At 50.1% G+C, this 126,465-nt stretch overlaps 1 protein-coding gene across 1 annotated transcript; it reads left to right on the top strand.

The window, feature by feature from the left end:
• Window positions 1-14,136: 14,136 nt before the first annotated feature.
• On the top strand, window positions 14,137-66,573 carry LOC147116809 (zona pellucida sperm-binding protein 4-like). Its single transcript, XM_085987169.1, has 8 exons — window positions 14,137-14,171; window positions 14,210-14,357; window positions 14,509-14,581; window positions 15,202-15,315; window positions 65,635-65,813; window positions 65,971-66,068; window positions 66,144-66,277; window positions 66,362-66,573. Exons 1-8 carry the CDS (start codon window positions 14,137-14,139, stop codon window positions 66,553-66,555), a joined length of 975 nt encoding a protein of 324 aa, XP_085843295.1. The 3' UTR covers window positions 66,556-66,573.
• The last annotated feature ends 59,892 nt before the right edge of the window (window positions 66,574-126,465 follow it).

The following is a 126,465-nucleotide window of genomic DNA, read 5'->3' as shown; positions in this document are numbered from 1 at the left end:
AGCGCCTCAAGATCGCTGAGGGGTTGCAGCTGAGGCGGCCTTCCACCCGTCTGTTGCTGCTGTGGCCTGTTAGGACATAGCTTGGCCTGCAAGAAAAATGACGGTGTCTGAGTAAATGTGCAGCCATGGTCTTGCCTGTTGTGCCTCCCATAGTTGAATAGCCCTCAATGTGTGCAAGGTGTGGAAAGTGCGTGTGTGTTTTATGAAATGGCCATAGGTCTTGGTTGAGTGTTGGACATTGGGGTTTTAAGACCCTCTGGCCATAGAGTGAGGTTGAGATGGAGGGATGGAGAGGTATTGAACAACAGCCACTCACCCTGAACACCCGAGTGAGGTCGTTGAACTTTTTGCGACATTGGATGTGGGTCCTGGTCACCATGCTCCTGGAGGAGACGTGATGAGCCACCTCCCTCCAGACTCTTCTGTAGTCACGCGGCAATAGCCTCCTCCCACTCTCAGGCTGCAGTATAGCTCTTCTGCACTCCACCGCACCAATCAGAGCCTCCAATCACTGAAGCGCTGAGCTCGTTCTCTTACCCTCTCCATAGTCCTTGGCTGAAAAATTTAGGCACAGGTCTGTCCAGGCCGAGATTCAAGCCTGCAATGAGCAGGGTGTGGCTGGAGAGTGTGGTGTATGTGCCTTTAAGAGCAATTATGGTGTATGTGCCTTTAAGAGCGCCAGGTGTGGGTAATGCCGGTAATTGCCACTTGGGCTATATAAGCCTGTGTATTGTGTATATCCTTTAGAAACCCCCCCCCACACTTGCTTAGTAAATACCTATGAACCAACTCCTGTCTTCAGTGTCTTTATCTACACACGGACACTACAGTGGCGACGAAGTGGAAACGGACTTACCTGCAATTCGGCAGCACCTCAAGGACATCGATTCCTCCAGCGTCCAGAAGACTCAAGGAAGTAAAAGAAACTGTGGTTTCACCAGCTGGCCAAGCTGGTGACAGGTACTGCGCTAATCCTTCCTGGGCGTCAGGCTGGAGCTCCAGCGGCGGGCTCTACAGCTGAGACAGGCAGCGAAATCAGAGGCAAGCAATAAGGGACTGGGAGGGTGCACTCGAGAGACGGCCGGCGCGGCAAGCAGGTCAGCGTTTAGACCTCCGTCGGGAACGAGTCTCCAACAGTGAATAAACGGAAACCACAGTAAAACAGCGTTGTTATCGGTAGCAGCGGCGGGAAAGCGCGGGAAGCGCCATATCGTTGCTACAGAGAGAAGAAAAAAAAAGCGCGGGAAGCACCATATCTTTTCTGAAATGCCTAAATCTGGTAATATTGAGGCTTTTGATGGCGAAATAGAAGATTGGACCACATACGTGGAAAGAGTAGAGGTTTATTGCACTGCAAATGGAATAACAGATGAAAAAAAAGCTTCAGTACTTCTGAACTTAATGGGCGCGAAGACATACGGACTGTTACGAAATTTAATCACTCCAGCCAAACCAAAGGACAAGACTTTTAAAGAAATTGTTGATACCCTGCAGGAGCATGTAAACCCAACACCGCTGCTGATAGCGGAACGATTCAAGTTCTTCAAGAGAAATCAACACAAGAATGAAAGTAACGCTGATTACCTAAACGAATTAAGAAAGCTATCAAAGTACTGCCAATTCGGAGCAGGACTATCGGATTAACTTCGAGACAAATTTGTTTACGGTCTCTTAAGTGAAGGAACACAAAAAAGACTGCTTTCTGAAAAAGATTTAACATTGGACAAAGCTTTCAGTATGGCTGTATCATACGAAGCGGCAGCAAAAGGAGCTGCAGAGATACAACAAGAGACACAGGACTTCGGCACCCATAAAATGACACAGGAGTTCGGAAGATGTTATCGCTGTGGCAGATCCACCCATAACCAGAGGGACTGCTGGTTCAAGGGCAAAGCATGCAGGCGATGTGGTAAGATTGGACACATTGCACGGGTATGCCAATCTGGACAAAATAAATCCACTGACAGAAAACAAAAAATCAATAAAGAAAAGTACAGGAAGGTACAAATGATGACGGACAATAGCTCCGAAGACCAGAATAGCGATAGCGACTCCGGAAACAAGAGACTAAGCTGTCTCAAATTACATAATGTACTTGCCAAAGAGGATTACCAAACCATTTGGGTTACCCTCACAATAGCAGGGTCCCCAGTTAAAATGGAGCTAGATACAGGATCGGCTCTAACCGTAATAAATCGACGAGATTACGAGAGGCTATTTTCGCATATACCTCTAAAAGACACATCCATTATCTTAAAAACATATACGGGGCAGAAAGTCTACCCCAAAGGAAAAATAAGGGTGCCTGTGGTATACAACGGCAAAGAAATACAAAAGTTGTATTTATACATTCTACAAGACGGTGGTCCACCGTTGTTGGGACGTGAATGGATAAGGAAGATACGTTTAGACTGGCACTCCATTCAGGCACTGACGGTGACCAGTAAGGAAAAAAACAATGATGACATCATACCTGAACGATTAAAAGACATCTTGGCCAACGCCAAAGAAGTGTTTCAAGAGAAACTAGGAACCTTGAAAGGCATCACCGCCTCAATAAAAGTGGAAGATACAGCAATTCCAAAATTTTTTAAGGCAACACCGGTGCCATACGCAATACGTCTGGCAGTCGAGGCAGAGCTGAAGAATTTGGAAAAGGCAGGCATATTATCCAAAATAGATTGGAGTGAATGGGCAACACCCATTGTTCCAGTCATGAAAAAAACATTGAAAAATAACTCTGAGGAACAGAAAAAAATTCGCATCTGTGGGGACTTTAAGGTGACTGTAAACCCGGTCCTTCACACGGTACAGTATCCTCTTCCGAGGATAGAAGATATTTTCGCCTCACTATCCGGAGGGAAACGTTTCACAAAAATTGACTTGGCACAGGCATATCTACAGATGGAGGTTGAGGAGACCTCTAAAAAGTATCTCACAATAAACACACACAAAGGCCTGTACCAGTACAATCGACTGGTTTTTGGAATAGCATCAGCTCCAGCTATCTGGCAAAGAGCTATGGAGCAAGTCCTGCAAGGGATTCCGGGGACTCAATGCTACCTAGACGACATCCTTATAACAGGAGAAAATGACAACGAGCACCTTGCCAATTTGGAGCAGGTGCTCACTAGGCTGAAAGAACGGGGCCTACGAGCAAATCGCCCCAAGTGTGAATTTTTCCAAAATCAGATATCATATTGTGGCCACATAATTAATAAGGAAGGGTTGCATAAGTCACCTGAAAAAATTGAAGCAGTTATAAAAGCCCCAGCACCTGAAAATGTTTCACAATTAAGGTCATTCCTGGGATTAATAAATTACTATCATAAATTTTTACCGAACTTATCAACTATTCTACACCCTCTTAATGATCTTCTACAGACAGGAGTGATTTGGAAATGGAACGAAGACTGTAAACGTGCCTTCCATAAATGTAAAGACTTAATCACATCCGAGAAAAGTTTGGCTCATTACAACCCATCACTACCAATCAGACTGGCGTGCGATGCATCCCCTTACGGCATAGGAGCGGTATTGTCCCATAGATTCCCTGATGGCTCGGAACGGCCGATAGCTTTTGCGTCACGCTCATTGAACTCAGCTGAGCGTAACTATGCCCAGATAGACAGGGAAGCACTCAGCCTGGTATGGGGAGTGAAGAAATTCAACCATTACCTACACAGACAAAAATTTACCTTGCTGACTGACCATCAACCCCTCATCTCCATATTCAACCCTAAAAAAGGTGTCCCCATTATGACGGCACAAAGACTACAGAGGTGGTCCCTTTTTCTAGGGGCACACCAATACAACATTGAATACAAAGGCTCAAAACAGCATGGGAATGCTGACGGTTTATCACGCCTACCGTTGCCAACGATAGAAGAGGCACCTACAGTAGACCCAGTAGAGATATTCCACTCTACCATAGTGGAATGTCTACCGGTGACAAATTCTGCCATTGAAAGGGAGACAAGAAATGACCCTACTCTCTCATGGGTCTACGATTTAACAGTGAAGGGATGGCCAGCACATGGCGAACCACTGTTGCCAGCATTCTCACAAAGAAGAGAACAGCTGTCAGTGTGCCGAGGAACCTTGATGTGTGGATCCAGAGTGGTGATTCCACCCAAACTCCAGGATAAAGTGCTAAAGGAGCTTCACGAGGGGCATCTGGGTGGAGTGAAAATGAAGAACCTAGCTAGGGCGTTTGTATGGTGGCCAGGTATCGATGGAGACATCGAAGACATGACCAAGAGCTGCCTAGGATGCCAGAAGGTCCAAAATGCTCCGCCACAGGCCCCTCTACATCCATGGGAGTGGCCCTCATCCCCCTGGCAAAGGGTGCACATCGACTTTGCTGGTCCATTTATGGACTCAATGTTCTTAATCGCAGTTGATGCACACTCCAAGTGGCCGGAGGTAATAAAGATGTCCTCCACCACCACGGAAAAAACCATCACAGTATTAAGGACCATATTTGCCAGGAATGGGCTGCCGGAGCAGATATGTTCGGATAATGGACCGCAATTTGTGTCCGAAGAATTCAGAAAGTTCTTAAAGAACAATGGGGTAAAGCACTACACGTCCGCCCCATACCATCCCGCCACCAATGGATTGGCTGAAAGGTTTGTCCAGACCTTCAAGAAGGCCATCAAGGCCATGGGTAATGAAGATATAAAACTTCAGCACAAGGTGGATAACTTCTTATTTGCATATAGGAATGCAACACATATGGTTACTAACCAAACTCCCGCCATGATGTTCTACAATAGAAACCTAAGATGCCGGCTGGATTTGGTCAAGCCCAACATCCGAAGGGACGTGGAGAACCGGCAGTTTCAGGGCATGAATGAAAGGCCAACTAGGGCCTTCCAGATAGGCCAACCGGTTTTGGCCCGGGACTACCGTACCGAGAAATGGCAGCCTGGAACTATCTGCACACGACTAGGACCACTGATGTATACCGTGGACATCGGAGACAGCATAATAAGGCGCCATGCTGACCAAATCATCAAGTCATCCGAAAAGGGACAACCTACACCACCACTCTATACATCTAACGATGAAGTAGAGATACCCATATCTACCTCCGATCCGGTGATACTGGAGCCCGATGAACCCGACACTGGCCTTCAAGCCGAATCAGCCTTGCCAGAAGAACCTACTACACCACCAGAAACTACTACACCCCCGAGGCGTTATCCGGACCGAGTCAGGAAGCCTCCTGAGAGACAAACTTATAATTAATTAATAAAGCAATGTATATTATTTTGCATATAACATGTAATTAATAATTGCTTAAAATATGATGTACTAGTTAGCTAGAAGGGGAGGAATTGTGGTGTATGTGCCTTTAAGAGCAATTATGGTGTATGTGCCTTTAAGAGCCCCAGGTGTGCGTAATGCCGGTAATTGCCACTTGGGCTATATAAGCCTGTGTATTGTGTATATCCTTTAGAACCACCCCCCCCAGACTTGCTTAGTAAATACCTATGAAACAACTCCTGTCTTCATCTACACACGGACACTACAGAGAGCAAGATCCACCCTCCCCTTTAAGAACTGGCCGGTGCCAGTGTGTCTGTGTTCCATTGCTACCTGACATCACCTGCGCTTCACCCGCGCCCTGAGTTAGCGCCTCGCTCCTCGGCCTTTGCGCCTTAAGACAGGTGTGTAGCACCTGATTTAGCGCTCCAATCACCTCCAGGGGTGATAAACACCAAGTTTCCAGTCGGAGGCGATAATTAGCGCCAGGCGCTAAACTTTGGGCCCGGCCGATAATTGAGCCACTAACGGGGCGACACCGAATTTCTCCCCCTAAATCTATCAGGTGACAATGAGCACCCTTATCTCACCCCAACTGTTGATCCAAACCATTCCGCTAGTTCCCTGTCCACTCCAGCGCACACAAGGACTTCTGGGAGATATTCTCTCGCAGTCTGACAAGTTTCTCAGGAACACCGAACATCCACAAGGCATGCCAGAGACCTTCTCGCCACACACGGTCAAAGGCCTGCTGTGTGATAACTTTGGGAAGGGCCTTGGGACGTGTTGCTGCGTTAAGGCGCTATATAAATGCAAGTTGTTGTTGTAAAGTGGATATTGTGTTCTGTAAATTTCTCCGAACCATGTCTCTTGTACAGTGGACATCACTCACAATCTACGGACACAAATGACTGTAAACCATATAATAGGTTATTGGGAGGTGGCAGTAAACCCAGGGGCCCCGCCGTGCTCTGTTACATTTTCCGGGGTCTACAAGTTTCAGTCCTACATTTCAGAATGAACATTGCATCAACCAGATTCTGGCCACGGCTGGAATTCCATTCAGCCACGGGCCAGGGCTTGTACCATGGCAGGTGTTGCTGACATTGTCATTTCCATTTGGACTAGTGATGCACCCTCTGATTCTCAGAGCCTTTAACAGGAGGAGTTTGAACAGGGATCTGTCCACTACAGGGATCACACCGAGACCATTCCAGGAGATGGGATCTCTGGGGGAGTTTGAAAAGATATCCTTCCACTACACTGGGGTTATAAGGAGACAGCAGGATTAAAGGGGCAGTGACAGCTTGGAAACTAAATTGGCTATGAGACAGAAAGCAGAGAGTAGTGGTGAAGGGATATTTATCAGACTGGAGGGAGGTTTACAGTGGTGTCCCCCAGGGGGCGGTATTGGGACCACTGCTCTTCTTGAGATCTATTACTGACCTGGACTTGGGTAAAGGAGGCATCATTTCAGAGTTTGCAGATGACACCAAACTCAGAAATGTAGTAAACAGTGAGGAGGATAGTAACAGATTTCAGGAGGACAGAGAGAGATTGGTGAAATGGGCAGACACATGGCAGATGACATTTAATGCAGAGAAGTGTGAAGTGTTTCATTTTAGGAGGAAAAATGAGCAGAGGCAATATGGACTAAATGGTATCGTTTTAAAGGAATGCAGGAACAGAGCGATCTGGGGGTGTACGTACACGAATCTTTGAAGTTCATATGGCTCTTAAAAATCCTTTGCTTTATAAATAAAGGGACAAAGTAAAGGAAGTAATGGTAAAGCTTCAAAAATCACTGGTTAGGCCTTAGCTGTAGTATTGCATCCAGTAATGGGCACCGCACTTTAGGAAGGATGTCCAGGCCTTCGAGAGGGTGCAGAGGAGATTTACTGGAATGGTTCCAGGGATGAAAGTCTTCCGTTATGTGGAGAGACTGCAGAAACTGAGGGTTTTTCTCCTTAGAGCAGAGAAGGTTAATGGAACATTTAATATAGATGTTCAAAATTATGAGGGGTTTTCATAGAGATTATATGAAGAGACTGTTCCCACTGGCAGTAGGGTCAGCAACAAGAGGACGCTGATTTCAAACAATTGCCAAAGACCAGGGGGGAGATGAGGAGAATTTGTTTACGCAGCGAGTTGTTGTGATCTGGAATGCGCTGCCTGAAAGGATGACGGAAGCAGATTCAGAAATACCACTCCCAAGGTAATTGGATATGTGCTTGAACAGGAGCAATTAGCAGGGCCATGGGGACAGAGCAGGGACTGGGATTTATTGGATAGCTCTTTCAAAGGCCGACACAAACACGATGGGCCGAACAGCCTCCTTCGGTGCTGTATCACTCTGATTCCAGGAGATGGGGTCTCTGAGAGGGGTTAGGTGTGGTGCTGAATCAATGTTCCCCAATGTCCACGGGATGGAAGCTGCCTCTCTGCACCGCAAGGTACCGAGTGTCTCATTGACACAAACAACACGATTATCATTTAGAATTATACGTTTCTCGAGTTAATGAGACTCGGTGTCTAAATTCTATTATTGCTGCCTCCTTAAGAGGGACACTTGTGGAGCTGACTCTTTTTATTACCGGCAATTGCCAATTTCAAGTCAACTACAATTTCCACACTTTTGTACTCTATACCGCTATTTATGAAGCCCAGAATCCCGTAAGCCTTTTTAACTGCTTTCTCAACCTGTCCTTCCACCTTCAACGATTTGTGCACACATACCCCCAGGTATCTCTGTTCCTGCACCCCCTTCAGGATTGGACCATTTAGTTTATATGTCCTCTCCTCATTCTTTCTACCAAAATCTATCACTTCACAATTTTCCGTTCTAAATTTCATCTGTCACGTGTCCGCCCATTTCACCTGCCTGTCTGTCTTCCTGACTTCTGTCACTCTCCTCCTCACTGTTCACTATACTTCCAAGTTTAGTCTCATCTGCAAATTTTGAAATTGTGCCCTGTACACCCATGTCCAAGTCATTAATATGTATCAAGAAAAGCAGTGGTCCTAGAACCGACCCCTTAGGAACACCACTGTATACCTTGTTCCAGTCCAAAAAACAACCGTTCACCACTACTCCAATTCCAATTCCAATTCCAATTCAAATGCTTTATTGGCATGAAAGTTTACAGAGAACCATATTGCCAAAGCTTACATAGCAAAAAGGTACAGTTTTCCAACATTCTGTAGGTGTCAATCGATTTGACATTTGTTGGGTACATACAATATTACTTTTAAACAATATTAATTTTAAACAGTCTTTCTACTTCATTTGGTACGTTCAATATTAATTTTAAACAATCTTAATTTTAAACAGTCCTCAGGTTGTGACATGTTGTTACATATTTGGCCCCAAGGTATGGTCTGTCTCCTTCTCCCAGGACTAATCTCAATTTTGACAGGTCATCCAATTCCTTGAAATCTGGGGTTGTTTGGCTTAGCTTGTTGAATAATATGTTTCTTGATGTGTTGAATTTTTCGCATTTTAGGAGGAAATGCATTTCTGTTTCAACCTCGCCGGCCAGACATTGATCGCATATTCTATTCTCTCTAGGCTGCCAGGATTTCTTGTATCTGCCTTTTTCAATTTCCAGTTGGTGGTCGCTTAGTCTGTACCTGGTGAGGGTCTGTCTCTGTTTTGTGTCTCTGATGGTCGTGAGGTAGTCTGCCAGTTTACATTCTCTTTTTAGGGCCCGGTAACATTCTAATCTGCTTTGGCTTTCGGTTATTTTGTTCCAATGTTCCAGGTAGGTTTCTTTGCATTGTTTAATGATTTGGTTCACTCGGATTGGTGTTTGGACGGCTGTGTTGGTCTGGGGCTGGTCAGGGTCCGGCTGAGTACTTAGTTTCAGTAGCAGCTGACTCAGGGGACTCTTTTCTGGGTTTAGCTCTTGGGTCTGAAAGGCTTTGTGATGAAGGGTGTCTGGGGAGCTAGATTTGAGGTGATTTAGGAAGTTTAGTGCTCGTTTTTGGATGTTTATTATCAGTGGGTATCTGCCTAGTTCGGCTCTGCATGCATTTGTTGGCGTTTTTCTTTGGGTGCGAAGGATGCTTCGGCAGAATTCTGCATGTAGGGCTTCTATTGTGTGTTTTTCCCATTTAGTGTAGCTTTGGTGATTTAGCGGGCCCCATACTTCACTACCGTACAGTGCAATGGGCAGGATTATGCTGTCAAATATTTTGAGCCAGATTTTGATTGGGATTTGGATGTTGTAGAATTTTCTTTTTATTGCATATAGGGCTCTTCGGGCTTTTTCTTTTAGTGCATTCACTGCTATGCTGAAGCTCCCTGATGCTGTAATAGTTAGACCAAGGTAGGTGTAGCTCATAGTGTGTCCTATAGTGGTATCACTGAGGGTAAACTGGTGTTTGTTTTCCTGACATCTGGGCCTTTTTTGAAAAATCATGATGTTGGTTTTCTTTAGATTTACTGTTAGAGCCCAATTTTGGCAGTATTTGTCGAGTAGGTCTAGTTGTTGCTGTAATCCCTGTAATCTCTGTTTCCTGTCACTCAGCCAATTCCATATCCATGTCCACTGTCCCTTTTATTCCATGGGCTTCAACTTTGCTGGCAAGCATATTATGTGGCACTTTTTCGAACGACTTTTTGAAATCCATGTTCACTACGTCAACTGCATTATCCTCATCAATCCTCCCTGTTACCTCATCAAAAAACTCAAACAAGTTAGTTAAACATGATTTGCCTTTAACAAATCCATGCTGGCTTTCCTTAATTAAACCACACTTTCCAAGCGACTGTTAATTTTGTCCCTGATTACTGTTTCTAAAAGCTTCCCCACTACCGAGGTCAAACTGAATGGGCTGTAGTTGCTGGGTTTATCTTTACACACTTTTTTGAACAAGGGAATAATATTTGCAGTTCTCCAGTCCTCTGGCACCGCCCCCGTATCTAAGGAGGATTGGAAGATTATGGCCAGTATCGCCGCGATTTCTTCCCTAAATTCCCGCAGCATCCTAGGAGGCATCCCATCCGCTCCTGGTGATTTATCTACTTAAAATACAGCCAGCCTTTCTAATGCCACTTTTTATCAATTTATATCCTATCAAGTATCTCCACTGCCTCCTCCTTTACAATGTCTATGGCAGCATCCTCTTCCTTGGTGAAGACTGATGCATAGTACTCATTTAGTACCTCAACCATACCCTCTGCCTCCATGAATAGGTCTCCTTTTCGGTCCCTAATCATCCCCATCCCTCCTCTTACTACCCTTTTACTATTTATATGCCTATAGAAGACTTTTGGATTACCTTTTATGTTGGTTGCAATTCTATTCTCATACCCTCTCTTTGCCCGTCTTATTTGATTTTTCACTTCTCCTCTGAACTTTCTATATAGAGCCTGATTCTCAGATGCATTTGCAACTTGACATCTGTCATATTCGCTCTTTTTCTGCTTCATCATATTCTCTATCTCTTTCATCATCCAGCGAGCCCTGACTTTAGTTGTCCTGCCTTTCCCCCTCGTTGGAAAGTACCTCAACTGCACCTGAACTATTTCCTCTTTAAAGGCAGCCTATTGTTCATTACAGTTTTGCCTGCCAATCTTTGATTCCAGTTTACCCGGGCCAGATCCGTTCTCATCCCACTGAAATTGCATTTCCCCCTGTTAAACATTTTTACTCTAGATTGCTCCCTGTCCTTTTTCATAGCTAACCAAAACCTTCTGATACTATGATTACTGTTCCCTAAATGTTCACCTATTGAAACTTGCTCCACCTGACCAAACTCATTCCCCAGTCTGGAGTACAGTTATGTTGAAAGACTGAAGAAGCTGGCGTTGTTCTCCTTGGAGCAGAGAAAATTGAGAGGAGATTTGATAGAGGTGTTCAAATCCATGAGGGGTGTGGACAGAGTAGATAGAGAGAAACTGTTCCCATTGGCAGAAGGGTGGAGAACCGGAGGACAGAGATTTAAGGTGATTGGCAAAAGAACCAAAGGCCACGTAAGAAAGACTTTTTTACGCAGCGAGTGGTTAAGATTTGGAATGTTCTCCCTGAAAGGGTGGTGGAGGCAGATTCAATCACAGCTTTGAAAAGGGAGTTGGATAAGTATCTGAAGGGAAGAAATGTGCAGGGCTACGGGGAAAGGGCGGGGGAGTGGGACTGGCTGAAGTGCTCTTGCAGAGAGCCGGCACGGGCTCGACGGGCCGAATGGCCTCCTTTCCTGCTGTAACCATTCTATGATTCGATGATTCTATGACCATGTGCTGTAACTTTAAAAAAGGTTAAAAGGAAATTGAACAAATTAAATTAAAGTACTGTTCCTTATGGTGATGCAGCACTCCAGTGCCTGCGGTGCCCACCGGTCTCGGAAGGCCTCGAGCGTGCCGGCAGACACCGCGTGCTCCATCTCCAGGGCCACCCAGGGGTGAACGTGGCCGTGGAAGACAGGTGGGCCGAATGACCCCCTGGACCGCCTGCTGCCTGGACCAGTTAATGGCCACTTTGGCCAGGCCCAGGAGCAGTCCCACGAGGAGGTCCCTGACCCGCCCGCTCCCCTCCGCACTGGGTGGCCGTAGATCAGGAGAGTGGGACTGAAGTGCAGACAAAAATCGAGGATCAGCCCCTTCAAATAATGGAAGAGGGACTGCAACCTCTCACACTCCGTATAAACATGGACAATCTGGGTCTATGGGAACGAGACAAGTTCAGCCTTTCTTTATTGATGAACTGAAACAGAATATAAGGAAAGAAACATGTACCGCCTCTTAAAGAACAGACATTGTATTCAACCGATGTAAATTTAATCATACTTTACAACTTCAAATAAATACACATCTATATTTTGTTAAAAAACACAGTTCCCTCAACTCAAGGAGCAGAAAACACAAGGCCCTAATATCTCCGTGTGCCCCGTGGGAATGCGGGTTCACATGGGGAGCCCGTGGGCCAATGAGACCATTCATTTACTGCCGGTTAAACAGGGGATAAAAAGGGGGAGTCGGCTCTGCAGCCTCACTTATCTGGGAGCCTTGCTTGTTAGAATGGAGGGGCTGCGGGTTCTGGGCTTGTTCTTTCTTACAATCTGTTCATCTCAGCCGCCCTCTCTCCTTCTCCCCGCCGATCAATGTTGGCTGTCTCCCAAATTCCGCCAAGACTGCGGGTTTGGGGGAATTGAAGGCAGTGAGTGTGTGCGGAGAGGCTGCTGCTTTGATGCCGGGAGCCGGGATGTGCCGCCGTGTTTCTATTCACTCCACTATCTGCCAGGTGGGTGTATTCTCGGCTCGCCTATATTCTGGGCCAGGGCTTCCCAGGACCAGCCGCAATCCAACTGCATTGGGGATTCCCTGGACAGTATCCTCTCTCCTCCTGTCCTGAAACATCAGCTGGAGTCTCCAACCTCTCCAGTCCGGGAGCTGGCGGGTTTAGGAACCGTGTTCAGTTCTACAGTTTGAAAGTCTGATCATTGAGATCCTGACCCAGGATCTCTCCTTCCTTCTCTATGCGACTTGGGACTTCTGATGGTTGAATTGCGCCCCAGGATAGGAGGGCAGAGTGAAGATCAGTCCCTGGCTGGCACTGACCGGACAGGCTGTGGATTTGATGCCGGTCTTGTGTAACCAGTCCAGTAGGGATGGAGTTGGTGACCCGTCTCCATTAGATGGAGAATTGGGGTGTGGACGGGGAGAGAAGGAAACTAGAAGCCGGTGCTGCGCTGGGTGGAGTTTCTCCCCCTCCCGGTAACGGTTCCCTTGCCATTCCCCGTGCAGCAACTAACCGCCTTTCATTGACTCTCTCCTGCAGTGTGCACCAAGGATGGGCGGGTCCTGATCGCCATCTCCAAGGATTTGACGCTGCCTCCTGTAAACCTGACAACGGTCCATCTGAAGGATGGACACGGAGCGGAGTGCAGTCCGACCGTGGCCTCTGCAGACACTGTGCTCTTTCAGTTCGCAGTCACTGAGTGTGGCACTACTCAGCGGGTAGGTATTGTGGGCTGGGAGCCCCATCAATGGCTGTCAGTCGGGTGGGAAAGAGGGGGTCTAAAGGGCAATGGGGGCCCTTAAAGACACTACATGTGATAAGGCAATGGCAGACTTGCTCAATTTCTCTGTAATGATGGTCTTCTGTCTCTTGTAGCTGGACGGGGTGAACGCCGTCTATGAAACGGATGTGTTGGGTCAGTTTGAGATCTTGGATGGAGCTTTGGGATCGGTGACCCGGGACAGCCCCTTCAGGTGAGACTGGGAGCACATGGAGCGGGTAGAGAAGGTGAGGAGCTGAATTCTCCAGCCGTGTCCGTTCTCTTGCAGGCTCCATGTCCAGTGCAGTTACAAGGGGAGCCAGGAGTCTGAATTGCAGGTGAAGCCCAGAGTTTACAGCCTTTCTCCGCCACTGCCTGCCACTGAGGCCGGGATCCTGGTTCTGGAGCTGAGAATAGCGAGAGGTAGCGAGTGCTGCTGATGGTTAGTGTCCAACTTCAGGCTCTCTCTCCAAATAGTGGCCGTCCTTCATCGTCTTCTCTTTCCAGATGGTGGCTACCGGAGCTGGTACGTGGCCAGTGACTACCCGATCCTGAGTGTGCTCCGGGACCCCGTGTTTGTGGAGGTTCGAGTCCTGAACCGGAACGATCCGTCCCTTGTGCTGGTGCTCAATGACTGCTGGGCGACCCCCACCCCCGAGCCGCATTCGGGGCTCCGATGGGACCTCCTGGTGGGCAGGTAAGGCAGCGAGTGAGGGACCTTGGGGCAGGCTGGTGATCGGGGAGGGGGGCGACATGGACTGGGTGAAGGAACGGCCAATAATCAAACCAATCTGAGCTCCAGGTTGACGATTGATGACTTGAATGGACTGGTTTCTTTATCTCGTCTAATCTCGGGACTTTGCTTTGATGTGCCGCTGTAACTCTGTAGTTGGGAGTTCCAGGTGCCCTCTCCATATAACCCGCTCTTTCTCTGTTCCAGGTGCCCCTTTACTGGAGACAATTACAAAACCCGCCTCCTCCCGGTAGACGCCGCTTCCCATTCGCCGTTCCCAACTCACCAGAATCGGTTTGTAGTCAGCACTTTCGCTTTCTGGGACCGAGTTTCGGGCCGGGCTCTGAGCGGGGAGGTGAGTTTCCTTCAGTCTTGCTCTCTTGGTTGAACTTGTTCCCTGGGTCTTGCTCACAGTGAGGAGGCCCCTGTTGACCCTTTGACTGTAGAAGCATGAATCTCCTGACTGGGAGCTGTGGCACTGACCACACCGCACTGTCTCTTTCCAGGTTCACTTCCACTGCAGTGCTGAGGTTTGCTTCCCTTCCACCCGAGAGAACTGCACGGCTCCCTGCAGCCCCAGTAAGTAGCTGGGATCTGACTAGAAACTGAACCCTGATGGGGAAGGGTGGGTGTGGGGCATCTGGACACTGGGCCCAACAGTGGGCACAGGAGCAGTGTCCTCAATCTGCCCGCTCAACTCTATCCCAGTTAGTCTACAGCAGGATGGCAATCTGGCTCAGCGGCTCTGAGCACATCTTGCACTGGTTCTGAATGGAATCCACCTCTGGCCTTAAACATTGATCTAGCATCCTGCTGTCACCGGGAGTTCCAGGGTGGAACCGAACCGATATCTGGGGGAGACTTGGGCAATGTGTGTATGTCCAGTGTAACCGCTGGTCAAACTAGTGCTTAAAACGGGTCACTTTCCCTCCCCCGCCCCCAGGAGACCAGACTGGCCATTGGACCCGTCAACGACTGCAAACTTTGCTGGGTTGAAGCGGGTCTTTCTGAGAATAGGGAGTGAATCTTAGTCTGACAGTGAGGGAACCGTATTTAACTAGTACAATCTCACTCCGGTACTCACTGCCCGAGGGTTTTTGCATTGGGCCATCGGATTGACCATCTGATTTGGGGCTTCAGACAGCTGCACATTGAATCGCCCACCTTGAAGTCTTGTCTCTGCCTCTTGTCTCCCCCAGAGAGGCGAAGAAGCGCCGATGACCGGGCTGGGTCCTTGGTGACTGCTGATGGAGCCATCATTTTCCTGGAAGATGAGGAGAGATTGGCTGCTGGGATCCACCAGGAAGAGAAAGGTAAAGGAGGCCCCTGCTACACTCTAGTGATGGAGTAACTAGTGCCCATCTAACCCTCCCTTCTCCCCACAGATGCTGCTGCTGATTCCCCCTCCCGTGTTCTTCCTGGAGTCGCGGTTGGGGTAGCTCTGCTCTCCGTGGCCCTGTTGGTCGGGACTGTTGCCATGTGGAAAATGGACCATCGCCGCAGGGTGGGCTCCGAGTGCAGCTCCGTGGAACTGTAGATGTGTCTGTTGGATAATAAACCCCTGTTATACATGAAACCTGATCTCGTTATATTCAAAGTTCTGGCTGGATTTTACTGTCCTTGTGTTAATTGGTAGCCTGTTTTGGGAATCTATTGGGCCGCTTCTCTCAGCTGCCTTAACAATTGTGCCTCCCAAAAAGAAATCAGCCAAATTTGAGTTCCAGAGCAGTTTTCTATTCGTTCCTGGGATGTGGGTGTCACTGCAAGGGCAGCGTTTATTGCCCTTGTGGTGGTGGTGAGGTGCCTTCTTGAACTGCTACAGTCTGTGGTGAAGATACACTCCCAGTGCTGTTAGGGAGGGAGTTTCAGGATTTTGACCCAGTGATGAAGGAATAGCGATACTGTATTACCAAGTCAGGATGTTGTGATTTGTAGGTGGTGGTGTTCCCATGCACTTGCTGCCCTTGTCATTCTAGGTGGAAGAGGTCACCGGTTTGGGAGGTGCTGCTGGAGCAGCCTTGGCGAGTTGCTGCAGTGCATCTTGTAGATGGTCCACAGTGCACCGGTGGGGCAGTGATTGTGTAAGATGGTGGATGGGGTGCCAATCAAGTGGGCTGCTTTGTCCTGGATGGAGTAGCGCTTCAAGTGGTGTTGGATCTGTACTCATCCAGGCAAGTGGAGAGTATTCCATCACACTTAGTCTTGAAGTCCAGATGCTTGGAGATTACTGGATCTGTGACTGGAGCCTGGCAGAGATACAGGTCTCCAGGCTCCCGTTGTTTCAGGGGTGATGTGGGTTCATGTGACTGGCATTCTCTACAGATAAACTACAATAAATGGTTGGGTTGGGCCTCACTAAAGCGGCAGTGGAAACATTGGGCTAGAAATTCAGTTGTTAGCGCCGGAGAAGTGGGGCGCAAAGCAGCTAGCACCCAGGCATGGCGCGATCTGCGCCTCTCGTGAACTTCAGTCAAGATTTAGCGGCAGCGCAAAACTGCAGCGCCCACTCAGAAGCGCGCACAGATCCTGAAGTCATTTCATGGTGCAATGCCCTTGGTGTTCCCTGATCTGGAACTTCAGTGGCACCCCCTCTGTGCGCCTGGCGCCCCAGCGACTGGTAGGGGGAACGGTTCCCAGTTGCTGCGGGGGGTGCTATTTAAAGGGGACTCCTCCTGCATTATAAGTGGCAGCCATTTTGTGCCAATCCTTCTGGGAGAGACAAGGGGAGAGCTTTCTGCTTTGACTCAGTGCTCGCACAGGTACTTCTGGCTTTAGGCCAGAGCTTTGTACTTGGATTTAACTTTCAGTGCCACAGCCTAGAGTCACCACATCTAATAGGGGCTGCAATGGGTGGAAACGTTGGCTTTCTGCATTGCATTCAAACGACTTGGATGCCGTGAGTGCCAATCGTGGCCAGACAGCAGGGCCAACAGGTGTTGGCACAGGAGGCCTTACCCACCCAGGCTATACCGCCAGCAGTTCTCATATCTGAACATGTCTGAGGAGTAGTGTTTGGAGGCTGTGATGCAGAAGGGAGGTGGTCACTGAGATCTGCCACCTGCTTCGCAGAGATCTGCAGCCACAGATGAGGAGCAGGATGTCTGTCGGTGGCAGTGAAGGTGATGGTGGCTCAACTTCTATGCCACTGGCTCCTTCCAATCTGCTATTGGGGACATTGCCAATATCTCCCAGTTCGCGGTACATTGCTGCATCTAGCAGGTGACCAATGCCCTTGTCAGAAGACCGAGGTTCTGCTGAGTGAGTTTGAGCAGCTAGGGGTCAAATTAAAAAGCAGAACCACAAGGGTAATAATCTCTGGATTACTACCTGAGCCACGTGCAAATTTGGCTAGGGTAAATAAAATTAGTTAAATATGTGGCTCAAAGCCTGGTGTGGGAGAAATGGGTTTTGCTTCCTTGGACACTGGCATCAGTACTGGGACAAGGGAGAGCTGTTCTGTTGGGATGCACTTCACTTGGCCAGTGCTGGGACGAGTGCTGGCGAATCGAATAACTAGGGCTGTAGAGAGGGCTTTAAACTAATTAGTGGGGGGGGGGGAGGTTTTAAGAGCTAAAAATGACAGCAGAGAAGGCAATAGAGTAAGGTAGCAGTGGGGGAATTAAAAACCAGAGCGTGTCAGGAAGGGACAGAATGTATAATAAAGGTAAAGTAGTAAAAGCAGGAATAAATTGCCAAAAAATATTTGAAAGTTCTTTATCTGAATGCACGCAGCATTCGTAACAAAATTGACGAGTTGACGGTACAAATAACTACACATGGGTATGATCTGGTGGCCATTACGGAAACATGGCTGCAAGATAATCATGACTGGGAACTAAACATACAAGGGTATTTAACTATTAGGAAGGACAGACAGGAAGGAAAGGGAGGTGGGGTTGCTATGTTAATCAAGGATGGAATCACTGCAATAGTCAGAAATGATATTGGGTCAAAGGATCAGGGTAGTGAAATAATTTGGGTGGAGATGAGGAATAAGAAGGGGGGGGGGGGAAAGTCACTAGTGGGCGTAGTCTATAGGCCTCCTAACAGTTGTAACTCTCTGGGTCGGATTATAAATCCGGAAATAGTTGGGGCTTGTAATAAGGGAACAGCTATAATCATGGGGGATTTTAACTTTCATATTGACTGGACTAATCAAATTGGGCATGGCAGCCTTGAGGAAGAGTTCATAGAGTGTATTAGGGATGGGTTCCTTGAGCAGTATGTAACTGAACCAACCAGGGGGCAGGCAATCTTCGATCTGGTCCTGTGTAATGAGACCGGATTAATAAAAAATGTCCTAGTAAAGGATCCCCTTGGAATGCGTGACCATAATATGGTTGAATTCCAAATTCTGTTTGAGGGTGAGTTGGATCTCAAACCAGCATACTGAGCTTAAATAAAGGAGACTATGAAGGTATGAGTAGAATTGACTAAAGTGGACTGGGAAAACAGGGAAAACAGATTAAAGTGTAAGACGGTACAAGAGCAGTGGTCTGCATTCAAGGAGATATTTCACATCTTTCAAGATAAATATATTCCACTGAGGAAAAAGGGAGTAAAAGAAAAGACAGCCATCTGTGGCTTGGTAAAGTAATAAAGGATAGTATCCAACTGAAAACAAGGGCATATAAAGTAGCCAAATCTAGTGGGAGGATAGAAGATTGGGAAGCATTTAAAAGCCAGCAAACAATAACTAAAAGATTAATTAAGAAAGGGAAGATAGATTATGAAAGTAAACTAGCAAAAAATATAAAAACATAGCAAGAGATTCTACGGCTATATTTAGGAAAAGAAAAAGGGTGGCTAAAGTGAACGTTGGTCCCTTAGAGGATGGGACCGCGACACTACTGGTGGGGAACATGGAGATGGCAAAGATGCTGAACAAATATTTTGTATCAGTCTTTATGGTAGAGGGCACTAAATATCCCAACACTGGACAAACAGGGGGCAATGAGGGGGGAGAGAGGAGCTAAAGACGATTAAAATCACTAAGGAGATGCTCTCAGTAAAATAATGGGACTTAAGGCGGATAAATCCCCCGGACCTGATGGCCTACATCCTAGGGTTTTGAGAGAAGTGGCGGTAGGGATTGTGGATGCATTGGTGATTATTTTCCAGAACTCCCTGGACTCGGGAAAGGTCCTGGCAGATTGGAAAACTGCTAATGTAACACCCTTATTTAAGAAGGGAAGTAGACCAAAAAGCTAGAAACTATAGACCAGTTAGCCTAACATCTGTGGTTGGCAAAATGTTGCAGTCCATTATTAAGGAAACAGTAACAGAGCATTTGGATAAACATAATTTAATAGGACAGAGTCAGCATGGTTTTATGAAGGGGAAGTTGATGTGCCTTCATAAACCACAAAACTAGAAGTTTTAGACTTTCACAAGTTGGCTATTAATCACTAAGATCAGAACTAACATCTCAACACACTGACTGGCTCGCAGGAATGAGTCATACAGATCCTGGGATCTTTATGTAAGAGAAGTCAGGGGCGGAGCCAAGACCTGGAACATTCCAGGTTAGTCAGGAAAGAGGAAGTGAAACTATACACTGTGTGGGGTAGGGTAATATACATGAGTGCAAAAACGAATACAGGCAAGCCAAACACATTTCATTACATTCACCCCTTCTTTAGATTTAGTCCATTGGGGTGATGTTTCTTCAAAGTTGGTATAAGTGAGTCTGTCAGGAGGTTTTGCGGTTCTCGGTGATTGGCGCAAAGCCGGTTGGGGTGCCTCTAGGGGAGTGGATTCTGGTTCCTCCGCTGTCCGGGCCTCCGCAGTGTCTTCCAGGTTATCTGCAGTGTCCTCCAGGTTAAAGTTGGGTATTGATACCTCTGGGCGTCCTGTCTCTCTTTGGTGTAGGTCTTCCTCGGGTAGTCTCTCATCGTTCTCTCCGCTCCCTGAGGGAGCGAGGTCTTTTATGGAAACAGTGTCCTCTCACCCGTCGGAGTATTCGATATAGGCGTACTGAGGGTTTGTATGGAGGAGCTGTACCTTTTCCACAAGGGGGTCCGTTTTATGGCCTCTCGCGTGCTTCCGCAATAGTACTGTCCCCGGAGAAATCAGCCACGCGGGTAGAGATATGCCCGAGGTAGATTTCCGGGGCAAAACTAACATCTTTTCGTGAGGGGTAGCGTTAGTGGCTGTACATAACAGAGACCTTATGGAGTGGAGCACGTCTGGGAGGACTTCCTGCCAGCGGGAGGTCGGAAGGCCTTTTGACTTTAAGGCGAACGTGACAGCCTTCCAAACAGTAGCATTCTCCCTTTCCACTTGCCCATTACCCCGGGGGTTGTAGCTAGTGGTTCTGCTAGTGGCTATCCCCTTTGAGAGCAAGAACTGGCGCAGTTCGTCACTCATAAATGACGTCCCCCTATCGCTGTGTATGTAGTTCGGCATGCCAAACATGCAGAATAGATTACAGAGACACTTGATGACCGTGGCACTGGTCATGTCTGGGCAGGGAATGGCGAAGGGGAAGCGGGAATATTCATCGATGATATTGAGGAAGTATACGTTACGGTCGGCAGAGGGAAGGGGTCCCTTGAAGTCCAGACTTAGGCGCTCGAATGGCCGTGTGGCTTTGATAAGGTGTGCACGGTCAGGCCTGTAGAAACGAGGCTTGCATTCCGCACAGATGCGGCAGGCTCTGGTCATTGCCCTGACCACCTCGATGGAGTGGGGTAGATTGCGGGACTTTATAAAATGGTATAGTCGGGTGACCCCCTGGGTGACAGAGGTCGTTGTGGAGACCCTGTAATTTCTCCGTATGAATGCTGGCACACATTCCCCGTGATAGGGCGTCTGGGGATTCATTAAGGGCTCCCGGCCTGTACATAATATCATAGTCGAACGTGGATAGTTCGATCCTCCACCTGAGTATTTTGTCATTCTTGATTTTGCCCCTTTTGTTTGTTATTAAACATGAAAGCCACTGACCGCTGGTCGGTGAGCAGGGTGAAACGTTTGCCGGCTAGGTAGTGTCTCCAGTGCCGCACTGCCTCCACTATAGCCTGTGCCTCCTTCTCGACAGAAGAGTGCCTGATTTCAGGTCCCTGAAGGGTTCGGGAGAAGAAGGCCACAGGTCTCCCAGCCTGATTGAGGGTCGCAGCTAAAGCAAAGCCTGACGCATCGCTTTCGACTTGAAAGGGAATGCTTTCGTCCACTGCACACAGTGCAGCCCTTTCAATGTCCTGTTTGATACTGGTGAAAGCCTCCCGAGCTTCAGCTGATAGTGGGAAGGACGTCGATTTAATGAGGGGTCGGGCCTTATCAGAGTAATTGGGCACCCATTGGGCATAATACGAAAAAAATCCCAGGCACCTTTTTAAAGCTTTGGGATTGTGTGGCAGGGGCAGTTCTTTTTAGGGGGCGTAATCGGTCAGGGTCCGGTCCAATTACACCATCTTCCACCACACAGCCGAGGATACAGAGACGGGTTGTGTTGAAGACACATTTGTCTTCGTTGTAGGTTAGATTCAGCTTTAGGGCAGTTTTTAAAAATCTCGCAAGATTTAGATCGTGGTCTTGCTGGTTGTGCCCGCAGATAGAGACATTCTCCAGATAGGGGTAGGTAGCTTGTAGTTTATTCTCGTCAACCATGCGGTCCATCTCACGTTGGAAGACCGAGACCCCATTTGTTACCCCGAAGGGCACTCTGAGAAAATGGTAGAGGCATCCGTTCGCCTCGAAGGCGGTGTATGGGCGGTCCTCCGTTCTAATGGGGAGCTGGTGATACGCGGATTTGAGGTCGATAGTCGAGAAGACTCGGTATTGCGCGATCTGGTTGACCATTTCTGATATGCGGGGTAAAGGGTAGGCATCCAGCTGGGTATAAATATTAACAGTCTGGCTGTAGTCAATTACCATCCGTTTCTTTTCGCTATTTTTAACTATGACTACTTGGGCACGCCACGGACTGGTACTGCATTCAATAATGCCTTCCCGCAGGAGTCTGTCCACTTCCGCCTTGATAAAGTGTCTGTCTTCCAGACTGTACCGTCTACTTTTGGTCGCTATGGGCCTACAGTTCGGAGCGAGATTAGCGAATAAAGAGGGCGGGCTGATTTTTAAGGTTGATAGGCCACAGACTGTGAGCGGCGGCTGGCACCCGCCATATGCTAGCGTGACACTTTCGTGGTGGCACTGGAAGTCCAGGCCCAAGATTACATTAACACAGAGTTCTGGCATCACGAGGAGTTTAAAATCCTTGTAGTCCGTGCCTTTTACAGTCAGTGTTACCACACAGTAGCCCAAAATGTCCGAAATGTGGGGCTTAGCAGCCACAGCAATTCTGCTCCGTGTAGGGGTTACCGTTAATGAGTGCTGCCATACCAGGCTAGGGTGGATAAAACTCTCGGTACTCCCACAGTCAATTAAACATTTCGTTATATCCCGTTTACCTGTATGTCCATCATGGATTTTGTCAACGGGTGTGGAATCGCGGACCAATTCGTCAGAGTACGCGTTGGCCATCACGGCCTTGCAGTTACAGTCCCGGACCAAGTCCTTTAGGCCCTGTAAGAAATCGTCCACTGATTCCTCAGGTTGCTGCTTGCGTGTAGCCAGCAGATGTCTGGCGTACACTTCGTTTACTGGCCTCTGGTATTGGGCCTTCAGGATAGTGATGGCCTCCATGTAAGAGGTGGCGTCCCGGATGGACGAATAAATCCGATGATTAACGCGAGTAGTCAGTAGACTCAGTTTATCTACCTTGCTAGTGGATGAGGCCCTCGCGAAGAGTTCGAAGCATTTGAGCCAGTGTCCAAATTGATTTGATGCTTCAGCAGAATATGGATCCAAGTCCAGACGCTCTGGTTTTAGGAGTCGATCCATCCTAGTATTCTTCAGTGATTAAAATTGATGTGCCTTCAATAACCACAAAACTAGAAGTTTTAGACTTTAACAAGTTGGCTTTTAATCACTAAGATCAGAGCTAACATCTCAACACACTGACTGGCTCGCAGGAATGAGTCATACAGATCCTGGGATCTTTATGTAAGAGAAGTCAGGGGCGGAGCCAAGAGCCAAGACCTGGAACATTCCAGGTTAGTCAGGAAAGAGGAAGTGAAACTATACACCGTGTGGGGGAGGGTAATATACATGAGTGCAAAACGAATACAGGCAAGCCAAACACATTTCATTACAGAAGTCATGTTTGACAAATTTGCTCGTATTCTTTGAGGATGTAACATACAGGTTGGATAAAGGGGAACCAGTGGATGTAGTCCATTTGGACTTCCAAAAGGCATTTGACAAGGTTCCACACTAGATTACTGATCAAGATAAGAAATCATGGGATTGGGGGTAATATACTGGCATAGGTGGAAGATTGGCTATCTAACAGAAAACAAAGAGTTGGGATAAATGGTTCATTCTCGGGCTGGCAATCGGTAACTAGTGGTGTTCCGCAGGGGTCAGTGCTGGGACCCCAACTCTTTACAATCTATATTAACGATTTGGAGGAAGGGACCGAGTGCAACATATCCAAGTTTGCCGACGGTACAAAGATGTGAGGGAAAGCAATGAGTGAGGAGGACATAAAAAACCTGCAAAAGGACATAGACAGGCTAAGTGAGTGGGCAGAGATTTGGCAGATGCAATATAATGTTGGAAAGTGTGAGGTTATGCACTTTGGCAGAAAAAATCAAAGAGCAAGTTATTATCTAAATGGAGAGAAACTGCAAAGTGCTACAGTACAAAGGGATCTGGGGGTCCTGGTGCATGAAACACAAAAAGTTAGTATGCAGGTGATCAAGAAGGCCAATGGAATCTTGGCTTTTATTGCAAGGGGGATGGAGTATAAAAACAGGGAAGTCTTGCTGCAGTTATACAGGGTATTGTTGAGGCCACACCTGGAATACTGCGTGCAGTTTTGGTTTCCATATTTAAGAAAAGATATACTTGCTCTCGCGGCGGTTCAGAGAAGGTTCATTCGGTTGATTCCGGAGATGAGGGGGTTGACGTATGAGGAAAGGTTGAGTAGGTTGGGACTCTACTCATTGGAGTTCAGAAGAATGAGAGGCGATCTTATCGAAACATATAAGATTGTGAGGGGGCTTGATCGGGTGGATGCGGGGAGGATGTTTCCACTGATGGGTGAGACTAGAACTAGGGGGCATAATCTAAGAATAAGGGGCTGCGCTTTCAAAACTGAGATCAGGAGAAACTTCTTCACTCAGGGTAGGAAATCTATGGAATTTGCTACCCCAGAGAGCTGTGGAAGCTGCAACATTAAATAAATTAAAAATGGAGATAGACAATTTCCTAGCAGATAAGGGAATTAGGGGTTACGGGGACAGGCCAGGGAAGTGGACGTGAATCTAGATTCAGATCAGCCATGATCCTATTGAATGGCGGAGCAGGCCTGAAGGGCCGTATGCCCTACTCCTGCTCCTACTTCTTATGCCCTTCCCCATGACCCTGGACAAGCAGCAAGAGCGTGCAATGGGATTTGGGAGAATAGCGGGATTCCCCGTGGTGCAGGGCGCCATTGACTGCACGCATGTGGCTTGACGGGCACCTTTACAGCATGCTGAGGATTACCGCAACCACAAGGGCTACCATTCACTCAACGTCCAGTTGGTGTGTGACCACAGGCAGCTCATACTAGCTGTTAATGCCTGCTTTCCAGGCAGAAGCCACGATGCCTTCATCCTGCGCCAGACTTCTGTGGCATACATTTTCGAAGCCCAGGCTCACCCATGAGGATGGCTTCTCGGGGACAAGGGCTATCCTTTGTGCACCTGCCTGATGACCCCGCTCCCTGCGCCTAGCACCCCTGCTGAAGAGCGATACAATGACAGCCATCAAGCTACCAGGAACATCATTGAGCACACAATTGCTATGCTCAAGTAACGGTTCCACTGTCTAGACTGTTCCTGCCATGGAAGGAGTGCAGCAAAGATTCATCAGGATGATACCTGGGGTGGCAGGAATGACTTATGAGGAGAGATTGTGTCGATTGGGCTTATACTCACTGGAGTTTAGAAGATTGAGAGGGGATCTCATTGAAACCTATAAATTCTGTCAGGCCTGGATAGACTAGATGCAGGAAGGATGTTCCCGATGGCCGGGGAGTCCAGAACCAGGGGTCATAGTCTAAGGATAAGGGGTAAGCCATTTAGGACTGAAATGAGGAGGAATTTCTTCACCCAGAGAGTGGTGAACCTGTGGAATTCTCTGCCACAGAGGGTGGTGGAGGCCAGTTCATTAAATATATTCAAGAAGTAGTTGAATATATTCAGGCTAAAGGGATATGGGGAGAAGGCCGGGACAGGGTACTGAATTTGGATGATCAGCCATGATCTCATTGAATGGTGGAGCAGGCTCAAAGGGCCGAATGGCCTGCTCCTATCTTCTATGTGCCACAGGAGCCCTACCATACTCGCCTGAGTGAGTCTCCCATTTCATTGTAGTGTGATGCATGCTGCACAACCTGGCTATCCTCAGGACTCAGCCACTGCCAGCAGACATTGGAGGACCACCAGAGGAGGAGAACCAAGACGGCAGGGAGGCACAAAGTGCAAGGGCCGTCCGTCGGTGGCTTATTGCAACTCAGTTCTAGGCCCCCTTTCCGGGAATGGCTTGTGCCAATGAAAGAACATGAATGGAGCTGCTCCGCAAGCCCTCAGCCGGTTAAGGCAACAACTAGTTCAAAGTGCAAACATGGACAATGTGAATAAAGGGAATTTTTTATTGTGTAAACTCTGTGCCCTTCCCGCATGACAAACTAATTCAGATAAACCCCCCAAAAAACAGTCAGAGACATAACTGGCTCTCACAACCTTCAGAAAATCAAAAAAACAGTTAAACAAAAATGACCATGATCCTTGGCCTTCATATAAAAAACAAACATTCCTGCCCCGCATATAAAAAACAAACACAACATTCCTGGCCCTCATATAAAAAACAAACCCAACAGTCTCAGCCTTCATATATAAAAAGAACATTCTCGGCCTTCATATGTAAACACAACATTTGGCCACACCTACTTTTTTCCCTGCGAGGGTGATCTGCCTCACTTCCGCGAGTGGCCCCTTCCCGCCCTGCAGCTCCTCCTCAATGGGACCCCAGTGGCTGCAGCAAGGCTGGGGGAAGGCTGCTGAGGGTCAGATGGTGAGACGGCAGATGCCCTTGGGGGACGGCCTGGACCAGCTCTGGGCTTGGAGGGCCTGGCTGCTGTCTGCTCCAACTCTGCTTGGGCGGCAGCAGTCTGTCCTACGGGTGATGGCAGCTGCAGTGGAGGAGGAATGCTGCCAACCTGACAGAGCACAGGCACTCCCTGGTCGGCTGATACACTGGCATTCGCACGGGCCAGCACTGCAGCATGCGCAGCAATCTGCTGAAGCACAGACTGCTGGGCTTCTGCGGCACGGCGAGACCCCGGCGATGCCTCGTCGATCCAGCGAGGGTGTCAGCAGTTAGTGCCCGTGTGGCCCTGATCTGTGTCTGCATCAGACCAGCCAGTGAATGCACGGCACGACTGAGCACTTGGCTGGAAGCCGCCTGTGATGCAGCGAAGTCCTGCTGACTCCTAGCCTGTGCTGCCGCGAAGTCCTGCAGACTCCTTGCCTGTGCTGCACTGAATTTCTGCAGACCCCTGGCCTGTGCTGCCCTGAATTCCTGCAGACTCCTGGCCTGTGCTGCCCCGAATTCCTGAACACTCCTTGCCAGTGACTCTATGGAGTCAGGCATCCTTGCCACTGCAGCCATGAGCTCAGTGTGCCTGCGCTCAGCCTGGATGCCCATTTCACCAAGGAGCCGCACCTCCTCTGCGCTCACTGTAGCAGGACTGGAGGCCGCACTCACCCTCCGGGGAGAAGGCCGCTGAGCTTCCCCACCACTCCCGCGTTGCTGCTGCCCGCTGGGCCCAGGAGCTTCACTCTCCTCAGACCCTTCCCCCCTGCTCCCCTCCAGGGAAGACGTGGCCCCATCATGGCCATGGGCTGCCTCGGCTGAGGGTGTCACTGATGGGCCAGCTTCCTCTTCCTCCTCCTTGAATTCAGAATCACTGACAGTGGCAGCTTGAGGGGCCGCCTCCTCACCTGGCGAATCAACATCTGAAAGCAGGGAGGCACAAGAGTTGTTTTAGAGTGAGGACAGGGCGGCAGCGAGGGAGGCATGAGTGCTGCTATGCACTGCATTGGTTCGATAGTGGCAAAGGATGCTGGTGTGAGGCACAAGTGGAAAGAGAGAGGTCAAAAAGGTGATGACCTTGCCATTGCTGTCCAGAACAGGGTCAGCATCTCCACTGGCGACGGGGCCAATCAGCCGGCCTGCCATAATGCGCTCCACACGCTGCTCCAGGTCGCTGAGTTGTTTGAGGTCAGGATGGCCTCCCCCAGTCCGTAGCTGCTGCCTGGGATTGTGGGCCAGCTTGCCCTGCAAGAGAAAGGACGGCCTCTGAGTACAATGTCAAGCCCTGATCTTGCCTGCACTGCTTCCCATGGTGGAATAGCCCTGACAGTGTCAAGCCCTCATCTTGCCTGCACTGCCTCCCATGGTGGAATAGCCCTGACAGTGTCAAGCCCTGATCTTGCCTGCACTGCCTCCCATGGTGGAATAGCCCTGACAGTGTCAAGCCCTCATCTTGCCTGCACTGCCTCCCATGGTGGAATAGCCCTGACAGTGTGTAAAGTGCTGAATGTGCAAGTGGTTTTCATGAGAGTCCCATAGCTCTTGGATGAGGGCTGGGCATTGGGGTTTTCAGGTCCCTTTGGCCAGAAACTTAGGTGCACATGCCGGGATGAAGAGGATAGTGGAAAGGGTACTCACCCTGATAACCCGAGTGAGGTCGTTGAAATTTTTTCTGCATTGAACTGGAGTCCTGGCAACCATGCTGTTGGTGGTCACCCTGTTTGCCACCTTCCTCCAGGCTTTTCGGTACTTGCTGGGAAGCAGCCTCCTCCCACTGTCAGGGAAGAGGACAGGTCGCCTGCGCTCCACTGCGCCAACCGGTAGCCTCGGCACCCTCGCTGAAGCGCTCCGCTCGCTTCCTAGCCATCTCCATTGTCCTGGGCATTGAACTGTTGAACCAGCAATGGTCAGGCCTTGCTTCAGGGCTGCAGTGTGCAGGGCGTGGCAGCCAAACAAATCGACCCTCCCCCTTTAAGAGCTGACCGGCGCCAGCGTGTCTGCCTTCAATCAGCAACTTGCCGCACCTGCGCTGCGCCCGCCCTCGGTGTTAGCACCTCGGCTCGCCGGCTTAGCGCCTTATGATAGGCGTGCATCGCCTGCTTTAGCGCAGCAGCAACCTCTTGGGGCGATGCAACTCAATTTCGGCGAAGGTGGCGCTAAGTTGCGCCGGACGCTAAATTTAGCGAACGCCCGGCTGTAGCGCCCCAAACGTGGCGATACTGAATTTCTAGGCCATTGAACTTTCTTTCCTCCAATGCCCCCAGGGCTGCGAATGTTAGGACAATTGGAATGGCCAAGGTTGAGCTTCAGGTTTAACTCTGGTAACGAGGGATATAAATCGAATGGGCTCGGTTCAGTGTTCACTCACTGATACAATTTGCTCTTTTGGTGCAAAACTGATGAAATATCTAACTTGAGAGGGACCCAGGAAGGGAATGCAAACTAATTTCTAATTGGTTCCTGATGGTGCACTGGAACACGGGCCGGAGAGACGATGGCAAATGACACTGATGGCCAGCATTCTCGGGTCAGTTTTTAAAAATGTGTTTGAGATGTGGGTGTCACTGGCAAGGCTGGCATTTATTGCCCATCCCTAATTGCCCTTGAGGAGGTGGTGAGCTGCCGTCTTGAACCACTGCAGTCCGTGTGGTGAAAGTGCTCCCACAGTGCTATTAGGGAGTTCCAGGACTTTGATCCAGTGACGATGAAGGATCGACAATATATTTCCAAGTCAGGATAGTGTAACTTGGAGGGGAATTTGGAGGTGGTGGTGTTCCCATGCCCCTGCTGCCCTTGTCCTTCTAGGTGGAAGAGGTCGTGGGTTTGGGAGGTGCTGTCAAAGAAGCCTTGGCGAGTTGCTGCAGTGCATCTTGTAGATGGTACACACTGCAGCCACAGTACGCCACTTTCAGCCCAATAACCTCTCTACACTGTCCCATCAGTCTCTTCCAGGTCAAGTATGGCACAGGGCTTTGTAACTTGGACTTGCTGTCCATTTCGTGTCCAGTGGATGGGAAATCTGATTTAATGCTCCCTCTTCAGCATCATCTACCCTCCTTTCCATTTCCCACACCAGCGTTCCTAGTGGTCTCCCTAAGGGAGGATTGTAGTGCCACCAGGTTTTTGCTGCACCCATTGGGACAGGCTCAAAATCCCTGATCTTTCTCATGGGACCTGTGTAAGTAGTGGAGAGAAGCTACACGCCCCTACACGTGGGCAAGGGGGAGCTCTTGTGAGAAGCGCAGAGAGAATGCTGTTAATGCACAGAATGTCTGTATGAAATTTAAAAGTTCAAGCTGAGAATTTGACCTTCAGTGTTTGCCCATGTGAAGGGGCTTCAGCCTCACTGCTGTATAATTCTGGAACCAATTCCCTCAGAGCTCTGGTGCTGAGTGTCCTGGGCCCCCAAGAGAAAGCTAGGTGCGCAAACTCATTGACCCCCGCCCTGCCCGCTGCTCCCTAACCACCCCCCCCACAAAGTCTGCTGACCATCCAAGTTACTGCTGGAACCCCCAGACTGGGGCTACCTGTGGCTGCAGGGTGAAGGACTGATGCTGGTCTCACTGACTGGCAAACAATAAGGGTCCTTGCAGGAAAGGGGCAGACTTGCATTTCTGTAGCACCTTTCACAATGTCCCAAGTGATTTACAGCCAAGAGAAGTACTTTTATTTTTCAAGTGTTGTCACTGTTGAAGTGTAGGTAACACAGCTGCCAATTTGTGCACAGCAAGCTGCCACACACAGCAATGAGAGAATCTGCTTTCACAATGTAGGTCGAGGGGGTAAATGTGTGGCCAGCACACCTGGGTGAACTCCCCTGCTTTTGGTTGACAGTGCCCTGGGATCTTGTATGCCCACCTGAGAGGGCACCATTAGAGAGATGGCCCCTCCCACAGTGCAGCACCCCCTCAGTACTGCCCTGAAGTGTTAGTCTGGATTATAGGCTTCAGTCTCTGGAGCGGGGCTTGAACCCACAACACTCTGACTCAGGGGTGAGAGAGCTACTCACTGAACCAAGGCTGACAATAGGGGTACTTGGGACTCCATGGGATTATACCAGGGAAAAGTGTTCCTTTGTTTGCGGTTTTGAACCATTATAGACTTAATGATAAAACTATTAGGACACGATTGGTCTGCGTACAGCACATTCAAGAAGTTTATTTTGGATTAGTTTAGAGTTAGTCAGTGTTACACTAAATCATTGCGATGCATCAGTAAATGCAGCTGCTGTTAATGGTCTTTCCAACACAAGCCAATCAGCTGCCTTTGAGAAATCGCACCCCGAGATCTGAAATGAACAAATAAAGAGCGTTAGAATTGGCTTCCTCAATTCCAGAAGAAAGAACAGATGTGCAGTGATCCAGGATTTCACCAGCATAGCCCAACATCGCAACCACTGGCTCACTTTTGAAGTATTGACACTGGTGCAGTTAAACATGGCAGTCATTGGTGTACAGCAAGATCCCACAGACAACAATGGGATGTAAAACCAGTTGGTCTGTATTTGTTTGGTGGTAGTGGAGAGCAGAATGTTCCCTATCCTTCCAATAGTGTCCTTTACCTGACCCATAAATGGAACCTTCGGCTACGGTCTCATCAAAGAGATAGCAGCTCTGGCAATGCAGCACTCCCTCAGTACTGACCCGTCGACAGTGCAGCGCTCCCTCAGTAATGACCCGTCAACAGTGCAGCGCTCCCTCAGTAATGACCCTCCGACAATGCAGCGCTCCCTCAGTACTGTCCCTCCGACAATGCGGCGCTCCCTCAGTACTGCCCCTCTGACAGTGCAGTGCTCCCTCAGTACTGCCCCTCCGACAGTGCAGTGCTCCCTCAGTACTGACCCGCCGACAGTGTGGCGCTCCCTCAGTACTGTCCCTCCGACAGTGCGGCGCTCCCTCAGTACTGCCCCGCCGACAGTGCAGTGCTCCCTCAGTACTGACCCGCTGACAGTGTGGCGCTCCCTCAGTACTGCCCCTCCGACACTGCAGCGCTCCCTCAGTACTGACCCGTCGACAGTGCAGCGCTCCCTCAGTACTGACCTGCCGACAGTGCAGCACTCCCTCAGTACAGATCCTCCGACAGTGCAGCACTCCCTCAGATCTTCCCCCCGTGGCCACCAACCTCATAGTTCCCCAACCCCACACAACCCGCTTCTACCTCCTTCCCAAGATCCACAAACAGGACTGCCCCGGTAGACCCATCGTTTCAGCCTGTTTTTGCCCCACGGAACTTATCTCTTCCTATCTCGACTCTATCTTTTCTCCCCTTGTCCAGTCTCTTCCCACCTACATCCGCGACTCTTCTGACACCCTCCGCCACTTTAACAGTTTCCACTTTCCTGGCCCCAACCGCTTCCTTTTCACCATGGACGTACAATCCCTCTACACCTCCATCCCCCACCAGGATGGCCTGAGGGCGCTCCGCTTCTTCCTTGAACAGAGGCCCAACCAGTCCCCATCCACCACCACCTTCCTCTGCCTGGCTGAACTTGTTCTCACATTGAACAACTTCTCCTTTGACTCCACTCATTTCCTCCAAATCAAAGGTGTTGCCATGGGTACCAGCATGGGTCCTAGCTATGCCTGCCTTTTCCTGGGATATGTGGAACACTCTTTGTTCCAGTCCTACTCGGGTCCCCTCCCTCACCTCTTTTTCCGGTACATTGATGACTGTATTGGTGCCGTTTCCTGCTCTCGCCCTGAACTAGACAATTTCATTCACTTTGTCCCCAATTTCCACCCCTCCCTCACCTTCACATGGTCCATCTCTGACTCTTCCCTTCCCTTCCTCGACATCTCCGTCTCCATCTCTGGGGATAGGTTACTGACCAACATTCACTATAAGCCCATTGACTCCCACAGCTACCTGGACTACACTTCCACCCACCCCGCCTCCTGTAAGGACTCTATTCCATTCTCCCAGTTTCTCCGTCTCCGCCGCATCTGCTCCGACGATGCCACCTTCCACACCAGTGCTTCCGACATGTCTTAATCTAGAGCCGTCTTTTGTCTCTTTACTGGTCCCATCACCATCTCGTCTGGTTTTGAATATCTCTTAATGTCTCTTCACTTCTCTTTTGTTCTTTATCCCCATTTCCCAGCCTCCAAACTGGCCTTTTAATCTGTTTCATTTCCTGTGTTTTTTCTGAGTCCTGTCGAAGGGTTTTGATCTGAAACGTTGACTCTGTTTCTCTCTCTATGGATGATGCCTGGCCTGCTGAGTTTTTCCACCAGTTTCTGTTGTTGTTTCGGATTTCCAGCATCCGCAGTATTTTGCTATCAGAAATAAACCAGTACCGCAGCCTCTTCTACAGCAGCGCCCCTCGCAGACAGTCACCGGTACTGCAGCCTCATCTACAGCAGCGCCCCTCGCAGACAGTCACTGGTACCGCAGCCTCTTCTACAGCAGCGCCCCTCGCAGACAGTCGCCGGTACCGCAGCCTCATCTACAGCAGCGCCCCTCGCAGACAGTCGCCGGTACCGCAGCCTCATCTACAGTAGCGCCCCTCGCAGACAGTCGCCGGTACCGCAGCCTCATCTACAGCAGCGCCCCTCGCAGACAGTCGCCGGTACCGCAGCCGCATCTACAGCAGCGCCCCTCGCAGACAGTCACCGGTACCGCAGCCTCATCTACAGCAGCGCCTCTCGCAGACAGTCACTGGTACCGCAGCCTCATCTACAGCAGCGCCCCTCGCAGACAGTCACCGGTACCGCAGCCTCATCTACAGCAGCGCCCCTCGCAGACAGTCACCGGTACTGCAGCCTCAACTACAGCAGCGCCCCTCGCAGACAGTCGCCGGTACTGCAGCCTCATCTACAGCAGCGCCCCTCGCAGACAGTCGCCGGTACCGCAACCTCATCTACCGCAGCGCCCCTCGCAGACAGTAGCCAGTACTGCAGCCTCATCTACAGCTGCGCCCCTCGCATACAGTAGCCGGTACTGTAGCCTCATCTACAGCAGCGCCCCTCGCAGACAGTCGCCGGTACCGGATCCTCATCTACAGCAGCGCCCCTCGCAGGCAGTCACCGGTACCGCAGCCACATCTACAGCAGCGCCCCTCACAGACAGTCGCCGGTACTGCAACCTCATCTACAGCAGCGCCCCTCGCAGACAGTAGCCGGTACCGCAGCCTCATCTACAGCAGCGCCCCTCGCAGATAGTCGTCGGTACTGCAGCTTCATCTACAGCAGCGCCCCTCGCAGTTAACAGGAGGAGGCGGCTCCAAAAATATCCCCATCCTCATTGATGGTGGAGCCCAGCATGTGAGTGCAAAAGACAAGGCTGAAGCATTTGCAACTACCTTCAGCCAGAATTGCCGAGTGGATGATCCATCTCGGCCTCCTCCTGAGGTCCCCAGCATCACAGATGGCGGTCTTCAGCCCATTCAATTCACTCCACGTGATGTCAAGAAACGGCTGAAGACACTGGATACTGCAAAGGCTATGGGCCCTGACAACATTCCGGCAATAGTACTGAAGACTTGTGCTTCAGAACTAGCTGCGCCCCTAGCCAAGCTGTTCCAGTACAGCTACAACACTGGCAGCTACCCGGCAATGTGGAAAATTGCCCAAGTATGTCCTGTTTACAAAAAGCAGGACAAATCCAACCTGGCCAATTACCGTCCCATCAGTCTACTCTCAATCATCAGCAAAGTGATGGAAGGTGTCGTCGACAGTGCTATCAAGCGGCACATACTCAGCAATAACCTGCTAACTGACGCCCAGTTTGGGTTCCGCCAGGGCCACTCAGCTCCTGACCTCATTACAGCCTTGGTCCAAACATGGACAAAAGAGCTGAACTCAAGAGGTGAGGTGACAGTGACTGCCCTTGACATCAAGGCAGCATTTGATCGAGTGTGGCATCAAGGAGCTCTAGCAAAACTGAAGTCAATGGGAATCAAGGGGAAAACTCTCCATTGGTTGGAATCATACCTAGCACAAAGGAAGTTGGCTGTGGTTGTTGGAGGTCATAGAGTCATAGAGTCATAGAGTCATAGAGTAATACAGCACAGATAGAGGCCCTTCGGCCCATCGTGTCCATGCCGGCCATCAAGCCCTGTCTAATCTAATCCCATATTCCAGCATTTGGCCCGTAGCCTTGTATGCTATGGCATTTCAAATGCTCATCCAAATGCTTCTTAAATGTTGTGAGGGTTTCTGCCTCCACAACCCTTTCAGGCAGTGAGTTCCAGACTCCAACCACCCTCTGGGTGAAAAAGTTCTTTCTCAAATCCCCTCTAAACCTCCCTCCCTTTACCTTGAATCTATGCCCCCTAGTTATTGACCCCTCTACTAAGGGGAAAAGCTCCTCAGCATCCATCCTATCTATGCCCCTCACAATTTTGTACACCTCAATCATGTCCCCCCTCAGCCTCCTCTGCTCCAAGGAAAACAAACCCAATCTGCCCAGTCTCTCTTCATAGCTGAAGTGCTCCAGCCCTGGTAACATCCTGGTGAACCTCCTCTGCACCCTCTCTAACGCGATCACATCTTTCCTGTAGTGTGGCGACCAGAACTGCACACAGTATTCCAGCTGTGGCCTAACCAGTGTTTTATACAGCTCCATCATAACCTCCTTGCTCTTATATTCTATGCCTCGGCTAATGAAGGCAAGTATCCCATATGCCTTTTTTACCACCTTATCCACCTGTTCCGCCGCCTTCAGGGATCTGTGTACCTGCACACCCAGATCCCTCTGACCCTCCGTCATTCATCCCAATCACATGACATCACTGCAGGAGTTGCTCAGGGCAGTGTCCTAGGCCCAACCATCTTCAGCTGTTTCATCAATGACCTTCCCTCCAATGTGGAAGTACAGTTTCTCATTTAGACATAAAATGGCTTCCTGGGCATAGAATGAAATCCATTTAAACTTTAAAATGGCCAACAGCATGATTCACTAATCATGTTTCAAGGGAACGAGATAATTTAGGAATGCTATATACGTACTCCTTGTTTGTGATAAGCTTAACAAGGAGCCTCATTTACCAAACAAACAGCCAAGGACATGATAAGGTAAACATCGGCCCACAGGCCCAGTTGGTACAGTGAGAGAACAGAGGGAACAGAGAGATCCCATAATAAAGGATTAGTTAATCTTATCCCAAGGTATTTCCGTTCGTTATTCTAACGCAGCCCGGAATACGTTGTTTCAATAATTCGCAAGGTCTGTGCCTTTGTAATCAGTTATGATTCAATACTATGTCATGTGGCATAGAAAGCCTGTTTTGCTTCTGTACTGTATAAATATACTACAACTCCTGTATTACTTTGAAGAGGTCTGATGTAGCCCTTGTCTACACAACTCTTCCCTTGCAAGCAAATAAAGCCTGTCTTTAACGATACTTTGTGTTTAAGAGTCTTACTCGGGAGTCGAGACTTCGACACCATCATAAGGTCAGAAGTGGGGATGTTCGCTGATGATTGCACACTGTGCAGCACCATTCGAGACTCGTCAGATACTGACGCAGTCCATGTCCATATGCAGCAAGACCTGAACAACATTCAGACTTGGGCTGACAAGTGGCAAGTAACATTCGCATCACACAAGTGCCAGGCAATGACCATCTCCAACAAGCGAGACTTTAACCATCTCCCCTTGACATTCAATGGCATTACCATCGCTGAATCCCCCACTATCAACATCCTGGGGGTTACCATTGATCAGAAACTGAACTGGACCAGCCATATAAATACTGTGGCTACAAGAGCAGGCCAGAGGCTGGGAAATCTGCGGCGAATGTCTCACCTCCTGACTCCCCAAAGCCTTTCCACCATCTACAAGGCACAAGTCAGGAGTGTGATGGAATACTCTCCACTTGCCTGGATGAGTGCAGCTCCAACAACACTCAAGAAGCTCGACACCATTCAGGATAAAGCAGCCTGCTTGATTGGCACTCCATCCACCTTCAACATTCACTCCCTCCACCACCGGCGCACTGTGGCTGCAGTGTGTACCATGTATAAGATGCACTGCAGCAACTCGCCAAAGCTCCTTCAACAGCACCTTCCAAACCCGCGACCTCTACCACTTAGAAGGACAAGGGCAGCAGACGCATGGGAACATCACCACCTACAAGTTCCCCTCCAAGCCACACACCATCCTGACTTGGACCTGTATTGCCGTTCCGTCACTGTCACTGGGCCAAAATCCTGGAACTCCCTTCCTAACAGCATTGTGGGTGTACCTACACCATATGGACTGCAGCGGTTCAAGAAGGTGGCTCACCACCATCTTCTTAAGGGCAATTAGGGATGGGCACTAAATGCAGGCCAAGCCAGCCAGCGACGCCTGTTATGTGTTTTGTGTTCTCCTCCCACCTGTGGTGGCGCTGTCACAGGAGATAAATGGTTGGGTGTTCTCTGTTAAGTTTAGCTCTCTTTGTTCGGATCTTTCCAGAACTTCCTTTCCTTCCAATAAAGCACTTCATGTTTGAATCTCTGAGTTCTGAGTCCTAAATTGTGTCTAGGTAGAAAGGTACCGACACAACAAGTGGCAACGAGGAGCGGATGAATCTGTGTACGTTACGGGTGCAGCGAGTAAACAGAAATTTTAATTTGAAACGTGAGATGGCTACTATATTAGGAAACATCGGTGATTTTGATGAAAATGTGGAGCAATGGAGCGCATATACGGAACGTTTTGACTATTTTGTATTGGCGAATGCGGTGGCAAATGAAAAGGTCGTGCCTACCTTTTTGAGTGTAATCGGGCCGAAGACATTCAATTTACTTCGCAGCCTCGTGCAGCCAGATAAGCCAGGAACTAAAACATATAAGCAACTAGTGGAAATTCTTGGAGCACATTTTTCACCAAAACCTCTGGTTATTGCTGAGAGATTTAGATTTCACAAACGGAATCAAGAGGAGGGGGAATCAGTGACGATGTTTATTGCTGCTTTAAAAAGGTTATCAGAACACTGCGAGTTCAAGGAGGTGCTGAAGGACACCATTAGAGACAGACTCGTGTGTGGTCTGCAAAATGCAGCCACACAGAAGCGCCTTCTTACTGAGGACAACCTTACTCTTGAAAAGGCCATTGAAGTTAGTGTCTCCATGGAGATGGCGGAAAAGGAGGCTCACCAGTCGAGTTCAACAGGGAGAGTTCACAAGGTGTCGTCTGAGCCTAAAGGTGCGCGGAACGGCACATGTTGCCGTTGTGGGAAAATGGGCCATCACGCTAATGACTGCTGGTGTACGGACCTGGAATGCCAAAATTGTGGCAAAAAGGGTCACATTGAACGCGCCTGTAGAGGTAAAAAAAGAACAGACAGAGCTGGGAAGCATGGAAGCAAAATGTCTGTATTTGTACAAGAGAGGAAAAAGAGTGTTCATTCAGTGCAGTATGATGGAACAAGCAAAACAGAGGGGAGCGACACCTCTGAGGAGGAAGAGGTGCACATACTGACGGTTGCAGGTGATTCAAATGGCTACTGGGTGTCACCACTGGTGGAGGGACAATCAGTGCGGATGGAGGTGGACACAGGCGCGGCTGTGTCCCTTGTTTCAGAAACTGTCTACAACAAAATGCTAAAGCATCTTACCCTTCAGCCGACAAACATTGTGCTAAAGACGTATACCGGCGAACCTGTGGCCATGAGAGGCGTCATTGAGGTGACAGTTAAATTGAACGGACAGACTGCAAAACTGCCACTACATGTGGTAAAGGGAAATTACCCATCGCTACTGGGATGTGCGTGGCTAGAGAAAATCACGCTGGACTGGCCTGCAGTCCGCATGATGTCAAAAGGGGAGTCAGGTCTGACTGCAGTGTTAAACAAACATGCAGAACTCTTCAATGGGGAACTTGGGAGCATGAAAAAGATCAGCGTGAGACTGGACATTAAACCTGACAGCAAGCCGAAGTTTCACAAAGCCCGACCTGTACCCTATGCAATTAGGCCAAAAGTTGAGGCTAACTTGGAGGCCTTAGTCGAGAATGGAGACCTGGAGCCTGTGAGCATGAGCAAATGGGCCACACCCATTGTTCCTGTCCTGAAAAAGGATGGATCTGTTCGAATCTGCGGGGATTTTAAAGTGACTATTAACCCGGTGCTGTTTGCGGAACAGTACCCTCTTCCCCTCATTGATGATCTTTTTACAGGCCTGGCCGGAGGGCCAAAGTTCAGCAAAATAGACTTATGCCAGGCTTATCTACAAATGCATGTCGATGACAAATCATAGGAGCTGCTGACAATTGTGACACACAAAGGGCTATACAGGTACTGCCGTCTTCCGTTTGGAATTACGTCGGCCCCTGCTCTATTCCAAAGGGCAATGGATCAGATTTTGAGTGGACTGCCAGGAGTCCAGTGCTACCTGGACGACATCCTTGTCACTGGGACAAATGAGGAGGATCATCTTCTGAACTTGGATGCGACACTACAACGACTGAAAGAGTACGGACTCAGAGTTCGTAAAGACAAATGTGAATTCTTTCAGTCTTCAGTTGAGTACCTGGGGCATGTGATTGACGCTACTGGCCTGCATAAGGCGCCGTCAAAGGTCAAGGCGATCGTGGAGGCCCCAGCACCCCAGAATGCGAGCCAGTTACGTTCATTTCTGGGGCTACTTAACTACTATGGGAAGTTTATTCCAGACTTAGCAACATTGCTGAAGCCGTTACATCAGTTGCTATGTCAAGGCAAAACATGGAAATGGACTGAACTGTGCAACGAAGCTTTCGCCCAAGCAAAGAAAGCATTGCTGAAATCGGAGGTCCTGACACACTTCGACCCAAAGCTACCCGTGCAGCTAGCATGTGATGCATCACCAGATGGTGTGGGAGCAGTCAAATCCCACATCATGCCTTTGGGTGAAGAGAAATCTATCGCCTCTGCATCACGCACCTTGAACAAGGCCGAGAGTAACTATGCGCAGATCGAGCGCGAGGCCTTGGGAATCGTTTTTGGAATTCGAAAATTTCATCAGTACCTGTTTGGGAGAAGGTTCACACTCCTGACAGACCACCGTCCATTGACTTCAATCTTCGGGCCCCACACCGGAATTCCGTCTCTCGCTGCAAGCAGGATGCAAAGGTGGGCTTTACTGTTGTCAGGACACACATACGACATCAAATATCGCAAATCAGACTTGCATGGCAATGCAGGCGGTCTCTTGAGGCTACCCTTGCCTGTTACTCCCCCAGAGCCTCGTCAGATAGACATCTTCTACTTTAGACAAGTGGAGGGAGCACCTGTCACTGCAGTTCAGGTGCGAAGGTACACCCGCAACGATCCAGTCCTGTCTGAGGTCATGGACAATGTCATTCGAGGGAGAGCTATAGGAGATTCTCCTAGTTTGAAACCTTACGTTTCAAAAAGAAATGAGCTCTCCATCCAGGCAGGTTGTCTTCTTTGGGGACGCCGTGTCATCATTCCGCCACCTCTGAGGGAATCTATACTGCAACAACTTCATACAGGCCACAGTGGGATGGTTCGGATGAAGGAAATGGCAAGAAGCTACTTCTGGTGGCCAGGTTTCAATGGGAATATTGAGGAGAAAGCCAAAACATGTTCCCCATGTCAAAGGGTCCAGAATGTTCCACAGCTGGCAACCCTACACCCCTGGGATTGGCCTGCAGAAGTGTGGCAGCGAGTACATGTGGACTTCGCCGGTCCTTTCGAAGAGAAGATGTTTATGGTGGTTGTAGATGCTCGTAGCAAGTGGCCGGAGGTCACTGTAATGAGGTCTACCATGGCAGAGAAAACAATTGAGAAACTTGGTGAGATGTTCAGCCGTTATGGCTCACTGGAACAACTCGTAAGTGACAACGGTCCACAATTTGTATCACAGGAGTTTGCAACCTTCCTGCATGTGAATGGTGTCCAACACATCAGGTCTGCGCCCTATCATCCCTCTACTAACGGCCAGGCAGAAAGGTTCATGCAAACTTTGAAGCACGCCTTGAAGGCATCGCAAGGTCAGGACACAATCCACCAACGTCTGAACAGCTTCCTGTTGTCCTACAGGAACGAGCCGCATGCCACAACCAAAACTTCCCCCGCTTCGCTCATGATGAAGAGGCAGTTGCGGACAAGTTTTGACTTACTCAAACCTCCAAGGGCAGAGCAGGTTGTCCATCGTCAACAACAAGCTCAAGTTGAAAAGAGAGAGAAAAGAGCCAAGGAGAGACGGTTTCATCCGGGAGAGCACGTCCTAGCTCGAAACTACACCACTGGACCGAAATGGGTTCCTGCTACGGTGATCGTGCAGACGGGCCCTGTGTCTTACACGGTTGAGACTGCTGAGGACGTCGTCTGGAGAAGACACACAGATCAACTGTTGGTAGGAGCAGAGACAGCCACAGAGGCTCCAACGGCTGTTTGGCCTGAACTGTTTCCGGATGATACCGCTGTGGTAAACCACTGTTGTTAGTATTGTTGTTCACTCTTGCATATTGTTGTACTTGTCTGTGCATGCCTCAGCTGACTCCGCCCCTGGCTCCACCCTCATGGCTGGGTATAAAGGTCGCTGCTCAGAAGCCTCCAGCCCTTTTGGATACCAGGCAACCACAAGAGGCATGCTCTGTTCTTTGGTAATAAAAGCCTGTTTATTACTTTCTCAATCTCCAGTCTTTTGTAGCAATTGATAGTGCATCAATTTTATTACCAAAGTTAAATGTTGGCTGCGGATGCTGATCAACCGATGGCGCAAAACGCTGAGCAGCAGGCGCTGCTGCGAGCCCTCAGACCAACATGCCTGGACCTAGACCCCCAAGAAGCGGGTTCGTCGACTAAATTCGCACAATGGCTGCGTTGCTTTGAGGCGTATCTGGAAGCCTCGACCGTGACTCTTGATGAAAATAAACTGAAAATCCTGGCCTCGAAGGTGAGCCACCAAGTCTATACTTTAATCCAAGATGCGACGACCTACGCGGCGGCTATCGACCTACTGAAAGGGCAGTATGCACGCCCGGTTAACACGGTCTATGCCAGGCACCTTTTAAGATCTCGCAGACAGCAGCCCGGGGAATCGGTGGAAGCCTTCCTACGGGCACTGCGGGTACTCGGACGCGGCTGCGACTGCAAGGAAGTATCGGCCGCGGCACATGCGGAGGGATTGATACGAGACGCTTTCGTTGCGGGTCTAAGGTCCGACTACTCCCGGCAGAGGCTGCTGGAGAAGGGTGAAATAGACCTGACAAAGGCAGTGTCCCTCGCGCTCTCGCTCGACGCGGCCCACAGAAATATGGACGCTTTCTCCCCTCATCGCCCCGCGCCGTGGACGCCGCAATCTTGGGCCATGGGACCGCCACCTCCGACTGCTGCAGCGATGTCCAAGGCACAAAAATGCTATTTTTGTGGCCAAGCTAAACACCCTAGAGCACGCTGCCCCGCGAAGAATGCTACCTGCTCCGGCTGCGGGAAGAAAGGTCACTACGTTAGCGCCTGCAAAGGGAAGACCGCTAACGCCAGCAGCGCTGCGTGCGAACCGTGGGCGCAGCCATCTTGTCCGCCATCTTGGGCTCCCCCAGCCGCGTGGGGATCGGGACCGTGGGCGCCGCCATTTTGTCCGCCATCTTGGACGCCTCCGACTTCAACCACGGGGGAGCCGGACTCAACCAACGCCTCATCTGACGACCACATCGACTCGCTCGACCATACGCTGGCCTCCGTGACGCTGGACCAATCTCTCCCTCATCAACTGTCCAGGTCCATGATGGATATTACGGTAAACGGCCGCGCCACTACCTGCCTTTTTGACAGCGGGAGCACGGAGAGCTTTATCCACCCCGACACGGTGCGCAGTTACTCTCTCCCGGTCCTGCCGACGCGCCATCGGATCTCTTTGGCTTCCAAAGCCCAGTCAGCGGACGTCGGTGGCTACTGTGTAGTGACCCTTTCAGTAAGGGGCACAGAATACAAAAATTTTAAACTTCTGGTCCTGCCCCATCTCTGCGCTGCCGTTCTACTGGGGTTGGATTTTCAGTGCCACCTTAAGAGTGTCACATTAGCGTATGACGGACCCCTCCCCCCACTCACAGTCTGCAGCCAGCAGCTTTTAAATCGCCCGCCGTGCACCATTTGCAGCCTCTCCACCCTTAAAGTCCCCCCCCCCTCCTTGTTCGCTAACCTCACCCGCGACTGTAAGCCCATCGCTACCAAAAGCAGGCGTTACAGTGTTGGGGATAGGAGCTTCATTAAATCCGAGGTAGCGAGACTCCTGAAGGAAGGGATTATTGAAAGTAGCACCAGCCCATGGCGAGCACAAGTGGTGGTAGTGAAGACTGGCGAAAAACAGCGCCTAGTTATTGACTACAGCCAGACGATCAATCGCTACACCCAACTAGATGCATACCCACTCCCCCGCATATCTGACATGGTCAATCAGATAGCACAATACCGGGTGTTCTCGACGATTGATCTGAAGTCGGCATACCACCAGCTCCCCATCAGGGCTGAGGACCGCCAGTACACAGCTTTTGAAGCTGACGGTCGGCTCTATCACTTTCTCAGAGTTCCCTTCGGCGTCACCAACGGAGTTTCTGTCTTCCAACGGGAGATGGACCGGATGGTTGACCAGAACGCGCTCCAGGCCACTTTCCCATATCTAGACAACGTCACCATCTGCGGCCACGACCAGCAGGACCACGACGTTAATCTAGAGAAATTCCTCCGGACGGCCCAGCGGCTGAATCTCACATACAACAAAGACAAATGTATGTTTCGTACTACGCGCCTCGCTATTCTTGGCTGCGTAGTGGAGAACGGAGTCATCGGCCCAGACCCCGATAGAATGCGCCCCCTTATGGAGCTCCCCCTCCCCCACTGCCAGAAAGCACTGAAGAGATGCCTGGGGTTTTTCTCTTACTATGCTCAGTGGGTGCCCAACTATGCGGATAAAGCCTGACCCCTCATCAAGTCCGCCTCCTTCCCCCTGACAGCAGAGGCCTGTGCAGCCTTCACTCTCATAAAAGGAGACATTGCGAAGGCCACAATGCACGCTGTGGATGAGTCCCTTCCTTTTCAAGTGGAGAGCGACGCATCCGACTTTGCCCTAGCTGCAACCCTTAACCAGGCGGGGAGACCCGTGGCCTTTTTCTCAAGGACCCTCCAGGGCCCCGAGATTCGACACTCCTCTGTCGAAAAGGAGGCCCAGGCCATTGTGGAAGCCGTGCGACATTGGCGGCATTACCTGGCCGGAAAACGATTTACCCTGCTCACTGACCAGCGTTCAGTGGCTTTTATGTTTCATAATAAGCAGCGGGGCAAAATCAAGAATGACAAGATCTTAAGGTGGAGAATCGAACTCTCCACCTACAATTACGATATCTTGTACCGGCCCGGGAAACTCAATGAGCCCCCAGATGCCCTATCACGTGGTACGTGCGCCAACGCGCAGGTTGATAGGCTACAGACCCTCCACAATGACCTCTGCCACCCGGGGGTCACCAGGTTCTTCCATTTTATCAAATCCCGTAACCTGCCCTACTCCATCGAGGAGGTCAGGACCATGACCAGGAACTGCCAGATCTGTGCCGAGTGCAAGCCGCATTTTTATAGGCCAGACAGAGCGAGCCTGATCAAAGCCACGCGCCCCTTCGAGCGGCTGAGCATCGATTTTAAAGGGCCCCTCCCCTCCTCTGACCGCAATGTGTACTTCCTCAATATAATTGATGAGTACTCCCGTTTCCCGTTTGCCATCCCTTGCTCGGACATGACCAGTACCACGGTCATTAAATGTCTGAATGACCTCTTCGCCTTGTTCGGTTTCCCTAGCTATATCCATAGCGACAGGGGCTCATCTTTTATGAGCGACGAACTTCGGCAGTACCTGCTCGCGAGAGGCATTGCTACAAGCAGGACCACCAGCTACAACCCCCGGGGTAACGGCCAGGTGGAAAGGGAGAATGCGACAGTCTGGAAGGCAGTCCTTTTAAACTTAAAATCTAAGGGCCTTCCGACCTCCCGCTGGCAGGAGGTCCTCCCTGCGGCGCTCCATTCCATTCGGTCGCTGCTCTGTACACCCACCAATGCCACTCCTCACGAGAGAATGTTCTCCTTCCACAGGAAGTCCACGTCGGGGATTTCGCTACCAACATGGCTGACTTCTCCAGGTCCCGTCCTACTGCGGAAGCACGTGAGGACCCATAAGGCGGACCCCCTGGTCGAGAGGGTGAGCCTCCTCCACGCCAACCCGCAGTATGCTTACGTGGTGTACCCGGACGGGCGGGAGGACACAGTCTCCATTCGAGACCTCGCACCTGCAGGTGCTCCTGAAACACCCTCTTCGCCACCCACCGCTACTCCTGCCTACCCCCAGGACACAGTCCCCGCACGAGACCTCGCACCTTCGGGTGCCTCTGAGAGACCACCATTGCTACCTCCCATTACCCATGCTCTGACCCCTGTAGACGGCATGCAGCAGCCCCAGGGTCCGCCACCTGCTACACCTCCTCTGAACGAGACACCGGGTTCACCATTGGATGCTGCACCATCACCGCCGCTGCTGCGACGCTCAGGACGGCTTACAAGGCCTCCTGATAGACTTCAGTACACGAATTTTTAGTGCACTTCACCCCGCCGGACTCAATTCTAAACAAGGGGTGAATGTGGTAAACCACTGTTGTTAGTATTGTTGTTCACTCTTGCATATTGTTGTACTTGTCTGTGCATGCCTCAGCTGACTCCGCCCCTGGCTCCACCCTCATGGCTGGGTATAAAGGTCGCTGCTCAGAAGCCTCCAGCCCTTTTGGATACCAGGCAACCACAAGAGGCATGCTCTGTTCTTTGGTAATAAAAGCCTGTTTATTACTTTCTCAATCTCCAGTCTTTTGTAGCAATTGATAGTGCATCAACCGCAAACCAGCATCCTTTGCCACAGTGCTCTTCTCCAACACAGGAAGTCAAAGAGACTGTTCCACCTGTGCAAACTCCTGACTTTCGACTGACACAGGCACCTTCTCCATCCAGGCCTGTGTCAATGCCTACTGCTGTGGAAGCCAGCGATGACCGCCGGTATCCTGTCAGAGAGCGGCGGCCTCCAAGACGCTTGGATCTGTAGGCTTAGTGACTTACCCACAAGACTGGGGCAGAATAAACCCCAGGGTAAAGTCAGGGGTTGAGGCAGTCTACCTCTACCCTAGGTTCGTTGAGTGCAATGAAAGTAACTTACCTGTTGAGGAATAATGTGGACCTTCCATTTAAGAGGGGAGGAAATGTTATGTATTTTGTGTTCTCCTCCCACCTGTGGTGCCGCTGTCACAGGAGATAAATGGTTGGGTGTTCTCTGTTAAGTTTAGCTCTCTTTGTTCGGAACTTTCCAGAACTTCCTTTCCTTCCAATAAAGCACTTCATGTTTGAATCTCTGAGTCCTAAATTGTGTCTAGGTAGAAAGGTACCGACACAACAACGCCCACATCCCATCAATGAATTAAAAAAAAGATAGTCGCCGGTACCGCAGCCTCATCTACAGCAGCGCCCCCCTCGCAGACAGTCGCCGGTACTGCAGCCTGATCTTCAGCAGCGCCCCCTCGCCGACAGTCGCCGGTACTGCAGCCTCATCTACAGCAGCGCCCCTCGCAGACAGTCATAGAAACATAGAAGATAGGAGCAGGAGTAGGCCATTCGGCCCCTCGAGCCTTCTCCGCCATTCAATGAGATCATCGCTAATCATCCAAATTCAGTACCCTGTCCCTTCCTTCTCCCCATATCCCTTGATCCCTTTAGCCTTAAGAAATATATCTAAATCCTTCTTGAATATATTTAATGAATTGGCCTCCACTGCCTTCTCTGGTAGAGAATTCCACAGGTTCACCACTCTCTGGGTGACGAAATTCCTCCTCATCTCTGTCCTAAATGGCTTACCCCTTATCCTTAGACTGAGACCCCTGGTTCTGGACTCCCCGGCCATCGGGAACATCCTTCCTGCATCTAGTCTGTCTAGTCCTGTCATAATTCTATAAGTTTCAATGAGATCCCCTCTCATTCTTCTAAACTCCAGCGAGTATAAGCCCAATCGACCCAATCTCTCCTCATATGTCATTCCTGCCATCCCAGGTATCAGTCTGGTGAATATTCACTGCACTCCCTCCATGGCAAGAACATCCTCCCTCAGATAAGGCGACCAAAACTGCACACAATACTCAAGGTGTGGTCTCACCAAGGCCCTGTACAACTGCAGCAAGACATCCTTGTTCCTGTACTCGAACCCTCTCGCTATGAAGGCCAACATACCATTTGCCTTCTTAACCGCCTGCTGCACCTGCATGCTTACCTCCAGCGACTGGTGCACAGGGGCACCCAGGTCTCGTTGCACTTCCCCTTCTCCCAATCTATTGCCGTTCAGATAATAATCTGCCTTCCTGTTTTTGCCACCAAAGTGGATAACCTCGCATTTATTCACATTATACTGCATCTGCCATGCTTTTCACAGAATCACAGAAACCCCACAGTGCAGATAGAGGCCATTTCGGCCCATCGAGCCTGCACTGACACATATCCCACCCGATCCCCGTAACCCCTACACCGACACATATCCCACCCGATCCCCGTAACCCCTACACCAACACATATCCCACCCTATCCTTGTAACCCCACGTATTTAATCCCCCTAACAATAAGGGTCAATTTATCATAGCCAATCAACCTAACCCGCACATCTTTGGACTGTGGGAGGAAACCGGAGCACCCGGAGGAAACCCACGCAAACACGGGGAGAATGTGCAAACTCCACACAGATGGATCTTTTGCCCAATCACATCTTCCTCCTCCTCTATGTCTGACTCGGACACATTGTCAGCTTGAGGGGCCGCCTGCTCACCTGGCGAGTCACCATCTGAAAGCAGGGAGGCACAAGAGTTGCTTTAGAGTGAGGACAGGGCGGCAGCGAGGGAGGCATGAGAGCTGCTGTGCACTGCATTGGTTCGATAGTGGCAAAGGATGCTGGTGTGAGGCGCAAGTGGAAAGGGAGAGGTCAAAAAGGTGATGACCTTACCATTGGTGCCCAGAACAGGGTCAGCATCTCCAGTGGCGACGGGGCCACTCAGCCGGCCTGCCATGATCTGCTCCACTCTCTGCTCGAGGTCGCTCAGCTGTTTCAGGTCAGGACGGCCTCCCCCGGTCTGTCGCTGCTGTCTTCTGTTATGCGCCAGCTTGGACTGCAAGAGAAAGGACCGCCTCTAAGTGCAGTGTCAAGCCCTGATATTGCCCGCACTGCCTCCCATGGTCGTGTTGAAACGGATTTTTTTGGTCCTCAATCTGGTTCAGTACAAACACTGAGTCGAATACTGGTTTAGTTCAACAGTTGTTTTATTCTGTTGTCCCGGGAGACTTACTCTGATACAGCACCGTTCTGACTCCAGCAGAGTCTCGACAGGTTCCACCAGAGCAAGCAATCTTTCATACAGTGGGTCACATTATTATACTTTACTTTTGAAAAGACATTAACACATCGTACATTCTACATCAATCCCGAGCGAGGCACGTACACAGTTTAAAGTGATGTCCTGGCCTGGCAGTTTGAAATAAAGAAGTCACAGTTCACTGAATGGTTTATAATATAGAAAATATGCAGGTAATGGTTTCACGATCACCTAATCATTATGGTAATGCATGGTAATGTGTTTTCGGATCGCCTATTGTCAGTATACCCTTTGCACTCCATCCTACATTGTTCCACCAGCAAGGTGTGACATCGTGGGTGCCAGCCATATTAGCATTTTACTTCCTGCTGCCTTCAGTTTCTTGAATTAACATGATCATCTCTCACAATATGCAAGTGACTCAGCGATGTCGACATTGCACCACCATTTTAAGCTAACAGGGTCCTCCATTTTAGGTTGGCAGGGTCCTTGGCCATGCGGAGCGAGTTGTTACCTTATTTTTGCATTCTATATTCTCATTCCCCCCTTTTATCATTCCATGATAACCATCTAAGGTACCCTGTGATTCTGGGCTTCATCCTACTGGTTCATCTCTACTTTATTGAGTCTATTATACTCCTCCTCCATTAATTCTTTCTCGACTTGCTCCTTTAACATCTCACTCGCTTCACCCTCTATACTTGGTAGTTCAATTTCCTCTGATGCTGATTTCCTTTTTTAATAGTCCATTACAGAAGTCCCATTTAGTCACGTTCCAGGATCCGAAAGCTTTAAGATTCTTGTCTTTGTACTGGAGAATATCTCTTCGGCACATTTCTTCAGTCGATTGAACGCCCCGCCCGCGAGCAGGATAACGCTCAGAAGCAGTAATAAAGTCCTCATCTTGATTCTTGGTGATCAATCAATGCTACTTATTAACTATTAATCTGGAAAACAAAGTGCTTACACAAGATCAAAAGTTAAAAACTTAAAACTAAAATTTTAAAAATTAAAAATTAAAATCGTATAATAAGTATAATAAAAGTAGGATTTCGGCAGGCCAAAACAATCCAAACACAACACCAGACCTCGTAAAGCTGCAGTCACCTTTATCAAGGCCGAGCACGAGTTCTGTAGTCTCCTATCAATGGCTGATCAATTAAAATAAAATTAATGATTGTTCGTAAAATCTACTATATACTGTACTGAAATCTACTGATTATCTCCCCCCCCTTTTGATTGGTTTCTCCAATCAATTTACAGTGGTGGAATGCACCCATACGCTTCTTCCCTCGACCTTAGCTGCAGTCGGGGTTGTTAGTAAGACCTGATATGGACCTTCCCACCTTGAATCTAGACTTTTACGAGTCCAGTTCTTAACCATCACATAGCAAAGTGTACACATTCAATAACCCATAGAGCTAACTCATCAGACATGCAAGTCTGTTCCGCGGGAGTAGTCCAGAGTTTTGATAAAGGGTTATATACACATCCCGATTCTCTCCATAAATGCTTATCACTATCAGGAGCGTCCTCCTGCAACTTAATCACCTCTTGGATGGTTGGCATTAGTTTTTCCGAGGTAGACTGATTCTTGTTGGAATTTTTAGTCTGCCTCATAATTCGGGGCACAATCATTTGGTGACTCCTAGAAGCAATTTTGGCCGCCTCATCAGCGCGGCGGTTTCCTATATCTACCGGGTTTTGGCCAGTGGTATGGGCAGAGCATTTAATCACAGCTATCTGTTTGGGGAGTAAAAGGGCTTGCAGGAGGTCTGAAACTAACTGACGGTGTGAGATCGGACTGCCCGAGGAGGTTAGAAATCCTCTATTTTTCCACAATTGTCCAAAGTCGTGAACTACTCCAAAGGCATATCTAGAGTCTGTATATACATTGATTCGTAATCCTTCTCCCAAAGTACAAGCTCGTATGAGTGCAAACAGTTCGGCTTGCTGGGCAGAAAAAGGGGATTCAAAGGCTGCTGATTCTAAGGTGACACCTTCCTGATTTACAATTGCATAACCAGAAATTCGTTTTCCCATGTCATCAATTGAAGAACTGCCATCCGTATACATGGTAATACCGGGATCCGTAATAGGAGTGTCAAACAAATCAGGTCGGACTGAGGTATCATCCTTAATGAGGTGTAAGCAATCATGGCTTGGTTCATCACTCTCGGAAGGCGGGTTTGCAATGAAACTGGCAGGGTTGATAGTGCTACAGTGTTTAAATGTAAGCCTAGGATTGTTCAGTAAGTATATTTCATACTTATTTTGCCTGGCGGTAGTCAGGTGTTGGGTCTGCAATTGCCCCAGTAACGCAGTGACTGAGTGACAGCTATACACAGTAATATCCTGCTGAAGTGTCATGTTAGCGGCTGACTGTAGACTGTTGTAGACGGCTGTAAGGATCTGGGTGCAATAGGGATGTCCTAAAGCTACCGGATCCATTTTTGATGAATAATAAGCTACCGGTCGATGCTTATCTCCATGCTTCTGGGTCAGGACTGCTGTTGAGCAATCGTTCATTACTGTGCAGTATAACTGGAATGGTCTATCGTACAGGGGTCGTCCCAGGGCTGGTGCTTGGACCAGATCCTGTTTTAATTCCTCAAATGCCTGCTGTGCCTCTAGTTCCAGCTCAAACTCTCCCTCTTTAGCTGTGTAGGGAGTCAGATGTTTGGTTAATACTGCAATATTAGGTATCCACTGTCGACAATAATTAACCATTCCCAGCCACTGTCTGACTTGTTTGGCCGTTTTAGGGGCTGGTGTCTCGCATATTGGCTGTATTCTACTGGTTTCCAGACTGCGGTTCTCTGCTGATAACATAACTCCAAGAAACTTAACTGTCTTATTAGCCACTAGTACTTTAGCTGGAGATACCACATATCCCAATTCTGAGAGATAGTTCAACAACTGAATAGTGTCCTCTCTGTTACTTAGCTCATCAGGGCTGGCAATGAGAAGGTCATCCACATACTGGATCAGATTAGAGCCACGATTTAATGTCAGTGTCTGTAATTGCTGTTGAAGGCACCGCGAAAACAGGGTGGGTGAATTCACAAAGCCCTGGGGTAATCGAGTCCACGTATACTGCTGGCCATTGTACGTGAAGGCAAAAAGGTATTGGCTAGTAGCGGCCAGTGGCAGGGAGAAAAAGGCATGCTGGAGGTCGACTACCGCAAAAACTTTAGCATCAGCAGGTATCGAGGCCAAGATGTGTGCTGGATTAGGTACCAGTGCATGAAGTGGCTGAACAATTGCATTTATTGTTCGTAAATCCTGCACTAGGCGATACTGGTCAGGCTTACCAGTTTTCGGAACAGCTAGGATGGGTGTATTACAACTGGATTGGCATGTTACCAAAATTCCCTGCTCCAACAATCCCTTAATGAGTCTATCTATACTCGGAATAGCTTGCTGCTTCAAAGGGTATTGTCGTACCGTTGGCAAGGTCACATTTTCCTTCACTGGGATCTCAATGGGTTGTATGCCGGTTAGACCTACATGCGTTGGGTCTTCGGCCCATACCTGGGGATTCACATACTCCAGTATATCTTTCCCTACATGATGATGCACCACTGTCAGGCTAGGCTCAGGGTTTTGGTAAAATTGGACCATCAGACCTCCGGGTAACTGTTGCGGCTGGTGGCATTCAGGGTTTGCCTGATCGATTGCTCGTTTTACCATGGGCCCCAAATCTTTGGCGTGGAAAGACTGGTTAACTTCCCGCGTGATATGAGGGGCCACTGTCGAAGGCTGCTTCCACAAGTGTAAGGGGACCTGCACAAACTCTGCTTTTCCCTCAGGTCCAGTTACTACAGCCTTGAGGTAGATTGTCCATTCCGTACCTTCCTGATTTTTAAAATACTCCTCAAGGGTCTTATCCTTTCCACTTCGATCATATGCCAGTGTCACATGATAGGAGGATGCATTGAGGTCGAGTGACCACCATTGAGGTGTAGTCGAAACATAACATTGCCTTTTATTTGCCCAATGTCCTATTGCTATTCCTTCATCACCACAATCAAGTTTGAGTTGGAATGCACATAGTAAGTCTCTGGCCATTAAATTGCAGTCCAAGCCGGTAGTTATTACAAATTGGTGGGTTGCAGATTGATTTTTGTAGGTCACCTGAACTGGTTCTGACATAGCATACTTGGTCCTTTGACCTTGGAAGCCTGATAATTCCTGGGTCTTGTTGGATCGGGGAAGTTTAAGGTCCGATTGGACAGAGGACATGGCGGCTCCAGTGTCTACTAAAAAGGGGTACCATTGATCCTGGATTTGCAACATTAATAAGGGTTCTCGGTCCGAATGTAAAGTGCTGACCACTAGATTAGCTAGTCAATTCTGTGGGAATGGATTGTTCTGGGAGAAATTGGTATATCCTCCCCTGCCTCTAGGTCCTCCTCCGTTTCTTCTCCATCCTCCCCTGCCTCTCCTAGGTGGGTCTCCAGAGGCTAAGGATGGGCAGTCTCTGACCCAATGTCCATCCTTTCCACAGTTATAACACTGCCCTTGTCTTTGACCTTGGTATCCCCGTCCTTGTCCTCTACCCCTTCCTCCACCTCCGTAATTCTGTTGTGGAGTGGCGTAGGGTTGGCCGTATGCAGTAGCATTGAAGCCGTTTGGATGAGGGTAATATCCATAATTCTGAGAGTCTACCCCTCCAGGGTTACAGTATTGAGGTTCCATCTGATACCCTGTCTTGTCTATCGTGTGTGGTTGAATTGGGACTTCCTTCACGACATATTCTGTTTTGACTGTCTTCTGGGGTTGGTTCTCCCCTCCTTTACCCTCTTTCCAATGATACTTTACGGCTCTAGCCATTTGAGTTGGAGTATTTTCTGCCCAGTTCATATTATTGGTTTTAACGGCTGTCGCCACAGCAGCCGGGAGACAGTTCATCAGAATGGCGCAGAATTGGGGTGAATTGGCTCCTGCTTGGTAATTGGTGTCCCCTGACTGTCCCTGATAAACCTCACAGAATCTTTCCAAAAATTCCTCAGGTCCCTCATCTTTCTTTGGCTTAGTATCTAGGACATTAGATATATTGATAGGTTTTTGGAGTGTAGCATTGAGTGCTGCAAACATGCGTCGCTCCCTATCAGCTGTGAGGGCGTGGGCGGCCTCTAAAGCGGCATGATTAGGGTGAGTCAGGCGTTCCAAAAATCTAGTGTGTTCGGAAGGAGTTAAAACTTGTTGAATCAAAGCCCATAGATCTCGGGAGTCTGCATTGTACACCTGTATCGTGGTTCGAAGAAAGTCCACAAACCTAGCCGGCGCCTTTTTCCTGTCTGGCATACCGGTTAGGATAGCCATTATCTCATTAGGTTTCCAAGGGAAAAATACATCTATGGTGGGGTTGGCTGCGGCAGCCGCTGCATTCGGGTTTGGCATTGTTCTTACCGGCAGATTTCTGGGCGTTCGTTTTGGTTTAGTAAGGCTAATTTCGGGTTCTGAGTCGGAACTGTTTAAGGGTGAAAGGTTGTCTTCAGAATCAGTAAGGTCACTACATGAGTCAGTGTCATCTGCTTTTGCTGGTTTATGTTGTACTAATTGTCTGGGTCTACGTTTCTTCTTCTGCCAATTCAGACTAGGGGTATTCCCCGGTTTCACGTCTTTCTTGGGATTTGTTGGATCTTTCGATCGGGTTCGACAAGCAACAGGGTCTATATAAACATCAGAAATCGGCGTGATTGGGGAGTGACTTGGGACAGTAAGGGAGGGTGTCGGTGGACTGGTAACGGACGTAATAGGGATCAAGCCAGTCTGATTTGTAAGAGGTAGGTCGGGATAAATGTTATTATATTGGGGTGGCTGAGGAGGTGCCGCGGTAGGAGTTCTAATTGTCCAATTGTTTAAGTCCTCATCCGTTCCGTCTCCCTCCATCAACCTAAGGCCAACCATTGAACTACGTAGTTCATTTTTATCCTTTTTATCTGGCGCCATTTCAGATTTTGACCTTTTCTCATGTGCACATTCTTTCTTAAGTATTTCAATGGGTTTAGGATTCCCTCCTTCAGTTAGCTTTATTCCTAACTTAACAGCGTTCTCTTGCCAGCTGGCTAATAGGGAACTGTTTTTAATTTCTTGGCAATACTGTCGCCAGAGTCCAATTAGTTTCTTAGTCTTACTTCCCATATTCTTTTTCCAAATCACTTCTTGAGCTTGTTTAACCGTTTCTAAGCTTTTGGGACCCCCTAGTGGCCATTGTTCGCTGCCTAACTTTTTATTTAAACCCCCTGAGAGTTGTCTCAATTGTTGGGCTTTGTCCGGGTATTGGTCACATAAGGTTTGTAAGGCACTGCCCTCATCACTTGTGGTATCTAGGTAATTACCCATGGTTCTCTTACACTAAGGGTTCTTTTTCAGGATTCGAGTTACTTTTTGCACGTGTCTTATATATTTCACGGATACCGGCACACAAAATGAAACGCAACACTACAATACTTACAATACTTAGACTTAACAAAAACACAGTACAACACTTAGACTTAACAAAAACACAGTGAGTCGTCTATAGTCAAATAGTAATTTTAGCCTCTGTCACCGCCTGGTACAGGTATTCTTAGCCTCTGTCACCACCTGGTACAGGTATTCTTAGCCTAATTATTCAAATCGTAAATTTAGCCTCTGTCACCGCCTGGTACAGGTATTCTTAGCCTCTGTCACCACCTGGTACAGGTATTCTTAGCCTAATTATTCAAATCGTAAATTTAGCCTCTGTCACCACCTGGTACAGGTATTCTTAGCCTAATTATTCTACTTATACGACCCTTATCTTGCACTCCCCGAGTACAAGTTGCTATAGCTCTAGAGTCCCCGACTCTCTCTTTTTACTTTCTTTCAAGTATTCCTTTTCTCTTTCTTTAAAATCACTTATCTACTTTTTAGTCCAATCGGAGCCTGAGCGGGCCAAGTGAAATACGAGGCCGGCGCTTTACCCGACTTGGATACTTATTTCCTAAGTTTACACAGTATTCGCCAGATTGACCCAGATCTCGTCGGGACACCACACAAGAATTAGCGAGTGGCAAAACTTTTATCGGACTTACGGATCAGAGGAAAACCGAAGTGGTAAATTTAAACATACTCACTCCGGGGGCCCATTTCCTCCTCTCACGTCCAAAACTAGTTCGGCTCTTAATTTCGCGAATTCTCGGTGATCGTCCGTTGAGATCCCACTTCTGACACCAAATGTTGAAACGGATTTTTTTGGTCCTCAATCTGGTTCAGTACAAACACTGAGTCGAATACTGGTTTAGTTCAACAGTTGTTTTATTCTGTTGTCCCGGGAGACTTACTCTGATACAGCACCGTTCTGACTCCAGCAGAGTCTCGACAGGTTCCACCAGAGCAAGCAATCTTTCATACAGTGGGTCACATTATTATACTTTACTTTTGAAAAGACATTAACACATCGTACATTCTACACCAATCCCGAGCGAGGCACGTACACAGTTTAAAGTGATGTCCTGGCCTGGCAGTTTGAAATAAAGAAGTCACAGTTCACTGAATGGTTTATAATATAGAAAATATGCAGGTAATGGTTTCACGATCACCTAATCATTATGGTAATGCATGGTAATGTGTTTTCGGATCGCCTATTGTCAGTATACCCTTTGCACTCCACCCTACATTGTTCCACCAGCAAGGTGTGACATCGTGGGTGCCAGCCATATTAGCATTTTACTTCCTGCTGCCTTCAGTTTCTTGAATTAACATGATCATCTCTCACAATATGCAAGTGACTCAGCGATGTCGACATTGCACCACCATTTTAAGCTAACAGGGTCCTCCATTTTAGGTTGGCAGGGTCCTTGGCCATGCGGAGCGAGTTGTTACCTTATTTTTGCATTCTATATTCTCAGTCGAATAGCCCTGACAGTGTCTAAAGTCCTGAATGTGCAAGTGCTTTTCATGACAGTCCCATAGCTGCTGGATGAGGGCTGGCCATTAGAGCTTTCAGACTCGTTTGGCCATAAAGTGAGGTGCACATGCAGGGATGAGGAGGATACTGGAAAGGGTACTCACCCTGACAACCCGAGTGAGGACGTTGAATTTTTTCCGGCACTGGGTTGGTGTCCTGCCAACCACGCTGTTGGACATGACCTTGTTTGCCACATCCCTCCATGCTTTCCGATATTCGGTGGGCAGCGGCCTCCTGCCACCCTCAGGGAAGAGGATATGGCACCTGCGGTCCACTGCACCAACCAGCAGCCTCAGGTCACCCTCGCCGAAGCGCTGCACTCTCTCCCTGGCCTTCTCCATTCTCCTGGGCATGGAGCTGTTCCAGAAGCAGTGTTCAGGCCTTGCCTTAGGGCTGCAGTGTGCAGGGCGTGGCAGCCAAGCAATTCCACCCTCCCCCTTTAAGTGCTGACCGGCGCCTGACTGTCTGCCCTCGATGAGCAACTCGCCGCACCTGCGCTGCGCCCACCCTCGGTGTTTGCGCCCTGGATCGCCGGCTTAGCGCCTAATGATAGTAGTGTATCACCTGCTTTAGCGCAGCAGCAACCTCTTGGGGCGATGCAACTGAATATCGGCGAAGGTGGTGCTAATTTGCGCCGGGCGCAAAAGTTAGCGAACGCCATGCCGTAGCGCCCCAAACGTGGCTATACTGAATTTCTAGGCCTTGGTGTCTAAATTCTATTGGTGCTGCCTCCTTAAGAGGGACACTTGTGGAGCTGACTCTTCTTATTACTGGCAATTGCCAATTTAAAGTCAACTACAATTTCCACACTTTTGTACTCTACACCTCTATTTATGAAGCCCAGAATCCCGTAAGCCTTTTTAACTGCTTTCTCAACCTATCCTTCCACCTTCAATGATTTGTGCACACATACCCCCAGGTCTCTCTGTTCCTGCACCCCCTTCAGGATTGTACCAGTTAGTTTATATGTCCTCTCCTCATTCTTTCTAACAAAATGTATCACTTCACACTTTTCTGCGTTAAATTTCATCTGCCACGTGTCCGCCCATTTCACCTGCCTGTCTATGTCTTCCTGACTTCTATCACTCTCCTCCTCACTGTTCACTATACTTCCAAGTTTAGTCTCATCTGCATATTTTGAAATTGTGCTCTGTACACCCACGTCCAAGTCATTAATATGTATCAAGAAAAGCAGTGGTCCTAGAACCGACCCCTTAGGATCACCACTGTATACCTTCCTCCAGTCCAAAAAATAACCGTTCACCACTACCCTCTGTTTCCTGTCACTCAGCCAATTCTGTATCCATGTCCACTGTCCCTTTTATACCATGGGCTTCAACTTTGCTGGCAAGCCTAATATGTGGCACTTTGTCGAACGCCTTTTTGAAATCCATGTTCACTACGTCAACTGTATTACCCTCATCAATCCTCGCTGTTGCCTCATCAAAGAACTCGTGAAGTTAGTTAAACACGATTTGCCTTTAACAAATCCGTGCTAGCTTTCCTTAATTAAACCACACTTGTCCAAGTGACTGTTAATTTTGTCCCTGATTACTGTTTCTAAAAGCTTCCCCACTACCGAGGTCAAACTGAATGGCCTGTAGTTGCTGGGTTTATCTTTACACACTTTTTTGAACAAGGGAATAAAATTTGCAGTTCTCCAGTCCTCTGGCACCACCCCCGTATCTAAGGAGGATTGGAGGATTATGGCCAGTATCGCCGCGATTTCCTCCCTAAATTCCCGCAGCATCCTAGGATGCATCCCATCCACTCCTGGTGATTTATCTACTTTAAATACAGCCAGCCTTTCTAATACCTCTTTTTTATTAATTTTTATCCTATCAACTATCTCCACTACCTCCTCCTTTACTATGCCTGTGGCAGCATCCTCTTCCTTGGTGAAGACAGATGCAAAGTATTCATTTAGTACCTCAGCCATACCTTCTGCCTCCATGAATAGGTCTCCTTTTTGGTCCCTAATCGGCCCCATCACTCCTCTTACTACCCGTTTACTGCTTATATGCCTATAGAAGACTTTTGGATTACCTTTTATGTTGGCTGCCATTCTATTCTCATACCCTCTCTTTTCCCGTCTTATTTGATTTTTCACTTCTCCTCTGACCTTTCAATATATAGCCAGATTCTCAGATGCATTTGCAACTTGACATCTGTCATACACACTCTTTTTTCTGCTTCATCATATTCTCTATCTCTTTCATCATCCAGCGAGCCCTGACTTTAGTTGCCCTGCCTTTCCCCCTCATTGGAAAGTTCCTCAACTGCACCTGAACTATTTCCTCTTTAAAGGCAGCCTTTTGTTTATTACAGTTTTGCCTGCCAATCTTTGATTCCAGTTGACGAGGGCCAGATCCATTCTCATCCCACTAAAATTGCATTTCCCCCTGTTAAACATTTTTACTCTAGATTGCTCCCTGTCCTTTTTCATAGCTAACCAAAACCTTCTGATATTATGATCACTGTTCCCTGAATGTTCACCTATTGAAACTTGCTCCACCTGACCAACCTCATTCCCCAGTCTGGAGTACAGTTACGTTGAAAGAGTGAAGAAGCTGGCATTGTTCTCCTTGGAGCAGAGAGAATTGAGAGGAGATTTGATAGAGGTGTTCAAATCCATGAGGGGTGTGGACAGAGTAGATAGAGAGAAACTGTTCCCATTGGCAGCAGGGTGGAGAACCGGAGGACACAGATTTAAGGTGATTGGCAAAAGAACCAAAGGCCACGTAAGAAAGACTTTTTTACACAGCGAGTGGTTAGGATTTGGAATGTTCTCCCTGAAAGGGCGGTGGAGGCAGATGCAATCACAGCTTTCAAAAGGGAGTTGGATAAGTATCTGAAGGGAAGAAATGTGCAGGGCTACGGGGAAAGGGCGGGGGAGTGGGACTGGCTGAAGTGCTCTTGCAGAGAGCCGGCACGGGCTCGACGGGCCGAGTGGCCTCCTTCCCCGCTGTAACCATTCTATGATTCGATGGTTCTATGACCATGTGCTGTAACTTTGAAAAAGGTTAAAAGGAAATTGAACAAATTAAATTAAAGTACTGTTCCTTATGGTGATGCAGCACTCCAGTCCCTGTGGTGCCCACCGGTCTCGGAAGGCCTCGCGCGTGCCGGCGGACACCGCGTGCTCCATCTCCAGGGCCAGCCAGGGGTGAACGTGGCCGCGGAAGAGAGGCAGGCAGTCGGGCCGAACGACCCCCTGGACCGCCCGCTGCCTGGACCAGTTAATGGCCACTTTGGCGCCCAGGAGCAGTCCCACGAGGAGGTCCGCCGACCTGCCCGCTCCCTTCCGCACCGGGTGACCGAAGATCAGGAGCGTGGGACTGAAGTGCAGCCAATAATCGAGGAGCAGCCCCTTCAAATTCGCTCCCCAGGATGAAGGTCGGCACCCTATTGGGTGAGCGTGAGGCCTGTCTGGACAGATGAACGAACGCACGCATGCACGCAGGGAGACAAATGACACGCACGCACGCAGACATTCACGATGGAATTTACACTTGAGCGAACGAACAGAGGAATGAATGACTGAATGATTCAGCGATGCCAGTAGGACTGGCGAATACGGGTTCTTTCTTTTCTTGGTTTATTAAACAGTGGCAGTTTGTACTGTAAACATTATTGATTTACCTGTAAAAATGTATTATTGTATTTATATTTGTGGTAAACCACTGTTATTGTATATTGTTACCTCTGGGTGGCGCTGTGTACCAAGGCATGCCTCAGCTGACTCCGCCCACATGACCAGGTATAAAGGTGGGGGTTTCACCGACTCACTTCCTTCTTGGAACCAGCCACCCACGAGAGGCATGCTCTGTTCTCTAGTTAATAAAAGCCTTTTCATCACCTTCCTGATTCATCGTCTTTTATGGAGTAATTGATAAGCGTATCAATATTGTTGACCATTAAGCTGTTTTCGAGGCTTTATCCTTTTTATTGTGGTCAATGAATGTAATGGATTTACTATGTAACTGATGAGCTGCATAAGTAATGTTGTACATGAATATTAAAATTTTAAAAAAAGACAGCAGGTAATACCAAGCAAAAATGAAGAGTTACTACATTGCCAATAGGACTGGCGTAAAATTGTTTTTCACTATGGGTACCTGTACTGTTAATATTGTTGATTTGTCTGTAAAATTTACCACTGCATTTGTACTGTTAGTCCTAAAGCTGTTTTTAAGGCTTTGTTTTATTGCGGCTAATGAATGTAATGGATTTACTATGTAATTGATGAGTTGTGACAAGTACTACCATATTGAAAAAATGTATTATTTTATTTGTATTGTTAATCTTAAAATTGATTTTTTGTTAAAATTAGCCTTATTGTGGTTAATGAATGTAATGGATTTATTATGAAGTTGATGTATTGTAATAAGTATTACCAGATTTAAATAAAAGATTAGTACTACCATATTGAAAAAATGTATTATTTTATTTGTATTGTTAATCTTAAAGTTGATTTTTTGTTAAAATTAGCCTTATTGTGGTTAATGAATGTAATGGATTTATTATGAAGTTGATGTATTGTAATAAGTATTACCAGATTTAAATTAAAGATTAGTACTACCATATTGAAAAAATGTATTATTTTATTTGTATTGTTAATCTTAAAGTTGATTTTTTGTTAAAATTAGCCTTATTGTGGTTAATGAATGTAATGGATTTATTATGAAGTTGATGTATTGTAATAGGTATTACCAGATTTAAATAAAAGATTAGTACTACCATATTGAAAAAATGTATTATTTTATTTGTATTGTTAATCTTAAAGTTGATTTTTTATTAAAATTAGCCTTATTGTGGTTAATGAATGTAATGGATTTATTATGAAGTTGATGTATTGTAATAAGTATTACCAGATTTAAATAAAAGATTAGTACTACCATATTTAAATAAATATGTTCGACACAAAAAAAGAAAAAAATAAGTTTAAACAAGGCCCCAATATCTCCGTGTGCCCCGTGGGAATGCGGGTTCACATGGGGAGCCCGTGGGCCAATGAGACCATTCATTTACTGCCGGTTAAACAGGGGATAAAAAGGGGGAGTCGGCTCTACAGCCTCACTTATCTGGGAGCCTTGCTTGTTAGAATGGAGGGGCTGCGGGTTCTGGGCTTGTTCTTTCTTACAATCTGTTCATCTCAGCCGCCCTCTCTCCTTCTCCCCGCCGATCAATGTTGGCTGTCTCCCAAATTCCGCCAAGACTGCGGGTTTGGGGGAATTGAAGGCAGTGAGTGTGTGCGGAGAGGCTGCTGCTTTGATGCCGGGAGCCGGGATGTGCCGCCGTGTTTCTATTCACTCCACAATCTGCCAGGTGGGTGTATTCTCGGCTCGCCTATATTCTGGGCCAGGGCCTCCCAGGACCAGCCGCAATCCAACTGCACTGGGGATTCCCTGGACAGTATCCTCTCTCTCCTCCTGTCCTGAAACATCAGCTGGAGTCTCCAACCTCTCCAGTCCGGGAGCTGGCGGGTTTAGGAACCGTGTTCAGTTCTACAGTTTGAAAGTCTGATCATTGAGATCCTGACCCAGTGTGGTAAACCACTGTTTGTATTCCTGTTTGTCCTGTTTGTATTCCACTGTGTACATGCCTGGACATGCCTCGGCTGACTCCTCCCACAGGTCCTAGTATAAAGGTGACTGCTCCCCAGCCCTTAGTATCATGGACGACCACGCGAGGCAGACCTCCATTCTGTTGTTAATAAAAGCCTTTAGTTACTCTTCTAACTCTCAGTCTTTTATGAGTAATTGATAGCGCATCAATTTTATTAACAACATTTTTATAATGGAGAAGATCCTCACACCAGCATGCCTGGACTTAGATCATCGGGAGGCGGACTCATCCACCAAGTTTACTCACTGGCTTAAGTGTTTCAAAAAATTCCTGACCGCCTCCGAAGCAATCAAATCGGACGAGGACAAACTGGATGTCCTGACCTCCAAAGTGAACCACCAAGTGTACTCGGTCATCCAAGACGCGACCTCGTACGCGGACGCTATCAAGCTCCTCAAGGACCAGTACACGCGCCCAGTGAACGAAGTGTACGCCAGGCACCTCCTGGGGAGTCGTAAACAACAACCTGGGGAATCGACCGTGGAATACCTTCAGGCACTGTCTGTGCTTGGCCGGGCCTGTGGTTGTAAGGATGTAAAGGCCGCCGTGTACACAGAGGAACTTATCCGGGACGCTTTTGTAGCGGGCCACAGATCCAATTACACCCGACAGCGACTGTTGGAGCAGAGTAACCTCGACCTCAACAAGGCCTCTGAACTCGCACTATCATTGGATGCAGCCTACCAGGGCATGGATGCCTACTCCTCTGCACCATGGACGCTGCGGGGAATGACAGCCTGGGACACGGTAGGACCGCCTCATAGCGCCGTGCCACCCCAGCCACACCCCAACAACGGCCCAACTACCGCAGCAGTGTCCCAAGGCCAGACAGCAGTGCCCCAAGGCCAGAAATGCTACTTCTGTGGCCAGGCAAAACACCCCAGAGCACGCTGCCCGGCGAAAAACGCGATCTGCTCGGGCTGCGGGAAGAAGGGACACTACGCTAGCGTCTGCAGGGCCAAAGCCACCCCGAACCCCAGCAGCGCCGTGTGTGGGCCATGCGGGCCGCCATCTTGGACCTCCCCGGCCATGTGCGAATCACCGGTACAGCAGCCATTTTGGACGCCTCCAGCCACATGGGGATCATGGACGCCGCCATCTTGGACGACAGCCGGGACGCAGCAGGCCCCCGACACCGCCTCATCTGATACCCGCAGTGACACACCGACCCCTACGCTGGCATCCGTTACACTGGACCAAGCGAGACCGCACCAACTGGCCAGTTCCACAATGGACATTAAGGTAAATGGTCACGATACAATCTGCCTTTTTGACTCTGGGAGCACGGAGAGCTTCATCCACCCCGACACGGTGCGGCGTTGCTCTCTCCCAGTCCTGCCTGCGCAACAGCGGATTTCTATGGCCTCCGAGTCCCAGTCGGCGGACATCGGCGGCTACTGCGTGGTGACACTCGTAGTAGACGGGACCGTGTACGATCATTTTAAACTTCTGGTCCTGCTTGACCTCTGCGCTGCCGTCCTGCTGGGGTTAGATTTTCAGTGCCACCTTAAAAGTGTTACGATGGCGTACGGTGGACCCCTACCCCCACTCACAGTCCGCAGCCAGCAGCTTCCAAACTGCCCGCCGCACACCAGGTGCAACCTCTCCACACTCAGAGTCACCCCCCCCCAACTGTTTGCTAACCTCACCCCCGACTGTAAGCCCATCGCCACAAAGAGCAGGCGATACAGTGCCGGGGACAGGGTTTTCATTAAAACCGAAGTGGAGCAGCTCCTGAAAGAAGGGATTATTGAGGGCAGCACCAGCCCCTGGCGAGCCCAGGTTGTGGTCGTTAAGACCGGCGAGAAGCAGCGCCTGGTCATCGACTACAGCCAGACAATAAATCGCTACACCCTGCTGGACGCCTACCCACTCCCCCGTATAGCTGATATGGTCAACCAGATCGCGCAGTACCACGTCTTCTCGACCATTCACCTGAAATCAGCGTACCACCAGCTCCCCATCCGCCCTGAGGACCGCCAGTACACTGCCTTTGAGGCAAACGGCCGCCTCTATCACTTCCTTAGGGTTCCCTTTGGCGTCACCAACGGGGTCTCCATCTTCCAAAGGGAGATGGACCGGATGGTAGATCAAAATGCGTTGCAGGCCACTTTCCCATATCTGGACAATGTGACCATCTGCGGCCGTGACTTGCAGGACCATGACGCAAACCTCGAAAAATTCCTCCGCACCGCCCAACTCCTAAACCTGACATATAACAAGGAGAAGTGCATATTCCGCACAAACCGCCTCGCCATCCTTGGCTGTGTTGTGGAACACAGAGTCATCGGCCCCGACCCCGACCGGATGCATCCCCTTATGGAACTTCCACTGCCCCACTGCCTCAAGGCCCTGAAGAGGTGCCTAGGGTTTTTCTCCTATTACGCCCAGTGGGTCCCCTACTATGCGGACAAGGCCCGTCCGCTGATCAAGTCCACCTCTTTTCCCTTGACGGCAGAGGCCCGCTTAGCCTTCCACCATATCAAGGAGGACATTGCCAAAGCCACCATGCACGCAGTGGACGAATCCATCCCCTTCCAGGTGGAAAGCGACGCGTCTGACTTTGCCCTGGCCGCTACCCTCAATCAGGCGGGGAGACCCGTGGCCTTCTTTTCACGAACCCTCCAAGGCCCGGAGACCAGACACTCCGCTGTTGAGAAGGAGGCCCAGGCGATTGTGGAGGCTGTGCGTCATTGGAGGCACTACCTGGCCGGAAAACGATTTACCCTGCTCACTGACCAGCGTTCAGTTGCTTTTATGTTTAACAACAAGCAGAGGGGCAAAATCAAAAATGACAAGATCTTGAGGTGGAGAATCGAACTTTCCACCTACAACTACGAGATCTTGTACCGGCCCGGGAAGCTAAATGAACCCCCGGATGCGCTATCGCGTGGCACCTGCGCCAGCGCGCAGATCGATAGACTGCGGGCCCTCCACAATGACCTCTGCCACCCGGGGGTCACCAGGTTCTTCCACTTCATCAAGGCCCGCAACCTGCCTTAATCTATTGAGGAGGTCAGGACCATGACCAGGAACTGCCAAGTCTGCGCTGAGTGCAAACCGCACTTTTATAGACCAGACAGGGCCCACCTGATAAAAGCCACTCGCCCCTTCGAGCGCCTGAGCGTCGATTTTAAAGGGCCTCTCCCCTCCTCCGACCGCAATGTGTACTTCCTCAATATTATTGATGAGTACTCCCGTTTCCCGTTCGCCTTCCCCTGCCCGGACATGACCAGTGCCACGGTCATTAAATGTCTGAACAACCTCTTCACCCTGTTCGGCTTCCCCAGCTATATCCATAGCGACCGGGGCTCATCGTTTATGAGCGACGAACTCCGTCAGTACCTGCTAACTAGGGGTATTGCCACAAGCAGGACCACCAGTTACAACCCCCGGGGGAACGGACAGGTGGAAAGAGAAAATGTGACAGTTTGGAAGGCCGTCCTGCTAGCCTTAAAGTCTAGGGGCCTTCCAACCTCCCGCTGGCAGGATGTGCTCCCCGATGCGCTCCACTCTATTCGGTCACTGCTCTGCACTGCCACTAACGCCACCCCTCATGTGAAAATGTTTGTCTTCCCAAGGAAGTCCACATCGGGGACATCGCTACCGCCATGGCTGACGTCCCCAGGGCCGGTCCTACTGAGAAGACACGTGAGGACCCATAAAACGGACCCCCTGGTCGAGAGGGTCGACCTCCTCCACGCCAACCCCCAGTATGCTTACATCGCATACCCGGACGGGCGGGAGGACACAGTCTCCATAAGAGACCTTGCACCCTCGGGGGCCGCAGTAACCCACTACCCACTACCACCCCCCCCCACGATCCGATATCCAGCCCCAGCAGACGGCAGGCCTGGGCCCCGCGACCCGCTCGACATCTACGAGGACGACACGCCTGTGCCACAGCCTACGCTGGACTCGACGCCGGAAACTTCACTACCCCTGCCGTCGCCACGCAGATCACAGCGGCAGACAAGACCTCCGGAGAGACTCCAATACACTAACTTTTAATACACTTCACCCCGCCGGACTCAATTTTAAACAAGGGGTGAATGTGGTAAACCACTGTTTGTATTCCTGTTTGTCCTGTTTGTATTCCACTGTGTACATGCCTGGACATGCCTCGGCTGACTCCTCCCACAGGTCCTAGTATAAAGGTGACTGCTCCCCAGCCCTTAGTATCATGGACCGGTCGACCACGCGAGGCAGACCTCCATTCTGTTGTTAATAAAAGCCTTTAGTTACTCTTCTAACTCTCAGTCTTTTATGAGTAATTGATAGCGCATCACCCAGGATCTCTCCTTCCTTCTCTATGCGACTTGGGACTTCTGATGGTTGAATTGCGCCCCAGGATAGGAGGGCAGAGTGAAGATCAGTCCCTGGCTGGCACTGACCGGACAGGCTGTGGATTTGATGCCAGTCTTGTGTAACCAGTCCAGTAGGGATGGAGTTGGTGAAGCGTCTCCATTAGATGGAGAATTGGGGTGTGGACGGGGAGAGAAGGAAACTAGAAGCTGGTGCTGCGCTGGGCGGAGTTTCTTCCCCCTCCCGGTAACGGTTCCCTTGCCATTCCCCGTGCAGCAACTAACCGCCTTTCATTGACTCTCTCTTGCAGTGTGCACCAAGGATGGGCGGGTCCTGATCGCCATCTCCAAGGATTTGACGCTGCCTCCTGTAGACCTGACAACGGTCCATCTGAAGGATGGACACGGAGCGGAGTGCAGTCCGACCGTGGCCTCTGCAGACACTGTGCTCTTTCAGTTCGCAGTCACTGAGTGTGGCACTACTCAGCGGGTAGGTATTGTGGGCTGGGAGCCCCATCAATGGCTGTCAGTCGGGTGGGAAAGAGGGGGTCTAAAGGGCAATGGGGGCCCTTAAAGACACTACATGTGATAAGGCAATGGCAGACTTGCTCAATTTCTCTGTAATGATGGTCTTCTGTCTCTTGTAGCTGGACGGGGTGAACGCCGTCTATGAAACGGATGTGTTGGGTCAGTTTGAGATCTTGGATGGAGCTTTGGGATCGGTGACCCGGGACAGCCCCTTCAGGTGAGACTGGGAGCACATGGAGCGGGTAGAGAAGGTGAGGAGCTGAATTCTCCAGCCGTGTCCGTTCTCTTGCAGGCTCCATGTCCAGTGCAGTTACAAGGGGAGCCAGGAGTCTGACCTGCAGGTGAAGCCCAGAGTTTACAGCCTTTCTCCGCCACTGCCTGCCACTGAGGCCGGGATCCTGGTTCTGGAGCTGAGAATAGCGAGAGGTAGCGAGTGCTGCTGATGGTCAGTGTCCAACTTCAGGCTCTCTCTCCAAATAGTGGCCGTCCTTCATCGTCTTCTCTTTCCAGATGGTGGCTACCGGAGCTGGTACGTGGCCAGTGACTACCCGATCCTGAGTGTGCTCCGGGACCCCGTGTTTGTGGAGGTTCGAGTCCTGAACCGGAACGATCCGTCCCTTGTGCTGGTGCTCAATGACTGCTGGGCGACCCCCACCCCCGAGCCGCATTCGGGGCTCCGATGGGACCTCCTGGTGGGCAGGTAAGGCAGCGAGTGAGGGACCTTGGGGCAGGCTGGTGATCGGGGAGGGGGGCGACATGGACTGGGTGAAGGAACGGCCAATAATCAAACCAATCTGAGCTCCAGGTTGACGATTGGTGACTTGAATGGCCTGGTTTCTTTATCTCGTCTAATCTCGGGACTTTGCTTTGATGTGCTGCTGTAACTCTGTAGTTGGGAGTTCCAGGTGCCCTCTCCATATAACCCGCTCTTTCTCTGTTCCAGGTGCCCCTTTACTGGAGACAATTACAAAACCCGCCTCCTCCCGGTAGACGCCGCTTCCCATTCGCCGTTCCCAACTCACCAGAATCGGTTTGTAGTCAGCACTTTCGCTTTCTGGGACCGAGTTTCGGGCCGGGCTCTGAGCGGGGAGGTGAGTTTCCTTCAGTCTTGCTCTCTTGGTTGAACTTGTTCCCTGGGTCTTGCTCACAGTGAGGAGGCCCCTGTTGACCCTTTGACTGTAGAAGCATGAATCTCCTGACTGGGAGCTGTGGCACTGACCACACCGCACTGTCTCTTTCCAGGTTCACTTCCACTGCAGTGCTGAAGTTTGCTTCCCTTCCACCCGAGAGAACTGCACGGCTCCCTGCAGCCCCAGTAAGTAGCTGGGATCTGACTAGAAACTGAACCCTGATGGGGAAGGGTGGGTGTGGGGCATCTGGACACTGGCCTCACTCATCAAGGGCCCAACAGTGGGCACAGGAGCAGTGTCCTCAATCTGCCCGCTCAACTCTATCCCAGTTAGTCTACAGCAGAATAGCAATCTGGCTCAGGGGCTCTGAGCACTCTTGCACTGGTTCTGAATGGAATCCACCTCTGGCCTTGAACATTGATCCAGCATCCTGCTGTCACCGGGAGTTCCAGGGTGGAACCGAACCAACATCTGGGGGCGGGGGAGACCTGGGCAATGTGTGTATGTCCAGTGTAACCGCTGGTCAAACTAGTGCTTAAAACGGGTCTCTTTCCCCAGGAGACCAGACTAGCCATTGGACCAGTCAACGACTGCAAACTTTGCTGGGTTGATGCGGGTCCTTCTGAGAATAGGGAGTGAATCTTAGTCTGACAGTGAGGGAACCATGTTTAACTAGTCCAATCTCATTCCGGTACTCACTGCCCGAGGGTTTTTGCATTGGGCCATCGGATTGACCACTTGATTTGGGGCTTCAGACAGCTGCACATTGAATCACCCACCTTGAACTCGTGTCTGTCTCTTGTTTCCCCCAGAGAGGCGAAGAAGCGCCGATGACCGGGCTGGGTCCTTGGTGACCGCTGATGGAGCCATCATTTTCCTGGAAGATGAGGAGGGATTGGCTGCTGGGATCCACCGGGAAGAGAAAGGTAAAGGAGGCCCCTGCCACTGTCTAGTGATGGAGTAACTAGTGCCCATCTAACCCTCCCTTCTCCCCACAGATGCTGCTGCTGATTCCCCCTCCCGTGTTCTTCCTGGAGCAGCGGTTGGGGTAGCTCTGCTCTCCGTGGCCCTGTTGGTCGGGACTGTTGCCATGTGGAAAATGGACCATCGCCGCAGGGTGGGCTCCGAGTGCAGCTCCATGGAACTGTAGATGTGTCTGTTGGACAATAAACCCCTGTTATACATGAACCCTGATCTCGTGATGTTCCAAATTCTGGCTGGATTTTACTGTCCTTGTGTTAATTGGTAGCCTGTTTTGAGAATCTATTGGGCCACTTCTCTCAACTGCCTTAACAATTGTGCCTCCCAAATTTGAGTTCCAGAGCAGTTTTGTATTCGTTCCTGGGATGTGGGTGTCACTGGCGAGGCCAGTGTTTATTGCCCCTGAGAAGGTGGTGGTGAGGTGCTGCCTCGAACTGCTGCAGTCTGTGTGGTGAAGGTACACTCCCAGTGCTGTTAGGGAGTTTCAGGATTTTGACCCAGTGATGAATGAATGGCAATATTACCAAGTCAGGATGTTGTTATTTGTCGGTGGTGGTGTTCCCATACACTTGCTGCCCTTGTCATTCTAGGTGGAAGAGGTCACAGGTTACAGGTTTGGGAGGTGCTGCTGGAGCAGCCTTGGCGAGTTGCTGCAGTGCATCTTGTAGATGGTCCACAGTGCACCGGTGGGGCAGTGAATGTGTAAGATGGTGGATGGGGTGCCAATCAAGTGGGCTGCTTTGTCCTGGATGGAGTCAAGCTTCGTGTTGGATCTGTACTCATCCAGGCAAGTGGAGAGTATTCCATCACACTTGGTCTTGAAGTCCAGATGCTTGGAGATCACTGGATCTGTGACTGGAGCCTGGCAGAGTTACAGGTCTCCAGGCTCCCATTGTTTCACTGGTCGGGGGTGATGTGGGTACATGTGACTGGCATTCTCTACTGATAAACTACAATAAATGGTTGGGTTGGGCCTCACTAAAGCGGCAGTGGAAACATTGGGCTAGAAATTCAGTTGTTAGCGCCGGAGAAGTGGGGCGCGAAGCAGCTAGCACCCAGGCATGGCGCGATCTGCGCCTCTCGTGAACTTCAGTCAAGATTTAGCGGCAGCGCAAAACTGCAGTGCCCACTCAGAAGCGCGCACAGATCCTGACGTCATTTCATGGTGCAACGCCCTTGGTGTGCCCCGATCCAGAACTTCAGTGGCATCCCCTTCTGTGCACCTGGTGCCCCCAGCGACTGGTAGGGGGAACGGTTCCCAGTTGCTGCAGGGGGTGCATTTAAAGGGGACTCCTCCTGCATTATAAGTGGCAGCCATTTTGTGCCAATCCTTCTGGGAGACAAAGGGAGAGAGCTTTTTGCTTTGACTCTGCATTCGCACAGGTGCTTCAGGCCAGAGCTTTGCACTTGGATTTAACTTTCAGTGCCACAGCCTAGAGTCGCTACATATAATGGGGGCTGCAATGGGTGGAAACGTTGGCTTACTGCATTGCATTCAAAGGGCTCAGATGCCGTGAGTGCCAATCATGGCCAGACAGAAGGGCCAACAGGTGTTGGCACAGGAGGCCTTACCCACCCAGGCTATACCACCAGCAGTCTCATATCTGGACATGTCTGAGGAGCAGTGTGTTTGGAGGCTGTGATGCAGAAGGGAGATGGTCACTGAGATCTGCCACATGCTTCGCAGAGATCTGCAGCCACAGCTGAGGAGCAGGATGTCTGTCAGTGGCAGTGAAGGTGACGGTGGCTCAACTTCTATGCCACCAGCTCCTTCCAATCTGCTATTGGGGACATTGCCAATATCTCCCAGTTCCCGGTATATTGCTGCATCCAGCAGGTGACCAATGCCCTTTTCAGAAGAAGACGTCAGTACATCTCCTTCCCCATGACCCTGGACAAGCAGCAAGAGTGTGCAATGGGATTTGGAAGAAGAGCGGGTTTCCCCGTGGTGCAGGGCGCCATTGACTGCACGCATGTGGCTTGGCGGGCACCTCTACAGAATGCCGAGGATTACCACAACCAGAAGGGCTACCATTCGCTCAACGTCCAGTTGGTGTGACCACAAGCAACTCATATTAGCTGTCAATGCCTGCTTTCCAGGCAGAAGCCATGATGCCTTCATCCTGCGCCAGACTTCTGTGGCATACATTTTCAAAGCCCAGGCTCACCCGCGAGGATGGCTTCTTGGGGACAAGGGCTATCCTTTGTGCACCTGCCTGATGACCCTGCTCCCTGCACCCCTGCTGAAGAGCGGATGTAGTGTATTTGGACTTCCAAAAGGCATTTGACAAGGTTCCACACAAGATTACTGATCAAGATAAGAAATCACAGGATTGGGGGTAATATACTGGCATAGGTGGAAGATTGTTTTCTGTTAGATAGACAAAGAGTTGGAATAAATGGTTCATTCTCGAGCTGGCAATCGGTAACTAGTGGTGTTCCGCAGGGGTCAGTGCGGGGACCCCAACTCTTTACAATCTATATTAACGATTTGGAGGAAGGGACAGAGTGCAACATATCCAAGTTTGCCGACGATACAAAGATGGGAGGGAAAGCAATGAGTGAGGATGAAATAAAAAACCTGCAAAAGGACATAGACCGGCTAAGTGAGTGGGCAGAGATTTGGCAGATGCAATATACTGTTGGAAAGTGTGAGGTTAGGCAGAAAAAATGAAAGAGCAAGTTATTATCTAAAATGGAGAGAAACTGCAAAGTGCTACAGTACAAAGGGATCTGGGGGTCCTGGTGCATGAAACACAAAGTTAGTATGCAGGTGATCAGGAAGGCCAATGGAATCTTGGCTTTTATTGCAAGGGGGATGGAGTATAAAAACAGGGAAGTCTTGCTGCAGTTATACAGGGTATTGGTGAAGCCACACCTGGAATACTGCATGCAGTTTTGGCTTCCATATTTAAGAAAAGATATACTTGCTCTAGAGGCGGTTCAGAAGGTTCACTCAGTTGATTCCGGAGGTGAGGGGGTTGATGTATGAGGAAAGAATTGTATTAGGGCAGCACGGTGGCATAGTGGTTAGCACTATTGCCTCACAGCGCCAGGGACCCGGGTTCGAATCCGACCTCGGGCGACTGTCTGTGTGGAGTTTGCACATTCTCCCCGTGTTTGCGTGGGTTTCCTCCGGGTGCTCCGGTTTCCTCCCACAGTCCAAAGATGTGCGAGTTAGGTTGATTGGCTATGATAAATTGACCCTTAGTGTTAGGGGGATTAATACGTGGGGTTACGGGGATAGGGTGGGATATGTGTTGGTATAGGGGTTACGGGGATCGGGTGGGATATGTCGGTGCAGGCTCGATGAGCCGAAATGGCCTCTATCTGCACTGTAGGGATTCTGTGAAAGGTTGAGTAGGTTGGGACTCTACTCATTGGAGTTCAGAAGAATGAGAGGCGATCTTATCGAAACATATAAGATTGTGAGGGGGCTTGATCGAGTGGATGGGGGGCGGATGTTTCCACTGATGGGTGAGACTAGAACTAGGGGGCATAATCTAAGAATAAGGGGCTGCCCTTTCAAAACTGAGATGAGGAGAAACTTCTTCACTCAGAGGGTAGTAGGTCTATGGAATTTGCTACCCCAGAGAGCTGTGGAAGCTGCAACATTAAATAAATTTAAAATGGAGATAGACAGTTTCCTAGCAGATAAGGGAATTAGGGGTTACGGGGAGAGGGCAGGGAAGTGGACGTGAGTCTAGATTCGGATCAGCCATGATCCTATTGAATGGTGGAGCAGGCCCGAGGGGCCGTATGGCCTACTCCTGCTCCTACTTATGTTCTTAATGACAGCCATCAAGCTACCAGGAACATCATTGAGCACACAATCGCCATGCTCAAGTAACGGTTCTGCTGTCTAGACCATCCCTGCCATGGAAGGAGTGCAGCGAAGATTCACCAGGCTGATACCTGGGGTGGCAGGAATGACGTATGAAGAGAGATTGTGTCGATTGGGCTTGTACTCGCTGGAGTTTAGAAGAATGAGAGGGGGATCTCATCGAAACTTATAAAATTCTGTCAGGCCTGGACAGACTAGATGCAGGAAGGATGTTTATGATGGCCAGGGAGTCCAGAACCAGGGGTCATAGTCTAAGGATAAGGGGTAAGCCATTTAGGACTGAAATGAGGAGGAATTTCTTCACCCAGAGAGTGGTGAACCTGTGGAATTCTCTGCCACAGAGGGCGGTGGAGGCCAGTTCATTAAATATATTCAAGAAAGAGTTGGATATATTTCTTGAGGCTAAAGGGATTGTGGGATATGGGGAGAAGGCCGGGACAGGGTACTGAATTTGGATGATCAGCCATGATCTCATTGAATGGCGGAGCAGGCTCAAAGGCCCGAATGGCCTGCTCCTATCTTCTATGTGCCACAGGAGCCCTACCATACTCGCCTGAGTGAGTCTCCCATTTCATTGTAGTGTGATGCATACTGCACAACCTGGCTATCCTCAGGACTCAGCCACTGCCAACCGACATTGGAGGACCACCAGAGGAGGAGAACCAAGACGGCAGGGCGGCACAAAGTGCAAGGGCCGTCCGTCGGTGGCTTATTGCAACTTGGTTCTAGGCCCCCTCTCCGGGAATGGTTTGTGCCAATGAAAGAACATGAATGGAGCCGCTCCGCAAGCCCTCAGCCGGTCAAGGCAACAAGTGCAAACATGGACAATGTGAATAAAGAGAATTTTTTATTGTGTAAACTCTGTACCCTTCCTGTAAAACCACCACCTCCCCCCCCCCTCAAAAAAAAAGTCAGACATAACTGGCTCTCACAACCTTCAGAAAATGAAAAAAAGTTAAACAAAAATGACCATGATCCTTGGCCTTCATATAAAAAACAAACATTCCTGCCCCGCATATAAAAAACAAACACAACATTCCTGGCCCTCATATAAAAAACAAACACAACAATTTCAGCCTTCATATATTTAAAAAAAACATTCTCGGCCTTCATATATAAACACAACATTTGGCCATGCCTACTTTTTGCCTCTGCGAGGATGATCCGACTCGCTTCCGCGAGTGGCCCCTTCCCGCCCTGCAGCTCCTCCTCAATGGGACCCCAGTGGCTGCAGCAAGGCTGGGGGCAGGCTGCTGAGGGGTCAGATGGTGAGACGGCTGATGCCCTTGGGGGACGGCCTGGACCAGCTCTGGGCCTGGAGGACCCAGCTGCTGTCTGCTCCAACTCTGCTTGGGCGGCAGCAGTCTGTCCTACGGGTGATGGCAGCTGCCGTGGAGGAGGAATGCTGCCAACCTGACAGAGCACAGGCACTCCCTGGTCAGCTGATACACTGGCATTCGCACGGGCCAGCACTGCAGCATGCGCAGCAATCTGCTGAAGCACAGACTGCTGGGCTTCTGCGGCACGGCGAGACCCCGGCGATGCCTCGCCGATCCAGCGAGGGTGTCAGCAGTTAGTGCCCGTGTGGCCCTGATCTGTGTCTGCATCAGACCAGCCAGTGAATGCACGGCACGACTGAGCACTTGGCTGGAAGCCGCCTGTGATGCAGCAAAGTCCTGCTGACTCCTAGCCTGTGCTGCCGCGAAGTCCTGCAGACTCCTTGCCTGTGCTGCCCTGAATTTCTGCAGACCCCTGGCCTGTGCTGCCCTGAATTCCTGCAGACTCCTGGCCTGTGCTGCCCCGAATTCCTGAACACTCCTTGCCAGTGACTCTATGGAGTCAGGCAACCTTGCCACTGTAGCCATGAGCTCAGTGTGCCTGCGCTCAGCCTGGATGCCCATTTCACCAAGGAGCCGCAACTCCTCTGCGCTCACCGTAGCAGGACTGGAGGCCGCACTCACCCTCCGGGGAGAAGGCCGCCGAGCTTCACCACCGCTCCCGCGTTGCTGCTGCCCGCTGGGCCCAGGAGCTTCACTCTCCTCAGACCCTTCCCCCCTGCTCCCCTCCAGGGAAGACGTGGCCCCATCATGGCCATGGGCTGCCTCGGCTGAGGGTGTCACTGATGGGCCAGCTTCCTCTTCCTCCTCCTTGAATTCAGAATCACTGACAGTGGCAGCTTGAGGGGCCGCCTCCTCACCTGGCGAATCAACATCTGAAAGCAGGGAGGCACAAGAGTTGCTTTAGAGTGAGGACAGGGCGGCAGCGAGGGAGGCATGAGTGCTGCTATGCACTGCATTGGTTCGATAGTGGCAAAGGATGTTGGTGTGAGGCACAAGTGGAAAGAGAGAGGTCAAAAAGGTGATGACTTTACCATTGCTGTCCAGGACAGGGTCGGCATCTCCACTGGCGACGGGGCCAATCAGCCGGCCTGCCATAATGCGCTCCACACGCTGCTCCAGGTCGCTGAGTTGTTTGAGGTCAGGATGGCCTCCCCCAGTCCGTAGCTGCTGCCTGGGATTGTGGGCCAGCTTGCCCTGCAAGAGAAAGGACGGCCTCTGAGTACAATGTCAAGCCCTGATCTTGCCTGCACTGCTTCCCATGGTGGAATAGCCCTGACAGTGTCAAGCCCTCATCTTGCCTGCACTGCCTCCCATGGTGGAATAGCCCTGACAGTGTCAAGCCCTGATCTTGCCTGCACTGCCTCCCATGGTGGAATAGCCCTGACAGTGTCAAGCCCTCATCTTGCCTGCACTGCTTCCCATGGTGGAATAGCCCTGACAGTGTCAAGCCCTCATCTTGCCTGCACTGCCTCCCATGGTGGAATAGCCCTGACAGTGTCAAGCCCTCATCTTGCCTGCACTGCCTCCCATGGTGGAATAGCCCTGACAGTGTGTAAATTGCTGAAAGTGCAAGTGGTTTTCATGAGAGTCCCATAGCTCTTGGATGAGGGCTGGGCATTGGGGCTTTCAGGTCCCTTTGGCCAGAAACTTAGGTGCACATGCCGGGATGAAGAGGATAGTGGAAAGGGTACTCACCCTGACAACCCGAGTGAGGTTGTTGAAATTTTTTCTGCATTGAACTGGAGTCCTGGCAACCATGCTGTTGGTGGTCACCCTGTTTCCCACCTTCCTCCAGGCTTTTCGGTATTCGCTGGGAAGCGGCCTCCTCCCACTGTCAGGGAAGAGGACAGGTCGCCTGCGCTCCACTGCACCAACCAGTAGCCTCGGCACCCTCGCTGAAGCGCTCCGCTCGCTTCCTAGCCATCTCCATTGTCCTGGGCATTGAACTGTTGAACCAGCAATGGTCAGGCCTTGCTTCAGGGCTGCAGTGTGCAGGGAGTGGCAGCCAAACAAATCGACCCTCCCCCTTTAAGAGCTGACCGGCGCCAGCGTGTCTGCCTTCAATCAGCAACTTGCCGCACCTGCGCTGCGCCCGCCCTCGGTGTTAGCGCCTCGGCTCGCCGGCTTAGCGCCTTATGATAGTCGTGCATCGCCTGCTTTAGCGCAGCAGCAACCTCTTGGGGCGATGCAACTCAATTTCGGCGAAGGTGGCGCTAAGTTGCGCCGGACGCTAAATTTAGCGAACGCCCGGCTGTAGCGCCCCAAACGTGGCGATACTGAATTTCTAGGCCATTGAACTTTCTTTCCTCCAATGCCCCCAGGCCTGTGGATGCTGGGACAATTGGAATGGCCAAGGTTGAGCTTCAGGTTTAACTCTGGTAACGAGGGATATAAATCGAATGGGCTCGGTTCAGTGTTCACTCACTGATACAATTTGCTCTTTTGGTGCAAAACTGATGAAATATCTAACTTGAGAGGGACCCAGGAAGGGAATGCAAACTAATTTCTAATTGGTTCCTGATGGTGCACTGGAACACGGGCCGGAGAGACGATTGGAAATGACGCTGACCGCCAGCGTTCTCGGTCAGTTTATAAAATTTGTTTGAGATGTGGGTGTCGCTGGCAAGGCCAGCATTTATTGCCCATCCCTAATTGCCCTTGAGGAGGTGGTGGTGAGCTGCTGCCTTGACTCGCTGCAGTCCGTGTGGTGAAAGTGCTCCCACAGTGCTGTTAGGGAGGGAGTTCCAGGACTTTGACCCAGTGACGATGAAGGATCGACAATATATTTCCAAGTCAGGATAGTGTGACTTGGAGGGGAACTTGGAGGTGGTGGTGTTCCCATGTGCCTGCTGCCCTTGTCCTTCTAGGTGGAAGAGGTCGTGGGTTTGGGAGCTGCTGTCAAACAAGTCTTGGCGAGTTGCTGCAGTGCATCTTGTAGATGGTACACACTGCAGTCACGGTACGCCAGTTTCAGCCCAATAACCTCTCTACACTGTCCCATCAGTCTCTTCCAGGTGTAAGGGGGGTTATCTTACACCAGGTAGTCCTGGGTACCTCAGGCTGGTGTACAGTCCCTGAGGAGTTTTGGGCTTTTGACTGTTTATAGCAAATCACAGTCCTCAGAGAATTTCCCTGAGTAAGTGTTTCTTGGTTGTTTATACCAGATACAACCCCAGGCAGAGTTTCAGCCTGTCCCACTTAATCTAACTGCTCATTCCCAATTGCAGCTCATCCCCCAAATTACTGGCGTGAGGTTTCGAATCCCACTTCCCCCACTACTGTTCTACAACGCGAATTACAGCTTGGACATTTGTGACAGATTCAAATTGCAGTAACCAGAAGCAGACACCGGATAAAAGATACAACTCACTTTATTTGGACACGTAAAACACAAGCAAGGCAATAATCTCAGTCCCCAACTCCACACAGCACTTCCTACTGAAAGTTCCTTGACGTCTTTAAACCTGAACAAGTTCTTAAAACAGCACCTTAAACATAGAACTTTAAACTTAACCAATCGTTCTGGGAAGGGAAAACATAGGGTGAAACTGAACTAAAATGACCTTAAACCCTATTCCTATTACCACAAGCCTCCCATCCTCCTATCACTAAGTGGGGTGAACCTCATTGAGGAAAGCTCATACTCACAGTCCCCTTTCGTACGGTTTTGAAAACGCTTTCGGTCCGGAACAGCGCGCTGTACCACGGACCTGTTGGAAGACCTGCTTGCAGCGTTTCTTCACAGTCTGGGTTCCCTGCTGATGCGGGCAAGTCGCGGTTGGATTTTTCTCGGGTAAGTCCTTAGGTTTCGTACATTTCGGGTAGGCTAGCTTCCCCTCGGTTGATTTTCTTCCCCCTCGGTCAGCTCGGGTCGGTCTTGGGAAGACATCTGGGCACCGGGAAGCCGAGGTAGGTGAACTTTTCTTCCCCCTCGCTCTCCGGTCTCTGGTTCCGATGCCTCCGTGGTCCACGGGCTTCTTCTTCCTTCCTTCTCGTCGGGCGTTCCTTCGACTCTGCCTCCACACGCACATGCTGTCTGTGAGATTCTCACCCCAGTTATACTGTATCTGGGCTTGAGAGTCCTTTGTCTTTAGATACCAATAATGGTCCGGTGATGGCTGTCCCTTTGTGTCCGGTCCGGTGCTCAAAGTGTGAGTAGGTGCGAAGTGTAGACTAGATTGCCCGTTAATCCTTTTCCTTTGCCTTGTTTGGCTTTGGAAGCTCCTGGCTCCGACCAGTCTGTTCCCTCTTTGTGAGGTTTGTTTTGGGTTGAGCTCTTGCCCTGTAGAGGTGTTGCGTCTGGTGTTTTGGGTTGGGGTGACCAGGGCCTTTAGATGCTAATGGCCCCCAGTTCACCCTTCCTTCTGGAATGTTCTGACGGTTAAGAATGATGTGTTGCCTTTTTAAAGAAAATGTTTTTCATGGGATCCAAAAATTTCTCCTTTCTGGGGCCCGGGGACCCCTTCCAACTCCGGGTAGAGGTTCTCGTATGGCCTCTCCCCAACTGGGAGACCCCCACCTTCCCCTCAGCTTAAACTAGAAATTACCACGCACACACATTTCAAAATCACACAGTTTAAACAGGTTTCTGGGGAAATGCCCCCTTCTTAGCTCGGGCAATCTGCAGCTTTCTGGGACCCTGCTGTGTCCTTGGGATCCTTGTGACCCTTACACAGGTCAAGTATGGCACAGGGCTTTGTACCTTGGACTTGCTGTCCATTTCGTGTCCAGTGGATGGGAAATCTGCTTTAAAGCTCCCTCTTCAGCATCATCTACCCTCCTTTCCATTTCCCACACCAGCGTTCCTAGTGGTCTCCCTAAGGGAGGATTGTAGTGCCACCAGGTTTTTGCTGCACCCATTGGGACAGGCTCAAAATCCCTGATCTTTCTCATGGGACCTGTGTAAGTAGTGGAGAGAAGCTACATGCCCCTACACGTGGGCAAGGGGGAGCTCTTGTGAGAAGTGCAGAGAGAATGCTGTTAATGCAAAGAATGTCTTAAAAGTGCAAGCTGAGAATTTGACCTTCAGTGTTTGTCCATGTGAAGGGGCTTCAGCCTCACTGCTGTGTAATTCAGGAACCAATTCCCTCAGAGCTCTGGTGCTGAGTGTCCTGGGCCCCCAAGAGAAAGCTAGGTGCGCAACCTCATTGAGCCCCCGCCCTGCCTGCTGCTCCCTAACCACCCCCCCCCACAAAGTCTGCTGACCATCCAAGTTACTGCTGGAGCCCCCAGACTGGGGCTACCTGAGGCTGCAGGGTGAAGGACTGATGCTGGTCTCACTCCCACTGGCGAGCAAGGGTCCTTGCAGGAAAGGGGCAGACTTACATTTCTGTAGCACCTTTCTGTGGTAAACCACTGTTGTTGTTGTTGTTGTTGTTGTTGTTACACACTGTTGTACCTATGCATGCCTCAACATGTCTCGGCTGGCTCCGCCCACACAGGCCCAGGTATAAAGGTGATTGACCTGCAGCCCCCTGCCTTCTTGGAACCCAGTCAACCACGAGAGGCATGCTCTGTTCTTTGCTAATAAAAGCCTTTAGTTACTGATGTAAGAAAAAGGAGACTTACCATCAAGTAACTTTAAAGTAAGCATTAAGTAACTTATAAACACACTATATACACAAGAGAGGTCTTTACCATGCCTCTGGTAGAAGCCTCTTACAATACTGAACAGACCAGTATTTATACCAGTCCAACAGGAAGTGACATATGACAGGAAGTGAGGTAGGTACACAGTTCATAGTTCATAGTTCACAGGAAGTGATGACATAACTTCCCGGAAGTTATCATTTTTATCACATTCTTCCCTCCTGCAGGATTAGGAGGCTGTGGTCTACCTTTTGGTCCGCAGCCGCCGAACAAGGAAGAGTCGCACCCGTTTGGATTCCCGTCGTAGAGGGTCGCTGGTCCGCTTACATGTGGTTGGCCATTGGTCAGAGTCTGTGTGGCCTGGATTGCCCTGTGAAGGGTCGGGGAGATCATGGCTTCGAGTACGAGCCCCAATGGGTTCAAAGTCGGACTGCCTCTGTTCAGAGGGAGGTGCAGAGCTGGTCTGTGGCGGATCAGTACTTTCATGCGCGGTACTGGGAGGGTCGCAACCTTGAGCACGGGGTTCTACCGGCACCAAGCTAGTTGGTGTCCGATCAGGATCCTGGAGAGGGGTACCCGATAGGTCCCAAGAGTTTCCTGGTGAAATGCCATCACCCGATGTCCCACTAGGTCCTGGTGGGCAGGGAGCCAGATCCCGTAATGATACGGTAGATTCTCGGCCGTCGGAATATCGTATGTTTGCATAGGTGGGGTTGGCATCGGTTAGTTCGACCTCGTCTACAAGAGGGTCATTTTTAGACGTCCGAACGTATCTTCGGAGTAATACAGGTCCAGGAGTAGTTAGCCATGATGGGAGTGATGTCCCATGAGATGAGCGACGCTGGAATCCAAAGAACCGCTCATGAGGTGTAGTATTTGTGGCTGTAGAAAGCAGGGACCGTATAGAGTGCAATGCATCTGGAAGCACTGTTTCCCATTGCTGGTCTGGTAGGCCCCGAGATCTTAAAGCGAGACGTACGGAATTCCAGATGATACCGTTATACCTCTCTACCTGCCCATTTCCGATGGGATGGTATGGTGTTGTTTTGCTTGTAGCAATTCCCCGTTCTGAGAGGTAGTCCTTGAGTTCCCTTGACATAAAGGATGGACCCCGATCTGAGTGAATATAAGCCGGCATGCCACAGAGAGAAAATACCTGCTCAAGGCAGCAGATTACTGTGGACGCCAGCATATTGGAGCAGGGGAAGGCAAACGGAAAACGTGAATATTCGTCGATCATGGTGAGCAAATATGTGTTCCGAGTTGAAGAGGGCACTGGGCCCTTAAAATCGATGCTAAGTCATTGCATCGGTTGGGTTGCATGTATGAGTATACCATCTGAGGGGCGGAAGAACTGAGGTTTTAATTCCGCACAAAGCCGGCATTCTGAGCATATTTTCTTTACATCTCCAGTGGAAAAAGGGAGATTCCGTGATCGTACGAAATGTAGCATGCGCGTAACGCCAGGATGACACAAACCATTGTGGACATCCATGAGAGTGGAGGATGACATAGTGGAGCAGAATGCCCGTGTGAGGGTGTCCGGGGCCACATTCTCCTTGCCAGGCCGATAGAGAATGGTATAACCAAAAGAGGCCAGTTCCATCCTCCAAAGTTGTATTTTATTATTCTTAATTTTGGTTCGTTTTCGATTATCGAGCATGAAGGCGACTGATCGTTGGTCCGTGATCAATGTAAAGTGCTGGCGAGCTAGAAAATGGTTCCACTTCCGTACTGCCTCTATGATGGCTGTGGCTTCTTTCTCAACCGGAGGATAATGTAGCTCGGCACCTTGTAAGGTCCTGGACATAAATGCTACAGGACGACCTTCCTGATTCAGAGTAGCCGAGATCGCCACCTCCGAGGCATCACATTCAACCACGAAAGGGAGATTCTCATCAATGGAGTGAAGAGCCGCTTTCTCCAACTGTTTTTTGAGAAGGTTAAAGGCTGCAACAGCCGCTGTTCCCAGTGGAAATGATCTAGCATGCAGCAAGGGTTGGATTTTGTCTGAAAAATGAGGAATCCATTTAGCGTAGTATGCAAACAGACCGAGAGCCCGACGTAAAGAAGCCGGATTCTTAGGTGACGGGAGCTCTTGGAGCGGGCGAAGTCTTTCTGGGTCTGGCTTAATGATACCATTGCCTACGCAGTAGCCAAGGATATTGATGGTCGGTTGCGACTCAACAGATTTGGATTCATTCAGGGTCAAATTACGGCGATGGAGGGCATCCCGAAACTTTTGGAGGTTGGAGTCGTGTTCCTGTTGATCGTGACCTGCAATGGTCATGTTATCAAGATAGGGAAAAGTGTCCCTTAGGTTTTCCTGCTTAACCAGGCCATCCATTGCCCGTTGAAAGACAGCCACTCCATTAGTAACCCCGAATGGGAGGCGACGAAATTGGTACAGCCATCCATTAGCCTCAAAGGCTGTGTACTGCTTATCTGAGACCTTCAAGGGTAACTGATGATAGGCACTTTTTAAATCGTAAGTTGAGAACACTTTGTATTCGGCCAGTTTATTAACCATATCATCAATGCGTGGCAGTGGGTAGGCGTCCAAGTCGGTATATTGATTGATGGTTTGCGAATAATCGATGCATAGTCGCTGTTTGTGAGGTTTTAGAGGGTTCTTGACAATGACGACTTGAGCCCGCCAGGGCGACGAACATGGTTCAATGATATCCTCTGCTAGAAGTCGAGAGATTTCAGCCGCAATAAAAGATTGGTCTTCCTGATTAAAGCGCCGCGATTTCGTTATTATCGGTTGGCATTGAGGCGGAATACTGGCAAATAATGAGGGTTCATCAAGTGAAGCTGCTGATAATGCACAAAATGGTAATTTAGACGGTATATTAGAAATAGTAAGTCCGGGTTTGGATCCACCAAACTCAATGGTGAGTTTCTTATGCTGTTTTTGGAAGTCCAGCCCTAAGAGGAGATCACTACATAAGTCCTTGAGCACCGAAAGTCGGGTGGAGGGATACATACGACCATGAAGTGTCATATCAACAACACAAAAGCCGGAGATTCTGATATTAAGTGATGACTGGGCCATCGCAATTGCCTGGTCCGATGGGAAGACATGTAGTTTCAATTTCGCAACAATCTGTTCCTTAATGAAACTATCAGTACTTCCTGAGTCAATTAAGGCATCTAAGGTATGCCCTTTAATTGAAATTTTTGTGGCTGCATGAGACAGGTTCTGTGGGCAAGCAGCTGTAATTGGTGTCGTTGCACAGAGAGTGGCTAAAACTCTCGGTGTGCTTCTTCGGGAGAGAGCTCGAGAGGAAGCTTGATAGGTCCTAGCTGGAGCATCTTGATAGGCCCTAATTGGGGCAGTTCGGTAGGCCTTAGCTGGATTGGCCCTCGTAGAGGCCCTTGATAGGCAAACTTTAGCAAAGTGTCCTTTTTTCCCGCAATAACTGCAGATTGCATTGCGAGCAGGGCAGGTTTTCCTAGGGTGAAAAGCATCTCCACAAAAGAAGCATTCCTTCCTAGATTGCCAAGAGGCTGCTAAAGTGGGGTCGTCCTCCTCTTCTTCATCAGAATTATCAGAATTAGATTCCCCCATGATAGGGTTCACCTGAGACCGCTTGAATTGTCTGGTTGCAGCTACAGCAGCAGATCGAGATCTGGGCAGCTGATAGAGGTCTGCATTTCTCTTTGCCAAATCCAGTGAACAAGCTAGGTCAAAAGCTTTTTGTAGCTCAAGTGTTTTACTTTCTAGTAGATGCTGGCGTATAAATGGAGAGGCAATCCCGCAGATGAAAGCATCATGAATCATTTCTTGGCGGTACAGCTCAGCTGAGGCTGCCTGAAAGTTACAATCTACGCTGAGCCTGCGAAGTTCTTGCAGGAATTCGTCAATTGATTCCCCTGGCCCTTGTCGGGCTGTGGCCAGTAGATGTCTAGCATAGACCTCATTTGGGGTCTTCGCATACAGTTTCTTAAGTGCCCGAATCACCTCTTCGTAATTATCCCAGTCATCAACATATTCGAACACTTTTGGGGTCACATAATTGACAAGTATCTTCAATTTAGCAGGAGCATCCGCTTTACATTCATCCAGAAAATTCTCAAAAGTACGATACCAATGCTTCCATACCCTGCCAGCTGCTGGTGTATTCGGGTCCAAGTCCAGACGAATAGGTCTAAGGATTTTCTCCATGATGGGTGGTTCCCTGGATCCTTAACTTCCGAGTTTGTCTGAAGGTCTAGTATTTGTCAGTGTAAATACTAAGTTACTTAAATTGATGTAAGAAAAAGGAGACTTACCATCAAGTAACTTTAAAGTAAGCTTTAAGTAACTTATAAACACACTATATACACAAGAGAGGTCTTTGCCATGCCTCTGGTAGAAGCCTCTTACAATACTGAACAGACCAGTATTTATACCAGTCCAACAGGAAGTGACATATGACAGGAAGTGAGGTATGTACACAGTTCATAGTTCATAGTTCATAGTTCACAGGAAGTGATGACATAACTTCCCGGAAGTTATCATTTTTATCACAGTTACTCTCTTAACTCTCAGTCTTTTATGAGTAATTGATAGCGCATCAATTTTATTAGCAAAAACAAAATGTCGACATTTGCTGAACAGCAGGCTGCTGCACCAAACGCTGAACAGTAGACTGCTGCACCAAACGCTGAGCAACAGGAGCTGCTGCGAGCCCTCAGACCAACATGCCTGGACCTAGACCCCCAAGAAGCGGGTTCGGCTACCAAATTCGCGCATTGGCTGCGTTGCTTCGAGGCCTACCTGCAAGCCTCAACTGTGACCCTGGACGAAAACAAGTTGGAAATCCTGGCCTCAAAGGTGAGCCACCAAGTTTATACAATAATCCAGGACGCGACGACCTACGCGGCGGCTATCGGTCTGCTAAAAGGGCAATACGCACGCCCGGTAAATACGGTCTATGCCCGGCACCTCTTAAGATCCCGCAGACAGCAGCCCGGGGAATCGGTGGAGGCCTTCCTACGGGCACTACGGATACTCGGCCGAGACTGCGATTGCAAAGAAGCATCAGCCGCAGCACACACAGAGGGACTGATCCGAGATGCTTTCGTTGCGGGTCTAAGGTCCGACTACTCCCGGCAGAGACTGTTGGAAAAGGGAGAAATGGACCTGAGAAAGGCAGTGTCCCTCGCGCTCTCGCTCGATGCGGCCCACAGGAATATGGACGCCTTCTCCCCTAACCGCTCTGCAACGTGGACGCCACAACCTTGGGTCATGGGACCGCCACCTTCAGCTGCTGCTGCGATGTCCAAGGCACAGAAATGTTATTTTTGTGGCCAGGCAAAACACCCCAGAGCACGCTGCCCGGCGAGAAACGCTACCTGCTCCGGCTGCGGAAAGAAAGGACACTATGTCAGCGCCTGCAAAGGTAAAACCGCTAACGCCAGCAGTGCCGCGTGCGAACCGTGGGGGCAGCCATCTTGTCCGCCATCTTGGGCTCCCCCAGCCGCGTGGGGATCGGGACCATGGGCGCCGCCATTTTGTCCGCCATCTCGGACGTCTCCAACTTCAACCACGGGGGACCCGGACTCAACCACCACCTCATCTGACGACCACATCGACTTGCTCGACCATACGCTGGCCTCCGTGATGCTGGACCAATCTCTCCCTCATCAACTGTCCAGGTCCATGATGGACATTAAGGTAAACGGCCGCGCCACTACCTGCCTTTTTGACAGCGGGAGCACGGAAAGCTTTATCCACCCCGACACGGTGCGCAGTTACTCTCTCCCGATCCTGCCGACGCGACATCGGATCTCTTTGGCTTCCAAAGCCCAGTCAGCGGACGTCGGTGGCTACTGTGTAGTGACCCTTTCAGTAAGGGGCACAGAATACAAAAATTTTAAACTCCTGGTCCTGCCCCACCTTTGCGCTGCCGTTCTACTGGGGTTGGATTTTCAGTGCAACCTTAAGAGTGTCACATTAGCGTACGACGGTCCCCTCCCCCCACTCACAGTCTGCAGCCAGCAGCTTTTAAATCGCCCGCCGCGCACCATTTGCAGCCTCTCCACCCTTAAAGTCCCCCCCCCCTCCTTGTTCGCTAACCTCACCCGCGACTGTAAGCCCATCGCTACCAAAAGCAGACGTTACAGTGCCGGGGATAGGAGCTTCATTAAATCTGAGGTAGCAAGACTCCTGAAGGAAGGGATTATTGAAGGTAGCAACAGCCCATGGCGAGCACAAGTGGTGGTAGTGAAGACTGGTGAAAAACAGCGCCTAGTTATTGACTACAGCCAGACGATCAATCGCTACACCCAGCTAGATGCATACCCACTCCCCCGCATATCTGACATGGTCAATCAGATAGCACAATACCGGGTGTTCTCGACGATTGATCTGAAGTCGGCATACCACCAGCTCCCCATCAGGGCTGAGGACCGCCAGTACACAGCTTTTGAAGCTGACGGTCATCTCTACCACTTCCTCAGAGTTCCCTTCGGCGTCACCAACGGGGTTTCAGTCTCCCAACGGGAGATGGACCGGATGGTCGACCAGAACGCGCTCCAGGCCACTTTCCCCTATCTAGACAACGTCACCATCTGTGGCCGCGACCAGCAGGACCATGATGTTAATCTAGAGAAATTCCTCCGTACGGCCCAGCGGCTGAACCTAACATACAAGGACAAATGTATGTTTCGTACCAAGCGCCTTGCCATTCTTGGCTGCGTAGTGGAGAACGGAGTCATCGACCCCGACCCCGACAGGATGCGCCCCCTTATGGAGCTCCCCCTCCCCCACTGCCAAAAAGCACTGAAGAGATGCCTAGGGTTTTTCTCTTACTATGCTCAGTGGGTGCCCAACTATGCGGACAAAGCCAGACCCCTCATCAAGTCCACCTCCTTCCCCCTGACAGCAGAGGCCTGTGCAGCCTTCACTCTCATAAAAGGAGATATTGCGAAGGCCACAATGCACGCAGTGGATGAGTCCATCCCTTTCCAAGTGGAGAGCGACGCATCCGACTTTGCCCTAGCTGCAACCCTTAACCAGGCGGGGAGACCCGTGGCCTTTTTCTCAAGGACCCTCCAGGGCCCCGAGATTCGACACTCCTCTGTCGAAAAGGAGGCCCAGGCCATTGTGGAAGCTGTGCGACATTGGAGGCATTACCTGGCCGGAAAACGATTTACCCTGCTCACTGACCAGCATTCAGTAGCTTTTATGTTTAATAATAAGCAGAGGGGCAAAATCAAGAACGACAAGATCTTGAGGTGGAGAATCGAACTCTCCACCTACAATTACGATATCTTGTACCGGCCCGGGAAACTCAATGAGCCCCCAGATGCCCTATCACGTGGTACATGCACCAACGCGCAGGTCGATAGGCTGAAGACCCTCCACAATGACCTCTGCCACCCGGGGGTCACCAGGTTTTTTCACTTCATCAAATCCCGTAACCTGCCCTACTCCATCGAGGAGGTCAGGACCATGACCAGGAACTGCCAAATCTGTGCCGAGTGCAAACCGCATTTTTATAGGCCAGACAGAGCAAGCCTGATCAAAGCCACGCGCCCCTTTGAACGGCTGAGCATCGATTTTAAAAGGCCCCTCCCCTCCTCCGACCGCAATGTGTACTTCCTCAACATAATTGATGAGTACTCCCATTTCCCGTTTGCCATCCCTTGCTCAGACATGACCAGTACCACGGTCATTAAATGTCTGAATGACCTCTTCGCCTTGTTCGGTTTCCTTAGCTATATTCATAGCGACAGGGGCTCATCCTTTATGAGCGACGAACTCCGGCAGTACCTGCTCTCGAGAGGTATCGCTACAAGCAGGACCACCAGCTACAACCCCCGGGGGAATGGCCAGGTGGAAAGGGAGAATGCGATGGTCTGGAAGGCAGTCCTTTTAAACTTGAAATCTAAGGGCCTTCCGACCTCTCGCTGGCAGGAAGTCCTCCCTGCGGCGTTCCATTCCATTCGGTCACTGCTCTGTACAGCCACCAATGCTACCCCTCACGAGAGAATGTTCTCCTTCCCCAGGAAGTCCACATCGGGGATCTCGTTACCGACATGGCTGACTTCTCCAGGACCCGTCCTACTGCGGAAACACGTGAGGTCCCATAAGACGGACCCCCTGGTCGAGAGGGTGAGCCTCCTCCATGCCAACCCTCAGTATGCTTACGTGTTGTACCCGGACGGGCGGGAGGACACAGTCTCCATACGAGACCTCGCACCTTCGGGTGCTCCCGAAACACCCCCCTCGCCATCCACCACTACCCACGCCTACCCCCAGTATGCTTACGTAGCGTACCCGGACGTGCGGGAGGACACAGCCCCCACACGAGATCTCGCACCCTTGGGTGCCCCTGAAACACTACCATTGCCATCCACCACTACCCACAACCCAACCCCGCTAGACGGCATGCCGCAGCCCCAGGACCCGTCATTGACCACCCAACCACTCAATGAGACGCCAGACTCAACGTTGGATGCTGCACCATCACCGCCGCCACCACGACGATCAGGACGGCATACAAGGCCACCTGATAGACTTACTTACACGAACCTTTAGTGCACTTCACCCCGCCGGACTCAATTTTAAACAAGGGATGAATGTGGTAAACCACTGTTGTTGTTGTTGTTGTTGTTGTTGTTGTTACACACTGTTGTACCTATGCATGCCTCAACATGTCTCGGCTGGCTCCACCCACACAGGCCCAGGTATAAAGGTGATTGACCTGCAGCCCCCTGCCTTCTTGGAACCCTGTCAACCACGAGAGGCATGCTCTGTTCTTTGCTAATAAAAGCCTTTAGTTACTCTCTTAACTCTCAGTCTTTTATGAGTAATTGATAGCGCATCACTTTCACAATGTCCCAAGTGATTTACGGCCAAGAGAAGTACTTTTATTTTACAAGTGTTGTCACTGTTGAAGTGTAGGTGATGCAGCTTCCAATTTGTGCACAGCAAGCTGCCACACACAGCAATGAGATAATCTGCTTTCACAATGTAGGTCGAGGGGTAAATGTGTGGCCAGCACACCTGGGTGGACTCCCCTGCTTTTGGTTGAAACAGTGCCCTGGGATCTTGTATGCCCACCTGAGAGGGCACCATCAGAGAGATGGCCCCTCCCACAGTGCAGCACCCCCTCAGTACTGCCCTGAAGTGTTAGTCTGGATTATAGGCTTCAGTCTCTGGAGTGGGGCTTGAACCCACAACACTCTGACTCAGGGGTGCGAGAGCTACTCACTGAACCAAGGCTGACAATAGGGGTACTTGGTACTCGATGGGATTATACCAGGGAAAAGTGTTCCTTTGTTTGTGGATATTTGAACCTTATAGACTTAATGATAAAACTATTAGGACACGATTGGTCTGCGTACAGCACATTCAAGAAGTTTATTTTGGATTAGTTTAGAGTTAGTCAGTGTTGCACTAAATCATTGTGATGCATCAGTAAATGCAGCTGCTGTTAGTCGTCTTTCCAACACAAGCCAATCAGCTGCCTGTGAGAAATCGCACCCCGAGATCTGAAATGAACAAAGTGTGGTAAACCACTGTTTGTATTCCACTGTGTACATGCCTGTACATGTCTCGGCTGACTCCTCCCACGAGTCCAGGTATAAAGGTGACTGCTCCACAGTCCCTCTGTATTCTGGACCGGTCGACCACTCGAGGCACACCTTCATTCTCTTGTTAATAAAAGCCTGTTAGTTACTCGCTTAATCTCAGTCTTTTGAGTTATTGATAGCGCATCAATTTTATTAACAAGATTTTTATAATGGAGAAGATCCTCACACCAGCATGCCTAGACTTAGACCATCGGGAGTCGGACGCATCCACCAAGTTTACTCACTGGCTGAGGTGCTTTGAAAAATTCCTGATCGCCTCCGCTGCAACGGTCAAATCGGACGAGGACAAACTGGATGTCCTGACCTCCAAAGTGAACCACCGAGTGTACTCGGTCATCCAGGACGTGACCTCGTACGCAGATGCTATCAAGCTCCTCAAGGACCAGTACACGTGCCCAGTGAACGAAGTGTACGCCAGGCACCTTCTGGGGAGTCATAAACAACAACCTGGGGAATCGACCGAGGAATACCTTCAGGCACTGTCTGTGCTTGGCCGGGCCTGTGGTTGTAAGGATGTAAAGGCCGCCGTGTACACAGAGGAACTAATCCGGGACGCTTTTGTAGCGGGCCACAGGTCCAATTACACCCGACAGCGATTGTTGGAGCAGAGTGACCTCGACCTCAACAAGGCCTCTGAACTCGCACTATCATTGGACGCAGCCTACCGGGGCATGGATGCCTACTCCTCTGCACCATGGACGCCGCGGGGAACGACAGCCTGGGACACGGTAGGACCGTCTCATAGCGCCGTGCCACCCCAGCCACATCCCAGCAATGGCCCAACTACCGCAGCAGTGTCCCAAGGCCAGACAGCAGTGCCCCAAGGCCAGAAATGCTACTTCTGTGGCCAGGCCAAACACCCCAGAGCGCGCTGCCCGGCGAAAAATGCGATCTGCTCAGGCTGCGGGAAGAAGGGACACTACGCCAGCGTCTGCAGGGCCAAAGCCACCCCGAACCCCAGCAGCGCCGCGTGTGGGCCGTGCGGGCCGCCATCTTGGGCCTCCCCAGCCATGTGCGAACCACCGGAACAGCAGCCATTCTGGACGCCTCCAGCCACATGGGGATCATGGATGCCGCCATCTTGGACGACAGCTGGGACACAGCAGGCCCCCAACACCGCCTCATCTGATACCCGCAGCGACACACCGACCCCTACGCTGGCCTCCGTTACGCTGGACCAAGCGAGACCGCACCAGCTGGCCCGGTCCACAATGGACATTAAGGTAAATGGTCACGAAACAATCTGCCTTTTTGACTCTGGGAGCACGGAGAGCTTCATCCACCCCGACACGGTGCGGCATTGCTCTCTCCCAGTCCTGCCTGCACACCAGCGGATTTCTATGGCCTCCGAGTCCCAGTCGGCGGACATTGGCGGCTACTGCGTGGTGACACTCGTAGTAGACGGGACTGTGTACGATAATTTTAAACTTCTAGTCCTGCCCCACCTCTGCGCTGCCGTTCTACTGGGGTTAGATTTTCAGTGCCACCTTAAAAGTGTTACGATGGCGTACGGTGGACCCCTCCCCCCACTCACAGTCCGCAGCCAGCAGCTTCCAAATTGCCCGCCGCGCACCAGGTGCAACCTCTCCACACTCAGAGTCACCCCCCCCCACCCCAACTGTTTGCTAACCTCACCCCCGACTGTAAGCCCATCGCCACAAAGAGCAGGCGATACAGTGCCGGGGACAGGGTTTTCATTAAAACCGAAGTGGAGCGGCTCCTGAAGGAAGGGATTATTGAGGGCAGCACCAGCCCCTGGCGAGCCCAGGTTGTGGTCGTTAAGACCGGCGAGAAGCAGCGCCTGGTCATCGACTACAGCCAGACAATAAATCGCTACACTTTCAATTCAATTCAAATCGCTTTATTGGCATGACAAGTTACATCTTATGTTGCCAAAGCATCCGAAAACATTCATGTTTGTTCACAAAAATACAGATCTATCCATACAATGTATAAACAGATATATCCCTGAGTGTATAAATATATACTTTCATATAATTTATATATACTCTTTTCTTAAATTTGCTGGTTGTCCCTCTGTTTATGGCAAGCTGTAACATAGTGTGCCGCTAGTGTTATGCAATTTCTCTCTTCCCCTAGTAGGTATGGGAGTTTTTGGTCGTCATTCAAATTTCTGAATTCCGGGCATATTTTTGTGAATTTTGGGTAGAAATTCTCCCTTATGTCCTGATATTTTCTACAAGCTGTGAGGAAGTGCATCTCTGTCTCCACCACTCCTTGACTGCAGTGAGAGCATATCCTGTCCTCTCTTGGCAGCTGGGTCTGTCTGTGTCTACCTTTTTCGATCGCCAGGTTATGTTCACTAAGTCTGTACATTGTCAAAGTTTTTCTCAGTTTGCTATCCTTTACCATGGTCAGGTAATCAGCCATGTTGTATTGTCTGTTTAGGGCCAAGTAGCAATTGAGTTTGCTTTGGGTTTTTGTTGTTTCTGCCCAATATGAGAGATATTTTTCCTTTTGCTTAGCGATGGTTGTGTTGGGTCGAATTCTTTGTGTTACGCTGTCACTGTCCTGGGGCTGGTTATTGTTAGTATTGTTAGTAGTTACTTCACTGAGTCCCAGGACTAGTTGACTGAGGGTATTCTTCTTTATGGTCCTCTCTTGGCATTTCAGGGCTTCGTAGTGATAGCATTGGGGGTTGCTCATTTCTAGGTGTTTCCAAAATTTGGTGGCTCTTTTTTGGATAGTGATTATTAATGGATATTGGCCTAGTTCTGCCCTGCATGCATTGTTTACGGTTTTCCTTTGAGCCCGGAGTATACTTTTACAGAATTCTGCATGTAGGATCTCAATTGGGTGTTTGTCCCATTTTGCAAATTCTTGTTGTGTTAGCGGTCCCCACACCTCACTGCCATAGAGTGCAATTGGTTCAATTACTGATTTGAAAATTTTGAGCCAAATGCTAATTGGGATTTCTATTTGGATTGATTTGTTAATGGCATAGAAAGCCCTTCTTGCTTTCTCTTTCAGTTCATTCACAGCCAGTTTGAAATTTCCCGTAGAGCTGATTTTTAAGCCCAAGTATGTGTAGTTAGTGGTTTGTTCAATTTTGGTTGTTCCTAGTGTGAAATTTATTTTGGGTCCCTGATGTCTGGATCTTTGCTGGAACACAAGGGCCTAGAAATTGAGTTTTGGCTTAGCCAGGGCTTTAGCGCCGGAAGTTAGTGCCGGCGCTAAGTCCCCCTGCGCGCGCCAAAAATTCAGCAGGGCCGCGCCCAAACGGCTGCCGGCGCTACTGAAGGGTCTTTGCGGCGGTAAATCGGCGCTAACTGCCGTTTCGCGCCGCAATTCCGGCACTGCGGCACCCGATGCGGTGCGGCAGGCTCGGGAAGTGCAGGCCTCCTCCTTCCCTTAAGGAGGAGCTGCCTGCACCCGATCGCGGCCCGCGAAAATCTTTTAAAAAATGAGCCCGGCACCTCGGACAAGTGCCGGGCTTGCTTCTGTTCCGGGGGTGGGGGGGGGAAGTCCGGGGAGGGAGCTGCGGCCAGGCGGCCGGCGGGAAAGCGGCCGGCCGCCGCGGGGCCTTTAATGCGCCGGCGCAAAGACTCGTAAGACTCTGTTGCCAGAGTCTTAGTTGCGGCTGTCACGGGCGAGGCGGCCGCAACTGAATTTCGGCGCTGGGGCCCGTCGGCATGGCAACCGGGACGCTGCGCACACTGATGACGTCATCGGTGCCGGCGCAGCGCTACCGGTCTACCGTGGCATAAGGGCCCCAGGCAATTTCGGCGCCGGCGCCAAATGCAGCGCTAGGCCCTCTAGCGCCGCAAAATCGGCGCTAAGGGCACTCAATTTCTAGGCCAAGGACTTTGGTTTTTTGGGGATTTATTGTCATGGCCCAAGTCTGGCAGTATGACTCCAGCAGATCCAGGTTCTGCTGTAGACCCTCCTTAGTTGGTGACAACAGAACCAGGTCGTCTGCATAGAGGAGGAATTTAACCTTGGATTCATATAGGGTGAGGCCGGGTGCTGTAGATTGTTCAAGTAGTTTTGCCAATTCATTTATGTAAATATTAAAGAGTGTCGGTGAGATTGGCGAGCCCTGCGTCACCCCCCGCCTCTGTGGGAAGTATTTTGTTTGTTTGTCTCCAATTTTAACAGCACATTTGTTGTTTGTATACATTGATTTAATTACATCATATGTTTTTCCCCCTACCCCGCTTTCGATAAGTTTCAGGAATAAACCGTCATGCCAGATGGAGTCTGGACGCTTACCCACTCCCCCGCATAGCTGATATGGTCAACCAGATCGCGCAGTACCGCGTCTTCTCAACCATTGACCTGAAATCAGCGTACCACCAGCTCCCTATCCGCCCTGAGGACCGCCAGTATACTGCCTTTGAGGTAAACGACCGCCTCTATCACTTCCTTAGGGTTCCCTTTGGCGTCACCAACGGGGTCTCCGTCTTCCAAAGGGAGATGGACTGGATGGTCGATCAAAATGCGTTGCAGGCCACTTTCCCATATCTGGACAATGTGACCATCTGCGGCCATGACTTGCAGGACCATGACGCAAACCTCGAAAAATTCCTCTGCACCGCCAAACTCCTCAACCTGACGTATAACAAGGAGAAGTGCATATTCCGCACAACCCGCCTCGCCATCCTTGGCTGTGTTGTGGAACACGGAGTCATCGGTCCCAACCCCGACTGGATGCGTCCCCTTATGGAACTCCCACTGCCCCACTGCCTCAAGGCCCTGAAGAGGTGCCTAGGGTTTTTCTCTTATTACGCCCAGTGGGTCCCCTACTATGCGGACAAGGCCCGTCCGCTGATCAAGTCCACCTCTTTTCCCGTGATGGCAGAGGCCCGCTTAGCCTTCCACCGTATCAAGGAAGACATTGCCAAAGCCACCATGCATGCAGTGGACGAATCCATCCCCTTCCAGGTGGAAAGCGACGCGTCCGACTTTGCCCTGGCCGCTACCCTCAATCAGGCGGGGAGACCCGTGGCCTTCTTTTCACGAACCCTCCAGGGCCCGGAGACCAGACACTCCGCTGTTGAGAAGGAGGCCCAGGCTATTGTGGAGGCTGTGCGTCATTGGAGGCACTACCTGGCCGGAAAACGATTTACCCTGCTCACTGACCAGTGTTCAGTTGCTTTTATGTTTAACAACAAGCAGAGGGGCAAAATCAAAAACGACAAGATCTTGAGGTGGAGAATCGAACTTTCCACCTACAATTACGAGATCTTGTACCGGCCCAGGAAGCTCAATGAACCCCCGGATGCTCTATCGCGTGGCACCTGCGCCAGCGCACAGATCGATAGACTGCGGGCCCTCCACAATGACCTCTGCCACCCGGGGGTCACTAGGTTCTTCCACTTCATCAAGGCCCGCAACCTGCCTTACTCCATTGAGGAGGTCAGGACCATGACCAGAAACTGCCAAGTCTGCGCTGAGTGCAAACCGCACTTTTATAGACCAGACAGGGCTCACCTGATAAAAGCCACTCGCCCCTTCGAGCGCCTGAGCGTTGATTTTAAAGGGCCTCTCCCCTCCTCCGACCGCAATGTGTACTTCCTCAACATTATTGATGAGTACTCCCGTTTCCCGTTCGCCATCCCCTGCCCGGACATGACCAGTGCCACGGTCATTAAATGTCTGAACGACCTCTTCACCCTGTTCGGTTTCCCCAGCTATATCCATAGCGACCGGGGCTCATCGTTTATGAGCGACGAACTCCATCAGTACCTGCTCGCTAGGGGTATTGCCACAAGCAGGACCACCAGTTACAACCCCCGGGGGAACGGACAGGTGGAAAGAGAGAATGCGACAGTTTGGAAGGCCGCCCTGCTAGCCTTAAAGTCTAGGGGCCTTCCGACCTCCCGCTGGCAGGATGTGCTCCCCGATGCGCTCCACTCTATTCGGTCACTGCTCTGCACTGCCACTAACGCCACCCCTCATGAGAAAATGTTTGTCTTCCCAAGGAAGTCCACATCGGGGACATCGCTACCGCCATGGCTGACGTCCCCAGGGCTGGTCCTACTGAGAAGACACGTGAGGACCCATAAAATGGACCCCCTGGTCGAGAGGGTCGACCTCCTCCACGCCAACCCCCAGTATGCTTACATTGCGTACCCGGATGGGCGGGAGGACACAGTCTCCATACGAGACCTCGCACCCTCGGGGGCCGCAGTAACCCACTACCCACTACCACCCCCCCCCACGATCCGATATCCAGCCCCAGCAGACAGCAGGCCTGGGCCCCGCGACCCGCTCGACACCTACGAGGACTACACACCAGTGCCCCAGCCTACGCGGGACTCGACGCCGGAAGCTTCACTACCCCTGCCGTCGCCACGTCGATCACAGCGGCAGACAAGACCTCCGGAGAGACTCCAATACACTAACTTTTAATACACTTCACCCCGCCAGACTCAATTTTAAACAAGGGGTGAATGTGGTAAACCACTGTTTGTATTCCACTGTGTAAATGCCTGTACATGTCTCGGCTGACTCCTCCCACAAGTCCAGGTATAAAGGTGACTGCTCCACAGTCCCTCTGTATTCTGGACCGGTCGACCACTCGAGGCACACCTTCATTCTCTTGTTAATAAAAGCCTGTTAGTTACTCGCTTAATCTCAGTCTTTTGAGTTATTGATAGCGCATCACAAATAAAGAGCGTTAGAATTGGCTTCCTCAATTCCAGAAGAAAGAACAGACGTGCAGTGATGCAGGATTTCACCAACATAGCCCAACATCGCAACCACTGGCTCACTTTTGAAGCATTGACACTGGTGCAGTTAAACCTGGCAGTCATTGGTGTACAGCAAGATCCCACAGACAACAATGGGATGTAAAGTACTGAAGTACAAAGGGATCTGGGGGTCCTGGTGCACGAAACTCAAAAGGTTAGTATGCAGGTGCAGCAAGTGATTAAGAAGGCCAATGGAATGTTGGCTTTCATTGCTAGGGGGATAGAATATAAAAATAGGGAGGTATTGCTTCAGTTGTACAAGGTATTGGTGAGACCGCACCTGGAATACTGCGTACAGTTTTGGTGTCCATACTTAAGAAAGGACATACTTGCTCTCGAGTCAGTACAAAGAAGGTTCACTCGGTTAATCCCGGGGATGAGGGGATGGACATATGAGGAGAGGTTGAGTAGATTGGGACTCTACTCATTGGAGTTCAGAAGAATGAGAGGCGATCTTATTGAAACATATAAGATTGTGAAGGGGTTGGATCGGGTGGATGCGGGGAAGATGTTCCCGATGGGTGAAACTAGAACTAGGGGGCATAGTCTTAGAATAAGGGGCTGCTCTTTCAAAACTGAGATGAGGAGGAACTACTTCACTCAGAGGGTGGTAGGTCCATGGAATATGCTGCCCCAAAAAGCTGTAGAAGCTACATCATTACATAAATTTAAAACAGAAATAGACAGTTTCCTAGAAGTAAAGGGAATTGGGGGTTACGGGGAGCGGGCAGGAATTTGGACATGAGTCTAGGTTCGGATCGGTCATGGCCCTGTGGGTAGCGGAGCGGGCCCAGGGGCCATGTAGCCTGATCCTGCTCCTATTTCGTGTGTCTAATTCTGTTAGATTCAGGAGATGGTTCTGTGATAGTGGATTGGCGGTTAGGATCAGATCAGCCATGATCTTATTGAATGGCGGAGCAGGCTCGAGGGGCCGATTGGCCTACTCCTGCTATTTCTTATGTTCTTAAAACCAGTTGGTCTGTATTTGTTTGGTGGTAGTGGAGAGCAGAATGTTCCCTATCCTTCCAATAGTGTCCTTTACCTGACCCATAAATGGAACCTTCGGCTACGGTCTCATCAAAGAGATAGAACCTCCGACAATGCAGCGCTCCCTCAGTACTGACCCGTCGAAAGTGCAGCGCTCCCTCAGTAATGACCCTCCGACAATGCAGCGCTCCCTCAGTACTGTCCCTCCGACAGTGCAGCACTCCCTCAGTACTGTCCCTCCGACAGTGCAGCACTCCCTCAGTACTGACCCGTCGACAGTGCAGCGCTCCCTCAGTAATGACGCTCCGACAATGCAGCGCTCCCTCAGTACTGTCCCTCCGACAGTGCAGCACTCCCTCAGTACTATCCCTCCGACAGTGCAGCACTCCCTCAGTACTGTCCCTCCGACAGTGCAGCGCTCCCTCAGTACTGTCCCTCCGACAGTGCAGCACTCCCTCAGTACTGTCCCTCCGACAGTGCAGCGCTCCCTCAGTACTGTCCCTCCGACAGTGCAGCGCTCCCTCAGTACTGTCCCTCCGACAGTGCAGCACTCCCTCAGTACTGTCCCTCCGACAGTGCAGCGCTCCCTCAGTACTGTCCCTCCGACAGTGCAGCACTCCCTCAGTACTGTCCCTCCGACAGTGCAGCACTCCCTCAGTACTGTCCCTCCGACAGTGCAGCACTCCCTCAGTACTGTCCCTCCGACAGTGCAGCACTCCCTCAGTACTGTCCCTCCGACAGTGCAGCGCTCCCTCAGTACTGTCCCTCCGACAGTGCAGCGCTCCCTCAGTACTGTCCCTCCGACAGTGCAGCGCTCCCTCAGTACTGTCCCTCCGACAGTGCAGCACTCCCTCAGTACTGTCCCTCCGACAGTGCGGCTCTCCCTCAGTACTGTCCCTCCGACAGTGCGGTGCTCCCTCAGTACTGCCCCTCTGATAGTGCAGTGCTCCCTCAGTACTGCCCCTCCGACAGTGCAGCGCTCCCTCAGTACTGACCTGCCGACAGTGCGGCGCTCCCTCAGTACTGATCCTCCGACAGTGTGGCGCTCCCTCAGATCTTCCCCCCGCAGCCACCAACCGCATAGTTCCCCAACCCCGCACCGCCCGCTTCTACCTCCTTCCCAAGATCCACAAACAGGACTGCCCCGGTCGACCCATCGTTTCAGCCTGTTTTTGCCCCACGGAACCTATCTCTTCCTATCTCGACTCTATCTTTTCTCCCCTTGTCCAGTCTCTTCCCACCTACATCCGCGACTCTTCTGACGCCCTCCGCCACTTTAACAGTTTCCAATTTCCTGGCCCCAACCGCTTCCTTTTCACCATGGACGTACAATCCCTCTACACCTCCATCCCCCACCAGGATGGCCTGAGGGCGCTCCGCTTCTTCCTTGAACAGAGGCCCAACCAGTCTCCATCCACCACCACCTTCCTCTGCCTGGCTGAACTTGTTCTCACATTGAACAACTTCTCCTTTGACTCCACTCATTTCCTCCAAATCAAAGGTGTTGCCATGGGTACCAGCATGGGTCCTAGCTATGCCTGCCTTTTCCTGGGATATGTGGAACACTCTTTGTTCCAGTCCTACTCGGGTCCCCTCCCTCACCTCTTTTTCCGGTACATTGATGACTGTATTGGTGCCGTTTCCTGCTCTCGCCCTGAACTGGACAATTTCATTCACTTTGTCCCCAATTTCCACCCTTCCCTCACCTTCACATGGTCCATCTCTGACTCTTCCCTTCCCTTCCTCGACATCTCCGTCTCCATCTCTGGGGATAGGTTACTGACCAACATTCACTATAAGCCCATTGACTCCCACAGCTACCTGGACTACACTTCCTCCCACCCCGCCTCCTGTAAGGACTCTATTCCATTCTCCCAGTTTCTCCGTCTCCGCCGCATCTGCTCCGACGATGCCACCTTCCACACCAGTGCTTCCGACATGTCTTAATCTAGAGCCGTCTTTTGTCTCTTTACTGGTCCCATCACCATCTCGTCTGGTTTTGAATATCTCTTAATGTCTCTTCACTTCTCTTGTTCTCTCATCCCCATTTCCCAGCCTCCAAACTGGCCTTTTAATCTGTTTCATTTCCTGTGTTTTTTCTGAGTCCTGTCGAAGGGTTTTGATCTGAAACGTTGACTCTGTTTCTCTCTCTATAGATGATGCCTGGCCTGCTGAGTTTTTCCACCAGTTTCTGTTGTTATTTCGGATTTCCAGCATCCGCAGTATTTTGCTATCAGAAATAAACCAGTACCGCAGCCTCTTCTACAGCAGCGCCCCTCGCAGACAGTCACCGGTACTGCAGCCTCAGCTACAGCAGCGCCCCTCGCAGACAGTCACTGGTACTGCAGCCTCATCTACAGCAGCGCCCCTCGCAGACAGTCACTGGTACTGCAGCCTCATCTACAGCAGCGCCCCTCGCAGACAGTCACCGGTACTGCAGCCTCATCTACAGCAGCGCCCCTCGCAGACAGTTACTGGTACTGCAGCCTCATCTACAGCAGCGCCCCTCGTAGACAGTCACCGGTACCGCAGCCTCATCTACAGCAGCGCCCCTCGCAGACAGTCACTGGTACTGCAGCCTCATCTACAGCAGCGCCCCTCGCAGACAGTCACCGGTACCGCAGCCTCATCTACAGCAGCGCCCCTCGCAGACAGTCACTGGTACTGCAGCCTCATCTACAGCAGCGCCCCTCGCAGACAGTCACCGGTACCGCAGCCTCATCTACAGCAGCGCCCCTCGCAGACAGTCACCGGTACTGCAGCCTCATCTACAGCAGCGCCCCTCGCAGACAGTCACCAGTACCGCAGCCTCATCTCAGCAGCGCCCCTCGCAGGCAGCCGCCGGTACTGCAGCATCATCTACAGCAGCGCCCCTCGCAGACAGTCGCCGGTACTGCAGCCACAACTACAGCAGCGCCCCTCGCAGATACTCGTCGGTACCGCAGCCTCATCTACAGCAGCGCCCCTCGCAGGCAGTCGCCGGTACTGCAACCTCATCTACAGCAGCGCCCCTCGCAGACAGTAGCCGGTACTGCATACTCCTCTACAGCAGCGCCCCTCGCAGATAGTCGTCGGTACTGCAGCCTCATCTACAGCAGCGCCCCTCGCAGTTAACAGGAGAAGGAGGCTCCAAAAATATCCCCATCCTCAATGATGGTGGAGCCCAGCATGTGAGTGCAAAAGACAAGGCTGAAGCATTTGCAACTATCTTCAGCCAGAAGTGCCGAGTGGATGATCCATCTCGGCCTCCTCCTGAGGTCCCCAGCATCACAGATGCCAGTCTTCAGCCCATTCAATTCACTCCACGTGATGTCAAGAAACGGCTGAAGACACTGGATACTGCAAAGGCTATGGGCCCTGACAACATTCGGCAACAGTACTGAAGACTTGTGCTCCAGAACTAGCTGCGCCCCTAGCCAAGCTGTTCCAGTACAGCTGCAACACTGGCAGCTACCCGGCAATGTGGAAAATTGCCCAAGTATGTCCTGTTTACAAAAAGCAGGACAAATCCAACCTGGCCAATTACCGTCCCATCAGTCTACTCTCAATCATCAGCAAAGTGATGGAAGGTGTCGTCGACAGTGCTTTCAAGCGGTACTTACTCAGCAATAACCTACTAACTGACGCCCAGTTTGGGTTCCGCCAGGGCCACTCAGCTCCTGACCTCATTACAGCCTTGGTCCAAACATGGACATGAACTCAAGAGGTGAGGCGAGAGTGACTGCCCTTGACATCAAGGCAGCATTTGATCGAGTGTGGCATCAAGGAGCCCTCGCAAAACTGAAGTCAATGGGAACCAAGGGGAAAACTCTCTATTGGTTGGAATCATACCTAGCACAAAGGAAGTTGGCTGTGGTTGTTGGAGGTCATTCATCCCAATCACATGACATCACTGCAGGAGTTCCTCAGGGCAGTGTCCTAGGCCCAACCATCTTCAGCTGTTTCATCAATGACCTTCACTCCATCATAAGGTCAGAAGTGGGGATGTTCGCTGATGATTGCACACTGTTCAGCACCATTCGAGACTCGTCAGATACTGACGCAGTCCGTGTCCATATGCAGCAAGACCTGAACAACATTCAGACTTGGGCTGACAAGTGGCAAGTAACATTCGCATCACACAAGTGCCAGGCAATGACCATCTCCAACAAGCGAGACTCTAACCATCTCCCCTTGACATTCAATGGCATTACCATCGCTGAATCCCCCACTATCAACATCCTGGGGGTTACCATTGATCAGAAACTGAACTGGACCAGCCATATAAATACTGTGGCTACAAGAGCAGGCCAGAGGCTGGGAATTCTGCAGCGAGTGTCTCACCTCCTGACTCCCCAAAGCCTTTCCACCATCTACAAGGCACAAGTCAGGAGTGTGATGGAATACTCTCCACTTGCCTGGATGAGTGCAGCTCCAACAACACTCAAGAAGCTCGACACCATTCAGGATAAAACAGCCTGCTTGATTGGCACTCCATCCACCTTCAACATTCACTCCCTCCACCACCGGCACACTGTGGCTGCAGTGTGTACCATCTATAAGATGCACTGCAGCAACTCGCCAAAGCTCCTTCAACAGCACCTTCCAAACCCGCGACCTCTACCACTTAGAAGGACAAGGGCAGCAGACGCATGGGAACATCACCACCTACAAGTTCCCCTCCAAGCCACACACCATCCTGACTTGGACCTGTATCGCCGTTCCTTCACTGTCACTGGGCCAAAATCCTGGAACTCCCTTCCTAACAGCATTGTGGGTGTACCTACACCATATGGACTGCAGCGGTTCAAGAAGGTGGCTCACCACCATCTTCTCAAGGGCAATTAGGGATGGGCACTAAATGCAGGCCAAGCCAGCCAGCGACGCCTGTTATGTATTTTGTGTTCTCCTCCCACCTGTGGTGGCGCTGTCACAGGAGATAAATGGTTGGGTGTTCTCTGTTAAGTTTAGCTCTCTTTGTTCAGAACTTTCCAGACCTTCCTTTCCTTCCAGTAAAGCACTTCATGTTTGAATCTCTGAGTTCTGAGTCCTAAATTGTGTCTAGGTAGAAAGGTACCGACACAACAAGTGGCAACGAGGAGCGGATGAATCTGTGTACGTTACGGGTGCAGTGAGTAAACAGAAATTTTAATTTGAAATGTGAGATGGCTACTATATTAGGAAACATCGGTGATTTTGATGAAAATGTGGAGCAATGGAGCGCATATACGGAACGTTTTGACTATTTTGTATTGGCGAATGCGGTGGCAAATGAAAAGGTCGTGCCCACCTTTTTGAGTGTAATCGGGCCGAAGACATTCAATTTACTTCGCAGCCTCGTGCAGCCAGATAAGCCAGGAACTAAAACATATAAGCAACTAGTGGAAATTCTTGGAGCACATTTTTCACCAAAACCTCTGGTTATTGCTGAGAGATTTAGATTTCACAAACGGAATCAAGAGGAGGGGGAATCAGTGACGATGTTTATTGCTGCTTTAAAAAGGTTATCAGAACACTGCGAGTTCAAGGAGGTGCTGAAGGACACCATTAGAGACAGACTCATGTGTGGTCTGCAAAATGCAGCCACACAGAAGCGCCTTCTTACTGAGGACAACCTTACTCTTGAAAAGGCCATTGAAGTTAGTGTCTCCATGGAGATGGCGGAAAAGGAGGCTCACCAGTTGAGTTCAACAGGGAGAGTTCACAAGGTGTCATCTGAGCCTAAAGGTGCGCGGAACGGCACATGTTACCGTTGTGGGAAAACGGGCCATCACGCTAATGACTGCTGGTGTACGGAGCTGGAATGCCAAAATTGTGGCAAAAAGGGTCACATTGAACGTGCCTGTAGAGGTAAAAAAAGAACAGACAGAGCTGGAAAGCATGGAAGCAAAATGTCTGTATTTGGACAAGAGAGGAAAAAGAGTGTTCATTCAGTGCAGTATGATGGAACAAGCAAAACAGAGGGGAGCGACACCTCTGAGGAGGAAGAGGTGCACATATTGACAGTTGCAGGTGATTCAAATGGCTACTGGGTGTCACCACTGGTGGAGGGACAATCAGTGCGGATGGAGGTGGACACAGGCGCGGCTGTGTACCTTGTTTCAGACACTGTCTACAACAAAATACTAAAGCATCTTACCCTTCAGCTGACAAACATTGTGCTAAAGACGTATACGGGCGAACCTGTGGCCATGAGAGGCGTCATTGAGGTGACAGTTAAATTGAACGGACAGACTGCAAAACTGCCACTATATGTGGTAAAGGGAAGTTACCCATCGCTACTGGGGTGTGCGTGGCTAGAGAAAATCACGTTGGACTGGCCTGCAGTCCGCATGATGTCAAAAGGGGAGTCAGGTCTGACTGCAGTGTTAAACAAACATGCAGAGCTCTTCAATGGGGAACTTGGGAGCATGAAAAAGATCGTGAGACTGGACATTAAACCTGACAGCAAGCCGAAGTTTCACAAAGCCCGACCTGTACCCTATGCAATTAGGCCAAAAGTTGAGGCTAACTTGGAGGCCTTAGTCGAGAATGGAGACCTGGAGCCTGTGAGCGTGAGCAAATGGGCCACACCCATTGTTCCTGTCCTGAAAAAGGATGGATCTGTTCGAATCTGCGGGGATTTTAAAGTGACTATTAACCCGGTACTGTCTGCGGAACAGTACCCTCTTCCCCTCATTGATGATCTTTTTACGGGCCTGGCCGGAGGGCAAAAGTTCAGCAAAATAGACTTATGCCAGGCTTATCTACAAATGCATGTCGATGACAAATCATAGGAGCTGCTGACAATTGTGACACACAAAGGGCTATACAGGTACTGCCGTCTTCCGTTTGGAATTACGTCGGCCCCTGCTCTATTCCAAAGGGCAATGGATCAGATTTTGAGTGGACTGCCAGGAGTCCAGTGCTACCTGGACGACATCCTTGTCACTGGGACAAATGAGGAGGATCATCTTCTGAACTTGGATGCGACACTACAACGACTGAAAGAGTACGGACTCAGAGTTCGTAAAGACAAATGTGAATTCTTTCAGTCTTCAGTTGAGTACCTGGGGCATGTGATTGACGCTACTGGCCTGCATAAGGCACCGTCAAAGGTCAAGGCGATCGTGGAGGCCCCAGCACCCCAGAATGTGAGCCAGTTACGTTCATTTCTGGGGCTACTTAACTACTATGGGAAGTTTATTCCAGACTTAGCAACATTGCTGAAGCCGTTACATCAGTTGCTATGTCAAGGCAAAACATGGAAATGGACTGAACTGTGCAACGAAGCTTTCGCCCAAGCAAAGAAAGCATTGCTGAAATCGGAGGTCCTGACACACTTCGACCCAAAGCTACCCGTGCAGCTAGCATGTGATGCATCACCAGATGGTGTGGGAGCAGTCAAATCCCACATCATGCCTTTGGGTGAAGAGAAATCTATCGCCTCTGCATCACGCACCTTGAACAAGGCCGAGAGTAACTATGCGCAGATCGAGCGCGAGGCCTTGGGAATCGTTTTTGCAATTCGAAAATTTCATCAGTACCTGTTTGGGAGAAAGATCACACTCCTGACGGACCACCGTCCATTGACTTCAATCTTCGGGCCCCACACCGGAATTCCGTCTCTCGCTGCAAGCAGGATGCAAAGGTGGGCTTTACTGTTGTCAGGACACACATACGACATCAAATATCGCAAATCAGACTTGCACGGCAATGCAGACGGTCTCTCGAGGCTACCCTTGCCTGTTACTCCCCCAGAGCCTCGTCAGATAGACATCTTCTACTTTAGACAAGTGGAGGGAGCACCTGTCACTGCAGTTCAGGTGCGAAGGTACACCCGCAACGATCCAGTCCTGTCTGAGGTAATGGACGATGTCATTCGAGGGAGAGCTATAGGAGATTCTCCTAGTTTGAAACCTTACGTTTCAAAAAGAAATGAGCTCTCCGTCCAGGCAGGTTGTCTTCTTTGGGGACGCAGTGTCATCATTCCGCCACCTCTGAGGGAATCTATACTGCAACAACTTCATACAGGCCACAGTGGGATGGTTCGGATGAAGGAAATGGCAAGAAGCTACTTCTGGTGGCCAGGTCTCGATGGGAATATTGAGGAGAAAGCCAAAACATGTTCCCCATGTCAAAGGGTCCGGAATGTTCCACAGCTGGCAACCCTACACCCCTGGGATTGGCCTGCAGAAGTGTGGCAGCGAGTACATGTGGACTTCGCCGGTCCTTTCGAAGAGAAGATGTTTATGGTGGTTGTAGACGCTCATAGCAAGTGGCCGGAGGTCGCTGTATTGAGGTCTACCATGGCAGAGAAAACAATTGAGAAACTTGGTGAGATGTTCAGCCGTTATGGCTCACCAGAACAACTCGTAAGTGACAACGGTCCACAATTTGTATCACAGGAGTTTGCAACCTTCCTGCATGTGAATGGTGTCCAACACATCAGGTCTGCGCCCTATCATCCCTCTACTAATGGCCAGGCAGAAAGGTTTGTGCAAACTTTGAAGCACGCCTTGAAGGCATCGCAAGGTCAGGACTCAATCCACCAACGTCTGAACAGCTTCCTGTTGTCCTACAGGAACGAGCCGCATGCCACAACCAAAACTTCCCCCACTTCGCTCATGATGAAGAGGCAGTTGCGGACAAGTTTTGACTTACTCAAACCTCCAAGGGCAGAGCAGGTTGTCCATCGTCAACAACAAGCTCAAGTTGAAAAGAGAGAGAAAAGAGCCAAGGAGAGATGGTTTCATCCGGGAGAGCACGTCCTAGCTCGAAACTACAACACTGGACCGAAATGGGTTCCTGCTACGGTGATCGTGCAGACGGGCCCTGTGTCTTACACTGTTGAGACTGCTGAGGACGTCGTCTGGAGAAGACACACAGATCAACTGTTGCTAGGAGCAGGGACAGCCACAGAGGCTCCAACGGTTGGTTGGCCTGAACTGTTTCCGGATGATACCACAAACCAGCATCCTTTGCCACAGTGCTCTTCTCCAACACAGGAAGTCAAAGAGACTGTTCCACCTGCGCAAACTCCTGACTTTCGACTGACACAGGCACCTTCTCCATCCAGGCCTGTGTCAATGCCTACTGCTGTGAAAGCCAGCGATGACCGCCAGTATCCTGTCAGAGAGCGGCGGCCTCCAAGACGCTTGGATCTGTAGGCTTAGTGACTTACCCACAAGACAGGGGCAGAATAAACCCCAGGGTAAAGTCAGGGGTTGAGGCAGTCTACCTCTACCCTAGGTTCATTGAGTGCATTGAAAGTAACTTACCTGTTGAGGAATAATGTGGACCTTCCATTTAAGAGGGGAGGAAATGTTATGTATTTTGTGTTCTCCTCCCACCTGTGGTGGCGCTGTCACAGGAGATAAATGGTTGGGTGTTCTCTGTTAAGTTTAGCTCTCTTTGTTCGGAACTTTCCAGAACTTCCTTTCCTTCCAATAAAGCACTTCATGTTTGAATCTCTGAGTCCTAAATTGTGTCTCGGTAGAAAGGTACCGACACAACAACGCCCACATCCCATCAATGAATTAAAAAAAAGATAGTCGCCGGTACTGCAGCCTCATCTACAGCAGCGCCCCACGCAGACAGTAGCCGGTACTGCAGCCTCATCTACAGCAGCGCCCCTCGCAGATAGTCACCGGCACTGCAGCCTGATCTTTAGCAGCGCCCCCTCGCAGACAGTCGCCGGTACTGCAGCCTCATCTACAGCAGCGCCCCTCGCAGACAGTCATAGAAACATAGAAGATAGGAGCAGGAGTAGGCCATTCGGCCCCTCGAGCCTTCTCCGCCATTCAATGAGATCATGGCTAATCATCCAAATTCAGTACCCTGTCCCTTCCTTCTCCCCATATCCCTTGATCCCTTTAGCCTTAAGAAATATATCTAAATCCTTCTTGAATATATTTAATGAATTGGCCTCCACTGCCTTCTCTGGTAGAGAATTCCACAGGTTCACCACTCTCTGGGTGACGAAATTCCTCCTCATCTCTGTCCTAAATGGCTTACCACTTATCCTTAGACTGTGACCCCTGGTTCTGGACTCCCCGGCCATCGGGAACATCCTTCCTGCATCTAGTCTGTCTAGTCCTGTCATAATTTTATAAGTTTCAAAGAGATCCCCTCTCAGTCTTCTAAACTCCAGCGAGTATAAGCCCAATCGACCCAATCTCTCCTCATAAGTCATTCCTGCCATCCCAGGTATCAGTCTGGTGAATATTCACTGCACTCCCTCCATGGCAAGAACATCCTCCCTCAGATAAGGCGACCAAAACTGCACACAATACTCAAGGTGTGGTCTCACCAAGGCCCTGTACAACTGCAGCAAGACATCCTTGTTCCTGTACTCGAACCCTCTCGCTATGAAGGCCAACATACCATTTGCCTTCTTAACCGCCTGCTGCACCTGCATACTTACCTTCAGTGACTGGTGCACAAGGACACCCAGGTCTCGTTGCACTTCCCCTTCTCCCAATCTATTGCCGTTCAGATAATAATCTGCCTTCCTGTTTTTGCCACCAAAGTGGATAACCTCGCATTTATCAACATTATACTGCATCTGCCATGCTTTTGCCCAATCACCCAACCTGTCCAAATCATACTGGATTTTCTCGGCATCCTCCTCACAGCACACACGCCCACCCAGCTTTGTGTCATCTGCAAACTTGGAGATATTACATCTAGTTCTCTCGTCTAGATCATTTATATATATTGTGAATAGCTGGGGTCCTAGAACCGAACCCTGCGGTACCCCACTGCCTGCCACTCGGAAAAAGACCCGTTTATTCCAACTCTTTGCTTCCTGTCTGCCAACCAGTTCTTTATCCAAGTCAGTACCTTGCCCCCAATCCCATGTGTCTTAACTTTACACGCTAATCTCTTATGCGGGACCGTATCAAAAGCCTTCTGAAAGTCCAAATACATCACATCCACTGGCTCTCCCTTATCTATTCTACAAGTTACATCCTCAAAAAATTCCAGTAGATTCGTCAAGCATGACTTACCTTTTGTAAATCCATGTTGACTTTGTCCAATCCTGTCACTGTTTTCCAAGTGCTCTGCTATTACATCTTTTATAATGGACTCTAGTATTTTCCCCACTACCGATGTCAGGCTTACTGATCTATATTTCCCGGTTTTCTCTCTACCACCTTTTTGAATAGTGGGGTAACAATAGCTACCCTCCAATCCATGGGAACTGTTCCAAAGTCTATCGAATTTTGGAAGATGACCAGCAATGAATCTACTATTTCTAGGGCCAGTTCCTTAAGTACCCTAGGATGTAGATTATCAGGCCCTGGGGATTTATTGGCCTTCAATCCCGTCAATTTCCCTAACACCATTTCCCTACAAATACTGATTTCTTTCAGTTCCTCCCTCTCATTAGACCCTATGTTACCCGACATCTCTGGGAGGTTATTTGTGTCCTCCTTTGTGAAGACAGAACCAAAGTATGTATTTAATTGGTCTGCCATTTCTTTGTTTCCCATTATAAATTCCCCTGATTCTGACTGCAAGGGACCTACGCTTGACTTCACCAATCTTTTTCTCTTCACATATCTATAAAAGCTTTTACAGTCAGATTTTATGTTCCCTGCAAGCTTATACTCGATTTCCCCCTCTTAATTAATCCCTTTGTCCTCCTTTGCTGAATCTTAAACTGCTCCCAATCCTCAGGTTTGCTGCTTTTTCTGGCCAATTTATATGTCCTCTCCTTGGATCTTATGCTATCCCTAATTTCCCTTGTTAGCCACGGTTGAGTCACCTTTTTTGTTTTATTTTTATGCCAAACATGGAAGAAAAATTCTGTAGTTCATCCATGCGATCTTTGAATGTTTGCCATTGCCTATCGACCGTCAACCCTTTGAGTAACATTCCCCAATTAGTCCTACCCAACTCGCACCTCATACCATCGTAGTTTCCTTTATTCAAATTCAGGACCCTAGTCTCTGAGTCAACTACTTCACTCTCCATCTTAATGAAGAATTCGATCATAGCTTGACCGCTCCGACCCAAGGGGCCTCGCACAACAAGATTGCTAATTAATCCTTTCTCATTACATAATACCCAGTCTAAGATGGCCTGATCTCTAGTTGGTTCCTCGACATATTGGTCCAGGAAACCATCCCATATACACTCCAGGAATTCCTCCTCCACAGTATTGTTACTAATTTGGTTAGCACAATCTATATGTAGATTGAAGTCACCCATGAAAACTGCTGTGCCCTTATTGCACGCGTCTCTAATTTCCCGTTTAATGCCATCCCCAACCTCCGCATTACTCTTTGGAGGTCTGTATACCACTCCCACTAACGTTTTCTGCCCCTTGGTATTTCTCAGTTCTACCCATACAGATTCCACATCATCAGAGCTAATATCCTTCCTTTCAATTGTGTTAATCCCCTCTTTAACCAGCAATGCTACCCCACCTCCTTTTCCTTTTTGCCTATCTTTCCTGAATATTGAATACCCCTGGATGTTGAGTTCCCAGCCTTGGTCACCCTGGAGCCATGTTTCCATAATCCCAATCATATCATATCCGTTTACCTCTATTTGCGCAGCTAATTCATCCACCTTATTATGAATGCTCCTCGCATTAAAACACAAGGCCTTCAGGCTTGTTTTTTTAACACTTGTACACCTTTTAGAATTATTATTTACTGTGGCCATGTTTGATTTAAACACTTGGGGCTAGATTTTCAGTTGCTTGCGCCAGCAGTTAGCGCCTTAAGAGAAGTGATTTTCGGGCGCTATGTGTGTAGCGCCCGGGCGCAGCGCAGTTTGCGCCCCGCCCCAAATTAAGTTGCCCGTTAGCGCCGGCGCAAAGTTTAGCGGCCGCCCGGATGCGCGCGCAGAAAATGACGTCGCATCCTCGTGCAACGCCCTTTGGCCGCCCCGAATCCAAACTTCAGTCGGACCGCCCCATTGTGCGGCTGGCGTCCAGAGCGTTTGTAAAATGGAACGCAACACACCCTGGGGAGCGCAAATTAAAGGGCACTCCTCCTGCACTATAAAAGGCAGTCTGCATGTGTTGTGTGGACGGATGCAGTGTGTTGTTGTGAACGGTGTATTTATGTTTCCGGCCACCACCACCTCCTCCTCCTCCTCCTCCTCCTCCTCCTCCTCCTCCTCCTCCTCCTCCTCCTCGTCGTCTCATCATCATCATCATGATGATGTTTTCCCCCCCAGACTCTGCCTTTGAAAAAAACACATGCACCCTTCCCCTTTAAGAGCTCACTGGGACCAGAGTGTCTGCGGTGCACTGCGCCCGAGCTTGGGCGCAGCGCTCTGCACCGCCGGCTTAGCGCCTAAAGATAGTAGTGGAACGCCTCTTTTAGCGCTCCACCAACCTCTTAGGGCGAAGCCACTGAATTTCCGGCAACGGGGCGCTACTTTGGGGCGGGCGCTAACTTCGGGCGGGCGCTAAGGTTAGCGCCCCAAAACTGTCTATACTGAAAATCTAGCCCTTGATTTCTCTGACTGCCACCTTTGTTTTTCTCCTTCCTGTCTTTTGCTTCTATCCTTGTTTCCCTTTCCTCTGTCTCTATGCTCAGGTTCTCAACCCCCTGCCATTTTAGTTTAAACCCTCCCCAGAGCACTAGCAAACCAGTCACCGGTACTGCAGCCTCATCTGCAGCAGCGCCCCTCGCAGACCGTAGCCGGTACTTCTTCTTCTTAGGCAGTCCCTCGGAACCGAGGATGACTTGCTTCCACATTAAAAATGAGTTCTCAGGTGACTGATGAGTCCAATGCGGGACCTACAGTCTCTGTCACATGTGGGGCAGACGGTGGTTGAAGGGGCGGGTGGGTGGGGTGCTTGGGTTGACGTGCGCTCCTTCCGCTGTTTGCGCTTGGCTTCCGCTTGCTCCCGGCGAAGAGACTCGAGGTGTTTGGCACCTTCCCGGATGCTTCTCCACTTTGTGCGGTCTTGGGCCAGGGATTCCCAGGTGTCGGTGGGGATGTTGCACTTCTTCAAGGAGGCTTTGAGGGTGTCCTTGAAGTGTTTCCTTTGCCCACCTGGGTCTCTCTTGCCATGTCGGAGCTCCTAGTGTGATGGCACCAGAAAGCAGATAAGTGATTGGTTCGTGAGTATTTCTCTATTTCTCGTTTTTTTCCCAAACTTGGGCATCTAAATTTAAGTGCCTTGGTGCAGATTAAATGATATACGTGTTTCAAATTTTAAGAATAATTAATTAATTAATTGAGATGGGAGACCAGGCAATGTGTTGTTGTTGTTGCATGTGGGAGCTGGTGGACACCATTCAGGTCCAAGGCGATCACATCGGCAGCAAATGTTGGCTGCTCGAGGAACTTCAGCTCAGAGTTGATGAGCTGGAGTCCGAGATCCAGACACTGTGACAGATTAAGGAGGGGGAAGCGTTACCTGGACACTAAGTTCCAGGAGGCAGTCACACCCACTAGAATAATTACTTCCAATTTGGCCCGTGGTCAGGGACAGGAGGGTGTGACTACAAGCGAGGCAGGTATTGGGATCCAGGAGGTAGTGATGGAGGAGCCTCAGCCCTTGGCCTTGTCCAACAGGTATGAGGTTCTTGCTCCCTGTGTGGATGAGGGCAGGGACTACAGGGAGGATGAGCAATCTAACCACAGCACTGTGGTACAGGGAGCCATTCAAGTGGGGGGAGTAAAAAGAAATGTTGTAGTGATTGGGGACAGTATAGTTAGGGGGATGGATACTGTTCTCTGCAGTGATTCCCGAAGGCTGTGTTGCCTGCCCGGTGTCAGGGTTAAGGACATCTCCTCTGGGTTGGAGAGAAACTTGGAGTGGCAAGGGGAGGATCCAGTTGTCATGGTCCACATAGGCATTAACGACATAGGTAGGACACAGAAAGAGGTTCTGCTGAGAGAGTATGAGCAGCTAGAGGCTAAATTAAAAAGCAGAACCACAAAGGTAATAATCTCTGGATTACTACCTGAGCCACGAGTAAATTTGCATAGGGTAAATAAGATCAGAGAAATGAGGACGAGTGAGGGAGGGAGAGAGGGACGTGGACGAGTGAAGGGGAGAGAGGGAAGAAGACGAGTTGGCGAGCATGAGGAGGGGAGTGAGGGAGGGGAGGAGATGAGGGGAAATTGGAGATTAGGAAATTTTTTAAAACCTGCAAAAGATGACTAAAAAAAATAGAGAAGATGAATTATGAGAAAACTGGCAAGAAATATTAAAACAGATAGTAAGTGTTTCTACAGGTATATAAAAAGGAAGAGGGTAGCTAAAGTAAACATTGGTCCCTTAGAGGATGAGACTGGGGAATTCATAATGGAGGACGGGTAAATGGCAGAGACTCTGAACATATATTTTGTATCTGTCTTCTGGGTAGAAGACACGAACAACATCCCAAAAATGGATAATCAAGGGGCCACAAGGAGGGGGGAACTAAAGACAATCACTATCACTAAGGAAGTAGTACTTGGTAAAATAATGGGACTGAAAGACGACAAATCCCCTGGACCAGATGGCCTGCATCCCAGGGTCTTAAAAGAAGTGGCTGCAGAGATAGTGGATGCATTGGTTACAATATACCAAAATTCCCTGGACTCTGGAGAGGTCCCAGCAGATTGGAAAACTGCAAATGTAACACCCCTATTTAAGAAAGGAGGGAGACAGAAAGCAGTAAACTATAGACCAGTTAGCCTAACATCTGTCATTGGGAAAATGCTGGAGTCCTTCATTAAGGAAGCAGTAGCAGGGCATTTGGAAAAAACATAATGCAGTCAAGCAGAGTCAGCATGGTTTTAGGAAAGGGAAATCATGTTTAACAAACTTGCAGAAGTTCTTTGAGGAGGTAATGAGCAGGGTGGACAAAGGTGAACCAGTAGATGTGGTGTATTTGGATTTCCAGAAGGCATTCGATAAGATGCCACATAAAAGGTTACTGCATAAGATAAGAGCTCATGGAATTGGGGGTAATATATTAGCATGGATAGAGGATTGGCTAACTAACAGAAAGCAGAGAGTCAGGATAAATGGGTCATTTTCCGGTTGGCAAACGGTAACTAGTGGGGTGCCACAGGGATCGGTGCTGGGGCCTCGACTATTTCCAATCTACATTAATAACTTGGACGAAGGGACCGAGTGTAATGTAGCCAAGTTTGCGGATGATACAAAGAAGGGTGGGAAAGCAAGTTGTGCAGAGGACTCAAAGAATCTGCAAAGGGATATGGACAGGCTAAGTGAGTGGGCAAACATTTGGCAGATGGAGTATAATGTGGGAAAGTGTGAGGTTATACACTTTGGCAGGAGCAGTAAAAAAGCAAATTATTATTTAAATGTAGAGAGATTACAAAATGCTACAGTTCAGAGTGACCTGGGGGGTCCTTGTGCATGAAACACAAAAAGTTAGCATGCAGGTACAGCAAGTAATCAAAAAGGCAAATGGAATGTTGGCCTTTATTTCAAAGGGGTTGGAGTATAAAAGCAGGGAAGTCCTGCTACAACTGTACAGGGTATTGGTAAGACCACACCTTGAGTACTGCGTACAGTTTTGATCTCCTTATTTAAGGAAGGATATACTTGCATTCGAGGCAGTTCAGAGACAATTCACTAGGTTAATTCCAGTTAATTCTAGTGATTTTGGCGGGCTTAAAAGTGGATAAATCCCCAGGCCCAGACAAGATGTATCCCAGGCTGCTGTGTGAGGCAAGGGAGAAGATTGCAGGGGCTCTGAAACAAATTTTCAGAACCTCTCTGGCCACAGGGACAGCTAACATAGTACCATTATTCAAGAAGGGTAGTAGGGATAAACCAGGGAATTACAGGCCAGTGAGCCTAACATCAGTGGTAGGTAAATTATTGGAAAAAATTCTGAGGGACAGAATTAGTCTCCACTTGGAGAGGCAAGGATTAATCAAGGATAGTCAGCATGGCTTTGTCAGTGGGAGATCATGTCTAACCAATTTGATTGAATTTTTCGAGGGGGTGACTAGGTGTGTGGATGAGGGTAGTGCAGTTGATGTAGTCTACATGGACTTCGCCTGATGAAGGAGCAGCGCTCTGAAAGCTTGTGATTTCAAATAAAGCTGTTGGACTATAACCTGGTGTTGTGTGATTTCTTACATACATGGACTTCAGTAAGGCTTTTAACAAAGTCCCACATGGGAGACTGGTCAAGAAGGTAAGAGCCCATGTGATCCAGGGCAATTTGGCACATTAGATCCAAAATTGGCTTAGTGGGAGGAGGCAGAGGGTGATGGTCGAAGGTTGTTTTTGTGACTGGAAGCCTGTGTCCAGTGGTGTACCGCAGGGATCAGTGCTGGGTCCCTTGCTGTTTGTAGTGTACATTAATGATTTAGATATGAATGTAGGAGGTATGATCAGTAAGTTCGCAGATGACACAAAAATTGGTGGAATGGTAAATAGCGAGGAGGGAAGCCTCAGGCTACAGGACGATATAGACGGATTGGTCGGATGGGCAGAACAGTGGCAAATGGAATTTAACACTGAAAAGTGTGAGGTGATGCATTTTGGGAGGACTAACAAGGCAAGGGAATAAACAATGAATGGTAGGACCCTAGGAAGGACAGAGGATCAAAGGGACCTTAGTGTGCATGTAAATAGATCCCTGAAGGCAGCAGGGCAGGTAGATAAGGTGGTTAAGAAGGCATATGGGATACTTACCTTCATTAGCTAAGGCACAGAATACAAGAGCAGGGAGGTTATGATGGAGCTGTACAAAACGCTAGTTAGGCCACAGCTGGAATACTGCGTGCAGTTCTGGTCGCCACACTATAGGAAGGATGTGATTTCATTGGAGAGGGTGCAGATGAGATTCACCAGGATGTTACCTGGGCTGGAGCGCTTCAGCTATGAAGAGAGACTGGACAGGCTGGGGTTGTTTTCCTCAGAGCAGAGAAGGCTGAGGGGGGACCTGATTGAGGTGCACAAAATTATGAGGGGCATAGATAGGGTAGATAGAAAGGAACTTTTCCCCTTAGTAGAGGGGTCAATAACCAGGGGGCATAGTTTCAAGGTCAGGGGCAGGAGGTTTAGAGGGGATGTGAGGAAAATCTTTTTCACCCAGAGAGTGGTTGGAATCTGGAACTCACTGCCTGAAAGGGTGGTAGAGGCAGGAACCCTCACAACATTCAAGAAGCATTTGGATGAGCACTTGAAACGCCATAGCATACAAGGCTACGGACCAAGTGCTGGAAAATGGGATTAGAATAGACAGGGCTTGATGGCTGGTGCGGACACGATGGGCTGAAGGGCCTCTTTCTGTGCTGTATAACTCTATGACTTTATGACTATGATTCTATGAGGGGTTGACTTATGAGGAAAGGTTGAGCAGGTTGGGCCTATACTCGTTGGAGTTTAGAAGAATGAGAGGTGATCTTATTGAAACATACAATACTGAGGGGGCTCGACAAGGTAGATGCTGAGAGGATGTTTCCCCTCGTGGGGAAATCTAGAACTCGGGGGCACAGTCTCAGAATAAAGGGTCGCCCTTTTAGAACTGAGATGAGGAGAAATTTCTTCTCTCAGAGGGTCGTAAATCTGTGGAATTCTCTGCCCCAGAGAGCGGTGGAGGCTGGGTCATTAAATACATTTACGGTGGAGATAGACAGATTTTTGCAAGATAAGGGAGTGAATTGTTATGGGGAGCGGGCAGGGAAGTGGCTTTGAGCCCAAGATCAGCCATGATCTTATTGAATGGCGGAGCAGGCTCGAGGGGCCAAATGACCTACTCCTGCTCCTATTTCTTATGTTTTTATGTTCTTATGAGTGATACATTTTGGTAGAAAGAATGAGGAGAGGAAATATAATCTAAATGATACAGTCCTGGAGGGGGTGCATGAACAGAGAGACCTGGGGGTATGTGTGCACAAATCATTGAAGGTGGCAGAGCAGGTTGAGAAAGCTGGTACAAAGGCTTATGGGATCCTGGGCTTCATAAATAGAGATATCGGGCTGGATTTTGTCAATGGGGATGTGATGGAGGCAGGACTCCCACTTTTTGGGTTGTAGTCCCGCCTCCATTGACTTGTGGCCAACCCACGCTATTTTCCCTTGATTGACCTTGTTAAACCCGCCCAGCGGGCTCAGCAGGCCAATTAAGGGACACCTGGTTACTGGTGACATCAACGATTGACATTTCATCTGTCAAGAGCTATTGACAGATGGAAAACCAGCGTTTGACAGCTCTGTGAAGCTGTCAAACACTGACAATCTGTCTTCTAACTGGAGTCCTTCTACTCAGACTCAGTTAGAGATCTCTCCAGACCAGAAAACAGAGGCTGCAGCTTTTGACAGTTCAGCGGCCATTCTGCTTTCTGTGCCGGTGAACTGAGGGACTCCCGAGAACTGAAGAAAGGAAGCCTGCAGGAGAAAGTAAAGGTAAGTAAAACTTATTAAAACACTTTACACTTACCTCACACACTTACCTCTGCACACATGCACCCGTCACACACCTGCACAACAGACATCTCGACCCCTCCAACCCCTACAGACCGACGGTCCGCCTCGTTAACTTGGCGTGGTTCGGAGCCATCGGGAAGCCCACACTTCAGGGCTAAAAATAGGGATGAGGCAAAAAACTGCCTGTTAACTACCTGTTAACAGGCAGTTAATTGGCACTAATCCCCTTCCCGCCTCGGGGAGGCGGCTCCCAGCATAGGTCGGGTACCCGCCTCCTGGGACATTGGTATGGAGGCGGGTTGGGGGCGGGATGGGTTCCTGCCCCCCGATTCTGCAATTTTCCCACCACTCCTGCCTCCAAACCCGCCTCCACAGGGGTTGGGAAATCGAGCCCATAGAGTTCACAAGTGTGGAAATTGTAGTTGACTTTAAATTGGCAATTGCCAGTAATAAGAAGAGTCAGCTCCACAAGTGTCCCTCTTAAGGAGGCAGCACTAATAGAATTTAGACACCAAGGGCTGGATTTTCATTCAGGAGTCGGGTAGGAGGCAGTACTACAACTTTCGGGGTTGTAGTCCCGCCTCCATCGAGATGTGGCCAATCCACGCGATTTTAACTTGATTGACCTTGTTGAGCCCGCCCAGCGGGCTCAGCAGGCCAATTAAGGGCCACCCAGCAACAGGTGACGTCACAGATTGATATTTCATCCGTCAAGACCTTTTGACAGATGAAATATCAGTGTTTCACAGCTGTTTGAAGCTGTCAAACACTGACAGTCTTACTTCTAACCTGAGTCCTTCTTCACAGACTCAGTTAGAAATCTCTCCTGCACAGAAAGCTGAAGGCTGTCACTTTTGACAGTTCGCAGCCATTCTGCTTTCTGTGCCGGTGAGATGAGGGACTCACGAGACCTAAAGGAAGGAAGGCTGAAAAGGTAATTTAAACTTCTTTAATCACTTTAGACACACCAACCACACTTACCTTTGCACTCATGCACACATCACTCACCTGAACACCGACATCTCGACCCCTCCAAGTCCTTCGGCCCGATGGCCTGCCTCCTCTAGCTTGGCGTGGTTTGGAGCCATTGGGAATCCCACACTTCAACATTAAAAATAGGGATTAGGCTAAAAACTGCCTGTTAACGGGCAGTTAATTGGCACTAATCCCTTCCCGCCTCAGGTAGGCGGGTCCCAGTGCGGGGCGGGTACCTGCCTCCTTTGAAACTGGCATGGAGGCGGGTTTGGGTGCGGGATGGGGTCGGGACCCCTGATTTTGGGATTTTAAACCCCCACACACCTCCAATCCCACCTCCACGGCCCAATGAAAATCCTGCCCCAAGTCTAATTAACTAGAGAAACCTATAATTCTAAATGATAATAGTGTTGTTTGTCAATGAGACACTATTCCTTATCTTATGTTCTTATGTTGTTTTGGGAGTCTTGTATCGGGCCTGCGGACGATGTGACCCATCTATCGGAGCTGATCGAGTGTGCCGAGAAACTCCAGAATGATTTGGACAGGTTGGGTGATTGGGCAGAAACATGGCAGATGCAATATAACATGGATAAATGTGAGGTTATCCACTTTGGTGTCAAAAACAGGAAGGCAGATTATTATCTGAATGGCAATAGATTGGGAGAAGAGGAAGTGCAATGAGACCTGGGTGTCCTTGTGCACCAGTCGCTGAAGGTAATCGTGCAGGTGCAGCAGGCGGTTAAGAAGGCAAATGGTATGTTGGCCTTCGTAGCGAGAGGGTTTGAGTACAGGAACAAGGATGTCTTCCTGCAGTTGTACAGGGCCTTGGTGAGGCCACATCCTGAGTATTGTGTGCAGTTTTGGTCGCCTTATTTGAGGAACGATGTTCTTGACATGGAAGGAGTTCAGCGAAGATTCACCAGGCTGATACCTGGGATGGCAAGAATGACGTATGAGGAGAGATTGGGTCGATTGGGCTTGTACTTGCTGGAGTTTAGAAGAATGAGAGGGGATCTCATTGAAACTTATAAAATTCTGACAGGACTGGACAGGCTAGATGCAGGAAGGATGTTCCCGATGGTTGGGGAGTCCAGAACCAGGGGTCACAGTCTAAGGATAAGGGGTAGGCCATTTAGGACAGCAATGAGGAGGAATTTCTTCACCCAGAGAGTGGTGAACCTGTGGAATTCTCTACCACAGAAGGCAGTAGAGGCTAATTCATTAAATATATTCAAGAAGGAGTTGGATATATTTCTTAAGGCTAAAGGGGTATGGGGAGAAAGCAGGGACCGGGTACTGAATTTGGATGATCAGCCATGATCGCATTGAATGGCGGAGCAGGCTCAAGGGGCTGAATGGCCTACTCCTGCTCCTATCTTCTATGTTTCTATGGTCAAAGCTTCGATGCTGGGGATGTTGGCCTGAGCAAGAACACTGACATTGATGAGCCTATCCTGCCAGTGGATTTGCAGGATCTTGCGGAGGCAGCATTGGTGGTATCTCTCCAGTGCTTTGAGGTGCCTGCTGTACATGGTCCATGTGTCTGAAGCATACAGGAGGGTGGGTATCACTACTGCTTTGTAGGCCATGAGCTTGGTGCTGGGTTTGAGGTCCTGGTCTTCAAACACTCTCTTCCTCAGGTGACCGAAGGCTGCCCTGGCACACTGAAGGCGCTGTTGAACTTTGTCATCGATGTCTGCCCACAAAGGAGGACACAAATAACCTCCCAGAGGTGCCGGGGAACATAGGGTCTGATGAAAGGGTGGAAATGAAAGAAATCAGTATTTGTAGGGAAATGGTGTTAGGAAATTTGATGGGACTGAAGGCCGATAAATCCCCAGGGCCTGATAATCTACATCCCAGGGTACTTAAGGAAGTGGCCCTAGAAATAGTAGATGCATTGCTGGTCATCTTCCAGAACTCGATAGACTCTGGAACAGTACCCATGGATTGGAGGGTAGCTAATGTTACCCCACTATTCAAAAAAGGTGGTAGAGAAAAAGCGGGGAATTATAGACCGGTAAGCCTGACATCGGTAGTGGGGAAAATGCTAGAGTCTATTATAAAAGATGTAATAGCAGAGCACTTGGAAAGCAGTGACAGGATCGGACAAAGTCAACATGGATTTACAAAAGGTAAATCATGCTTGACTAATCTACTGGAATTTTTTGAGGATGTAACTGGTAAAATAGATAAGGGAGAACCAGTGGATGTGCTGTATTTGGACTTTCAGAAGGCTTTCGTTAAGGTCCCACATAAGAGATTAGCGTGCAAAATTAAGGCACATGGGATTGGGGGCAAGGTATTGACTTGGATAGAGAACTGGTTGGCGGACAGAAAGCAAAGAGTTGGAATAAACGGGTCATTTTCCGAGTGGCAGGCAGTGACTAGTGGGGTACCGCAAGGATCGCTCCTAGGACCCCAGCTGTTCACAATATATATTAATGATCTGGATGAGGGAATTGGATGTAATATCTCCAAATTTGCAGACGACACAAAGCTGGGTGGGAGGGTAAGCTGTGAGGTGGATGTCGTGAAACTCCAGTACGATTTGGACAGGTTGGGTGATTGGGCAGAAACAAGCCAAATGCACTATAATGTGGATAAATGTGAGGTTATCCACTTTGGTGGCAAAAACAGGAAGGCAGATTATTATTTGAATGGCAATAGATTGGGAGAAGGGGAAGTGCAAAGAGACCTGGGTGTTCTTGTGCACTAGTCGCTGAAGGTAAGCATGCAGGTGCAGCAGGCGGTTAAGAAGGCAAATGGTATGTTGGCCTTCGTAGCAAGAGGGTTCGAGTACAGTAACAAGGATGTCTTGCTACAGTTGTACAGGGCCTTGGTGAGACCGCACCTTGAGTATTGTGTGCAGTTTTGGTCGCCTTACCTGATGAAGGACGTTCTTACCATGGAAGGAGTGCAGCGAAGATTCACCAGGCTGATACCTGGGATGACAGGAATGATGTATGAGGAGAGATTGTGTCGATTGGGCTTATACTCACTCGAGTTTAGAAGATTGAGAGGGGATCTCATCGAAACCTATAAAATTCTGTCAGGCCTGGACAGACTAGATGCAGAAAGGATGTTTCTGATGGCCGGGGAGTCCAGAACCAGGGGTCATAGTCTAAGGATAAGGGGTAAGCCATTTAGGACTGAAATGAGGAGGAATTTCTTCACCCAGAGAGTGGTGAACCTGTGGAATTCTCTGCCACAGAGGGTGGTGGAGGCCAGTTCATTAAATATATTCAAGAAAGAGGTGGATATATTTCTTAAGGCTAAAGGGATCAAGGGATATGGGGAGAAGGCAGGGACAGGGTACTGAGTTTGGATGATCAGCCATGATCTCATTGAATGGCGGAGCAGGCTCGAAGGGCCGAATGGCCTACTCCTCCTCCTATCTTCTATGTTTGTATGTTTCTATGTTGTTGACAGTAGACTCCCGAGGTATGGAAAGTGGTCCACGTTGTCCAAGGCCTCATCATGGATTTTGATAATCGGGGAGCAGTACTGTGTGGCGGGGGCAGGTTGGTAGAGGACCTTTGTCTTACGAAAGTTTAGTGTGAGGCCCATGCTCTCGTACGCTTCGGTGAATGTGTGGACGGTGGTTTGGAGTTTGACCTCCAAGTGTGCGTAGATGCACGCGTCATGTGCATACTGTAAGTTGATTGCGGTAATTACAGAGGAATCTCCCTGCTGTCTGCCACAGGGAAAGTCATTGCAAGAATCCTCCTCAATCGCCTTCTCCCAGTGGCTGAAGAGCTCCTTCCAGAGTCACAATGCGGATTCCGCTCACTAAGGGACAAAATGGACATGATCTTCACCGCGTGTCAACTACAAGAGAAATGCAGGAAACAGCACTAACCGCTGTACATGGCCTTCTGTAACCTCACAAAGGCCTTCGACACCGTCAACCATGAGGGATTATGGAGTGTCCTCCTCAAATTCGGCTGCCCTCAAGTTTGTAACCATCCTCCGCCTGCTTCATGATGACATGCAAGCCATGATCCAGACTAACGGATCTACCACAGACCCAATTCACGTACAGATCGGGGTCAAGCAAGGCTGTGTCATCGCACCAACGCTCTTCTCGATCTTCCTGGCTGCAATGCTCCATCTCACCCTCAGTAAGCTCCCTGCTGGAGTGGAGCTAATCTACTCGCTGCGTAAAAAAGTTCTTCCTCACATCCCCCCTGTATCTCTTGCCCAAAACCTTAAATCTGTGTCCCCTAGTCCTTGTACCATCAACTAGTGGGAACAGCCTTTCCCCGTCTAGCCTATCCAAACCCGTCATAATCTTGTACACCTCTATCAAATCACCCCTCAACCTCCTTTACTCTAATGAAAACAAATCCAGCTTCTCCAACCTGTCCTTGTAGCTAAGATCCCCCATCCTCGGAACCATTCTGGTAAATCTCCTCTGCACTCTCTCAAGGGCCTTCACATCCTTCTTCTTAAAGTGTGGTGACCAGAACTGGATGCAATAATCCAGTTGTGGCCTAACCAGTGCTTTATAAAGGTTCAGCATAACTTCTACTTTATTACTCAATACCTCTATTTATGAAGCCCAAGATCCCATATGCTTTGTTAATCAATCTCTCAATATGTCCTGCCACCTTCAGGGACCTATGCACATTAACTCCCAGGTCCCTCTGTCCCTGTACATAAAAACATAAGAAATAGGAGCAGGAGTAGGCCATTCGGCCCTTCGAGCCTGCTCCGCCATTCAATGAGATCATGGCTGATCTTCTGCCTCAATTCCATTCATCGGCCCTATCGCCATATCCCTTGATGCCCTTACTAGTCAGAAATCTATCCACTTCTGTTTTGCATATACCCAATGACTGAGCCTCCACAGCCCTCTGGGGTAGAGAATTCCAAAGGTTCACCACCTGTGTGAAGAAATGTCTTCTCATCTCAGTCCTGAATGGCCTACCCTTTATCCTGAGGCTGTAACCCTTGTTTCTAGACTCCCCAGCCAAGGGAAACATTCTCCCAGCATCCACCCTATCAAGCCCTGTAATAATTTTGTATGCTTCAATGAGATCCCCTCTCATTCTTCTGAATTCAAGACAATACAGGCCTAGTTTACTCAATCTCTTCTCATACGACAGTCCCGCCATCCCAGGAATCAATCTCGTGAACCTTTGTTGCACTCCCTCTGTGGCAAGTATATCCTTCCTTAGGTAAGGAGACCAAAATTGTACACAGTACTCCAGGTGTGGTCTCACCAAGGCCCTATATAATTGGAGTAAGACTTCTTTACTCCTGTACTCAAATCCTCTTGTAATGAAGGCCAGCATACCATTTGCCTTCCTAATGGCTTGCTGCACCTGCACACTCACTTTCAGTGACTCGTGTACAAGGACACCCAGGTCCCTTTGAGCATCTGCATTCCCCAATCTTTCACCATTTAGGAAATACTCTGCCTTTCTGTTTTTACTGCTAAAGTGGATAACTTCACATTTATCCACATTATGGCCTAGAAATTCAGTATAGCCACTTTTGGGGCGGTAAAGTCGGGCGGGCGCTAAAGTTAGCGCCTGCCGGAAAGTGGAGGCCACTTCGCCGAAATTCAGTAGCTTTGGCCAAGGAGTTTGGGCGAGCGCTGAAACTGGCGTTGCACTCCTATCTTTAGGCGCTAAGCCGGCGGTGCGGACTGATAACGCCGAGGCCGGGCGCAGCGCAGGTGCGGTCATGTTTTGATTGACAGCAGACACCCTGACGCCGGCCAGCTCTTAAAGGGGGAAGGGTCGACTTTGACTGCTGCCACGCCCTGCATAGTGGAGCCCTGCAGCTAGGCCTCAACACTGCTGGTGGACCCAAATAGCGCCTGAAGCCATGCAGAAGGCCCGTGAACGAGCGCAGCGCTTCTCAGAGCATGCTTTGAGGGTGCTGCTTAGGGGGTTGGAAAAGAACAGAGAGATCTTGTGCCCAGACAGTGGCAAGAAGGCTCCCAGGAGGCAGTACAGGAGAGCCTGGAGGGAAATCGCCCTGAGGGTGTCAGCCAACAGCGATGTCCCCAGGACTGCTGACCAATGCCGCAAGAAGTTCAACGACCTCAGTCGGTTGGTCAGGGTGAGTACCCTTTCCAGTGTCCTCCTCATCCTTGCATGTGCACCTCACATTATGGGCAAAGGGACCTCAAAGGCCTAATGGCCAGCCCTCCTCCCGCAGCTATGGCACTGGCATGATCATCAATAGCACTCTCTGCACTTAACACACTGGCCAAGCTATTCGACCATGGGAGGCAGTGCACACAACAACAGGGCACCACACTGTACTTAGAGGCCGTCCTTTCTCTTGCAGGCCAAGCTGGTGTGGAATTTGAAGAGCCAGACTGTCACCGGGGGAGGCCGTCCCCAGTTCCAGCAGCTCAGTCAGCTGGAGGAGAGCGTGGCTCAACTCGTGTGTGGCCGGGTGACTGGCCCTGTTGCTATAGGAGATGCCGACCCTGTGCTGGGACCCAATGGTAAGGACATGACCGTTTGGACCTCTCTGGTTCCCCTTGCGCTTCAGATCTACATCCTTTGCCACTGTCCCACCAATGCGCATAATGGCACTACTCATGCCTCCCTCGCTGACGCCCTGTCCTCACTCTAAAGCTACTCTTGTGCCTTCCTGCTTTCAGCTGGTGAGGAGGAGGTCCCTGAAGCTGAGAGTGCCAGTCCCTCGGAAGAGGAGGACGACGAGGACCAAGAGGAAGGCGGCACATCGGGGGAACCCTCATCCGCGCCAGGGGATGGCAATGGAGGGGACACGTCTTGCCTGGAGGAGAGCCGGGGGAAGTGTTGCAGGGGGGTGTAGCTCCTGGGCCCAGTGGCGTCCAGGCACGCGGGAAGGGTCGGGCAGCACGGCTGCCTTCTCCCCAGAGGGGGGAAGTGTTCCAGGGGAGGGCAGTTGCTGGGCCCAGTGGCGTCCAGGCACGCGGGAAGGGTCGGGCAGCACGGCTGCCTTCTCCCCAGAGGGGGGAAGTGTTGCAGGGGAGGGCAGTTGCTGGGTCCAGTGGCGTCCAGGCACGCGGGAAGGGTCGGGCAGCTCGGCAGCCTTCTCCCCAGAGGGAGAGTCCGCCCTCCAGTCCGGAGACGGTCCTCGCCCAGGAGGTGCGCCTCCTTGATGAAATGTCCGCGGCCTCGGAGCGGCGCCACAATGAGTTCATGGGGGTTGTGGGACAGTTGCCTCAGGCCATTGAGTCCCTGGCTCATAGTGTGGCCAATTTCGGGGACTCACAGGCCAGGGGTGTCGAGCAACTCGCGGCAGCACAGGCCAGGGGTGTCGAGCAACTCGCGGCAGCACAGGCCAGGGGTGTCGACCAACTCGCGGCAGCACAGGACGCGAGTCGGGAGTTCATGAGTGGTGCCGTCCAGACACTGGCTGATCTGATGCGGGCACAGACCAGGGCAGTTCGCGCACTCACTTCTGCCACACTCGCTGTGTCACGGAAGCATCGCCAGGGCACCCGCTGCCCTGCTGCAGCACAGCGGTCTGGCCTTCACCAGATTGCTGCGCTTGCTGCAGTGCCAGGCCGGCCGAGTGCCAGTGTCTCTGGCGATCAGCGAGCGCCTGGCATCAGCCAGCTTGCCCCCATTGCTGCAGCTGCCACTGCCACTCCCCCAGCCAAGGTGCGACGAGCTGCTGGAGAGACTGATGCTGGCCAGCCACAGCTGCAGCAGTCAGCAGCCGGCCCCTCCAGGGCCGGACCTCGTCTAGGCCGACCCCCAAGGGCATCTGACGTCACGTATTGTGCCCCTCAGGAGCCTTCCCCCAGCCTTGCAACACCCACAGGGCCCAGGTTGAGGCGGAGCAACAGGTCGGGCAGGGGCCGGAGAAGCCTGCACAAGGACTCGCCCTCTCGGCACACCAAGTAGAGTGTGTTGCCAACTGTTTTTTTTATATGGGGGTGTTTGTGTTCTGGAGGGGGGGGGCTTATTTTGGTAAGGCCGAGGATGAAGGCCAATTGGAAGGACAATTTTTGTTATTCCTCCCCAGGTTGTGGGAGTGAGATATGTTTTTGACTGTTTTTTGGGGGTCTTGTCTGTTTTTCTGTTTCATGTGGGAAGGGCCCTGAGTTTGTTAAATAAAGCTTTTTATTTATTCAGCTTGTCCAGGTGTCATGTTTCAAGTGGTTGTTGCGTTAACCGGCTGAGGGCTTGCGGAGCGGCTGCATTCAGGTGCGTTCATTGCCACAAGCCATTCCCTGACAGGGGGCCTAGAAGTGTCGTTCAATAAGCCGCCGGCGGACGGCCCTTGGACCTTGTGGCTCCCTCCTGGGCTGGTACTCCTCCTCCTCCTCCTCCTCCTCATGGTCCTCCTGCTCGTCCTCCTGAGATGGTGGTCCAACGCGAGGTGGCAGTGCCTGAGTCCTGCGGATAGCCAGGTTGTGCAGCATGCAGCAAACGACGACGAACTGGGAGACTCTATCCGGCGAATACTGTAGAGATCCGCCGGAACGATCCAGGCAGCGGAACCGTTGCTTGAGGACGCCAATCGTTTGCTCTATGATGTTCCTTGTGGCTTGATGGCTTTCGTTGTATGCCTCCTCCGCAGGGGTCCTGGGCGCGCGGAGCGGGGTCATGAGCCATGTACACAAAGGGTAGCCCTTGTCCCCAATAAGCCATCCCCTTGGTGGAGCCTGTGCCTCGAACATGTCAGCCACAGTAGTCTGGCGCAGGATAAATGCATCGTGGCTGCTTCCTGGAAAGCGGGCATTGACAGCTAGGATGCGCTGCCTGTGGTCACACACCAGCTGTACATTGAGGGAATGGTAGCCCTTCTGGTTGCGGTAATCCTCGGCATTGTCGATAGGTGCCCGCATAGCCACATGCGTGCAGTCAATGGCGCCCTGCACCATGGGGAAGTCGGCGATCCTGGCAAATCCGACTGCACGCTGCTCCTGTCTCTCTAGGGTCATGGGGAAGGAGATGAATTGGTGTCTCCTTGCGAAAAGGGCATCGGTGACCTGCCGGATGCAGCGATGCACGGCGAACTGGGAGATGTTCGCTATGTCCCCAGCAGCGGCTTGGAAGGAGCCGCTTGCATAAAAGTTCAGAGCCACCGTGACCTTCACTTCCACCGACAGAGACGTCCTGCACATCAGCTGTGGACGCAGATCTCTGTGAAGCAGCTGGCAGATCTCTGCAACCACCTCCCTTCTGAAGCGCAGCCTCTTAGCACAATGCGCGGCAGTCATGGTGAGATAGGACACCTGCTGCCGGTATTGCCTGAGTGGGTAAGGCCTACGTTGCCAACGCCTGATGGCCCCTCTGTGTCTAGGCATGGCTGGCCCACTCACACAGCGTCTGCGAGCCCTTCGCACATAATGCTGGAACTGAGGGTTGGAACCCCATGCAGCCCCCATAATAAACTTGCAAACAGTGAAATCACAATGAGTCTAATTTCCAAGCTCTGGCCAGAAGCCAAAAATACCTCTCCTATGTTGTCCCAAATCAGTAAGGTCTGTTCCTTGGTCTCTGTCCAGAAATCCAAAGCACTAAAGTCATGGCAGCAAAATGGCTGGCCTTTATAGTTCAGTCTAAGTGCCCTTTAATTAGCGCTCCCTGAGGCCCGCAGGGCCTCTGCTGCGTTCCAGTTCACAGTTCTTAACAGCGCCACGCCCACATTGGGCGGGCGCCACTGAATTTCCGGTTTGGGGCGCACAAACAGCGTTGCACGACGAAATGACGTCACAAGCTGCGCGCGCAGCTGAGTGGGCGCAAACACTTTGCGCCGGTGCTAAATGTCAACTGAAGTTGGGCGTAGGCACAGATCGACCTGCGCCCGGGCGCTAAGTGCCTAGCGCTGGAAATCTACCCCTCTTAAGGCGTTAACGGCTGGCAAACGCTACTGAATTTCTAGGCCTATATTCCATCTGCCATGTTCTCGCCCACTCACTGGGCCCGTCGAGATCCCCTTGAAGCCTCTTCACATCCTCTTCGCAATTGACTCTGCCACCTAGCTTTGTGTCATCAGCAAATTTGGAAATGTTACATTTAGTCCCCTCATCCAAATCATTGATATAAATTGTGAATTGCTGGGACCCAAGCACCGATCCTTGTGGTATCCCACTAGTCACAGCTGCCATCCTGAAAAAGACCCGTTTATCCCTACTCTTTGTTTTCTGTC

The sequence above is a fragment of the Somniosus microcephalus genome, chromosome 5 (assembly GCF_052327205.1).
Source record: "Somniosus microcephalus isolate GS21.2 chromosome 5, FLI_Smic_1.0, whole genome shotgun sequence".
NCBI lineage: Eukaryota > Metazoa > Chordata > Chondrichthyes > Squaliformes > Somniosidae > Somniosus > Somniosus microcephalus.
The sequence above is the reverse complement of the archived record's forward strand: the minus strand, read 5'-3'. Positions and strand labels throughout refer to the sequence as shown.

Excerpts from the sequence above, each read along its gene's own strand:
- LOC147116809 (XM_085987169.1), top strand. The coding sequence starts at position 14,137 with ATGTGCCGCTGTAACTCTGTAGTTGGGAGTTCCAG. Across the intron at positions 14,582-15,201 it reads CACGGCTCCCTGCAGCCCCA|AGAGGCGAAGAAGCGCCGAT; the intron begins GTAAGTAGCTGG and ends TGTCTCCCCCAG. Across the intron at positions 15,316-65,634 it reads GATCCACCAGGAAGAGAAAG|TGTGCACCAAGGATGGGCGG; the intron begins GTAAAGGAGGCC and ends TCTCTCTTGCAG.